At 30.9% G+C, this 144179-nt stretch overlaps 9 protein-coding genes and 1 long non-coding RNA gene across 15 annotated transcripts; 5 read left to right on the top strand and 5 right to left on the bottom strand.

Annotated features, from left to right (window-relative positions):
• Window positions 1-713: 713 nt before the first annotated feature.
• On the bottom strand, window positions 714-30179 carry LOC130666455 (ATPase family AAA domain-containing protein 2-like). Its single transcript, XM_057467461.1, has 9 exons — window positions 29859-30179; window positions 29368-29786; window positions 28156-28347; window positions 19255-19436; window positions 18993-19179; window positions 15309-15494; window positions 15101-15242; window positions 9435-9596; window positions 714-1204 (listed from the first exon to the last, which is right to left on the bottom strand). Exons 1-9 carry the CDS (start codon window positions 30010-30012, stop codon window positions 915-917), a joined length of 1914 nt encoding a protein of 637 aa, XP_057323444.1. The 5' UTR covers window positions 30013-30179; the 3' UTR covers window positions 714-914.
• A 9401-nt stretch (window positions 30180-39580) lies between these two features.
• LOC130666331 (translocon-associated protein subunit beta) lies at window positions 39581-40981 on the top strand. The gene is made up of 4 exons (XM_057467204.1): window positions 39581-39738; window positions 40127-40280; window positions 40353-40667; window positions 40744-40981. Exons 1-4 carry the CDS (start codon window positions 39713-39715, stop codon window positions 40858-40860), a joined length of 612 nt encoding a protein of 203 aa, XP_057323187.1. The 5' UTR covers window positions 39581-39712; the 3' UTR covers window positions 40861-40981.
• A 534-nt stretch (window positions 40982-41515) lies between these two features.
• Window positions 41516-48033, bottom strand: LOC130666330 (nuclear pore membrane glycoprotein 210). Its single transcript, XM_057467203.1, has 4 exons — window positions 47758-48033; window positions 46740-47666; window positions 46366-46656; window positions 41516-46273 (listed from the first exon to the last, which is right to left on the bottom strand). The coding sequence occupies exons 1-4, from the start codon at window positions 47934-47936 to the stop codon at window positions 41929-41931; spliced, it is 5742 nt and encodes a 1913-aa protein (XP_057323186.1). The 5' UTR covers window positions 47937-48033; the 3' UTR covers window positions 41516-41928.
• A 1231-nt stretch (window positions 48034-49264) lies between these two features.
• Window positions 49265-53699, top strand: LOC130667103 (BLOC-1-related complex subunit 8 homolog). 2 transcript variants are annotated; one of them, XM_057468551.1, is made up of 3 exons: window positions 49265-49400; window positions 49490-49728; window positions 49798-53699. In XM_057468551.1, the coding sequence occupies exons 2-3, from the start codon at window positions 49674-49676 to the stop codon at window positions 50271-50273; spliced, it is 531 nt and encodes a 176-aa protein (XP_057324534.1). In that variant the 5' UTR covers window positions 49265-49400; window positions 49490-49673; the 3' UTR covers window positions 50274-53699. The 2 variants fall into 2 exon arrangements, with proteins under 2 accessions (XP_057324534.1, XP_057324533.1); XM_057468550.1 differs by having other exon boundaries at window positions 49336-49728.
• LOC130667100 (3-hydroxy-3-methylglutaryl-coenzyme A reductase) lies at window positions 50776-60498 on the top strand. Of its 2 annotated transcripts, none has more exons than XM_057468544.1 (9): window positions 50776-50912; window positions 55740-55962; window positions 56055-56166; window positions 56679-56766; window positions 56853-57150; window positions 57262-57413; window positions 58357-58927; window positions 59049-60289; window positions 60359-60498. In XM_057468544.1, the coding sequence occupies exons 2-9, from the start codon at window positions 55783-55785 to the stop codon at window positions 60471-60473; spliced, it is 2757 nt and encodes a 918-aa protein (XP_057324527.1). In that variant the 5' UTR covers window positions 50776-50912; window positions 55740-55782; the 3' UTR covers window positions 60474-60498. The 2 variants fall into 2 exon arrangements, with proteins under 2 accessions (XP_057324527.1, XP_057324526.1); XM_057468543.1 differs by lacking the exon at window positions 50776-50912 and adding an exon at window positions 53767-53903.
• Window positions 60499-60505: 7 nt separating this feature from the next.
• LOC130667102 (DNA repair protein complementing XP-A cells homolog) lies at window positions 60506-62670 on the bottom strand. Its single transcript, XM_057468549.1, has 5 exons — window positions 62281-62670; window positions 62083-62200; window positions 61872-61996; window positions 61474-61750; window positions 60506-61378 (listed from the first exon to the last, which is right to left on the bottom strand). Exons 1-5 carry the CDS (start codon window positions 62433-62435, stop codon window positions 61217-61219), a joined length of 837 nt encoding a protein of 278 aa, XP_057324532.1. The 5' UTR covers window positions 62436-62670; the 3' UTR covers window positions 60506-61216.
• Window positions 62671-62680: 10 nt separating this feature from the next.
• Window positions 62681-63507, top strand: LOC130667104 (alpha-ketoglutarate dehydrogenase component 4). Of its 2 annotated transcripts, none has more exons than XM_057468552.1 (4): window positions 62681-62844; window positions 62969-63020; window positions 63121-63290; window positions 63366-63507. In XM_057468552.1, exons 1-4 carry the CDS (start codon window positions 62824-62826, stop codon window positions 63381-63383), a joined length of 261 nt encoding a protein of 86 aa, XP_057324535.1. In that variant the 5' UTR covers window positions 62681-62823; the 3' UTR covers window positions 63384-63507. The 2 variants fall into 2 exon arrangements, with proteins under 2 accessions (XP_057324535.1, XP_057324536.1); XM_057468553.1 differs by having other exon boundaries at window positions 62969-63011.
• A 1924-nt stretch (window positions 63508-65431) lies between these two features.
• On the top strand, window positions 65432-76001 carry LOC130667101 (uncharacterized). 3 transcript variants are annotated; one of them, XM_057468546.1, is made up of 8 exons: window positions 65432-65850; window positions 66007-66360; window positions 66748-67013; window positions 67087-67276; window positions 69255-69310; window positions 69688-69854; window positions 70268-70454; window positions 74898-76001. In XM_057468546.1, exons 1-8 carry the CDS (start codon window positions 65649-65651, stop codon window positions 75300-75302), a joined length of 1827 nt encoding a protein of 608 aa, XP_057324529.1. In that variant the 5' UTR covers window positions 65432-65648; the 3' UTR covers window positions 75303-76001. The 3 variants fall into 3 exon arrangements, with proteins under 3 accessions (XP_057324529.1, XP_057324528.1, XP_057324531.1); XM_057468545.1 differs by lacking the exon at window positions 69255-69310 and adding an exon at window positions 68863-69002 and having other exon boundaries at window positions 65446-65850; XM_057468548.1 differs by lacking the exons at window positions 66007-66360; window positions 69255-69310 and adding an exon at window positions 68863-69002 and having other exon boundaries at window positions 65452-65850.
• A 10296-nt stretch (window positions 76002-86297) lies between these two features.
• LOC130667122 (uncharacterized) lies at window positions 86298-87486 on the bottom strand. The gene is made up of 3 exons (XR_008989805.1): window positions 87389-87486; window positions 86818-86916; window positions 86298-86376 (listed from the first exon to the last, which is right to left on the bottom strand). It is a non-coding gene; the product is annotated as an uncharacterized LOC130667122 (long non-coding RNA).
• Window positions 87487-96151: 8665 nt separating this feature from the next.
• Window positions 96152-100002, bottom strand: LOC130666456 (uncharacterized). The gene is made up of 4 exons (XM_057467462.1): window positions 99758-100002; window positions 99543-99654; window positions 99256-99484; window positions 96152-98496 (listed from the first exon to the last, which is right to left on the bottom strand). Exons 1-4 carry the CDS (start codon window positions 100000-100002, stop codon window positions 96710-96712), a joined length of 2373 nt encoding a protein of 790 aa, XP_057323445.1. The 3' UTR covers window positions 96152-96709.
• Window positions 100003-144179: the final 44177 nt, after the last annotated feature.

A 144179-nucleotide genomic window follows, 5' to 3' on the forward strand; every position in this document is an offset into this window, starting at 1 on the left:
CTGATCAAAAATTATTACTTTATTGATAAAAATATACATTGTTTATCATACACGGAAAAAAATTAATCGTAAATGCAACATGATGCAGTCTTGGTAAATAAACATGGTGAAATCATGTTGCATTCACATGATTTGTCATGTTTCGGCTACATTATAATCATGTTGCGGTAACATGAGAAAATCATGTTGCATTCACATGATCTGTCATGTTTCGGCTACATGATAATCATGTTGCTGCTACATGTTGTCATGTAGCCGAAACATGACAAATCATGTTGCATTCACATGTTGCATTCACATTGGACGGGTGATCTCGTAGTAAAATAACAGTCAATAATTAATAATTTTTTTTTTTTGTATTTAATTTTAACCGACATTTATATTGATGAAGACAATAAATCCTAATTAAACTACTTAATTAACAATTTACAGATATTCTAAATGAGATTCTAAAAATGACTATATTCGTTCATGCATGATTATATATAATCATATATGATCATGTATAAACAGATCAAGTTATGTATGATCAGACCTGGCCAATTTTTGGATCTGATCATATATAGACAATTATGCATGATCATATGTAATAGTACGTGTTAAACTATGACTCACTTCTGTTCTAATATGAATCATTCGTGTTAAAATTTATTTTTGCCTATATTACTAGTCGATTACTGTGCAGATCAGTAACCAGTACTATCTTGTTTTTCTGTACAGTTGAATTCGGCTACGATATTAATATCAAGTGTGATCTAAACTTTAAAAAATTTTTGGATTCGAATATTCAAGTGAGAGAATAAGAAGATTTTCATCCAATTTTCAGTGGTAAAATTTATTGATCGTATATAATGCCAAAAACAGTGTACTTATCGAGTTCATACTATTTTTTTTGTTAGATTCCTTTATCGATACTAATTAGATTTTTTATGTTTAAAATAATGTGTTAAATGTTCGGTCACGCTCGTATAATCGTAAGTATCTGATTGACTTAAGACTCCTTGTAATGAAAGATATAAGCCTTCAAGTTCTAGTGTAGTCCACTTTTCAGTACGCTCAACGATTTGGTTAAGGAGTTCTTGAATTCCTTGCTCATTCCCATAATAAAACAATGGCTTTCGGTTTTCTCCAAAAATATTCGAAAAAACGTCTGGTTTTTTCAATTCAAATTTATCATCAGATTTACTCCGCTTCCTTTTAAGATCTGTTTAAATAAATAAAAAAATCAATTATTTTTATGTATAAAAAAAAAAGTTATGTCTCAATAAATTCTACTCTCTATCACCGAAATTCCCAGACATTCTTCCTTTTCAAATTTTACAATATGTTTATATAGGTTTTAAAAATTACTTGAGTGTATTATTCAAACTTACATTTCTTACATAAAAAATATTTCTGAATGAACGGCCCACAAATAGTGGAATTGATAAAAAAAGGTATGATTTGCTCCAAGTTCACTTAATGAAACTTTAAACTAGAGAGGTCCAATTGTTTTCTGACGGAACCACAAACAATTCACTAAAGAACTGTGAATATATATATATTATGACGAGCACGCGTTATTTTTCCCGCTCAAATTTAAAAATATTAAGGCCCGGAAACAAGAAAAGTAAGGAAGTAACTATCAACACTCAGAACTGAGCACCTGATCGTATTAGGAAATTATAAATATGAGTTGTTGTTAGTAGTAGTTAAATGGAGAGCGCAGCAAGAGGAGGTAGCGTTGACGAGCGTTGGGACCGATACCGAGGTAGAAAAGAATCGCAGTTTCATCAGTACGCTGCTAGACCACGCATCCCGATCGTGCTGTTACTAAGTAGAGCAGCTTCTCGACTATTCATAAGCTGTTCAAGTGAGCAGTGAAAAATCAATCCGATTCCGAAGTCCAAGTATTGGAATTACCGAGGCAAGGCTGGAGCAGTAGGACGACTAAATAACAGGTTTTGTCGTCATTTCAGTCTAATCTTGCAAGGATTAATTTTTATCCGTCGTTCCACCCAACAAAAAATATATTGCTAGTAGTTTAGAAAAATATTTTCAAGTCCATGACAGGTGATAAATATTATTAATCTGACAGAACCGGGTTAAAATATTTATCCGTGATCGGGAATCGGGCACATTGCCAAGTAGGTTGGTTTTCCGACTTCAAAGAAGTGCATCTACGTAATTTTTGCACAAAACCTAGGAATGAGTGTATCGTGGAGCTGGCATTCCGGCTTCACACGCTCGAGGAAACGACGTATCATCGTGGTATGCCGTGCTTACGCTCCTCTACTTTTTCATTGTAGAGCCTCACTCTATGAATCGTGGGAGTGGGTAGCAGACCGTATTAAGTTCACTGAAAGGGACCGTAGATCGTGACGCGAAACCCTGTAGGAAAGAAAGAAACCGCGGCTCGTCGCTGACTTTAATATTAAACAATGGACCATGAATAGTATATTGATTACTATCCTTCTGCACATAGCCTACTACTTTTCGGTTGTCTGCCTGAGAAAAATGTGAGCCCCCTTCAGGTTCTGCGATTGCTGAACTATCACTGAACAAACTGCCCACATCTCTTTTTTGTTGGAGTGCCATCTCTGCTGGGTCTCCGTCCATCCTCCCAACAAGTCACCTTGCTTTTATGGTGCCGTGCTTTTATGAAGAAGTTCAATTTGATGCTTTGATCCCCCACTTAAACTCCTTTTGTGCCTAATGCTCTATTTGACGTCTTTCCTGTGAACGATGCTGTCTAAAATAAGTTGAAAACATTTAAAAATGACGACAATCGAATCGACCTTGTGGTGTTAGAAAGCTTTCAAAGTTCAGATGTCCTAAAACGCATTGAACCTACCTTAATGTGCAGCTCTGAGATGTGCTTATCTCCTGGGCAAATTTAGCAATATTTTCTGCCTTCTTTGCTAGAAGCTTCATGGTTCCCTCTCAGTGTTTCATGTTATTTCCGAAAAATCAATTAACAACAGAAGATCAAGGACTACAACGAAGCCAAGAAGGTAGCAGATAAGTAGGACGACTAAAAGCAAGTACACAACAGCTTTTCCTTGCCCTTCTGGGCATACACGCGCTGTCCATCCTCCCCAACATCCCCATCTTCCACCCAGACGACCCTCTTAGCCAAAAAATATAACAAAGTGACGACTGAGGTAAACGTTAACCAGAGGTATAATAAAAAATCCTCATTGCGCGTGGTATCTAACCACAGCCACCACGAGTCCTATCTCTTTTGGGCAAAACACTACTACCCTCTCAGGAAATAAAGAGACTCTGGCCGCAGTAAGCTTGGAAAGTGGCTCACCGTGGTACTAGACTCCCAGCGATGGTTAACATGGTTGCGTAGGATGTGGTGGGATACGACCTCCCCATACCTTATGTAAAGGCCTTTCTCCACTTGTTCTCTTTCGGGTTCCCAATAAGCAATTATCCGCTTATTCATTCCCTGATAAATTTTTCATCTCCCGATCTGTGAGACACTCTAATTATTTAAGTCAAATCAAAGCTAGAGAACAGCTCGGGCAGCTCACTTGAACAAGAGCCAAGGTCAGTTCTTGCTGATAGCTCCCAAGTCGAAACAGTCTTACTGGAAGCCTGACCTGATTAATCGGAGTGCAGAACCGGCAACAACAATAAGACATCTGGAGAGACACCTCGTGGACTTTTCAACTGGCGAACCACCTTGACAGGCTGATCAACTTACACTCCAAGCGTAGAGAATTGGGTGTGGGAAACAGCAAAGAAGAGCTAGTCCATCCAAAAGATGAACTTACTAAAAGAAAGCTGGCTTGCGTCAGCTGTGAAGAGCTATAAAGCACCAATTAGGAAGTTGATTGACTGGAGTCGTGAGAATAGGATAGATCTGTGTCATCCTAAGGGTTTAGACCCAGCAAGATTCTTGGCTGGTTGACTCTTTAAAGAGGGACTTACATGTGGTACAATCTTAGTGTACAAGTCAGCAGTTGTTAGCTTCTGTTCTAAAAAGGAATCCAATAATCTCTCTTCGAACTTCCTGGCGTGGCAGGCACAAAATGGAATCTTCATTGCCAAACTTAGAGACGCAATTTTTTTTAGTTATGGACGCATTGACCTTATTCGACTGGCTTACAAAGGAAACGTCGATTCTAGCGTTCATTGAAGTGGCAAGGAGAACTGCTAATATTCTTCTTCTGGCTTCAGGTCATCGCATTCGCGAACTGGCTTGGCTAAGAATTTCCAAGGACTATACGACTAATCTGAGTAATGAAATTAAGTTGTGGCCTACCTTCGGGTCCAAGACAGACCGGGCTAGTAGGTTAGTCAACAAGTTCAGAAACTCGAAAATTCTTGATGAAGCTCTTAAAAATATGAGCGATAGCTCATTCGATTCGAGATAACGTCTAGAAACAATATTTTTCGCCAAGCAGTTTGCCGGAGTCATATGCTGTATTCAAAGAGACCATTAAGTCACGTAATGAGCTGCCGAAGTTAGACGCACTCATGGTAAAATTTTTCGACAGGCAAGTCGGCAAAATGATTTACGCGGTGAATGCGCAACAAACGTTTTATTCGAAGAATTAAAAGGAACATAATGATTTTAGCAAGAAGTCAAGACACGACAAGATATTGCAAGGACATGTCGCACAATATTTCAACCGAGAGATAAATACAAACCGAGAGTAAATCAGTCCGAAAGCCCCGGGACAAGCACGAAAACAGCATGCTAGGTACGGTCGAAGAGGTCATCCTCGCAGATTTAAATCACGGTGGAAACACCGTGGAAGTGTAACCACCGTGGATCCACCGTGGTTACACGGTGGGTTTGTTCCATTTCACCACCGGGTATACACAGTGTATCCACTGTGATTACGTGGTGTATCCACCGTGATTCTACGGTGGCTTGACCACTGTGTATACACGGTGTTTTCACTGGGATTACGGGGTATCCACCGTGATTCCACGGTGACTTTGTGCTATTTCACCACCGTGGTTCCACGGTGTATCCGCCGCGTATTCACAGTGGAAACATCGTGTATACACAGTAGTCAAGCCACCGTGGAATCACGGTGGATACACCGCGTAATCACAGTGGTAAAATGGAACAAACCCGCCGTGTTTCCACCGTGATTCAAGTCTGCGAAGGCATGTACGCTAAAAACAATGATGAATGGTGTCTGGACAGTGGTTGCACCAGCCATATGCGCAATCAGAAAAACATGTTTAGAAGCTTCGAGCATACGAACAGTGAGTTATCGCTAGCAAATAGCAAGTGCGCAAAAATTACGGGCACAGGAAGCGTTAAATTGAGGGTGCATGAGGGTGACGTATATCTCAAAAATGTGTTATATGTATCCGAACTACGCACAAACTTGCTATCCGTCGCTAAAGCAACAGACCTCAATTACAAAGTGACTTTTTGGAAGGATAAAGCTTCGATTACGAGTGGTCATAAAGTGGTCCTAAGTGCAAAACGATGCGGAAATCTATACTTCATCCAGAAAGACAATTATGCAGGAAACGCCGAAGTTGAAAAAAACGGTCATAAACCAATTGATGTGTGGCATAAAAAAATAGACCATTTAAATGAACGTAATCTAAAGTTAATGGTAAAAAATGGTGGAGTGCACGGTGTTGAGATAAACACGAACGAAAAATTATCGGAGTGTGAAATATGTCTCAGTGAGAAACAGACAAAACTACCGTTTGTGAAGAATGTCAAACAACGCACGCGCGATTTATTTGAAATTGTACGAAGTGATGTGTGTGGACCGTAGAGACACGCATCACTTGGAGGGAAAAACTATTCCGTGACATTTACTGATGATAAATCACGTTAGTGCAAAGTCTACTTTGAAAAAAAAAAATCGGAAATTTTAAGTGTATTTGAGATTTTAAAAAATGAAGTGGAGACGGGACGAAAAATAAAGGCACTTTAGACGGATAATGGTACCGAGTACTGTAATCAAGAATTTGTAAATTTCCTGAAGAAACATAGTATCCGACGGCACCTTACGAGTCCATACACCCCTCAGCAGAACGGCATAGCCGAATGAAAAAATAGGACGCTGGTGGAAATGGCGCGCTGCATGATGTGGCAGACGGGAGCCCTACCACATTTGTGGGCTGCCTAGGTGCGCAACAAGCTCATTGAATGAAGGAATACCGTACACACAGTAGACGGGGAAGACCCCCTCTCTACATGCAAGTATTCGGATTAAAAGTGCATGTACTCAACAAGAAACAAAGAGGAAAATTTGAATCCAGGTCGGAGCCGGGGATTTTTGTGGGTTATTCGCAAAAATCTAAAGCTTATCGAATTTACATGTCAAGCGGAAAAAATTTTGTTGTTAGCCGTGACGTTAAATTTTCAAGTTACTCGGGTTTTAAACGGGAATACTGCGAAATAATGGATGAAGAAAACGCGATAGAGATTGATCTCATAGATGTCGAGGACAAGGTCGAGCCGGAAAGAAGACGAGCTCCAAAAAGAGGGGCTACTGTGTCATGGAGCGAATTAGTTCAGCCAGCTAAACGTGGACGAGGTCGTCAAACAATGGTGCGTTCAGGATCAGTGGAAAAACCACGGAAAAGGTACCCGTCAGCGGACCCACAGAATGAAATCCCAGAAGAAAGAGGGGCAGCACAAATTGAGTACAATGATGACGTTTTTGAACACGTGAACTTAACAATGACGGCAGATCCAGTCATATGGAAGCAAGCAAGCAAATTGCCAGATGCAGACGTATGGAAAAAAGCGTTGGAAGATTAATACCTCGAGCAAATCAAAGACTGCACGTGGGAGATAGTGGAGCGGTCTGCTGATAGAAAAATCATCGGGAGCCGATTCGTATTATGCCAAAATACGACAACAATTCAGAAAAAAAGATAGCTCGACTAGTTGCAAAAGGGTGCTCACAGTAACCTGGAGAGGATTTTTATGAAACCGATTCACTAGTGGCCCGTTCCACATCAATCAAGGTGCTGGCAACATTAGCAGTGGAGAAGAAGCTTGCAATTCACCAGGCTGACGTGGTGACAGCATATCTACACGGAGGACTTGAAGAAAGTGTTTATATGTGTGTTCCTGAGCAGTTAAAAGAAGTGCTAGTGAAAGTCGTGAATAACGAACCAGTGGGTCCAGTGGATATAAGTGTACGCGATGATAAAATAATTCAAACCACCAAGTGTTGGCTAAAAAAAATCATAGGCACAAACGACATTGTGTGTATTGAAAAAAGCTCTGTATGCCTGACGTCAAGCGGGATGTCAGTGGCACAAGAAACTCGTAAACCAATCGTATGAATTGGACTTTAAACCAATGCCACAAGACCCGTGTCTGTTCATATGCTAGAAAGATGGGAAATGTGTGATAATTGATGTGCATGTTGACGACATAATAATGCCGAGCGATGACGAAGAGTGGGTGAATGAAATAAAAAGATCTTTGTCTGATTCGTTTGAAATTAAGGACCTAGGTAGAATCAATCGTTATTTAGGTATTGAGTTTTCATAGGACGAAAATGATTGTGTGTCTTTAAAACAGGAGTTCTACACTAAAAATATTCTAAAGCGATTTAGCATGGAAATTGTAACCCCGTGAAAATACCTATGGAAATAAATTGTAAATTGTTGAAGAATGAACGTGTAAATGAAGAAGAAATGCGTAAACACCCGTACCAATCACTCAGTGGTGGGTTAATGTACTTAGCAGTAACGACAAAACTGGACATAGCTTTTACAGTAAACTATTTAAGCCAATTCAATAATAGTTATGTCACATCGCATTGGAATACTGTGAAGCGCGTGTTACGATATTTGAAAAGAACGTGCATTCCATGCACGTAGGGAATTATGAAGATTTTGATTTTTAAGATTTGTTAGGGCAGTTTGAATCCAAAAAAATAAGAAAACAATCGAAGAAATTTTTAATGTGTCGACATTTTTTTCAAATTCAAATTTTCAAATCCCACATGCATACAGATTACAACGCGGTTTGGTTTTTTTGTTTCTGATAATCCGTTTTTGAGTTAGAGATGAGGCCGTGGTGGGTGAAATTATTTTGGTGCTCCACAACCATGCTTATAACTTTGTAACAACATGGTATTTTTTAATAAAAATTTAGGAATATTATATTCAATGTATACTTTATAAAACAGAAGAAACCCAATCCCCAAATTCTTTTATTATCCCAGTCGAAAAAATTCCTGAAAATCACCTATTCTTTTGATCCTCACAGTAGCTATCCCCCTTAAATACAATAAAATAATTAAAAAAATTAAAAGACATTAATGTAATAATTAACTCTATCACTTACAATTTCAAGAAAATCGTTTTGAATTTTAATTTTAAGCGACTCCCTCGCAGATTTGAATCATGGTGGAAACACGGTGGGTTTGTTCCATTTTACCACTGTGATTACGCGGTGTATCCACCGTGATTCCACGGTGGCTTGACCACTGTGTATACACGGTTTTTCCACTGTGATTACGCGGTGGATACACCGTGGAACCACGGTGGTGAAATAGTACAAAGCCACCGTGGAATCACGGTGGATACACCGCGTAATCACAGTGGATACACTGTGTATACCCGGTGGTGAAATGGAACAAACCCACCGTGTAACCACGGTGGATCCACGGTGTTTACACTTCCACGGTGTTTCCACCGTGATTCAAATCTGCGAGGGCTACTATATTTCAAAAGATTTAAGTTCTAATTGGAAGAATATTTATGGATCAAATGACAATGCAACAGCATATTATATGCAATTTTGTACTTGAAATACATGCAAGCTCACGCAGCACGAAAAAGCTGTCAACTTTTTATCAAATATAAATTGAAAATTAGTTATTACGTCAGCAATCGTTGACTCAAATTCAACAAAAAGTCAGCAATTCTTTTTTCGTTTCACTTGAGAGTCTGTATTCCAGCAAAACGAAAAGAGATTACTCAAGAAATATGAGTAACTCGACGGTGCAATCATGATTGAATAACCCACTGGTATTAAGGAAAATAAAGTCGTACGTCGCTGGAAATCTGAGCAAATGACGGTTAAAACGGCTAAAAGTAATTTCATCGAAAAACCGGAGTATACTAACAGTAAAAATAAAATCATAAATACAAGTATGACACTCATTTTAATATTAAAGCTATAGCTTAGCCACTTAGTATTTATTATCCATATACGGTATCACATTTGAACATGCACGCTAGTGATGCAATCATTTTTAAGATACGTTCATCATTCGACTTTATAATTACATAAGTATTATCAGGCACTACTCAAAAATATTTTTTCAACTTTTTCTATGCTAACGAAAAATTGAGGAAGACAAATAAGCTTTAATTAAGAAAGTTTAAAAATATTAATCTTTTCTGTTGGTCGCATTCATACATTATCTTTTCTAAAGTTGTTTGCATGTCGAAATATCTGAAAATGTTTGGATTAAAAGAAAATACTGTACTTTGATTGAATCGTGACGGTGGGTAGCTTAATTTGGATTTAGATTCAGTTTTCATTTTGGAACTTCTTGTCACCGGCCCTTTTAAAACTTCAGCTACAACTGGTTGTTTTAAGACTTCCATTTTTCTCTTTTTTTTTTGTTCCCAAACTTGAAGGAAATCGCCTAGTTAGAATGTATGTGAAAGAAAAGAATAGAATTATTAGTTTCTATGAATCTTATGTGGGATAATAATTCAATCATCATCATCAAGGTCAATAATCATTTCTTTTTATTTTTAGAAGAGTAATTGCTCTTGTGAAGAATGGAACCATACTGAGTCCAGCATGATTCCAGAGTGGTTTTGTGCCATTTTTTTAGAGTAATTCCAGACTGAAATCAGACTGAATCCAGGGCATATCTAAAGTATTCCCAGAGTGTATTCAGAGTAATTCAAGAGTATAAATTCAGAGTTAATCTAGAGCAAATTCTGAGCAAATCCAATGTATCTCCAGAATGAAACTAGAGTGTTTCCAGAGTAAAACCAGGAAGTTTTCAGAACGAATTAAAATTGTTCTTTAGAGAGGAACCGCATTTTAACCAGAGCAAATCTAAAATAAAACCGATGTGTACTACGTGTGTCCTCAAGATGTATCCAGAATAAATTAAGACTAAAAATTCAGAGTGAATCCCGAAAAATTTTAACACAAAATTTTAAATAATGCTCAATTATATTTACAAAAATTATATTTTGGAATGTTCAAAAAGGATTTAAAAAGTTAAAGTTGTTTTAATAAAATTCTGGGGGTACCTCGTTTTGCCTCCCCTTCCCTATATCTTAAAAAATATAAAAAAATACATGTATGAAAATATGAAAAAAAAAAATCTCAGCGTCGGTTAGCCCTGCGGGCCAGCCCCAAAACTTCCCGCGGTTTTCGAGCTCTTCGCTCAAAAACATTAGTGTGAATACATTTTCGAGCTCTTTGAGCTTGAAAATGCTCTTACATGCAATTGTTTTTTTATGAGTCTTTTAAGCTCTAACAAGTTACGTCTTATGTTAAAGTTTGATAATTTAAGAATCAAAAATCATTAATGAACATGCGGTTTTTAAATTTTTAGTTCTGATTATGTTCAATAAAATAAATAAAGTGAGATAGAAATCAATGTCAGTAATGAAAATAAAGATTTAAATGAGTTTTGACTCAGATCAGAGCAATAATATATAAAATATCCATGAAAAATATTAAAAACTGTGTTTTTTAAATTTTTTTGTTGATAATATGATTCAAACTAAAGAACGAGTTAGATGAAATTATATGGGGATCGAAAGGGACTATAAAGACGAAGAATTGGTATGATTTTGGACATATTCTGATACATTGATTGGTTCAGTCGTTTCAAATATATTTGGAAAAAACCGTTTTTTAGGATTTGGTTCTCCCACGATATTTCTTTGATAAATGATCCGATTTTTATGTTTGAAGTGGCAATCTACCCATTTTGATGATGTCTAAAGCTGATCAGATTTTGAAATCATTTGGTTCAGTTATTTACAAGATATTTGCAAAAAACCGTTTTTCACTATTTCTTATTATTACGCTACTTTTTAGACAAATGACCCGATTTTGATGGTTGAGGTGGCAATCGACGCGATTTAATAAATTCTGAAGCTGATCAGATTTTGGAATTGTTTAGTTAAGTTGTTTCGAAGATATTCGCAAAAAACCGTTTTTTACCATTTCTTTCTCCCGCGATAACTCTCGAACGATTTATCCGATTGAGATGGCTAGGGCAGCAATCGACGCATTTTATCAATTTCTAGAGCTGTTTAGATTTTGGAGCCGATCGTTTGAGCCGTTTCTGAGAAATCAATAAAAAACTAAAAAAAAAATTTTTTTCTTTTGTAATTCACCAATATTTTCGAGTTTACTTGATCAAATGATCTGAAATTTTCAGAAAAGTAGATGGCCAACAAGCTCTTTCGATTGCCGCTTTGATCATACAAATCGGTTCATTAGTTAAAAAGTTATAGACCGGTCACACACGTACATACACATAAATGCATACAGACGCTCGGACATCATTCTGAAAATAGTCAGAATAGCTTCCTAGGACCTCAAAACGTCGACATCTGATCTAATTTCGATTTTCGCAAATCGGGGTGAAAACATTAACTTCCCGAATTTTTCGAAAATCGTCGATTTTCTTAGCGGGAAGTTGAAAAATATATTTTAAGTACATAAAAAATATATAATTTTTTCACTTTATTTTTCTTCTGTTGTTGGTTAAATTACCAATACATTCTTATATTTTCATAATCATATATTTTATATATTTGAAATATGTTCTTAGTATAATTTTTTAATATTTTCGAACATGTATTTCTTATATATTCTAAGATATATTTTTAATATATTTAAATTACATTTAAAATACGTACAAGAATCAGCCAGATGATAGCTATTAAAAACATATTTTTGATACCGATTTAATATACAATACCGCAAAAAAATAAAAGGAACAGAAACATTTTTGAAATATTTTAGTGATTTTTGCAAGGCTGTAACCAGAATATTTGGTCTCGAATGACCTGACAATGACTTTTTCACATCATTTATTCATTCTTCATCGTTACTTGCAAATATGTCATCCATGTATATCGCTACATGTATCATATTAATCCCTTTGTGGGCAACAAACTTACATCTATCCTGTGGCAGACTTAAACTCTAATACATTTAATTTTTCTACAAGTTTTTTATGTCGCTTAACGCTCGATTGATGTAAGCCATATCGTGACTTTGGTACGAAACACACATTCATTTCTGCCATTATACCCTCTCTCCAGCACTTAGCTGTGTTTATCACGTTTGTGTCGCTCATTGCCTTTTAACTGGAACCCACTGGTTCACCCACGATTATCTTTTCGATAATTTCATTCATACACTCGAGTACCTTCATGTAGACACTCTCCGATAGATCACCGTTTAAGTATGCAATCACTATGTCTATCTGATGAACCTGTAAGCCGTACTCCACTGCTATCACTGCCAATATCCTCACTGACGTTGATCTGACCACTGATAAAGAGGTTTCATTGAAATCTTGCCTCAGCGTTGCGCGTGCATGATTAATTTATTGTCCTCGTTTACTATCATCACTCCCGTGTTCCGGAAGATCACTTCATGCCCATGATCCGTGGCCCTTACCACTGATAGTAAATTTGTCCTTAAATTTGGTACGCACGATACACTTTTCAAGTCTAAGTCCCACCGATCATCACCGCTATCTACTTTTAACCAGACGATTCCCGTTCCTAATTTTTTTGTATTTTTATCTGTTAACAAGCTCAGTTCAGCAGACTTAGGTTCGTATTCCTTGAATTTCCATTTGTTCCGATCTCCCGCGTACATCATCTATTCAGTGGTACTCAACAATGGCTTTGTCCCCTCGTAGTTCTCTACAGAATTCCTGGCACTGAACATTTTATTTTTTTCCGGACAGTGCTCTGCGATATGCCCTTTTTTGTGGTATTTGAAATACTCTACATTGCGCATAAATTTTTCATCCCGCGAGTTAGCCGGCCCTGGTTTTACCTGTTCGACGCAGAACTCTGCGATGTGTTTTCTAATTACATCACCCCCTGCCTTCCGCGACGAAGTCAGCTTCTTCAGCAAATACTCTTTTTGTGCTGGCCTTTCCAATTCATATGTCGTCTTTATCCTGTCCCAGATCTCCTTCCAAGTATCCAGATCATCATATGTGACTGATTCAACTGTTCCAAGGGCTCTCAAAATCTACGATATTGCTGTTCTTTCGTTTTGACCCACGACCATTTCGCTTCTTCTCTTGTCACCAACTTAGCGTACTCACCGATTACGTGCTTCCATAGATCATTGTCCATAAGGAGCTTTTTTACTTTTGCCTTCCATGATCTGTAATTGCCTGCACACAGAAGATCGATCAATAAAGAAACTGGCTTATGTTATTTTCACTTTCACAACCATTCTATTTACAACACGTCTATTTGTCCGGCTGATCCAAGCTCACACATTGTTCCTGCCAAGCGCAATTGCTACGGTATCGAAAATTCTGGAAGCGTTCCCGCATGCTGTCACTCTTGTAATTACATTTTTAATACAAAAAACCAGATTATTTTGCGGTTGCGTTATCCGGGCCCATACCCTAATAAGGATATGATCTGGTTTATGGTTAAATAAAGTACCAACTTACTGACTAGCGAGGGACGAGAGACACACGTAAGAGTATACATTATTCGACAATGTACGGTACATGCTCTGAACATTGTAACTTCAACAGAATATCTCGAAACATTCCCTCAACCATCGAAATCGCATCATTTGTTGAAGAAATATAGTTGATGAAAAGAATGGAAAAAAATGTTTTTTCTAATAAGGTCAAAATGGTAGAACTGATTGATTTTAAAGTTTTGTCAGCGTAAGGGGCTGAAAACTGTATCAAACGCTACATTAAGTATCAACTAAGTAAGTATTAAATATCAACATCAGTTATTAGTGAGTTCAAAAATTATTAGTGTCAAAAAATTAAAAAAATAACAATTTATTAAACATTTTCCGGATAAGTAATTTAATAAATGTATCAAAAATTTCACTGGCTCGGTCTTTATAGTCTTTTTCGATTGTCTTATAATTTATTATGATCGGTAGATTAGTTAAAATAAAATTGTCAGCGAAGTAATTTAAAAATCGCCTTTATTTATATTTTTCTCGAAAACTTCAACTGTTGACGCATTGATTTGATTCAACCTTTCGTTTGACTCTCAATCGTAATCACTCCTATCGATTTCTGTGCGAGTTCATTGTTTTTGTCAAGCCAGATTTTGATCAAAAATCTAAAAAACACTCTTTTCCTAATTATTTCCGATTTCTAAATTCTTATATCTTTATAGGAAACGCAACTTTTTCGGGCTTGGAGCTCGAAAATATATTAACTAAGGTACCCGCGGGCAATAAGGCCTGTCGGGTAATAAGGCCTAAGTGACAGAAATGATATTAAAAATAACCGCCTCCGCTAAAGGCTACTCTAGTAGAAGGGTCTTGCATATAGATGTTACGACAAGTTTATAGAGTCCCGATACCACGTTCCTTGTCTTCTATATTTCATCATCCGTCATATGATGTCGTAGCGCAGAAGAAATCATAAAAAACAATCTAGTCTTCTGACTCTTAAAAAGGATACTGATAGTTTTAAGTGCTGTTGAGCAAAGCGATCTAGTCTCCTGTCTTTAATAAAGTATTGTTGCTAATTTAAGTGATGATTCATCTCTAATAACAATTTCATTAAGTATAATTAAACTGTTCCAGTTTGCTTAACCCGTAGGCCTTATTACCCTACCATAGTAAAATAAGGCCTATTCGTATGGTTTCTGTAAAAGTTTAATTTTTTGTTTGTTTGTGGTATAAATTACCATTATTTTATTCTATTTTATGGCTAATGTATTGAAATAAAGATTAATGATACATTCCGATAATTAAATGCAATATTTTCGATTCTATTCGAAATCTCCCTTAGCTAAGCCTTATTACCGCCGGTACCTTATACTATTTTTAAGCATAACGAGTTTAAAAACTGCGCAAGATTTGAGGCTGGGTTGCAGGGCCAATCGGTTCCTAGATTTTATAGACTAATTACGAAATCTATGTACTAACCATATGATGAGTGGTTTGATATAGCATTGGTTGTAGTATGTGCATTGATAAAAAGTTGTTGAAAAAACTTTTTTCGTTGTACACTGTTTGGGCATTGAATCTCGTATATTTCACCTTGGTGCTCATCGAATAATTCTAAAATCTGATGAAATTATGAATTATTATTATAATTATTGTTATTTACTTTAAGAAGAAATATGAGCTATACCTCATGTGGAATATCCGTAATATCGGAGCTTATTGTAATCAGTACAAACATGTAAACTGATCGATCTTGCCCTTTCATGAGAGATATAAAAATATTTCTACTGATTTCTTCAACCAAATTCCACCATGTAAGAACGTCTGGTACATAAAGAATAGATGGAAGCGTACGTTTAGCAGTTTTCACTTTCTGAAAAATATAATACCTCCATTGTTCTTATAAAATTAGATAGAGAAAATTAAAAAATTAATTGATTGAATTTTTACTAGAGTGAATTGTGTAGAAAGCATATCGACCATAAATATTCGTAATAGTTACGATTGACTTCAAAATCTAATCAGCTCTAGAACTTAATAAAACGTACCGATTGCCGCCTTAACCATCTTAATTGGCTTATTCGTTCGAGAGCTATCGTCGGAGAAAGAAATGTTAAGAATCAGTTTTTGAAGTTATACTTCTTTAGGCACGTTATGTAAAAATGGTGAAAGTGAATTTTTACGATGCACGAGCACAGGGGTGACACGAAAGCTACATGTTGAAGTTGCCCGCTAAACCACTCATTAAGTCTCCACAAGAAGGCTACCACCAAAATAGAGATAGAACCTCTATTAGTCGCGCATGTTGGCTCGCTCGTCGCCTTTGATCACTGTTTTCATATTTACAATATTTATCTACATGCTTTTAGTTGCTACATACCCACCAAGTGTTTCACTTTAATACAAGTGCAGATTATATATGTGCTTATTATTCATATTCAGTTTATATTAAATATTTCACTACAAATAGATACAAAATTCAATCCAACCCTTAATTTTTTAAGGATGAATTCGATTGCTAACTTACGTTTATTAATATTCACTAGGAAGTACAAAAATTTAAAAAAACCCGAAGAATTTACTAAAATGTACAATATTTGATTTTTTTTCTTTAAAAAAAAAAATAAGACAGTACAGCGCTTCGCAGGTATACGGAAGCAGCTGCATAGCTATTGTTAAGGGTCGGCCTTCCCCAATTTCTTTTACAATTCAAGAGTAATTCAAATTAGTTGCCCGTATTTCAGTTGATTGTTGCTTATTGAGCCGATAGGTTGATTTGAGGTTATAAGTGTTCGTGAATTTTTACTATAAGTGTTTATAAATTTTTATTTATAAAATATGAGTAAAGTTACAAGATCTGATCGAACAACTAGTGGTCGAAGAAAAGATAGACCAAAAAAAAAAACAATCATTTAATCCGAAAACTGCTGGGATAGACGACGAATCTTTCACCAGCACGTCAGCGACTCTAACTCATGGTGCACTTGGCAGCGTGCTTCAGTAATAAACACTCTTTCATTATACAAACACGATCATCCATTACCAAGTGAGGTTTCATCAGCTACCAAGCCTATTTATAAAGAACTCAGAAAAGAAGAGCTCTTGGAGAGGTTTGTTGGTGGCTTTACGCAAAACAACAATGAAAGTTTGAACCAGTTAATTTGGAAAATTACTCCAAAAATACTTCCTACTGGTTCAAAAATAGTAGAGATTGCTGCATTTGTCGCTGCTGGCACTGTCAACGAAGGGGCCTCAGCTTTGTTGCTTTTTATGCATGGCATGAACTTGAAAATTGGCCGAAACAGCCACGAGTATGCCCGAAAAGAAGGTGAGAACCGCATATATGTTGCCGAAAAGAAAGCTAACGCTGCGACTCGTGAAGCAAGAATTCGTCACAGGCAAGAGCAACAGGATGCCCTGGATATTGCCACAGCATCAAGTACTTTGCTTTATGGTGCCGGAATCGATGATTCTATGGAAGTTAAAAAGAAAAATTTTTTTGCATGTTATTTCAATTTAAAACTTTAAGCGCGTTTATCTCAAAACTCAATTTTTTAAGTCGGTGGACACGATTTCTCGAAAAGTTCTGAAGCGATTTTGTTCAAATTTTTCCCACATCTTTGAAATAATATTATCTAGTCATTGAACGAAGGATTGTTTTTTTATTACAACTAATTTTTTCGAGCCAATACATGGCAAAAATTTGACCAAACAATGTGTTTTTTTGTTCAAAGTCTCAAAAATTTAAATTAAAATTTTTTTTTCCTTCGTCCAATAACGAGATTCATCCATGCACTAACGAAATATTTTTGGTTTTTTGAATTTAGATAAACCAATAATGAGTTATGCTGTCCACGGCGAAAGCATTTTTAACTTCCCGCTAAAAAAATTGTAAATTTTCAAAAATTCGGGAAGTTATTGGTTACGGTCCGATTTACGAAAATCGAATTTCCATCAGATGTCGACGTTTTGAGGTCCTAGGAAGCTATTCTGACTAATTTCCAAATGATGTCCGAGTGTGTGTATGCATGTATGTATGTACGTACGTACGTACGTATGTAAATACCTGTATCTTTTGAGCGGATGAACCGATTTTGAACTTTAAGGTGTCATTCGACGCGGATTGTCAATATCTTGAAGCCGAGGTTAACGGTAGGGCTCGTTCAGAGATATTCCGAAAATAAAATTTTTTCAAAAATGTTTTTTTTGGATAACTTTTAATGTGCTCGATGGATTGATTTCAAAATCGACTGGGCTCTAGAGCTTTATAAGCCGCGTCGAAGGCCACCTCAACCATCAAAATCGGTTCATTCGTTCAAGAGAAACCGTTGTCGTAAGAAATAAAAAAAAAAATTTTTTTTAGTTTTTTTGAAATATCTCAGAAACGACCAGATAAATCAATTCCAAAATCTGATCGGCTTTAGAACTCGATAAAATACGTCGATTGCCAACTCAATCGTCTCAATCGGTTCATTCGTTCGCGAGATATCGTGGGAGAAAGAAGTTCTAAAAAACGGTTTTTTTTCGAAAACAATGGTAAACCAAAGTATTTTCGAGCTCGAAGAGCTCGGAAATGTATCTACAACAATGTTTTCTAGCTCCTTGAGCTCAAAAACAGCGGGAAGTTTTGGTGCTGGCCCGCAGGGTCAACCGATAGACAGATTTTTTTTTTAGGCGTCAAGGGAAATGAGGTGCTAACGGCTGAGTTTTCTGAATTTTTAATTAAAAATTTCACAATAAACTTTTTAAATATGTATCTCTGATATGCTGAATCGTTGAAATAAAATATATGATTGTATGTATTAAAAAAAAATAGTAAAATTACCCTTTTTTTGAATCTCTGAAACCCACCTAACCCCTTAAATCATATTACCAGCAAAAAATTGAAAAAACACCGTTTTTAATATTTTTCTCGGATATTTTATATATTATTGCTCTGACATATACCTAACTCAAAACTCATTTAAATCTTGATTTTGATCACTGAAATTGATTTTTGCCTCACTACATTTATTTCATTGAACATAATCGGGAATAAAAATTAAAAAACAGCTTCTTCATTAATAATTTTTGATTCTTAAATTTTCAAACTTTAGCATAAAACTTAACTTGTTAGAGCTTGAAAAGCTCATAAAAAAATAATAGCATTAAAAGCATTTTCGAGCTCAAAGAGCTTGAAAATATATTCACAGCAATGTTTTCAAGCTCCTTGAACTCGAAAACAGCAGGAAGATTTGAGGTTGGCCGCTCAGATTTTTTTTACTTTTTTTACCATGAAGTTCGACGTATTTTGTAAACGTTGCATAAAAGTTAATTAAAAGACAAGTTCAGTTAAAAAAATTCCAGTGAGAATGTTAAGTACTGTAATTACTTGAATTATGGTTTCCTGAACAGTTCTTCCAGTTTCTTCAAAGAGGCTTACGACATCTAATAAATGACATGGTAAATTTTCAATGTTATGTAGAATAGCAGGACCTAAATGGCGAGTATGACAGTTATCTCGACCACAAAGTAAAAGTCTTGGACAATGAGTTGATTTGGAAACAGAAGGACTTGAGCTATTAATGAAAGTTGAACGTTGAAGATTGTATCTTTAATTATGTATAATGCCTGAAAAATACAAAATTACTTACGTATTCTTCGGAATAAGCATCTCTGATGGACAAAGAGATCGTATAATATTTAAAATAGAATGGAAATTATTTTCTAAGAGAGGATAAATGTAACTTGACAAACATTTTACAAGTATTGATTTAACTCGACATGAAGCAGGAACAATACTTCGCTGCGCCAATACAAAGTCTTGTTTTTCAACCTGCGATAAAGTTTATAAGTTGGCGAATTAATATGTGAATCTAAAGTTTTGGCACACCTCGAATATAAAGCGTTTTGTCTACTCTTAGTCGTCACCCAATTATATTTTTCGACTAGGAGTATCGTCTGGGACGGGAGTAGGGATGATTCACGACGCGTGTATGCCAAAAGGAGTACGGAAACGGCCTCCCGTAAAACGGAGGTGAAGTTTGGTCTCGTTACATTAATAAATTTTCATTTTAATGTAACTGATCACCGAAAAAAGGCCGAAACAGCTTAATTTGGCCGTTCAATTTACTACAAGAATATTTACTGTGCATAAAAATCCGTTGATTTGTTTTTGAGTTGAAAAATTCTAAAAAAACAAAATTTTTTTCTTGTGTTATTTAGATGAAAAATAGAAAAATGGAGCTTGAAGTGGTACTATAATTTTTATTTTTAGTCATACTTTCAATTTTTGGATACCATTACAAAAAAAAATTTTTTTTTTTTTTCTAAACACTCTAAGGACCATACGTGGCCATATATAGTGCCTATATACTTTTTAAACGATTTTATACATAACTATATAACCAAAATTACACATATCACAATTATTTACCTACAGGATTTTATAGTGCACGAAAAAAAAAGAAATTTTTTTGTTATTACTAATAATAGATTTTCAATTATATTTTGCTCTTTCAATCTCATATAGCACAAGTAAACTTAGTAGTCGCTGTCGGTAGCGTAGCCTAGTCGTTAAAGCGTCGGTCTTTCGTGCGTATGGTCCCGGGTTCGAATCCCACTAAATCGTGTGCGGTCGGTTAATATTTATAGCGTTTTTTCCCTAAATTAAAAATTTCTACTCGGTTAGAAATTAAATTGATCACAAAATGTGATTGATTCCCGCATCATTAAAAAAAAAAAAAAAAAAAATACAGAAATTGAATAAGTCTTTTTTTTTAATTTTGCCAAGCTTTGGCTTCCAAACTGCCACCGAATTCGGAAGCTAAGCTTAGGACACTTTAGGCTTAGGACTCTTGCAGCAAGTGTGGCTTCCGAACTGCCACCGAATTCGGAAGCTAAGCTTAGGATACTTTAGGTTTAGGACCCTTGCAGCAAGTGTGGCTTCCAAACTGCCGCCGAATTTGGAAGCCAAGTAACGTTGAGTCTCGCAACTGCGTTACATCCCAAACATCGGCCTCGTTTGGATGCCTCACTTGCCCCAAGTTTGACATTCGGCATGCCTTATTTGGAGCAAACTACCGCCTCACTACAATTTCTAGTCGGGTTGAATATAACACTATCAACAATTATCTCAAACCAAAAATATTGCTTATTCATGGTCTTTTCATATTGAATACATGTTTACTAATGCAAGTCTTATTTTACATTTATACGCGATAAGAAAATTACTTCCTGATATCTTAAAAGTTGCTTATATTGTTAGGAGAAAGATTGAATGGTTGCAAGGCTATACATAATAGGAGATTAAATCAAATACTTATATGTACTGAAGTATTACCGAAAAAAAGCGGTGAAAACATTTCGTAACGTCACCTTTTTAAAATTTGCCTGCATAAATCTTTCAATTAGCTTAGCTTTAACTAAGTCCAATACATGCTGTGACTAAACAAAATGATTCGAAAGGATTGAAAAATTTTTCATACCTTCAAATCATTTCTAATTCTATTTTTAGGATTAAATAAAATTCAATGAAAAGTACGCCGGAGAATAAAATGCGATAAGAAAAAAAATTTTTCTTCATACCTTGGTCGAAAGTACGTATCTCCGGCATCAATTTCGTGGCAGAAAGTCTAACATTTTGTTAAAATTGTTGAAATTGTTTAATTTTTTTTATCTTGAGAATTTAATTTTTAGTTATTACTACTGACAAAAATTTGAATATTATTTAAGAATTACAAATTGTTTGGACGGATTAAAGATTTTTAATCAATTTAAATACTTTCCAATCCTGTAATAAGACCCGAATATCTGTCAACGGTTATGATCGGAATTGATTTCAAACTATAACTGGGGACAGAAATTAAGATATTACTTTAGAATTAAAAAGCATTTAAAGTGATTAGAAAGTGTATATAAAAATAGCCCTATATAATTATGTATAACTATATATAATTAATACGGTGCTTCATTTCGGAGCCAGATTTTTTGTTTTTCAAGTGCATGTGGAAAAAACCATAGTTCAACACAAAAAAAAAATTTTTACGCAAGAAAAAAAAATCTATGTCGATGACAGACCTAGCTCATTGAGAAATTCGATTTTCCCGTTTAAATAACATGGGAAAAATTTTTTTTTTAGCTTTAAGTATTTTTAACCTCGTTAACAAATCAATAGATCAAATAGACTAATATATACTTTCGTAGGAAATTGAACGCTCTTCAAAAAAGGTCTCTTCGCATTTTTCGATAAATCCATCTATTCAAAAGTTATTAGAGCTCGAAGTAAAGTTTGAGACCTTTTTACTTTTCCGGTGAAACTATCAGACTTATCACAAAATTTTGTTCGGTCGTTTTCGTTGACAATTTTATTTTTTACAAATTATTATCAGTCAAGTTTTTTCAAATTCCGCATTTTTTTCTAGTTATTTTCATTTTAATTTCAAGCTCTTAAAAAAGTGGTTCTGATCGATTTCAAGAGCTTGACATTGAAATGAAAATAACTAGAAAACAATGCAGAATTTGGAAAAACTTTACTGATAATAATTTATAGAAAATAAAATTGGCAACAAAAAAGATTTTATAACATTTTGTGATAAGTCTGATAGTTTCACCGGAAAAGTAAAACGATCTCCAACTGTACTTCGAGCTCTAATAACTTTGAAACAGATAGATTTATCGAAAAATGATAAGAGACCTTTTTTGTAGAGCGTTCAATTTCCTACAGAAATATGTATTAGTCTATTTGATCTATTGATTTGTTAACGAGGTTAAAAATACTTGAAGCTAAAAAAAAAATTTTTCCTATGTTATTTAAATGGGAAAATCGAATTTTTCAATGAGCTAGGTCTGTAATCGACAAAGAATTTTTTTCATGCGCGAAAATTTTTTTTTTGTATTGAACTATGGTTTTTTCCACATGCACTTGAAAAAAAAATCTGGCTCCGAAATGAAGCACCCTAATAATTATATATAAATATTTCTATAAAAATAAAAAAAACTTCAGACGTGCAGGATTCCACGCGTGGAACTCGCGCTTGAAAGTTTGACCCGCTACCCATTGACCTAAGAGATTGACTTGATAAATAAGTTTCGTATGGACTTCAAGTGATAAAAATCTTGTCTTATAGATTCTTAGTCAGCAAAATTTTACATTGTTACGATGCTAGATCGTGCGCCTCCGGGACCGCTCAGAGGTAAGTGTCACGTGCAACCAAGATAGCGCGGAAGCCTATAAAAAGGCGTGAGAGCGCGTGTTTCGCGCCTTTAGACCGGAAATTGATAATAGATACAACCTGCACTTAGTCAGAACGTATTAAGTAGTGAATTACTTAAAATTATCACCAGGATCATCAGAAATTATATCAGTGCGTTGATCAAGTCCTGCACAAGTAATGGTAATAGTTATTATATTGTATTGAGAGAATTTAGTCGATCAATACAGGTTGTAGTAAGAGGTGTGATTGATAACAGTGGCAGTTGTGAGTTGTTGCTGTTAAATAAAAGTTTCAACAACAAATAAAGCGATAGTGAATTCCTCTCATCACCCGTCCACCCTCCTTCAGTTAAGCATCGAAGCGATCTCATATCAGGAGCGACTATCAGGTTCAACGGGGTTATCCTATAGGACCAAGCCATTCATCCAGAGCATCAGGATCATCACCGAACAACAATGTAGGCTAAGTACTAGTATTAATTTAGATTGTAAGGCCATTTCGGGTAAATTATTTAAGTAGACGAGTCTCATTAGATCTAGCTGGGTCAGACTCACGAGAAGGTGCATAACTCCATCTTAACTGCAGGTGTACGTAAGCCCTAACGTAACAATATCTAATTTATTAATTATTGATAAATAGTTATATAGAATTATGTATAAGTTATATATAATTATAACCACGTTAGGTATATATAAGTATAACTAAATTTTTCAAATTTAATCCCATATATCAGGCTTGATCAGACATGGTCAGGAATCGTCACGCATGATCAGACCTGAAGTATTGAACGCTGTAGACATGATCATGCACGAACAGGCCTGGTCATATCTGATATCAGGCATGATCATACATTAACAGGCATAACCATATCAAAATAATATTTTTTCTATGCAAATTATCCAAAATCTGATCAGCTCTCGAACTTTATAAAACGCGTCGATCGTCGCCTTAACCATCTCAATCGGTTAATTTTTTCGAGAGATATCGTTGGAGAACGAAATGGTGAAAAACGGGTTTTTCCAAATATCTTCAAGATGGCAGGACCGATCGATATCAAATTGTTATCAGCTCTAAAATTCAAGAAAACGAGCCGATTGCCACCTCAAGCGTCTAAATAAGTTTATTAGTTCGAAACATATCGGCGCTGAAAAGTTAAAAAAAATAATATAAACTTATCCAAAAAATTAAATAAACAAAAAAAATTAATTAAATAAACAAAAAAATCAAAATGAAAAAATCAATTTTTTTCGGATTTTCTTTCATTTTTGCGTTAGTTATTCAGTAAATGTAAGGTAAAGAGAATAAAAAAAAATTTTTCCGAAAAACGAGATAAAACAAGAATCTTTTTACTTTTTTTCTTTTACGTTTTATTCAGTTTTTTTTTTTTGTTTTTTCTCTTTACCTTACATTTACTGAATAACTAACGCAAAAATGAAAGAAAATCCGAAAAATTTTCGTACAGAGAAATAAAAAAAGGAAATTGTAGCTGAATAAAGTTCCTAAGCGAGCCATGAATTCGTTTTTTTGAAAAAAATTTTTCCCGGCCCCGTAGACCTTAAAAACAAAACCAAAAAATTTAGAAAAATTTCGTCTCGACCTTTTTCTTATAATTCCGCAAAAACCGTGACTCGAAAAAATATTTTGCTGGAAGATCTTTAAACTAGAGACTTTAAGTTTCAATTTGCTTTTTTTGTTTTTTTGATACGATCATTTTTTACGAAAATACAGCCTTCCAAAAATCACTAAAAAATTTATAAAATTTTTCTTTTTTTTTTAATTTTTTGGATAAGTGTATAATGGTATTTTTCCGGATAAATCAATATAAAATGTACTAAAATGTGTCTGGAATCATACCTGAACTCTTCCTCTTTATAGTCTCTTGTGATTATCATATAATTTCACCCAACTTGTTTTTTAGTTTAAATCATATTATCAGCGAAAAATTGAAAAAACACAGTTTTTAATATTTTATTCAACTCATGCGCGCTATTCACGTTTTATCATGCCTAAAATGCGAATCCTAAATGGCCGTTTACCGACTGGTGAAAAATTATTTGTCAAAACGCAATAAAGATGTCTACTATCCCGGCCATTGTGACGTAATGAAAATAAACGTAACTATCTTTCAAGCTCTTACTGAATATGGGGTAATTACAATTCCCTGTTGTTACCCATTGAGTAGCCAAGGTTGTGATGCCGAATGCTTTTTTTTCACCATGTCACTAAACAGCTATTGAGACTTCGCTTTTTAGGCGATTAATAAAACGTGAATAGCGCATATGAGTTGAATAAAACTATGGGCGCAACATGTAGGGTAAGTCATAATCCGTCACCCGCGATGTGTTTAGCACTCGTCTCCGGTGCGCAGTATGCACTCGCTTCGCTCGTGCCTGTGCACCTGCGGCTCGTGCTAAACGCATCGCGCTGATACATTATTAATCACTTACCCTACTAGTTACGCCAATAACTATTTCTTGGATATTTCATATATTATTGCTCTGACCTGAGTCAAAACTCATTCAAATCTTGATTTTGATTACTGACATTGATTTCTGCCTCAATACATTTATTTCAGAGAACATAATCGGGAATAACAATTTAAAAACCGCTTCTTCATTAATGATTTTCGATTTTTAACTTTTCAAACTCTAGCATAAAACGTAACTTGTTAGAGTTTAAAAAGCTCATAAAAAAATAATTGCATGTAATAGCATTTTTAATCTCGAAGAGCTCGAAAATATACTCGCTGTAATGTTTTCAATCTCCTTGAGCTCAAAAACAGTGGGAAGTTTTGGGGCTGACCCGCAGGGCCACCTGACGCTCAGATTTTTTTTTTAAATTCAATAAATGACTTTTCACTGCTTTTGATTTCTCCTGCTGTATAATATACAAAAATAGAGTTAGGTGTTGTTCTACTGAGGACGACGATATGTAGCTATTTATGAATAATAGGAATTAATATTTTGGGTACCTATTTTTGACACGAGTTTTCTGTAAATTGTTTATTCGAGGTGAGCTTGTAGGATTCATATTCATATCCCTAGCAGACCTGATTTACCGTAAATTGACGGTATTTTTACCGTAAATCTACCGTAGAATACCGTAAAATTCGAGTAGATTTACCGTAAATTACAGTAAATCCACCGTAATTTACGGTAAAACGGTACTTTACGGTGGATTACCGTAAATTACGGCGGGTATACCGTAAATTTACCGTCGAATACGATAAATCTACCGTAAAAAATTCGGGTGGATTACCGAATTACCGTAATTTACGGTGGATTACCGTATTTCCGTATTTTACGGTAAATCCACCGTAATTTACGGTAAATCGGTATTTTACGGTGGATTACCGTAATTTACGGTGGGTTTACCGTAATTTGGGTCCGTTAGGGATATTTATTAAAACCCTAGCGAGCTCGTTGATACCGAAAATTTAAGTTTCTTTTGGGTTTATTTCCGGTATAGTAGAAATTGATAAATATTTCGGTATGTTTTAAGAATTATACCCAATTCATACCCAGATTATACTCTAATCGTCTCATGTTTTGGGTATCTTTTTGAATTCTTAATACTCAAATGATAATGGAAAAATATCTATTTCAAGCATGATTTATACTCAAATTTTACCGAAATCAGAGAGATTGAGGACAATATCTTTCTTTCTATATAGGTCTTTACCTGGGAAAAAGGAAAAACTTTTCTTTGAAGTTTGAAGTAAATAAATTTTTTGAATACATCGAAAATTATAAAAATACTATTTCAATTGAGTGTTTAGTATTCTAACGCTTTTTAGCAATAGATAGTAGGGTGGGCCGAAAATCCGTTTTTTTTTATTTTCATTATTAATACCAAAAATAGTTTTCTTTGTACAAAAAAAAAAAATTTGTCGGAAAACAAAACAAATTTTAGGTCGATATCTTAGGCTCGCCAAATCCCGCTAAAGTTAGAAGTTGTTTAAAATTTTTTTTCCAACTTAATTTGATTGGAGATTTAATTATCTACAAAAAAGGTTATATAATAAAATTACGTAAAGTTGATAATTATTGAGATAATTGCAATTTTGCTCTAAAGCATGAAATTTTTCAAGATATTATTACTTTTTCAGGGTAAAAAATAAATTTTATCATAAAAATTTCATAGAAAATTCAATTTACTATAAAACAGACCTAAAAAAGTTTATTCAAAGTTGATAGTTACAAAGATAATAGCAATTCTTGATGAAAGCCACCAAATAACGAGAAATGTGACTATCTAAACATAAAACTACCAGTTTCTGAATAACTATAAATTTCAAGTTTTTACCAGAAGGCCAATTTTGAAAGAAATTTAATTTCCCATGAAATTTATATGATAATATTTATATTTTACCCTGAAAAAGTGATAATATCTTGAAAAATTATATTTTTTGAAACAAAATTGCAACAAAGATAATACCGTTCGTGGACTTCAGTGTAATAGAGAGAGAAGTACGAACCCCTGTTATTTACTTCTTCTATGTTTTTTTTTCTTTTACCAAAATAAAAAAAAATTTCAATGTTAAAGAAAAGAATTCTGTTTATGTTTGATAGACATACAATTATCATTAATTTATTATTTAGTTAATTCTATTGCAATAACAGTATACCTTCGCAGATTTGAATCACGGTGGAAACACGGTGGGTTTGTTTCATTGTACCACTGTGATTACGCGGTGTATCCACCGTGGAACCACGGTGGTGAAATAGCACAAAGCCACCGTGGAATCACGGTGGATACACCGCGTAATCACAGTGGATACACTGTGTATACCCGGTGGTAAAATGGAACAAACCCACCGGGTAACCACGGTGGATCCACGGTGTTTACACTTCCACGGTGTTTCCACCGTGATTCAAATCTGCGAGGGTAGATAATTAACACAAATATAATGCATAAAAAAAACAAACCATAAATAAAAATAAAATTGTTCGTTTCACCGAGACCTGTGACAGCGCCATGAGAACTTAACGAGACTCTCAACTGATAAGTCACAAGTTCAAAACCTCAGTCAGTTATCGCTTTTTTTTTTAATTATTTATTAAAAAAACATTTTAATAAATTATTCAACTAACATACTTAAATACATTAAATATATCGATATCTAAGAAATTATTTTATCATTTCAGTATAACTTCGGTATAAATTGTTTAAAAACATACCTAAATTATTATTATAGATGAGTATGATTTGAGTATATATTTTTAAAATTCTACTGAAAATATACCGAAATCAGACTCAAATACCAGGTATGTTTTAGTTATTTTTTCGGTGTAACCGAATTCGCTAGGGAATTTATGAATTTATTTTTATAAACTTAACCTTTAAAGTTCTTTCATTAATGTTGAATTTCGTTTTAGATGAGTATATTTGAGGATACTGCCTTCTAACACAACACATTACAGCTTCTGCACATAAAGCTTGAAGATCACTGCCACAGTATCCAACTGTTTTGGACGCTAAGTAAGCCAGAAATTTAACGGAAGGTTTTTGCTTCCAACTTTTGACGTACACCTATTATAGTTTTACATTGTATTATTATTGATATCATCAGTGAAATTTACAAATATCCCATGTTAAATCAACAAGCGTGGAATCAAAGACTTCCTAACTCGGGTTATAATTCCGATCACGATCATAATTTTCCATCTTCGCAACTATAGGTGTCCTAACGAAAGCTTAGGATTTTTTTCCTACTGCGGTTTCTTCCCCAGGCTTTAAATGTTCGTTTTAGTGGCTTTATTTGTGGCGCACATTTGATGCTGAATGCGCTCATTCTAGTATTATGGTGGTAGGGAAAGAAACTAGTGGGAAAAAAATCTCAAGCTTTCGTTGGGACGACTATACCACACGGCGAGAAAAATATTGTCAAAATGACGATTCATTGTATCTTCAAATGACATATCCTCAGAACAACGATTAGGTTACCTGATTTAAGAATACTCACATGTCCATTTAATTTCATTCAAATTGTCCATTCAAAGTTTCATTGATGTAAGTAACTGTTTTTCTAGCGTTCGTATCCGTATAGTTAAATTGGCTATACGGTGCATCATTCTCGGTTGCCGATTGCCTTAATTACGAAGTTTACGCAATAGTCATGTCAGATATTCATACAACGCCTAAAATAAGGATACGATCGTCATTTCGACGAACCACTGTGAGGAAACTCTGTATTACTGAATTTGTTGTACGGCGTATCATTAAGCAAGATGAGTATAAAGCGTATAGCCAGAATAATGATACTAATATTTACTCTAACAATATTTTTCTTTCCGTGCACTGTTGCTTCGTTATTTATACTAAAGTTTCAATTTATAATCTACAAAACTTTCATGTTTATATAATATTATGTAGTTCGATTTTCATAAATAAATTTTCTAGATACGCGTCAATCTGAACCATTTTTTATAAGATAATCGACAAAGTAATAAAAAAAATTATTTTAGTTATAAACTATTTAAATCCAATACTTGCTGACTCAGGAAGGTAAACAGCAGATTGCAGTAATGTAATAAGTAATCACGTCCATACCGACAAAATATCTTTTCTGGCAATGTAGCATGGCAGTGGAAAATATAACTCTCGGTCAAACCTGCCCGGTCGTCTGAGTGCTGGATCAATTGCCTCTAACCGATTTGTTGCACCAATAACAATTATCTCTGAATTGTTATCTAGACCATCCATTAGAGCTAAAAGAGTTGAAACAACGCTGGCATGGACAAAATCTTGCCGACTAGATCTGGTCGGAGCTAATCCATCAACTTCATCAAAAAAAATAATGCAAGGTTTAGCTTCTTGAGCAGATTGAAATATTTTTCTTAGTTTTTTTTCACTCTCGCCGACATATTTACTAAGGCAGTCAGAACCTTTACGAAATATAAATGAAACTTTTCGTTCGGAGCTACTACACTCTATCGCCAAAGCACTTGCTACTAGTGTTTTTCCAGTTCCTTCAATAAGAATAATTAACGATATCAAAGTATTTATCAACTAAACTTGAAAATATATAATATTGAACAAACCTGGTGGGCCATAAAACAGTAATCCTCTTGGAGGTTTCAAATTGAATTTTGAATATAGTTCACCATAAATAAGAGGAAATAAAACCATTTCTTTAACAATCTTGATATGCTTTTCCAAACCACCAATACAAGAAAAATCTTTTAAACTAGACATTTTAAAAATTTCGTTAAGGAATTCTTGACAAAAAAAAAGCGAAAATGCATAGAAAAATATATACAATCACGATTAATTTAATAATACAACGATTTTTAGCATAAATGTAGTAGTTTACGTATGAATTTGATGTCTTTTAGTTTTAACCAAGATAAATTTAATGACAGAGACAAATAACGTGAAGTTGACTGAAAAGACTGAAACTTGGGAAAAAAAAAAATTGTTACGACAATAGCAAGGATGAGTTGTATTAGGTGATTTGACCCATGCTAATGATTAGTTTTTTAATCTGAAATTTCCTAAATCCGATATCCAATTATAATTATCATTAGGGCCAGCTTATCAAACTGGATTTATTTTTCATTCGGGCTTAAATTGTGATTGCTAGTATATCTACATATTATTAATATACTTTCGCCGTCATTAATGGTTGTCTGTTTCGAAAACATTTAACATATAGTTGGATTAGCGAGACTTTGCGTTTCGGATATTTTCGGTTTTAACCCCCACCATCTAAATTCAATACTTAAGATATTGCGCCTTGATGGTGAGGGTAAAAAACCGAAGCTCAAAGTCTCGCTAATCCAACTATACAAAACATATGAAAATAAACAGACAGACATTAATACCGACGATAGTATATGGGGCATTCCATACCAAATCGGCCACTTTTTGAGGTCACCCCCTCCGATATTTTTAAAAAATTTATATGTTTTAGAGGCTGATAAAAAACGCTCTCATGAATTTTTTCAAATTTTTTTGACTACTCGTTTCCGAGATACCGATTTTTTTCAAAATACGAGGTTTTTTTTTTGAAACGGTTATAACTTCGCGAAAAGTACACCAATCGGATCGTTTTTTTTTTCAAAATCTTCGTTTTTGAATGTTCTTTCAAGAAAAAAACACGTTTTTATTCTTAATCAATTCCTTCATTGTTTATTTTAAGTTTGAAGCAAAAAAAATGTTTTTTGGAAATGTATGCCCCCTCCGATTTTTTTGAAAAAATTCTCAAAAAAACTTGGATGAATTTAGAAAATTTTGAGACCAATCCGATCGTGGGCATACAATTCGTTCTATTTTTTTTCTTAATTCGAAAAAAATTTTTTTCCCTAAATATTGTTTTTCGACTTAATTTGACCAATGAACATTCTCAGATCAGTCTATTTAGATGCTATGATTTTTTTTTTAAATACTGTGCCGTTCGGAGTATACTATTTTTGGAAGTTTTTCTACTCATTCAATAAATAAATTTTAAAAATCAACTAAGAACTAGGAGAAGTATTGTTTTACAAGTAAACTTCCATTGTCAATTTGTATCACACAATGAAGTTTTTGAGTTCCTTTTGTAATTGCTGTTCTATTAAACTTCATTTCGTGATACCAAATGAAGATGGAAGTTTACTTGTAAAACAATACTCAAATTCAACTGAATTTGAAATTCACAAATTGTTTAAGCGTCAAAAAAAATAAACTTCGTTTATTACTTTGGGGTTTAAATTCGGATCAATTTCATTTACTATCCTTTCCTGGGTATTTTTTGTTCCTTATTGGCTATCGTCCCAGTAAGGCCACGTACCACTTCTCCTAGGTCATAAAGATAACTCATAAGTAGTTCTTAGTTGATTTTTAAAATTTATTTATTGAATGAGTAGAAAAACTTCCAAAAATAGTATACTCCGAACGGCACAGTATTTAAAAAAAAAATCATAGCATCTAAATAGACTGATCTGAGAATGTTCATTGGTCAAATTAAGTCGAAAAACAATATTTAGGGAAAAAAATTTTTTTCGAATTAAGAAAAAAAATAGAACGAATTGTATGCCCACGATCGGATTGGTCTCAAAATTTTCTAAATTCATCCAAGTTTTTTTGAGAATTTTTTCAAAAAAATCGGAGGGGGCATACATTTCCAAAAAACATTTTTTTTGCTTCAAACTTAAAATAAACAATGAAGGAATTGATTAAGAATAAAAACGTGTTTTTTTCTTGAAAGAACATTCAAAAACGAAGATTTTGAAAAAAAAAAACGATCCGATTGGTGTACTTTTCGCGAAGTTATAACCGTTTCAAAAAAAAACCTCGTATTTTGAAAAAAATCGGTATCTCGGAAACGAGTAGTCAAAAAAATTTGAAAAAATTCATGAGAGCGTTTTTTATCAGCCTCCAAAACATATAAATTTTTTAAAAATATCGGAGGGGGTGACCTCAAAAAGTGGCCGATTTGGTATGGAATGCCCCATATACTATCAATATTAATTTAAACCCAGATAAAAATAAAACCGGTTTGAAAGACTGGCTCTTGGTTTATCAATATACTGTAAATTGAAATAAAGAATATACACTTATACAAAAAATTAAAGGAACAAAAAAATTTTATAAATTTTATAAATTTTTTAGTGATTTTTGGAAGGCTGTATTTTTGTGAAAAATGATCGTATCGAAAAAACAAAAAAAGCAAATTGAAGCTTGAAATCTCTAATTTGAAGATCTTCCAGCAAAATATTTTTTCGAGCCACGGTTTTTGCGGAATCATAAGAAAAAGGTCGAGACAAAATTTTTCTAAATTTTTTGGTTTTGTTTTTAAGGTCTACGGGGCCGGGAAAAATTTTTTCAAAAAAACGAATTCATGGCTCGCTTAGGAAATTTATTCAGCTACGATTTGCTTTTTTTTTGTTTCTCTGTACGACAATTTGCTACTGAGGTATCAGCCTTCAAATGAAAAAGGATCCTTTTGTCTTTGATTATTGATATCTCAGCAAATAATGGCCGCACAGTAATTTAAAGGGCAGTTTAAGAAACTTGAATAAATTCCCTACTAGCTCCATTTTCGAGTAAATGTAAGGTAAAGAGAATAAAAAAAAAATTTTCCGAAAAACGAGATAAAACAAGAATCTTTTTACTTTTTTTCTTTTACGTTTTATTCAGTTTTTTTAAAATTTTTTTTCTTTACCTTACATTTACTGAATAACTAACGCAAAAATGAAAGAAAATCCGAAAAAAATTGATTTTTTTATTTTGATAACGATTACACAGTTTAAGGAACAAAACTTGTTCCTTTAATTATTTGGCAAAACTTTGAGCAATCGGGCCGGACAAACGGTTCAATAGATCAATCTAAAAATTTTCAGGGTTTTTGAGGGTACATTAAGCTATAAAATTACCTGGTTACATTATTTTTTTTATCAATATTTGCAGAGTAGCGATGAGTCGACTGAAAAACCAGAAGATGGCCATTTTTTAAGGGTTTTTCAAATGGATATCAAGGATGGAAAAAAATTTTTTTCGAATAAATCGAAAATGGAGCTAGTAGGGAATTTATTCAAATTTCTTAAACTGCCCTTTAAATTACTGTGCGGCCATTATTTGCTGAAATATCAATAATCAAAGACAAAAAGATCCTTTTTCATTCGAAGGTTGATATCTCAGCAGCAAATTGTCGTACAGAGAAACAAAAAAAGGAAACTGTAGCTGAATAAATTTCCTAAGCGAGCCATTATTCGTTTTTTTGAAAAAAATTTTTCCCGGCCCCGTAGACCTTAAAAACACAACCAAAAAATTTAGAAAAATTTTGTCTCGACCTTTTTCTTCTGATTCCGCAAAAAACGTGGCTCGAAAAAATATTTTGCTGAAAGATCTTCAAACTAGAGATTTCAAGCTTCAATTCGCTTTTTTGTTTTTTCGCTACGATCATTTTTCACAAAAATACAGCCTTCCAAAAATCACTAAAAAATTTATAAAATTTTTTTGTTCCTTTACTTTTTTGGATAAGTATATGGGGCATTCCACGCCAAATTGACCACTTTTGACCCAGATCCCTTCAGATTTGGCTGAAAATTTTTTCTCTTTTTTTACCCGATCAAAAAAGTTTCTCATAATTTTTTCAAATTTTTTCACCCAACCAAAAAAAAGTTATGAATTTTAGAAAAAAATGGCTTTTTTTATTTTAAATAGCTTGTCACATAGCGATTCAAATGTGAATCGCTGCGCGCGCTTTCCCATCTCACCATGAATTTAATAACACCTCTCGGCTAATAAAGCGCAATAATCCCATAATATATGGGAACCATCCCTATAGTAGTATGGGTACAATTCCCATATCATTATGGAAACTATTCCCATAATGCATAGCAAAACTTCCCATAATTTTCTTTCCATGTAGACGCGTCGAATAAATTCCTTAGTAGATTATAGACAAGATAGCAAGGAAACAGCGATAAATTTATTGTTGACTATGATGATGATTATTATTATTATTATTATTTAATGAAATTATGAAGTTATGGATAAGGATAGATGTAATTGAAGAAATAACTTTTATCTGAAGACTGCGTTTTATTATAAAGTATAGATAAGATTTGATCAGTAATAACAGTTGTGCTCGTCAATAGTTCTCGGAGAGAAGTGAAGTTACATCAGACGGCAGAAAGATCTCTGACTCTTCGCTCTTTGACTTCTCCCACCATTCTCATACTCACACACATACTTATGCAATGTACTTATACATATCAACGTTCTTTTTAATTATATACTTATACATTTATACTTCCTACTAATACACGTACGAGATATGAGTTTACACATCTACGTTCTTTATTTATCCGTTCTATGATTTTACTTACTACTTATATTATTTATATTCCATTTTCCTGTACTTAAATACAATCTTTTAGTTAATTATTCTATATTTAAATATTTAATACGATTGACATTATTATTTATCATGAAACACCATTATAATTATTCTAATGCTATATTTCTATATTTCTATTAATTTATTTATTATACGAGTCACTCTTTACTTAATATGTATATATATTAACAATAATAGTTGAGTTCTTGTGATATGGTTTTCATTGATAAGTAACATTTATTTATTAAATATATTTTTTTCTTATTTGTTTATAGAGTATGCATTTGTTTATAACCATATTTACTGTTAACTATAGAACAAGGGCCTATTCATGGTTTTTATGCGTGTGTTTTGTTTAGGTTTTAAGTATCGAGTGACAGGAAACGTTCCAAGACCACTCAAACTGTATTTATATTTCTCTGAATACAAAATAAAGATTTATTTATCTATTTATTTAAAGTTTCTTATAATAAAAATATATAATTTAATAAGTATGTGCCACGACGATTTATTATTTAAATTATTGACTAAATATTGATAAGACGCAATAAGTGTTGGAAGATAATATATAATTTCAAATGAAATTTAAATGCGCGCCTATTTATGGATCTCAAATTCATTAATTAATTAACAGGTGGAGGCACCTGAGGCCACTGAGGACATAACATTGGTCAACATAGAAAAATTTTTAAATAGAAAAATTTTTTCATAGAATTGTTGTGTCATAGAGATTGTATGCAGAATAGAGAAATATTAAGGAGAGTTGTATAGTTATGGAGAAATTCCATAATATAAATATGTTAACACCTAATTCTGTCATATTATAGTAAATTTTGTAGAGACTTAATTTTCATAGAGATATATAATATAGAGATATTTTGAACATGAATTATTTTCGCATATATTTATACTTAATAGAATAAGTTTTCATTATGGAGGGTAGAGGTATCTCTACCCTCCATAGTTTACATAGAGATAATTCTATGTAAAATTATCTCTATGTAAACTTATTCTATTAAGTATAAATATATGCGAAAATAATTCATGTCCAAAATATCTCTATATTATATATCTCTATGAAAATTAAGTCTCTACAAAATTTACTATAATATGACAGAATTAGGTGTTAACATATTTATATTATGGAATTTCTCCATAACTATACAACTCTCCTTAATATTTCTCTATTCTGCATATCTCTATGACACAACAATTCTATGAAAAAATTTTTCTATTTAAAAATTTTTCTATGTTGACAAAAGTCAGTTTCATCACATCTCTCAGCAAAAAAAAAACTAAGTTTTACGAATGATTTTGTGTCTTACCACCAGCAATCGCGTGGCGCTACCATAAAATTCCAACAACAATACAATAATAATGATAATGATTTAAGTAATTATAATTTTTTCTTTTTAAATGTCATTAAATTTGAATCCTGACTTCGTCAGTATTTTATTATAATTTCATTTGAATCCTGACTTTGTCAATATTTTATTATAATTTCAAATTCACATAATTCTGTCATATTATAGTAAATTTTGTAGAGACTTAATTTTCATAGAGATATATAATATAGAGATATTTTGGACATGAATTATTTTCGCATATATTCATACTTAATAGAATAAGTTTACATAGAGATAATTTTACATAGAATTATTTTGCAACATAAATATATTTAGTATTGATATTTTCGCATAGAAATCTATTTAAGAGAGTTGTATGTTGGTAGAGTGATAATAGTAGAGATCTGCAAGACACGCTTGTAACCGGGTACGGTATGAATACCCGCAGCTGATTGTATATAGATATAGTTATACAGCCTTTTTTTATTCTTTTATTAATTGTAATTAAACGACACTGAGTTACCTAGCCATTCGCAATAGGAGACCTAAAAATCTTTCAAAGAAGTTTGTTAAAAAAAATTTGATTCAATTACTGGATTTTTTCGCAAGTTATCACGTATACGGGATCCGTACTTGACGGACAGGAAATTTTTTTAAACTATTTTGATGTTTTTTTCGGTTTTTATTAAACTAAATAAATTTTTGAAAAGTATGGAATTAATCTCCATTAAATTATCTTCAAAATAGTATGCAACAAATCTTAATTCCGTGAACTAACAAAGATATAATAATTGAAATAGTTGCCGAAGTGAGGCGAAAAAAATTTTCTATCGTAAAGCACTCTCTGATGCTTCGCATCATGAGTCGTGCAAAAATTAATTTTTTTATTATATTTTTTTTTCGTATAACATGTAAGCTACTCGACCGATCAACTCCAAAATCTAATCAGTTCTAAGTATTGGTGAGCGCTCCCGATTACTGCCAAGAACGTCCAAATCGATTGATTCGTTTCAAAGATTAAAAAATCGGACCGAAACCAACAACTTTTATTTTTTTGAAAATTTTCATAGCAGGAAGTTAAAAATTTTAAAAGCCAAAAGAGTGTATAATTTAATGATCCTGAAGTTAGCAGATAATTAGCAATTTTCGGATTGTTTTTTGAACAAATCAATTATAAAAAAATAAAAAATAAAAAAATGCACATGTAGAAAATTTAAAAAACTATACAGGTGCAATTTTTTAAAATATTTTTTTTTTTTATAATTTACTGTTTAAAAAGAAATCAAAAAATTATTAGACGTCGGCTAACTTCAGTATCATAATTTAAGCTATATGCGTTTTTGGCTTTTAAAATTTTTTTCCAATTTTCAGCGTTAGAATAAGTCTACCCTGGTGAAAATTTTTCGGACTTTTGTCCGAAAAAGTCTTTAGAACTCTGAAAAAGTCTTGAGAACTCTAGAACTGACTTTTTCAGACAGAAGTCCGAAAAATTTTCATCAGGGTACAACATAATTAACAAAAAAAAAAAATATACGCCCGTTTGGCTCTGGACTTAGTGACTAAAGCCAAAAAGGCATATAAAAATGTAAGTCCTTTTGGATTTAGTAACGCGATATTGGAGGGAGTACGGATAATAGATGTATTAGAATATGCTTATTCGAGACAATATGGTTTTTCGATATATACCGCATTGATAAAATAATTTTGATTGATTTTTTAATATAACTTTATTTACTGGAAAAAAAGTAAAAGAAAAAATGAATAATTAGGTTTTTCAAAAGTAAACATGTCCATTTTTTTTTTTTTGTTTTTTTTTCAATTTGATCAATTTTTAGTTTGATATGCGTTTCCAATATGTTTCGAAAATGTATTTTTATTAATATTTTGGAATTCAAGATTCTTATTAAAAAACTAAAAAAATGGACATTTAGATTTTACAAAAATGAATGAAAAAAAAATTTTTTTTTTTTCGAATCGAACGATTATTCAAGTAGTTATGACCTTCCAAAGGTTGTAATAAGAAAATTTTAAAAACCGGAAAATTCGCATCTAACCCAAGTGGCACAAAAAAAAATTGTTGAGTTTTAATTGAATTTAAGTTGACAATTGGTTAACTTAAATTCATGATAACAAATTGTCGTTTTAAATTTAACATACAGTCAACAATTTTTTTTTGTGCCGCTTGGGAAATTATGATGAGTAAACGAGAATATTTCGATCCCAAGTGGCCATATGTTAACTTTTTTGTATCGAAATAGTTAACAAAAAAAAATGTTACCATTTATTTTACGATGTAAAAAGGCAGATTTTTTCCAACAAATATCACCACTAATGTCCAGCAAAAAGTTAACTTTTTTATATTTCAAAAAGATAGCTTTATGGTCGCAATTTGTCAATTTTTTGTAGACAAATAGCAATTCGTTTTTTGTTACCACAAAGGTAACAAATTGACAACTTTTTTATGTTGACTTATTACAAGATTCAAAATGTTATCTTTATGTTAACAAATTAAACATTTTTATGTTGACTTAATGCTATAGCAAATTGTTAAATTTTTTTGGGGTTTGGATAGGATAAATAGTAGTGGAATTAAAAGTACATAAATAAATAAAAACAAAGTACTCAGCATATTTTATTGTAATCTGAAAAAATTACTACTTTGATTTAATTTATTTTATAAATTAAACAAGCAAAAACGATTTCTCATTTTACAATAAGATATGGAATGCACTACTGCTTCATTTATCTATTAACTCCTAATTGTCCACTATCGGTTTATACAAATGTATACATTATATAATTATAATATTTAAATTTATTTTTAATGATTTATTATATAATTTACATGTAGTCAAAAGTTATTTTAAGGCATTTGTATCATTTTCTTGAGGGCACTTTGATGTATGACGATCGACATGTCGAACACACAAGTCGCAACATTTAAAAAATGGCAGCGTAAATAAGATAAAGTTATAAAAAAAGTTACATAAAATGATATAAACAATGGCAACATTTTTCAGTTGGCAGTTGTCAAAATAAAGCTAACATTCAAATATAACAAAATGTTCACCTAAAATAGTTAACAAAACATTAACAACTCAATGTTATCTTTTAAATAACGTAAAAAAGTCATCATTTAGTTAACATTTTCGGATAACAAATTGTCAGCATTAAAATGGTAACTTTTATTTATCCCCAAACAGTCATCACTTATCACGTCATTTTATGATAATTATTTACTAACATTTTTCATGTTATGTTTTGTTAACATTTTTTTGGTAACTTTAAGAAAACTTTTAAAACTTGACTTTTTAAAAATTTTATTTGTCATCATTTTATTAACATTTTGGAATAGCAGAAAGTTGACTTGGAACAGACAACTAAAAGCTAACAAAAAGCGAGCCTGGTCACTTGAGATTGAAAGTTTTATTTTTTAAATTGTCATTTAGGTATTGAAAAAAATAAATTTTTTTCAAAATATATATTTAGGATTTGAAAAAACGCGCTGAAAATAAAAATTGTCGGATGTCGGCTTACTTTACACTCATATTTAATAACCGGAAATCTTTAATACGCATGTGTATTTAATTAAATCGGAAGTTACGTGTTTCGATGATGTTAAATGCCGCCGAAAACGTGGCAGCAAACGGAGCGCTGTTGGCATTTTTTAATAAAACCTCCAGATCAGTCATCAAGTCAACTATTAATATAATATATTTTCCGTATGCAAAGTTTATCAACGTTGAGCAGGTAAATAATATTTAAAAAATTGTACTAATAATTATAATTTATAAATTTGATATAAATCTATTACTTTCATATAATTTTAATTCATTTATAATTTAATTTTATGCATTATAATCAATTTTTATTACTAACTTGGTAGACAATCATTATTTTTTAAAATAAATATTAACATATGACAGTAAGGAATCAAAAATATCGTTTCATTAATAAACTTTATGTTCTATAATTATAATTATTATTTATTAATTAATTTATTATATTTTTCTTGTAGAATAAAGTATTTTTACTCAGTCAATATTGTATTGCAGTTTATAATTTTAAAAAACTATTAATTTATCAAAATAATTTTGTTTTACATGATTTTATTTGAATTAAATTTTTATTTTTACAGAATGAAGTTTCAAATTTTTTATTTGGCTATTGCCATTTTATCGGTAACAATTTGTGCTGAAGAAGAACAACAACAACCAGAAGTCGCACGATTATTAGTATCAAAATATATTTTCAACAAATATCTTGTAGAAAACATGGATATTATTGTTAAGGTATTAATATAATAAATCTGTTCTATAGTCATTCATTTTTATATTATTAAAAGTAACAACTTTTATTTTCAGTATACTGTATATAATGTTGGTAGTGTAGCTGCATTAGAAGTTGAAATAACAGATAATTCATTCCATCCTGATCACTTTAATCACGTTAGTGGTGAATTAAATGCACGGATTGATCGTGTACCACCGGGTAGCAACGTATCTCATACTGTAGTTGTGAGGCCCAGAAAATTCGGATATTTTAACTTTACATCTGCTGAAGTTTTATACAGACGTACCGAAGATGCTTCAAGACTTCAAGTTGCAGTAAGCAGTGCCCCAGGTGAAGGCCTTATTGTATCTTACAGAGATTATGCAAAAAAATTCTCATCTCATGTTGTAAGTTTACAATCTACATTCTTATCTTAATAATTTTTTTTATATTTAAATTTTATGTTATGTATTTATTTTACAGATTGATTGGATTGCATTTGCCGTCATGACATTACCTTCTTTAGCTATTCCGTTTGCTCTCTGGTACTCAAGTAAAAGGAAGTATGAAAAACTTTCAAAAAATACTAAAAAGCATTAAAATTCATTCATTGTATAAAACTCATACAGTTAAAGATCAAGTTCGTTATTATCTGGCACTTTTTAACTGGCGTGCTTGTGATATGCGTGAATGTACTCAGCTCAATTTAATTTTTTTTTTTTTTTAATAAAAATTTATCTATAACTAATCAAGAAAATAATTGACATTTACTACATACTTGTTTATTTTTTATTTTTTTTTATTAAACGATATAAAAATGTACAACAATATATATTCGAACGGCATAACTATTAATCGCTCGACTTACGTATGTAATTTTGATTAAATCAGTCAATACAGTTTTTATTCATACTTTTTAGTTTAGTGACATTTATTTATTTATAAAAAAAAAATGAATTAAGTACCATGAACACACGTGTATATTATACATTGTCGTAATAAATGTTAGTGTCAAACCATTTATTAAAAAAATATATCTATTTTTTCTCTTTAGTTATTCTTTAAAAATGTTTATAATTAATTAATTATATATATACATACATATATATATATTTTTTAATGAAAACAAGGTTTTTCGCATTAAAATGTGCCACTTCGTATTAATGAAAAACAAAATATTTCATTTATTTATCAATTATTAATATTTAATTTAAATTACAATAAAAAATTAATCGAAGTAAAACATATTATTGAAATTTTGTTTTATTTATTTTTAATATTCAAAGTTGGAAGCATTATACTGTAATAGTACTAGGTAATTTAATTTAACTTAATTTATTAAACGTATATATAGTAATTTTTAAATTAACTTATTAATAAGTAAAGATAGTCAACCTTTAGATGATTTTTTTTCTTTTATTCAAATCAAGAAATTAAATGGCAAAAAGAAAAAATATCAAATTACGGATAAAAAAATAGATCCTTAAATTATTAGTAAATGGCAAGTAAATTATATAAATTTTTATATTATATTTTACTACTGAAACTAAATCAAATTAAGTTATTCAACGCGTTATTCTTTTTTCATTCTTTTTTGTTTAACAAGAAAATCAAAATTTATCACAAATCCCCATGAGTATATCAATAACTTATTTAAATTTTTAATAGTTAAGAACAATTAAAGGATATGTTTCGTCTCGTATTTGGTGTATAAAAACCGCGTGGATCACCATACACCGGTTCAAAAGCTGAAAATGGCCTCAAAGGTGATTCTGGACTTCGTTGTGGACTAGATGAATTAATTGTGCGATTTATTGTAGAATTGGCATTGATATGATTTGGTGATTTTTTTAAAGGTGGCGGACTTTTATCTGCAAAAACACTTGTATTTCTTACAGATAAATTTACACTTGCTATTTTATTTTTCCACATCCAAATCATTGTAATAATAATTATGGCAAATGTAATTATTGTATACTGATGATAGCATAAACAGTCTATCCAGTTTATACCAGACAATGTATTATATTCATTTTGAGATGTTCTAATAACAAGTGAAATATTTTGTCGAGTAAGATCATTAATTACATTTATCTTTTGGCCTTGAATATCGTCTTTGTCTGGCATTAATCGTAAATTAAATTGTAATGTCGACATTGTAGTTAATTCATACGAATTAATTATTACACCTTCTGGTACTTGAAGTGTACTATGTTCCAATACATTTTTAAGTCCATAAATCTGTAGTGTAGCAGTAGCTATAACTTGAGGATTTGTTTTTATAAAAGTAATATCACTTGATTTGATATATATAGGTGGTAAATAAATAACTTCTAAAGCTTTACCTTCTATATCATGACTATGAGCATTGATTTTAATACGTGTGTCCAATGTACTAGAAATCATTGTCGGTGTACCAATTGGAATAATATCACAGTAGTAAAAACCACTTACAATATCAAATCGTGGTTTAGCAATGAATAAATCTTTAATATTTATTGATGATTTTGTTGATACAATTTGCACAGTACATGTAAAAGGATAAGAGTCTAATGTAAATGATGTACGTGTACGACAACCTCCTAAGCCTCTTGCTAAAACATTATTTTCTTTAATACCTTCATCTTTACTTTTTAATACAAGAGGTACACTAAATATTTCCATTCCTGTAATATTTTTACCTCGCAAGGATACCAATGATATTTTTGATATCGGTTCAACGTTAACTTCAATATCATCTTGTTTATGGTCAGTTAAACTGTGTCTTACGAATGTTTGTCCTGAAGTTTTAGCTCTTCCTATTCCAGTTACCGCATCAACTGATAGAACTTCAGGTACTGATGATTGCCAAAATCCTGGATCACCAGTTTTAGTTGATAAAAGAGGCATTGAAAAACATACAATATCACCGACAGTTAGTACTGTTTTTGATGGGAATATAATATCACCAATCATCATGTGAACATAATCAAACAGACCTGTTGTATATTTATCACTGTAAACTTTTGCTACTAATTCACCATTATTATGAAATTTAACATTTATTTGATCACTAGATTGTCTTGATGTAAACGTAACTAAATCACCCCGATTAGAAATAGTATCAAATTTCAATTCAGCGGCATGAAATTTATTTCCAATATTATCAAAATACTCAACTATATAAGTTAATTCCATTCCTTTCGGTAAAATATTTAATTCTTCACCATCACGTATTCGTACATTTGAGCTTAACGATAACATCATATAATGAACAGGTTTAACATCAATAACAATCATCATAGACTGTTTTCGATTATAAGATTCAATATTTGTTATTGATAATATTGTTTTACCCAATGAATGACCAGATTTAACAAAACCATTTTTATCAACACTCACTGTTTTGGCAGTAGTTAATGCATTTGGTTCATCAGATTCATTTGAATTTCCAGATAATACTATTTTATAACTTGTAACACCGAAATCATCTTTATTTGTTTTTAATTTTATACTAGAATTCGGTGTCATAAGTATAACTGGAAGCCCAGTTGAAATATCTGGATTAATTAAACTTAACTCTTCAATTATTTCAATTTTAAGGAATGTACTAAATGTTACATCATCTTTAAAATTAGATGATATTTTAGATGGTATTGTAACATTTAAATAAACAGTTGATAATCCTGGTTTCAATGCTGTTGCTCTTAGTGTTACTTCATTCTGATATCGTATATTAATTCTCGTACCTTCATACATGTTGTGTAAATTTATTATATTCGAATCACTAGAATACCATGTGAAAACAAGTAATGATTTCAAGGATCCGATTACTAATGGTGTCAATTGATCTGGTATTCCAAATGCCCAAAGTGGAATAGTTGCACCAACTTTTATTCTTGTAGTTGGCGTTACAATTCTTATTCCTTCCAATTCAATTACGTGAATGTCTATAAAATCTTCTGAATAAATTATTTTAGTACCTTTTGAATCTAGACCAACAGCTTTTGCAATTACTCTAGTATGCCCCAGTGCTTTACCCTCTGAAATTCCATCATTATTTATAGTCACAATATCGTCATCATCAACGGTAAATTCAATTTGTGCATTTGCAGGTCCACCAGTTGTCATAATTTGATAAATTGTTCCAATTAATATTGTTATATTTTTTTGCATGACTTTTAATGGCATAAATACTTGAATAATATTTGATTCACTGCGTATTTCTTTATCACCGAAACCGCTGATAAAACTAAGTCTTGATTCACCTTCATCAATACCATGTATCATGTAAAGTATCTGTGAATAAGGTGGATTGCCTTGTTCATTAATTGGCAATCTTATTAATTCAATAAATTTATTATCTACTTCTGGTCGAAGATCAAATGCTTCTAATGATGGTAATTCTATCAAATTACCAGTAGTATCAAATAATTTAATTACTGCTGAAATACATTTGTCCTTTTCAACTTTATTTATACTATTTATTTCAATTTCAGCTAATAGTTGAACTTGAATTTCTGCAAACGCTGGTGTGGAATCTAAACAAAGATCTTTTAAAGCTATTTGAAGTATGCCTGCTTTTTTAGGGATAATACTTATTGTTTTTGTTGGTTCAATATAACGTACATCTGCAATATCATCAGCACTTAGTATAAATTCATAATAACCAGATCCTTGATTTACTTGCAATGAATATTTAGCATTCGGATCATTTAATAATTTTATTTTGCTTGGAGTTATCATCGTATCATTAACTAATAATACATTTATTTCTGCTGTTATACGTGGAGTTACTAAAGTACCTTTTTCTGTAGTTATTGGAAATGGTGGCCATTCTGGTGTTATTTCAAGTTTTGACAGTATGTACTTTTGATAGTCAATAATTTTAGCTGATATTGTCAGTGTACCCATATGCTTTTTCGGAATAACAGTTTGATAATGAGTTAATGGCAATATAATATTATAATCAACAAAAGTTTCTTCGATAATTCCAGTTGATACTTCAAATAATCCAATACCCGATGGTTTTAATGCCCATTCAATATTTAAACTTGTGATATTATCAAAACGTTTACCATCTTCATCTTTTACCGTAACAATAAGTTTTAGAGGTTGATTAGCATGTACCATTATTCTTTCAGCATTATTACCAATTGGACAATTTTTACTGTCTTTAAATTCTGGTTGAAGATATATGTATCTAGGTTTACCACAAATTATTTTTACCATTGCAGTAGCACCAGTACTATGACAATTAGGTAAAAATGGTTTATTAAATACTTTATATGTTAATGTTGCTTGACCTAAAGCACGACAAGTAGCTTTAAATACTGATACACCACCATTATTATCTTGTTCATCAATTTGAACTATTTCTTCATCTGAAACTGAGATTTCTCTTGTAAAACTATTTATTTTACCCGTCCATGGATGCGGACCACCTTTGAAAATAATTTTTCTAGAGGATCCAACAGCAAGAAGAGTTTCAGCACTTGATGGATGAATTGAAGTTAAAGGTTTATATGCTGATACAGTAACATTATCCATAAGGTATTGGCCATTAGTACGATAAGCTACTGTAATACTTGAAGATCCAATGTCGGTTCCTACTACTGTTAAAGTTGTACATGATATACCGATTGGTTCAACTAATTCACTTGTTGCATTGCGTACAAAATTGTTATCAGAAATATATATTTCAAATAAGGTATCACGACAATCAGTAAATAGCATTTCTTTTGCTTCTGGTGTATTATTTAATTTACCATACAAGGCAACATGTAAATGAATTGGTTCACCTGTAGCTGCGTCCATACTATATTGAATAATTTCTAACTTTGATGGCAACATAACGTAAACTTTTGCTCTGTCATTATTGTATTGATTGCGAGCCATTGATACAATTATATCACTAATACCTTGATTTAAAATTCTTACAACTCCATTTTGACTCACAGTAGCTATTGATGGTTGTCTTGAGTTCCATACATATGTACCATCACCTCCACTTGCTTTTAAAGGTACATCTAATCTATTTAATTTATAAAATTAGTACATAATAAATAATTTATTAATATTATTGTATTTATATAATTAGTTTATGATTTTATAAAAGTATCTTACCGAGATTTACTTTTAGGATCCCAAGGTACTGCTAATATTTTTGGACTAATAATCACCGGTGTGTGAATGACTAAATCAGCTTTAGCAACCAGTGGTGTACTTAATGGAATTTTTTTACCGTTTTTATCAATTACACCATGTAATTTAGCCTCGACAGTAGTTGTACCACAAGAAATAGGAACACCAACAACGTAAGTACCATTTTTACTTGTTAATTTCGAATGAAAATATTTTGAATCAATGGTCATTATTACTTCAACACCATCTCCGATGTAAAACTTATGATCTTTACTACAATATGAAAATATATTATTTTTAACTGAAAAAAAATTTTAAATATTTACAAAAGACAAATAATAACTAAAAATACTTACGCATCAAATAATTCAACGACAATTTCATGTGTTTCACCCAATATTAATCCACGATTTTTGTTAGGTAAAACAGTAATCGTAATATATTCAACAGAATTAACATGAACAACAGCAGTTGGAAGAACAATACTATAATCTTCATTAACATTTTTATCATGAAGCAGTACTTTAGTTTTTCCAGGTAATAATGAATATGCTTTACCACTATCATTATCTATATCCAAAACATCAGGATGCTCAGCTTCTAAGTAATATTGACTAAACGGCAAATTTATTTCTTCCAAACGTCCCTGATGCACTTGCATTATTTTGTATTTAATATTATCGTATGCCATTATTGTCACATCAGTTGGTATTATAATAATATTCGCAACAACAATTAATTCCACTTCAACAGACGGCACATCTTTGTACTCTAAATGAGGTAATTTAGCTGCCACTTTAGCTGTACCAGTTTTAACACCTTCCAATAAAACAATGCTTCCTTTTTTTCCAGTACCATCGAGCATTGCGACTGTAGGAGGTGTCTCGTATGGTGATTCTTGAAAAGTAATGAATCTCAATACACTATCAGCTGTTTCTACACTTGAACTTTTATCCCCATTGCCAATGGTCCATATAAATTCAACTCCAGCCAAAGTTGTAAATTCATTTCCTTGTTCATCTTGTGCTCTTACTTCAAATGCCTCAGGAGCTTCTTCAATAAATAATTCTCTCGTTGTTGTTACTAAGTTTAAAGAATATATCATATCAACAATTACATCACAACGTAAAAATTGACCAGTATTTATGTCTTCTGCCAGTACTATCGCTGTATTACGGGTTAAATCTCTGGAAACACTTTGTACCACAACTGCTGATGAACATGTATGATCGGGATTTTCATTCATGGGAATTAAATGAACAACATCTAAGCGTGATGTCGACCTAATTTATAACAATAATTATAATATATTAGACCCATTAATTAGTTAATAATATTTATATAAATAATTTTATAATAAAAAAATATTTTTACCATTGATAACAACCTCCTTCGGTTACTTCCAGCGTAAAATTAACTGGGAAGTCATTGAATATTGGTAATAAAACTCTTGGTACATTGAGTCGTGATGCCGATGCAATATTCCACGTCGATTGTGTTATTGCGCAAATAATAAATATTATTATTTTCAATAAAAATTTCAATCCCGCCATAATTTTTTACTACATGTGTTTGCAAGAACGTTGCGGCTGTTGGCGGCCTTCTGTAAAACCGGAAAGTATAAAATGACTCGGTCGAATTAACCCTAATAACACAGTTTGCTTTAGCAAAAGTTTACTTACAAAAGTTTCCTTGAATTTTCCGTCAAATGTCCGTCAACTTGAAATTTTTCCGTTTTTGACGACAATTTATATACAACTTGCTTTACAATTTGACGCAAATTTACCACCCGATTTAGAATATGCAAATTCACTTCAAAAGTTGACTAGAAAAAACTTTTCGTCAATTTTCAGGTAAAGATTTACATCCATATTGTTAATATGATTTGAAAAATTGTAAATTATTTTTTTACCCTCAAATTGTCGACATATTTCCTGATAGCACGAGTTGCTCGTCAGAAAGTTGATATTCATTGGTTTGCGACCAACTTGACGACAAGTTGTCGACAACTCTAGCTTTTGAAACTTTTAGCTGCAGCCCTGATAACCAAGTTGGCGAGAAACTGACGTCAAACTAACAGCCGTAACTAGACGCCAAGTTGGTCGCAAAAGTTGGCAATTCAATAAGTTGACGGTCACTTTTGGAGAAAATTGGTCGCAAAAGTTGGAAACCCAATAAGTTACCGCCAACTTTCTGAGAAAGTTGACGCCAGTGAAGAGCCACAATTTAACCCTAGTAGCAAGTTTACTTTAGCATAAGTTTACTTTACAAAAGTTTCCTTGAAATTTTCATCAAATTTCTGTCAACTTCGGACTTTTTCGTTTTTACGACAATTTGCATGCAACTTGGTATTCAATTTGACGTAAATTTACTACCCGAATTAGAATGCAAATTTACTTTAAAAGTTGACTAGAAAAAAGTTGTCGTCAAATTTATGTCAATTTATTATTCATTTGACTTGAAAAATTGTGAAGTATTTTTTTAACGTCAAATTGTGGACATTTTCATGTATAAATTAGCTAACCTTCTGAAATGGTAAGAATGAACATTACCGACTGTTTTTTTTCGTAAAAGTTTACCTTTAAATTGAAGAAAAATTAACCGCAAATTTTTCTTTTCAACTTTTGCTGTGTGAAATTGTCGGTAAATTCGGGCAGCAGATTTCAAGTAATTTCAACATCAAATTACTGTCAATTTCAAGCTAAAGTGGCTATTAAGGGAAGGCAGGTTTCTGAGAAAATTGAAGGCAACTTTTTGTCAACTTATAGATTGCCAAATTTGCCACCAACTTTCTCAGAAAGTGACCGTCAACTTTGAAAATACCAACTTTTGCGGCCAACTTGGCGTCTAGTTGCGGGTGTTAGTTTGCCGCCAGTTTCTCACCAACTTGGCTATCAGCCCTGATAGCACGAGTTGCTCGTCAACAAGTTGGTATTCATTAGTTTGCGACCAACTTCACGACAAGTTGTCGACAACTCTAGCTTTTGCAACTTTTAGCTACAGGTTTTTACATTAAAGTGTGTTAATTATCAATAATTTAATAGAAAGTCTGTGTTAAGTGCTGTAATAGTAATTTATTTTATTTTATTTATAATATTGGTAACAGGTACATTCGGATCTCTTATATTGCCCCAAATATTAGTAGAGAATTTCAAAAATCAGCTGTCAAGTAATCAGCTGATTTTTAATTATTTACTTATTAAATTATTGTGTATTTATATTTACGTTCGTTGGAAATTGATGATAGTGTGTTGTAAATAAAATAAGTTTGTTATTCTAATAATTAAAAAATGACTGCGAAAATATATCAGCCAGATCCAGAGTTTGAGCAACGAGTTAAAAAAGGTTATTGTTACTTTTGTTTAATTATATTGTTTTTAATAGTATTAATTTATTAATATATTTATATTTCAGCAACTGAACGAATATCTGAAAATATGCATATTGTTGCCAATGAACCATCATTAGCATTTTATCGTTTACAAGAGCATGTGAGAAAAGCATTACCACCAATGGTTGAAAAACGTGTTGAAGTACTTGCACTTAAACGACAATTGCAAGGAAGGTGTTATGATGTTGAATATGCTGTAAGTGCTGTAAAAACAATGCAAAAAGCTGAGAAAAATTTTAGTAATACTATTGAGTACCTCAAAACTGGTATTCACTTTAAACAACAATTAAAATTCGAAGAACAAAGAAGGAATAAAAAAGATGGACAAAAAGATTCTATGTACAAAAGGTTGTCAGCGCACATTACAACCTTAGATTATCTACCTGATGAAATATCTGATGTTGTAAGAGAAACAGCCAATAAAGTTGAATCGATGATGAATCATGCGAGACATTCTAATTCTAATGAATTACAGAGAGCTAATACGACTAATAATTAATATTTACACCGACTCATAATTCTATACGTTTTTATTATCCCGTATTATTTCAAATATCAATTTTATTGGAATTTGTTTTTATTGACAATCAGCAATTTTCGGATCTTTTTTTTCAGCAAGTCGATTACAAAAAAAAAATAATATAAATATGCACAAGTAGAAAATTAAAAAAACTATAAGTGCAATTTTTTAAAATATTTTTTTTTTATGATTTATCGATTTTAAAAAAATCTAAAAATTATCAGACGTCGGCTAAATTCAGTATCGTTTATAAAATAGCATGTGCCAGGATACTTTTAAAAAATAGTTATTAAATTTTTTGTTTCTTATTTTTTTTTTATACATATATATTTATATATACATGATTTTTTTTACTATTACATGTAATAAATTGCAATGAATATTTTGAATTGTGATTGAATTACTTAATTATTTTTTTAAAAATAACTGCAATATTAGGTGTTCGATGGCGCTAGAATCGAATCCGTACATCTAACCTAGACTAAGTCATTGATGTAGTTCACAGTGAAATAGTAAATTTTAAGTATGTAAATTATTGCGCAAATATTTTATATTTATTAAATATAGTATTTAAAAAATCTTACAATAATAGATAAAAAAATAATCATTATTCAATTGGTAAGTTTATCAATTTAGTATGTGTGTAGTTTTGAGATCATATAATATTATGATGTATTTACCAGTCAACTGTCGTAATTTTATGTATTCTCAATTCAACGACCGAGAATTAAACGAAAAAGAAAATAACGTTAGTTTATACACAAGAGTATAAAATAAATATTTTTTTTTTAATTTTAAATTATTTTTATTTATTTTAAAATAAAAATTTTTCATTAATAAAACGTTTTCGAGAAATGATGCAATTTTAGTCAAATGCACATTATTTAAAAAATTTTGTTCTTAAGGCTGGATCGTACTAACAGATTTTTTTAATTTCACTTTTCTTCTAATATAATAACCAATTGTTATTACAGAGATTTTCATAGCTTCTGAAAAAATCCGTCTGACAAACTTTTTTGGAAAATTTTTATCATTTGAGTGACACAATTATTCAAGGCGTATTTAGAAAAGTAAAATTCGAAATTTCTCTTAGTACTGCCGACCCTTAAAATAACATAAATAATCAAACATATTTTATATAATAATAAAAATTATTGATTTAAACTTGAATATAGTTTGTTATCGATGTGTTATTTAAATTTTCTTAATCCTAAAAAATCATTTGTCTTTTACAAAAATTGAATAATTTTTATCATTGATCTTTTTAAGTTATTTAGTTTTCCTTTATTACTTATTTAATTTTTTCCGAATAAATTATTTAGATCTAAACAGAGATAATCAGTTCACGTAAATGTAATTTTTTTAAATTTTACATTTTCAATGATCCCTATAGAATTATCTTAAATCTTCTCAGAAAAATTTAGATTTCGATCTAAAAATTTAATATAATTTTTTTTTCTTTTATTAGATTAAATTTTTTTTATAATCGAAATTTGAAACTTACACTTCAAATACATGCCTTCTTAGTTTACATTTGCATAGATCTAAAGAGGTTTCATAGATCTAAATAACAAAAAGAAAATGAAATTGACGTGTCTGCAGAATACGGGATTTTGGTCTCCACAGATCTAAATTATTTTTTCGGGTTTTTAAAAAAAACATGTCATCTAAAAGATTAATGTTGAAAGTTTTTAAATTATCCCAAAAAGGAGTAAAATAAAATTAATTGTTTTTTGAAATAATTTATTAAAACAACAATAAATTTATGTCAGTTTTTATGAATTTCAATGGACTTTAAAACAGAAGTAATTAATATGTCTGTGATAAAAAAAAAAAAATCTAAAAATAATTAATTTCAAGATCAAGTTTATGAACAGTTTAACATACAATAATAAATAACAATTCTATTAAATAATTACGGTCACATGTTGATCATTCAATCTTAAATCATACATTAAAAACTTTGACAGAAAGGGGCCACGGTCAGTATAACTAAAACGGTCACACTCTTGATGTAATTTGCGAAAAGGAAGTTTAAATTAAGTGATACTTTATCGTATCTTTCACTTTTATTTTGTAAATACTTCGTTGATATTATACAGATATATAATTTAATAACATGTTATTTTATTTTTACGTGATAACTAATTAATAACATTTTTGTACTGATAAATTAACTTGGAGTAATTTGAAAAATTTACTTAGATTGTGATTTGACGTCAATCGTAAGAATTTAATCTTATTATAAAGTTTTATTTATTCAAATATTGTAATTTAATACTATCATAAACGTTATTATAATAAATTGATTAATTTAGTCTTACTAAATAACGGACATTTAATTTTATTAATAAAAAACAAGTTGTATATTTTTAATACGTCAGCCAAATATAACATTAAAACAATAATCTGCATGTATATATATCGGTTGACAGTTACATTCCTTATCTTATTAAAAATTTTTATTGGAATTTTGAGTTCAAAAATCTCATAAAAATTGCATGATCAGCTCAAAAGTTAAAAGTTCGGTCACAGCAAAAAAAGATAACTGATTTACAGTATTATTTAATTATTCAATTTATATTGTATACATTAAAATTAAAATTACTTAAAAGAATTGGAGATTTAAGATTGAGTTATTTCAAGACTAGAAAAATTTGCAAAATATTTTGACCTTCCCGAAGAGAGATTTCTCTTCCATACTAAAGATTGTGTATGGTAAAAAAATTATAAACGAAAATTTTTTCCTTTTAAGCTATTTTCTTAGGTATAAATTAAAATTAGGAAAAAATCTAAAATCCTAAAGAATATTAGCATCATACTGCGATTTGAATAGATGTATAAATGGAGTTTCAAGTATATTTTTTAAATAAATTCAGATAAAAAATTCTCATTAAAAAATATTAATTATGCTTTTTTCTTGATATTATTTTTATAAGAAATCATTTTTTGTAAATCGAATAAATCGATAGATTTTGTTTGTAGATTAATTAATTGATTTAATAATCTAAGTATCATATTTGACCTTTCATGTCTTAAAATTACTAATAATGTTAAACAGTACAATAGTCTGCAACATTTAACTGACTGATAAATTGTTAAAAATTTTTTTCAAACGTACATAAATGATCAATGGAGTTTAAAGTTGAAAATTGTTTGAATGTTGTCAACACTAAATGCAAATAGAATTATTTATATATATATATATATATATATGTATATACATATAAGTGAGCGGGAGAGTTTCGGAGTACAAGTAAGGAAGAAGTGGCTCTTGTTGCCAGTCGATTTCTGTTCATTCGTTCATATGGCACGCATTTAATCACAAGACTGTGTTGTATCTTGCCTGCAGACTTAAATTATCATTTTATTAGTCTTAAAGTTTAATCGTACATAAATATGTCTGTATGTACTTTTTTTTATCCGAAATTTCATATTTTAATTTGTTGAAATTAAAAAAAATAAATAAAACCAAGAAAACTCATAATTTTTTTATTATTAATAGAAAAAAAAAATTATTATCAATCATGTACAATTAATTTAAAATTTTGTGTTCTTATATTAAAGACGTAAATTCAATAGGATATTTTTGGTCAGTTTATATAAGAGGTATGTAAAAATCACATTTTTATTGTATAAAATTCCTCGTGACTTTGTATTAATTAATAAATCATAGCATTAAATACATAAATAAATATAATAAAGTACCCAGAGTAATTGTTATTCGTTACTCGAAACTAGAAACTTATTATTTAAATATATTAATCAGATTCTATTCTAATACTTGTCAATTTAAGTCTCGTACAAAGTGCATTAAAAAAAAAACGGTATGTCGTTATGATGAAGCTTTCCCGGTGTTGCTTTCGCAAGTCTTTTCCGGAAATTTAAACATCGCGTCAGAATGTATTTTCTTACATCTTATTTTGTTAAATGCCAAATTGTCACAAGGAAACCGTATTAATGTAACTGTAGCTAAGTAAATGTTATAGTGATGAGTAAATTTTTTATTTTAACTCTCGTCAATCTCGGAAGAGAAAGGTGGAGAATATAATACTTAAGATTGTATGTCGAAACTCTTTCTCGATTCAGATAGGTTGCTTATTAACAATGGTCATAAGTATTTATAAGAATTATTCAATTAAATTTATATTTTATCTATTTTTGTACAGTGCTTACTATTTATTATTTGATAGTTAATATTCTAATCATTCATCAAGTCTAATAATAAGAATAATATTACATTATTTTGATTATTCGCATCCATTATAATTAATAAATGATATATAGCAGGAATGTACTGTCCACATTCCTGCTATATATCATTTAATAATAATTTATATTTTTCGTGTACTATGTATGTCTACCTTTTGCAAGTAAATATTTAAAAATTGTATTTTATTACTTATTTAATTTTTATTTTTAATCATAATATGTTTATAAGCATTCAATTAAGTTGGGTAATTATTAATTTAATAATTAACATGAATCAGATGAATAAAAAAATGTATCAACTATTAGTTTCACTTTATTTTAACTACTTTTCATTTCTAATGCTTTACTTTAATGGTTGAGTTATATTATAATGTATAATTATGATTAATAAAAAAAAAAAAAAGTAATCTTGAAAATGAATCCCGTACTTTATGTAAAATAGTTTAAGTAGAGTAGTTAGAAAAAAAAAAAGAGGTCATTGTTCAGCCAAGTATTGGAATATACGGAAAGTCGACGACCTTGGCAGACATTAGTTTCTTTATGAGTTATTAGCACGTGTACCTATGTGCAATTACACATCTCAAATATTTTTAAGAATTTTTTTTTTTTATTAATATATCTTATAAAATATCACTATTTGTTCTATAAAAATGAAATTGATTAATTAAAAAAAATTAAAGAAGTCTTCTAAGTGAATCAATAGTCTGACAACAATTTAATTTTTAAATGTCTTAATTTTCGGAAATAAAAAAAAAATGTAAAACTTTTCATAAATAATGTATTTTAATTAATTTCTATTTTATACAGTGACAAAATATGATACTTTTTTTTTTAACTTAAATAAAAGATTCATAAAGTAAAATTAGTATTTTATTTAATATGCAATAAAATACATTTTTATCATAAAAATAATTTTTATGAATTAAAAAAATGAGGATTTAAATATTCATCATTAAATTAGAATGGTACATAAATTACGTTTGTAGAAAAAATATTAACCGCAACTCTTGGGGGACAAATCATTAATAATTACTTGTACGTTTATAATAATATAAATTTATGATAATGCATACCTATGTATTTGTAAACAATAGAATTAAAATAAATAATAATAAAATAGCTTGGTGAAAAAATAAAAAAATTCCAACTTGTTAGATGAACAAAAATAACAGAAAAAAGAAAGCTATATTGAAATTTAAAATTGAACCACTCTCTCTTTTTCTTTTCTTACAGATTTTATTTGATTTAAATTAAATAAAATTATTTAGCATAAAAAATGTTGGCCAAATTATTTGAAATTCATGGTAGATTTTGTGTTAGTCATCCATTAGAAATAATTGTCACAACACTAACATTAACTGCTTGTATGCTCAATTTGGATACTGGTAATTCATTATCTAAAGACGAAAGATTATCAGGCACATCAAATTGTTGGAACGGACGATGTAATTCTGATGTAAGTATTAGATGGACTTATTAATTAAAATATTTTTTTTAATGAAATGACAAATTAATAAAATACAGTTTATTTTTTTTTGTTTTTTATAGGATCACAATGCCGTAGATGTAATTGTCATGACAATGATACGGTGTTTAGCTATTTTATTTAGCTATCATCAATTTCGTAATCTTTATAAACTCGGGTCTAAATGGATTTTAGGTAAAATAAAAAATACATATGTATTTTTTACGTATGTATAGATATATATATATATATTGGTTTCTTGAGTAATTACATTAATGAAATTATGTAAATCTTATATTGAGTTTGTATTATTGATAAAACCGGATCTTGCACTTGGAAGAATCATCGTACTCGTGTGAAAGCCTTGAGCGTCAGTGAAAGTTCTGTGGAAAGCGATAGCGTTTCATTTGATAGTTGAATCGCGATTGCGATGTACTTGATTACCGAATTATTTTACTATTCATTTTAAAATAAGAATGATTGCCTTTACCTTGAGATATTTATAGATATTGAAACGTATTAGTGAAATGAATAAATAGTAGATTAATTCTATGTTAATAGATACATTACTCTTGTTAATTTTTATGTATATACTCTAATTTAAGTAATTCAATTTTTTCCTACTATATATCTATATATCTATAAATAAATAATGATAGTAAAATACTTTTAAACCTATTAATGAACGACTTGTTGTTGATTACTAGGTATTGCTATCCTATTCATCGTTTTCTCTAGCGTTATATTTACGACAAGTGTTGTTAACTTCAGTCGTAGTGATGCTTCCGATCTCAAGTTAGTTTAGATAATATTATATATAAATAAAAAAACAATTATTATTAATAAATAAATAAATAAATAATGATAATTGATATTTTTAGGGATGCTTTGTTCTTTTTTTTATTACTTATTGATTTAAACAAAGCTGGAGTACTAGCACAATTGGCATTAAGCTCAAGAAGTCTGGAAGAAGTTAGGACAAATATTGCTCGGGGAATGTCACTTTTAGGACCAACAATAACTCTGGATACCCTTGTAGAAATTCTTCTTATTGGAATAGGATCATTGTCGGGCGTTAAAAGACTTGAAATACTTTGTAGTTTTGCTTGTCTTGGTATAGTTGTCAATTATATTGTATTTATGACATTCTATCCTGCTTGTTTATCATTAATACTTGAGGTGAAATTCAGTCTACTATATTTATATTTATTTTACTATTAATAAATATTTTCTACTTTTTATAGTTTTTTTTTTATTCATTAAAATTAAAATTTTAATACTGTTTTTCAGCTTTCGAGAAGTAATATTGGAGTAGGAACTCTTAGCGCTGATAAAATATTAATGTTACACTCATTAAATGAAGAAGATCAAAAGCCAAATCCAGTAGTAGAACGTGTTAAATTAATAATGATCGCAGGTCTTTTTGTTGTACATGCTCATAGGTAAGTAACTTGTTAATAAATATTAACGCCTTAATACGTAATTGTTCAATTTAAATGTTGTAATATCCGTTCTATTTATCTTAAAGAAAGAAAAAAAATAAATCAATAAAATTGCGTGCTCATGTTATGTAGTGAATATAATTATTATTTGATTAATTATTGAGTAATATATCTATTTTGATAGTAAAAAGAATCATATAAATGACCTTGTTCTTCAAGGTGAAAAAAATTATTTTCATTCTTACAATAAATGATTGGCAATACTATTATAATTGCAAATGATTACTTTCGAATTAACAAGCAACAGACTTTTTTTTTTTGGTATTTATTTGAAATTTAAAAAAATTTATAAAGATATGAATTTTATTTGTGCGAAAAGTTTGTCAATTTTTATGTTATCTTATCTGACCTTTTTTTCTACCCTAACATTTATTGTTAGATAGTCCTTTGTCAGTTTATTCAGCAGGTCAGGTTCACCACGTAAGAGATCATAGAGATAAAAAATCATTCATGTTTTACATTCAAAACAAAATTTTAAAAAATTTTTATTTTTATATACTACGTCATGAATGTCTTAAAATAATATAATAATTATATATATATATTTGATGTAGATAACTCTTAGTATCGATAACTCTTTGAATAAAAAATACAAATATATTACGTCAAGTTAAATATTTCATAAGTATGATAATAATAACTTTTGGACAAAAGATTGTGTTCGTAGAATATAACGAAAAAATCAACAAATAGTTTTTTTTTTTTATGAATGGTAGACGAAATTCTTATCACTTGAAGATGTCAAGGTAGATGACTATTCAGTTTGTGAATGAACACCCACGAATTCACATGGTTCTCTTTTAAAACTAAAATATTATTTATTATGTTGTTTTAACTTTATTTAAATATAGTTAAAAATAATAAGTGCTTATAATATTTGCAGTCGTTGGCCATTTAAACACAGTGATGATGATAATCCAGTAGAAGTAACGTCTTTACCAATAAATTCACACGTTGTTATAACAAGTCACAATAAATCAAAAACACCAGATGACTTGACAGAACACTTTATGAATTGGCTATCCATCAGTGCAGATAATATTGTTATTTTAATTCTTCTACTAGCGTTAGCACTTAAATTTATGTTTATTGAAGACAAAGGTGATATTGCTAAACAATTACAATTTAAAGAAGAAGAGGAAACTTCGCCTGAAACACAATCAACAGATGAAAGTATTGATACAATGCACGCTACATGTCTTAATGTTTCTTTGAGACAAAGATTTGGTAATAATTTACCAAGTATTCACACTCCTATATTTCCTTTATCGGAAATGAATGATAATTGGATTGAAGTTGGTAATGAAAATCATATTGAACTTGAAGATAAAGAAGTACAAACTGATGTTAGAATTTATAACAATACTGATGAAGTCAATAATGATTTATCACCTTATTTAGAAGAACGTGAGTCTCGTAGTATTGAAGAATGCTTAGCAATATATCGTTCTGAAGTAAGAATTAATAATTTGAATATATATGATATTTTTAAATATTTATTGAAATAATATGGATGTGCTCTATACTGCCTAAAAATTTATTATTATTTTAATTATAATTATTTATCTATTTTAGTTGGGAGCCAGTGCATTAACAGATAAAGAAGTAATTCAATTAGTGCAACATAAATATATTCCTGCTTATCAATTGGAGAAAGCAGTTGATAATATGGAACGGGGTGTTGGTATTCGTCGTTTATTAGTCAGTGCTGCTGCAAAATTTACCGATGAATTATCTGATTTACCCTACAAGAGTTATGATTATGCTAAAGTATTGGGAGCTTGTTGTGAAAATGTTATTGGATACATACCTGTACCTGTTGGAATAGCAGGCCCACTATTAATTGATGGTGAATTATTTCATATACCAATGGCAACAACAGAAGGTTGTCTTGTTGCATCAACAAATCGAGGAAGTAGAGCATTGTCTAAATGCGGTATAACAAGTCGTGTCGTTGCTGATGGAATGACTCGAGGTCCAGTTGTAAGATTTCCAAATATTGTGCGTGCAAGTGAAGCCATGGCATGGATGCAAGATTCTAATAATTTTAATGAAATGAAAAGGACTTTTGATGAAACAAGTAGATTTGCCAGATTAACTAAAATTCACGTTCGTATTGCTGGTAGACATTTATTTATAAGATTTGTTGCTAAAACTGGTGACGCGATGGGGATGAATATGTTATCGAAAGGAACTGAAAAATCATTACAATGTGTACAAATTTATTTTTCGGATATGGAAATATTATCACTGAGTGGTAATTTTTGTGCTGATAAAAAACCAGCAGCTGTCAATTGGATTGAAGGAAGAGGAAAAAGTGTTGTATGTGAAGCTGTTGTACCAGCTGAAATTGTAACAACTGTGTTAAAAACTTCAGTTCACTCATTAGTAGATGTTAATATTAGTAAAAATATGATTGGATCTGCAGTTGCTGGTAGTATCGGAGGTTTTAATGCTCATGCTGCCAATGTTGTTACAGCAATTTATATTGCGACAGGGCAGGATCCAGCACAAAATGTTGGAAGTAGTAATTGTATAACACTTATGGAACCTTGGGGTGAAGATGGAAATGATTTATATGTTTCTTGTACAATGCCTAGTATTGAAATAGGTACGGTGGGAGGTGGCACTGGATTACCAGCACAAAGTGCTTGTCTTGCAATGTTGGGCGTTAAAGGTGCTCATGAAGAGGAACCCGGTAAAAATGCTAATAAATTAGCACGAATAGTTTGTGCCACTGTTCTTGCCGGAGAATTATCTCTTATGGCTGCACTAACTGCCGGTCATCTAGTCAGAAGTCATCTTAGACATAATCGGTAATAATTTTTATAACCAATCTTAATTCCAATCTAAAAATATTTATTATAATTTGAATTTATTTTTAGATCATCCACAACAGTTTGTAATCCAGTAAAATCAACAGGAAGTGAAAGATTATGTTTAACGGTGCCAAATACTTTAACGACTCCACAATTTGAAAGAACGAATGACACTAGTTAGCCTTAGCGTTAGTTATAGCTGATGTTTCACTATTTTTTTTTTTTTTTTGTTCTTCATTTTTACTGTGAGTTAAATTATAAATTTATGAGAATTTATGACTGCCGCGATGATCAATAATTATGCTTTTTTGATTAAATCAAGCGATATAAAATTAATTACAAATCTTAATGCTTAAATCTAAAATAAAATTCATTTGATATACGTAAATGTAATTTAAAATAGTATATACGTGAAAAAAAAAAAAAATCCATTGATAAAATCGTGAAACTTAGACAAATGTTATTTTAGTAATTTAAGAAATACATCATATACTTCTGTTTGCATTTATTGATCACAAATTATTTATAACTTATTATAAAATGAAACATTATTCGTTTAATGTAAAAGCATGAGTGATTATTTGTACACTAATTTTTTAAATTTAACAAGCAATATCGTAAATTATATAATTTTGTTTTGCTCGGTATTACAGAAAATGTATAGAATAATATAGATAGACGTAAAAATTAATCATTTAAATTTTACGTTTTAATACTGTATAAAAATTATTACTATTTTTTTTTTCACATAATTTTAGTATTAAATGAACTTTTATGTAAGTTGTTATTAAAACTATATGTTATATAATTACTATACACGGATTATTTATGAATATTTTGATCAATAAATTGGTTTTAAAATTTTTTTCGATAATAATTGTTGACATTAAATTATGTAAAAAGGAGAAAACAAAAATTATTCTTCTACATTTTCTCAAAAGTTTCTTCATAATTACACTCAACACAAACTCGAGAATATGTATCGTCTTCTTCATTATACGTATCTCCACCAAATTTATGAATGTGAGATGCTTTTTTAGTTTTATCATAAATAGAACTTCTTACTTCCATCCTTAACTGCTTGAGCTGTAAAAAAAAAAAACAGAAATTTTTACATATAATTGATTTATTACTAATAAATAAAATATTTAGTATCGTAAATTAAATAACAGCTTCACTACTTTTTTATTATATTTTTTAACTTTCGTATCTTGACGTTTCATATCACGTTTTTCACGTTCTGTTAACAAAGCTTCTTCGCTACCCCATACTTCTAAAGCTCGTTTTTCAATTTGCAGATGTAAATACAGTTTCATTTCACCCCAACGTGGATTGTGTGGATTTTTTTTAATAATATATTTTAAATTTGGTTCTCTTCTATCAAGATCGCAGTCTTTTAATAAATATTCTTCTTTTGCTTCTGTTCTAGTTATAAGTGAATGTTTTTCATCTGGATCTCTAAAATTATTTTCGAATATAAATACATTGGGAAAAAATGAAAAAAGTAACAACAGTAAATAATTTATTTCTGCAAACAATAATTGTTATTATTACTCAATAAAATATCGAGATATTATACCTGCATGCATCACAAATAGCATAATCAAATTTTTGCAAAAGATATGAATCTTTGAATTCTTTTTTACATTCCTCACATTGTGGTAAATTTACTACTATTGGTGCAGGTGTATCAACTATTTTTAACTATAATAAAATTATTTAAGCATTACATTAATATCTTATCAATGAGTATATATTAATAATTAATAAAATTTTATTTAAAAAATTACCATCTCCTGTTCCAAAGCATCATCATCTTCAATTAAAAAACCACCTCCAGTATCAATAACTTTTTGCCCTTGCACTTTAATGGATCTACCTTGTGATGCTTTATCGTTTTCATCTTTGCTAAATAAATTTATTATGTAATTTGAATTATAAAAAATGTAAGCAAACAGTAAATAAATAAAAAAAAAACTCCAACTTACTCTTCTACATGAGAATAAGCAATAAGTTTTGACTTTTTTAACAATAATGCACGTTGACGATTTCTCTCTGCTCGTTCATTATACCAATCCGAAGATTGTGAATCATTTTCTGAGTTATCAAGACTATTAGATTTTCCATTATTTTCAATTGACATATTGTTTTTAATTATAATAATTCGAACTTATTGTTACTATTATTAACAAGTTAAATGTATTGACTGAATAATATAATTACGTTATGAAATTAACAATTAAAACTAATTATTCATATATAATAAATTCAAATTTTTATAGTTCAATCAAGATTAATTTTTTTATAAAATTTAATACTTTTGTTTCCGATCAAAACACAAGTAGCCGATAATTTTAAAAAAATTACACAGACACTGACACATAAGCGCCCTCTTGTCAAAATTTATCAGAATAAGATTCTAGGTATATTAAGATAGAATTAACAACACGTTGTTTTTATTATAACATCGTTGATTAAAATATTAATCATTAATAAACATACAGTGTATAGTTACAGTACATTAATTAATAATGGCTTCGCGAAGTTGGAAGGTTAGTTCATTTAAAAATATTTTAATGTGTTACATAAAAGTTGTAAAAAATATTTATTTTTAAAATACACTTTTATTTTATTCACGTGATTTCACCAGATTAAAAATTTTATCTATATGTATAGGTTGTTCAAGCTCATTTACCAATGATACGGTTCCGTAAAGGGGGTAATAAAGGTTTTTTAATTTATAAATAATGCTTAATTACATCGGATAAACAATAAATGATCATTTTAAAATAACACAACTTTTTTACATTTTTTATTTTTTTTTTTAGTAACAGGAGTGACTGCAACACCATCTGCAGGATCAGGAGCGTCTGTTTCAAGTGCAAAAGGTGCTGTAACTGGACCTGGTGTAATTAGGTTGCCAACAATTGAAGATTTCCAAATACCACAACGCTATCAACGAAGACCAATTGATGATAAAGAAATCGCATACATAAATGTAAAATAGTAAACAAAACTTTTTTTTTTTTTTTCATGTTGCTTAATTGTTAATAATTATTTGTTTTTATTTCAGCGTGGTGGTCCTGAATAATTTATTAAGCTAAATAAAATAAAATAAATTTAAATGACTTGAAAATTTTAAATTTATTACAAACTATAGAGATTCAATGTACTATTAGTTATATAAATAAAATTTTGTTAATTGAATTAAAAAGTAGAAATTTTTTTCAAGATCTGTTTTTTTTTTCCCATAACTCAGAGTACCCCAGCGGATCCAAATTACGGTAAATTACCGCAAAATACCGTAATCTACGGCAAATTGGTCGTAAATTACCGTATTTTACAGTGTCTTGAGGGTACCATAAATTACAGCAAAATAATAATAATAAATTAAAGCAAAATAGCCCTTGAGTTAGCCGAAAGTGTTTCACTGCAGAACTTGCTGAGCAATTATACACACCCTGATAGCCACACTTTATTTATCCCTCTTAGCAACTTTAGCTTGAAATTGACAGTAATTTGACGTTGGAATTACCTGAAATCTGCTGCCCGAATTTGTTAACAATTTCACAGCAAAAGTTAAAAAGAAAAATTTGCGGTTAATTTTTCTTCAATTTAATGACTAGAATTTGACGGTAAAAAAATATTTTACAATTTTCCAAGTCAAATTAACAATAAATTGACATAAGATTTGCCTGAAAATTGACGACAACTTTTTTCTATTCAACTTTTGAAGTGAATTTGCATTCTAATTCGGGTAGTAAATTTACGTGAAATTGCAGAGGAAGCATACAAATTGTCGTAAAAAACAGAAAAGTCCAAAGTTAACAGAGATTTGACGAAAAATTAAAGGAAACTTTTGCTAAAGCAAACTGTGCTATTAAGGTACGTTCAGAAAGACTGCGCGCGCATTCCTCTGTTTAGTACTTTTAAGAAAAAGTGGGGTCCCTCTCTAAGAAGGAATTCTTAAAATTTTAGCCCCGAGTTTGGAATTGTAGAGAGGGATCACTATACATATATATGTGTAATACAACCAATTTTGAGGTCACAATTGCGCCTAGAATTCTCATCGGATCCTAATGAAAATTTTCACACTCATTTTATGTGTAATTATCTTGATCAAGTTGGAAGATGGGTCTAATCGGTTGATTAGTTTAGAAGTTATGGGTTTTTCAGATTTTCACGATTTTAAAAAAACAATCAATTTTTATTCCCTATTAAATTTCATATGACTTTAAAACTAAAACTCATAGACGATTCCTGTAAAAATAATCTTAAACTTAAAGTTTTTATTATTTCTTCCAATAATTTGATATTGAATGTTCGGATAAAATCAAAAAAATGATTGAATAGTTGACATACTATTAAAAATAAAACTGATAGATAATTTCCGTAAAAAGTATCTTTTAACTGCTGCTAAATTATGCAATACACATTATAATCTCGTTCTAATAGTTTTATTTTTTGGCTTATAAAATCATTTTTTAATCTCACTGCTACATTTTTTAAAGTATGGATTTCATTAATCATTAAGTTTTATGAGAACCAGGTTGACTTATCATGAATATAATCATAAATATATAACCGTGTTTTAATAGTTTTCAAAACTATATATAATTTTATAATCCAATGATATTCGCCATGTTGTTTACAACCGATATCGAACTCAGTTTTAGGATCGATATCTCAAAACGCATGATTGGAAATAATCGACTTTTCTACATAAAACAATCGATTTTATTTTGTAGGAATAACTATAGATATTAAACGAAAAAAAAATATTCTTCATTTAAATAATTTACATATGTTTAAAAAAAGGTGATAAAATGTTATAAATTGACACAATAATTTAAGAAAAATTATTTTTAAATTTCTAATTGGAACTTAATTTTAAAAATAATTTTTACCAAATATTTTCGAAACATCTACCTTTTATTCTGGCTGCCAGATGGCATTTTTTTATTTATTTATTTTTTTTTTTTTATACAAAAACATTAAAAATTTATTTTAATTATTGCAAGTAGTATATTTTTCATTACGCATTATAAACAAATAATTTTTCTATAAACGTTATAATATTTGAACAATTTTTTTGGTATACTGAAAATAAATAGAAAAATTAAAAAAAAAATTTTTAAAGCTACTCGGATGTTCGGGGGTTCAAAATATGAGCGTGACGACCTTGCTCTCTATTGACAAAAATAGCAAAAGCCTGATGATCTATATTCTCTCGTCGCTTACTATTATCAGTGGTGAGTAGTGTCCCTGGATGCTGCTACTTCGAAAATATAGCGAACAATATAATAAATAAAAAAAATATATAAAATAAGTTTATTAATAATAATAATAAATAACAATGGAAAGAACACGAAATTATCAGCGAATAGCGAACGACACAGTACGAAATAAAATTTCTAGTGAAAGTGATTTCGGTCCACGAAAAACAATATTTGTTTTAGCAGTTGTTGCTGGTTGTTTTGCTATATTATGGCCGAAAATTTTTTATCCTATGCTTAATGGGCCTGCCAATACCGTTCATTCACCTATTGATGGATCTGGTGAGTTTATTTTATTCACAATTTCAACATGGATATATATGTATATATATATTAATTATTATATACTTTCAAAACTAAAATGACGAGGAATAATTGAAAAAAAAAATTTTAATCTTAAATAATAAAATTATTTGTATATTAAAATTAATTGTTTAGTATGCTGTGATTTAATATTCGAAACTGATGTCAATGCAGTGGATATTTTACAAGAAATGTGTAAAAATATATTAAATTATCATCAAGCTGATCCACGAGTAAGGGATATTGTAAATATAAATAAATTATCACCCCAAAGTATAAATTTTTGTCGTGAACAAGTACTATCTCGTTGTGGTATTGACTTGTCATCATTTTTGGCTGAAGAAGAAAAATTAGGAAAAACATATAAACAAGTTCTTGAAGAAATTCGGTCATTCAATAGTTCATTATGTCTTAAAATTAATTTTGGAGTATCCATATCACGTTTAGGAACGCCACATCTTATAAGATATCATATTTTAATGTCACATAGTAAGAGCTTATATTATGTGTGTTGTTTGCTTAACTCATCTAACTACTTACATACTTTAATAATGTGTAACAAGCTTACTACAAAATAAATATTTTATTATTAATTATTTTTGTAAACTAATATTAAATAAAATTCAAAGTATTCGACCTTTGAAAAGGTCAATATATATATTCATGGAGTGCTAGCTCAAGTTTTTCAGTAAATTTTGGTATATTGCCAAAAAGTCTACATTATACGGCGAACAGTTTCCTAAAATTACTGATGATTTTTTATTTACAAAAAATACTTATTAATACTTAAGTACTTGATAATTCATTTGAGTTTTAAATTTATAAATAATTTTTTAAAGTTCATGAATTCATTAAAATAATTTTGTTATTTTTTAGCACCAATCAAACAGGAACGTCGTATACCTCCTCATGCGGGAGGTTTACATCCAGCAATGAGAGAACGTGGTAGAGCAATACCTTCTTCACATATTGTACCAAGAGTTGAAGGAAGACCTGAACAAGTAGTTGTACAAAAAATGAGACCACCAATGGGTGGTCCAGGTCGTGTAATAACACCTCATACTGGAGGTAGCAGTATGGGAATTATTATGCCACTTTATACCGTAGGAATTTTGTTATTTTTTCTCTATACAATCTCCAAGGTATATTTAAATTTGTTTATTAAAATAAAATAAATGTTTCTGTTTATTTTTATTTTTTTATTTATTTTTACAGATATTGAGAAAAAATTCAAACAATGAAATTTATCCTGAATATACAAATGCTGAAGCTGAAAGAGAATTTCGTGACCGAGTTTTTAATCCAAAAATATTAACAACAGCTATGACTGGTATGCCTTATTATCGTAAAGAAAAATCACCCGAATCCATTCGACGTATCCCAACCATTGAAGAATTAAAACAACGTAAGTATAAAATATTTATATTTTTATATTTTATTATCACTTTAATATATTTTCACGGTAAACTTCGGTCGATTCTCGGGGTATCTATTGGCGAGATTTACCGGACTCGACCTCGAGCAAAAGGTATACCTCGAAGGGTGGTGTTAAGTTTAAATTTAAGGTTTTTTTATAACCCGGGGCGCCAGTAGAGGAATTCGCCAGGCCTCTACTCCTGGAGCAGCTAGCTGCCTCGAGAGCTACTCTTGGTTAAACTTAGGTTGTAACATTCGAGGAGGTGCCAGGTGCATACCCCAGCACCTGGTTTAGAATGACTAGGATGGGAATTTGTAAGCTAGGAGACTAAATTTATTAGTTAATTAATTTAGAGTTAGATTTTATTCATTTATACGATCGTAAACCTTCACAATATTAGTAAAATTCTTATTTATGACTCGATATAAACTAAGGGCTTCTTTTAGTAATCAACGCTCTATCGATCTTTTATTTTAATAAAAACTACACAATTCTTATCTCTTTTTCTCTCTTTTCGGTGTATCTTTATTCAACACAACGTAACGTCTCATAGCACTTATCTGTGTATTACTGGAGCTAGGTTTACAGTTGTCCTGGAGCTCACGGTTCTCTAGGTGACGGCCATGGCGTCGTAGATGTGGGGCTCTGACCAAGGCAGGTTTTTAGATCACCGTTGCAGGTTTTCAATGTTATTCACCAACAAGAAGATTGGATACTCATGGCAACACGTGGTGGATCGAACTCTCTCACGGATTTCATTTTGTGTATATCTTTATTAATTACTGGAGATGTGAGTTGTTGCGCTTTTGAGCTCACTGGCAAGAATAAAGCTCATCCTCGATTCCCGGGCTTTTTCATAATTCTGCTTTTCACAGTGTTCTGTTGCTCCGAAGTTGGGACCAGTTAAGAGAGTGTTTCGAGAGAGAGAGAGGCGCCAAATTTAAACTTCATTTTACCCTGTTATAATATTTTATGTAATTTATTACACATTATCGTGTCACTTATCACAACGTGTATTTTGCAATGATGAAAGTAATAATTAATTTTAATTAAAGATAAGAAAGCGCTGATGCGCACATATATAAATTTAACAGCATACGTATACACGCTGAAAAAAAATGCTAACTATCACCATCTTGTAATAAGGAATGATTACCATCTGTATGTGATAATCATTGTCATGCTTTTATGTTAACTATTACTATCGGAGTTGGTAAGCATTCTTATCCGTGATGATAATCATTACTATCTTAGAAGGCAAAATTACAAAACTTTTCGGACATAAGAAATATTACTATCGAGATGGTAACTATTACTATCGGCAATAGTAATTATCACTATATGAGAAACAAATAGTTAACATGAAAGCATGATAATGATCATCACATACAGATGGTAATCATTCCCTATTACAAAATGGTGATAGTTAGCATTTTTTTTTCAGCGTGTATCAAAACAGCAAAAAAAGAAGTATCATATAATATAATAAATTGTGATAATAATAATCGTAATAAAATTGCACGTGAGTTAATGTTCTGAATTAGTGTGGTAATGTTGCACATGCTGGACACTAGAAGCTGCAGGGGACATAGAGGTAGATCAATTAATTCAACGATTGGCCGACACAGAAGCAGCGATGGAAAGAATTGTCGTTCAAATGGGCAACCTATCTCGTACAGTTGCACAAAATCCAAACTCACAGCAAGATACACAGGTTTATCAGACACATTTGATAGAGTTCATGTTATCATTTTTATTTTATTTTTTATTTTTAGTTATTTTAAAAACGTAGGTGGCACTCTGCTGTGTTTATTTTATGCTTCTCCTATCCTGTGACCCGCGATTATCACTTAAATCAGTAATAAAATTATTTATTTTATTAAATAGTTAATACGTTATTGTTATTATTGTCATTTGAATTCATTTTCAATAATGACTTGAAAAGTATATTATTTTATATTTTAAGTAATAGATGGGCCTCCAAAGTCCAATGATCCGGCAGTTGAAACCCTTCATTTGAAGGTATCGTTCTTTTCGCCGATAATTATTAATAATCGGAAGTCCATTTTATCTAAATAAAAGGCTTTTTAGATTTTGTGTGTGTGTGTGTGTTTTTTTTTAAATTACTTTTAGCAATTATTAATATTTGTAGTTTTATTTATAATAATCAACTAAACATAAGCTTATTTTTGTATTTACATGGAGACAATTAAAATAAAAAAAAACATTATACGTAAATTTTTTTGGACATATTCTGTAATTATTATTTTTAATAAATAATAATTATATTTATTAGCTCTTTGTATCTTTATTTTATTTTTTTTTTAATACAAATATCATAATAAATAAATAATTGTTTCAAAATTTAATAAATTATAAATAAATATTTGTAATTACAGGGAGAATGTATGGATAGCAGTTGTTGCAGTATTGGTAGAAATGGAATAGAAGAATTAGATAGATCATCACCTACTGTGAAAGTCATAGGGATGGAAATGACTGCAAATTGTGAAGGTGGACAAAAAATAAGTAGACCATCAACACCAACTACTACTCATTCACTCAAGTAAATAATAATTATTAGATAAATTCAAATTTCTTATGGTTAACTAAAAATTTATATTGATGTCTATATATCAAAAATACTAGGATCTAATTGGAGTTACTAAGTGAGGATAGTTGTAAATATCACAATAGTCCGCGTAATTTGTATATTTTTTTTTTTACATTTTAAGAAATAAATTCTATACTTGCACGTGTGACAGTACATTGTTTTTTACTGCTTGTAATTTTTCAAAATTAATAACATGAAAGTTTTGAAATAGTATATTTTTTTTTATTTTATCAATACTGTTTCATTTCATATTTATAAATTAATAAGTAAATTATTAATTGAAAACGATAATTAAAAATTTATGTGATAAATGATATAAAGTAAATATAATTTAATAATATGTATTTATTGTTATTGTTATTTAGTCATTTGGAGCGTGAGAAAACACCACCTAAGCCGATTTATCTAGAAGGTGCACTTCCGTCGCAATGCGAACTTCTAGTTACGGATTCCAAAACACAAACTGAAAATTTAGAAGAGAATGCTGGAGCCCCAGTTGTTCTATCCGGGAAAATGACGCTATCTCTCATCAGTCTCGACCAAATTGCAGCTGTAAGAAAGTATTAGAATTATCATCAGTCTCAAATGAATCTACTGAGCGTAGTATTTCTCGGTGATTCTTTTATTTATCTAATTATATCGCCTAACGGTTTTGTTAATTTTCTTACATTGTTTTATTAACCATTACTTCCGGCTCCACTGCTTCAAATGATTAGTTATAAAAAAGTTTAAGTGTGTTAAAAAAACAAAAAAAAACAATTTTTTATGATTTGGTTCTTGGATATTAATTTGAATTTTAATTCCTTAACTAGCACATAAAGGAACATTCATAAATTACGTAACACATTTTTAAGATTTTTTAGACTCCCCCCCCCCTGGTATGTAACAAATCGTAATAAATTACCAGACCCCCCTACCCCTAAAGGATTTGTTACGTAACATAATCATTGTGTCTCAACAGAAAAAGGTCTTGAATTATTTAAATTTGAATTTATTGCACAAAACAATTGCTACATATTTAGTTTATAAATTAAAGAAGTAATATTATGAAAAATTAACGTTCATTTCTTTTGGGCTCAACGTAACAATGCATAACAAATTGAAACCCCCCCCCCCCTTAAAATGTGTTACGTAATTTATGGATGTTCCCTAAGGTAAAAGCCCATATACCATACCCGCTCGGTACCATTAGTCGCTCACTTTAACTGTCTAAGGCGTTATTTATAATTTTTATAAAAAAAAATTACAACTAAAAGTATTAATATTGATAAATAATTATTTGTGAATCTAAATATATTAAAATATGATGAATCAAATTATTTTATAATAAATTATAAATTTAAATTAAATAACTGTTTTTAAAATCGCGCTCAGCCGGGCATTTTTTACTTCAACGTTCATTCGTTAGATTAAATTTAGGTTACGTCAAATTTTTTAAGAATTGTTATAACTATGTCTTATTAAAGTGGTCCCAGTAAGAGAATACACCTCGGAAATTGCCCCTACCACCGAACATTTATGAATTGCGCATGCGCACAGAAAAGTGGGAGAACATTTAACACATAAAACACCCAGAGTGGGAGTAAAAACCGACGATACCCGAGGTGCATTCTCTTGTTGGGATGACAATAAATACATTTTCAAAATTCATGAAATTTTATATAATGAAAGAATAAAGTAGTATAATTTATAAATTATTTTTCAAATCAATAAACTTATCATAGTTTAATTGATATTGTCTGTGAGCTACTATAGGGCCATGTGTTGATCGAGTAATGGTACATCAAAACTTTTAGTGAGCGACTATGGGTATACTCAAGGACCTTATTTAAAAAATTAATAATAATTAATTATTAACATTATTCTTCAAACTAAAATTTTATTCTAATACTCGAAACTTCAAAAAATAACTATAAAAAAAGAAAATACGGTTTTTCATTTTATTTATTAATTTATATTGAGTGACTTAATCTCACTCCAATGAAAAATGAGCAGGTATAGGGACTTTTATAGGGACATTTATATATTATAGGGGCAATATTTAATTTTATCGTAAAATTGTTCAAAACTTTTCTATAATTTTTTGGGTAAATTTTTCTAAAAATTAAATATTTTGTTCCTCCTCGTGGTTAATTTTTCAAGGAATTTTGCCATAACCTATCATAATAATTTGAGTAGGTTCCAAAAATACCACTCGTTAAAAAATATTTGTATGTAGGTTAGAGTGGTCCAAAATAAAGATTTTTTTTTTGTTTTCAAGTGCTATCATCTCAAAAGTTTCTCTAAAGTGTAAAAACAATTCTCGCAAAAGGCCAGCGTGATATTTCAATTTTACGAGGCGCGCAATCATGTATTTTTTTTCCCATACAAATAGCATTTAAAAAAATTTTTTTTCCGCTTTCATCAGTTAAAACTACGAAAAAGTTTTTTTTTCTATTTTGATCCACATAAACTTATTGGAAATTTAATTCTCTGCAAAAAAGCTCTGATATAGTTTTATCGTAATTCTAATGGGTAAAAAGTTATCGGGCCTTGAATACCCGCAACTAAGTAAATTCTAATGAGGAAAGTCATAAAGCAACGGTTTGCAGTAATTGACGTTACTTATGGATACTTAATTAAATTTCTATGAATCTGAAATAATTTTTAGCTTTCTAGAGCAAATTTTTAGTGACTGCAGGATTTGTTTATAAATTTATTAAATTATTTATTAAACTATATTTATAATGTAATAAAGACATTTTTTTTAAATTAAAAACGCTGAATCATGAATAATTTTTAAGAGCAAGCAAGTATTTACGTCTGTTTATCTAATTTTATTTTTTGCACATAGAAAAAATATAAATTACATAATTAAATCTATCGTAATACAAAGTAAGTTCTAAAGTCATGTCTGGTCAAATTTTCTTTCGTCCCGGGAAAAAATGATCATACCTGTCCATGCCTGTTCATGTCTGTTCATGTCTGAAGCGTTAAATACAGTCAGGTCTGATCATGCCTGTTCATGCCCGGTCATGTCTGTTCATGGCTGTTCATATCTATTCATGTCTGAAGCGTTAAATACGCTCATGCCTGATCATACCTGTCCATGTCTGTTCATGCCTGTTCATGTCTGAAGCGTTAAATACGCTCAGGCCTGATCATACCTGTCCATGCCTGTTCATGCCTGGTCATGTATGTTCATGTCTGTTCATGGCTGTTCATGTCTGCTCATAGATCTAAAATTTTGTTGACCAAAAATCTATCACGTATAAGATTTTTATTACTTGAAGTTCATACGAAACTTACTTTTCAACTAAATCTCTTAGGTCAGTGGGTAGCGAGTTACACTTTCGAGCGCAAGGTCCACGGTTCCAATCCTGCACACACCCGAATTTCTATTTTTTTATTTTTATAGCAACAATTATATACATGTATAATTGAATATAGTTATACATAATTATATATAATTATATAGGGCCATTGTTTATATATAATTTTTTTACCCGGATGGGCATGAACAGACATGAACATACCTGATCAGACCTGAACATGTCTGATCAGGCCTGGTCAGGCATGGTCATTTTTCATGTCTGATCAGGCCTGAAGACTCGTGCCTGTTCATGTCTGATCAGGTCTGATCATTTTTTCCCGGGGTTGCGGGTATTCAAAGCCCGATAACTTTTTACCCGTTAGGATTACTATAAAACTATTTCAAAACTTTTTTGTAAAAAATTAAATTTCCTACAAGATGTGCATCAAAATAGAAAAAAAAAAATCTGTCTATCGGTTGACCCTGCGGGCCAGCCCTAAAACTTTCCGCTGTTTTTGAGCTCCTTGAGCTCGTTAACATTGTTGTGAGTACATTTTCGAGCTCTACGAGCTCGAAAATACGTTTGTATTCCATTGTTTTCGAATAAACCGTTTTTTACCAATTCTTTCCCCACGATATCCCGCGAAAGAATTAACCGATTGAGACGGTTGAGGTAGCAATTGAAAGCTTTTATCGAGTTCTAGAGCTGATTAGATTTTTGAATTGATCGATTCGATAGTTTCCGAAATATTCACGAAAAACGAAAAAAAACGATTTTTTTTCATTCTTTCGTCGACGATATCTCTCGAACGGATTATCCGATTAAGACGGTTGGGGTGGCAATGGCGCGTTTTATTGAGGTCTAGAGCTGATAAAATTTTGGGAATGATTGGTTTAGTCGTTTCGACGATATTTGCATAAAACCGTTTTCTAATGTTTCTTTCCTCGACGATATCTTTTGAACGGATTATCTGATTGAGACATTCTTAGTGACGATCGAAAGCTTTTATCGAGTTCTAGAGCTGATTAGATTTTGGAATTGATCGATCCAACAGTTTTCAAAATATCAAAAAAAAAACGAAAAAAAAAATTTTTTTTTTTTCGTATTTCTTAAATATCTCAGAAGTTATTTGACTAAATGGTCTAAATTTTTTTTGATAATCTAAGTTCAGAAGATACCTTTCGAATGCCGCAAGAACCATCTAAATCAGTTCATTCATCAAAACGATATGAGAGGCTTACATCCACACACACACACAGACACACACACACACACACACACACACACACACTCGGACACACTCGGACATCATTCTGAAAATAGTCAGAATAGCTTCCTAGGACCTCAAAACGTCGACATCTGATGAAAACTCGACTTTCGAAAATCGGGGTGAAAATAATAACTTCCCAATTTTTCTAAAATCGTCGATTTTCTTAGCGGGAAGTTAAAAATTCTATGTCGATTACAGACCTAGCTCATTGAAAAAATTGATTTCTCATTTAAATAACACGGGAAAATTTTATTTTTAACTTTGAGTATTTTTAACTCGTTAACCAATCAATAGATCGAATAGACTAATTCAAGTTGGAAATCTTTTTATTTTTCCGGCGAAACTATCAGACTTATCATAAGAAAAATAAATTGTTGTTTTTTCTGTTTCATAACTATACATATATTTATATGTTTTTTGTTATTTTCATAGAACTCCAAGGAAATCAATGGCAAATTTGACGAATATAAAGAAAAAATTGTCAAGATTGTACCTGAAAATTATAAAGCTCTTGATAAAAGCAAACAAGTTGATTTAAATAATGATAAAATTGCAATTACTAAATCAAAAAATATGTTAAATAAAAAAATTAAAGAAAATGAATACATAGATAAAGATGAAGATGTAGATGAAGGAGACAATGATGACAATGGTGATAGTGATAATGATAATGATGATGATGATAAAGAGGAGGATGATGAAGATGTTAGTCATGAAGAAGATGTTGACAATGATAATGATGACAACAATGACAATGATAATAACGATAATGATGATGGTAATGTTAATGATGATAACAGTAAAAAAATATCATCTAAAGCTACTATGTTATTTTAAATTAATTTAATAATTACTAACCACAAATCACTCAAAAGCCATAGAAAATCGATAATGTACATTAGGTTATTCACTTTTGTACAGATCGTTCGAAGTCATTTAAACCAAGTAATTACTATAGTGATATAAAATTACTGACGCTCACAAAAATCAAGCATCAATATCATAGTTAGTTTAAGAAATTGATTAAATTTTTATATTGATTATATTCTTCTTGAATTAAATAAAAAAAAACTTCGAATAAATTTAGTGTTCGAAAAAAATTGTTTTGCATGACATGATGAAAAGTATTTAATCTAATTAGCTTTCTGTTGAAAATATTTATTTGATAATTATCAAAGACCGTAAAATCGATTGAAACAAAAAAAAGAAAAAAAAAAAAAAATGAAAAATGAATAAAAAAAAGTTATTTGCCGTTTAAGATACTTTATGGCCAAATTTAACATTTTTTTCAGAAGGCTGAAAATTTTTTTACAAGAAATATGTAATGTTCAAGTTGAGATCACCGTCTTAATATTCAAATTAAAATAATAATAATTATAACAGTAGAAGAGTAAGATAGTTATGAAAGTTTATAGTTATATAGTGGAATGTATCAATGCCCATAGCTATTAAAACCTTCCATTATTGTTGCAAATATTTAATATTATCATCAATCTGTTAAAATTTAAATAAATTACACAATTTTAAAGAGTGTAACGATTATTTATTCATTTTTTTTGCAAATACTTTTAACGTAGATTTAATATTATCCGATTCCTCTTCTTTTATAGTATATTTCTTATACACAGAAAAAAGTTAACTGGAATCAAGAAAAATTTTCTTCATTCAAGAAATTTTTTTGGATCGATTCGGAAAATAATAATTTACTTGCACCAAGTAAACAATCATCTTCAAATTTTTATCTTAAATCGAAATGTTTTTTTTCATGTCAACATATTTTTACGCTTAAGGATGTATGAGCGTGACAACAATATGTAATTTAAACCCTCAAAATTTTTTTAATGATAGATTTATACCGAAAGAATTTGCTGTCAAAATTTCAGCATAGGTAACGGGGCAAATTTTTAAGAAAATAATTATTAAAAATTGAGATAAAATACATTGCTCTTATGGAGAAACGGGTAGTCTTGACACTAAAGCATCAAATATAAATATGCTAAAGTATTTTTCATGTGAAAAAAAACTATAAATAAGAAAGTTGATACTTATAGTAATTTAATAAAATCATAAAAACACTATGCAACGGTGCATCCTAAAGAGCAAAATTAAAATGAAATTTAAATAAATTAAGTTTATTAATTTTTTCTCGCCATGACATAAGACTTGGCAACGTTTCACTTTTATTATGAGCGCCACAAAAAGCTGGTGTAGAAAATATTAAACACGGATGTAAATATAACCTCACTTTTAGATTTAAAAATAAAAATAACATGACACATTGACAAACGCAGTGACGTTTATATTAATATTTATATTATTAAAAATAATAAATAAATGAATTTTCAATAATTAAAATTAAACAAAAAAATACATGCATGACAGTTTTTAAAATTGACACTTGGCAATAATTATTGTTTAATTATTAAGTTGCGCAATACAAAAAAACTGTGGTAATCATAAATAATTATAGTTAAAAAAATTATTTTATTTATTTTGAATTTCCTCAAGTTTTAGTATTACTGTTACAAATACATACCTGGGTTGGAAACACATATTTTTTCAGTTTTTTTCTTTTTATTTGCGAAAGATTGATCACTTTCTAGCTGTAAGGGTCGTTTCTTACGAAACTGACCATTTTTATAGCGTTTCAAGAGCTCTGTCATTTTTTAAAAACATTCAAATATTAGCGGTAGAAAATAACCATAAAGCTGTGTTGTCAAATGTACACTAGACGTCACGTGGTACTTTCCGTTACCTCACCCCGCAACCATCCCCGCCCATCCCCACTCTTCAATATTCACGGTTCCCCCACGCCCTCGCTCATACATCCTTAAATCAAAAAATTTTCACTTGTTTCAAGAGTTTATATTACTTAAAGTAAGAGGTATTTTTTTTGTAACAATATTGCATTTTTTAGTTTAAAGAAAATAAAATTTCTCGGAATAAGTACTATACTTTTCACGCAAGTATTTCCGTATGCTCCGACCAAGAAAACAAAAGTTGCTTAACCCTTTAGAGTCAGAGGATCTCGAAACGTCTCCGTGTGAGACTAGTGGGGAGAGCGCGAAAGAGTCCCGTGAGCATATATGAGTGACATGTGAGAGTAGTAGTGTACCTGTGAGTATCCTTCCACTCGTTTGAATCTCGCACTGCGTTCATCGACAGTGCCGTGGTTAGTATTGTTGACGTGAGGAAATAGTCTCCGAATGTAAGGTTAGAAAAATTTAAGAAAATTTTATACATTGCTATGTAATTGCAATATTACTTAACTATATTTATAATGAAACCAAATGTTGTTCTTACTTTGAATTTAAGTCCTTTGATATTTATTATTTTATAAATTAAAAATAAAAAATAAAATAATTTTTAATTCCCGCTTAGGTGAAATTTTTTCTCTTATAATACGGCCCTGTCACATTTGCTTCGCGCTCTTTCTAATTCTATCGGGCTCCGCCAGTTCGAAGAGTGGGGTTTCAAGGTCAAACTCTAAAGGGTTAAGCCAAGAAAAAAATTCTGGGCGTCGGTTGGCCCTGTGGGCCAGCCCTAAAACTTCCCGCTGTTGTCGAGCTCTTTGCTCGAAAACATTAGTGTGAATACATTTTCGATCTCTTCGAGCTCGAAAATGCTTTTGAATGCAATTGTTTTTTCATGAGTCTTTTAAGCTCTAACAAGTTACATTTTATGCTAAAGTTTGAAAATTTAAAAATCGAAAATCATTAATGAACATGCGGTTTTTAAATTTTTAGTTCTGATTATGTTGTAATGGATGTGCTTATTATATTGGTTTAGATTGTGGTCCCAATATAATAAGTGTCCCACACATATGCAAAACTTGAGGCGTTCTGCGAGCCTGTCTGACTGTCTCAGTATCTCCAGGTGAGGGTAAACCCCGACTGGACCACGCAGTGAAAAATAAAAGTTTAAGAGAGAGAAAATTCGCTGAAGCTTATACTTGTAGAGGGAAATGTTTAGAAATGATTAATATGTAATTTATAGAAAATTAATAAGTCTGGCATTTATTCAAGACGGGTCGTCTTACAAAATTTTATAAATGACAGGTGAACAATAAATTAGAATGAATGATGAATTTGACTCGACAATTTGACTTTGAAAAGATTTATACTGACTCTACTATTGTAATATTATAAGTGACTCTATTTTAACAAATTTTATAATGACTCTATTAACAATTTTACAATGACTCTATTAACAATTTTACAATGACTCCATTAACAATTTTATAATGACTCTATTAACAATTTTACTCAAAGTAAACTCCACTCACTTCAGCACTCTTACTCCAACAACTATCCCGTGACCTCCGCCGATCCTCTTCAACAAGACTCCAATAAATTCCTCTGGTCCTCTAGCCTCCTCGAACCCAATCCTCCGTCACCAGGTCCCAAGTCCACTTCCAAAACCAAATCCTCCAATAGTCCACAGTAATTTATAATAACCAGAATAAGCTTCCACTCACCAGTGGGCTTATAAGCTCTTGGCAAATGGCGATGTTGGATGTATAATTTTATAGTAGTATATATATATATATATATCAGTGGGGGAAGTGCGTCCGTCTCTGATGAACTAGTCCAGTTGATGCGCACGAAAAAATGGTCAAAGATCATTTTTTCGGTGGGTAAAGATCGATTTTGAAAAATTTTATCTTCGGGAATTGCTAGAGAGAGAAAGTAATCGTAATCCGTTAGAAAAAAACACTACTGTCTTATGCCTACTTTCTCTCTCTAGCAATTCCCGAAGATATCCGAAGTCCAATTTTTTTTAAGTCCCGTAGCAAGAAATTTTTTTAAGTCCTTATATTGAAAATTATAAAGGAAAAATTGCAAGAAATCGACAAAAATTCGTATATACCATTCGATTCAGAATTTCGCGAGATGAATTTCTGTCGTATCAAAAAAAATATATTTTTTTTTTAATTGTTGATAAATTTCAAAAATTTTCAAAACGGGTTTTTTTATGAAAAAAATTTTTTTTTAACTGTCATTACCCGTAATTGTTTGGGTAATGGTTCAAACAAAATTATCCATTAGTTCATTTTAATTATTTTTTATTTAACAAAAAGTGGTTTTTACTTTTTTTAAATTTTAAATTCGAAAAAATTTTTTTGGAAGTTACCAAATTTTTTTATGGTTGATATATGATTTACTAAGAGAATAAAAAAAAAAATTGTTAAAATATCGATTTGCTGCCGAGTTACACTCTTTTGTTTATCCGCGCGCGGACGAGATGACGCGCTTTTTCGTTTTTCGCGCTTTAATAATTTTTATCTCAGCAACTACTCATCGTAGAGACTTCGTTCAAAATTCATTTTGTTCGTTATTAAATCCCAAAAACAATGATACTAGTTTGTCTCGATAACTTCTCAATACTTTTAGAATTATTTCATTTTACATCTCATTTTTTTATAAAAAAAAAAATGATCACCCTCCAAATTTATGGTAACTTTTTTCCTTATATTTTTTCTAGTATTTTAAAAAAAAAATTTTTCAAAATCGATCTTTACCCACCGAAAAAATGATCTTTGACTATTTTTTTGTGCGCATCGACTGGACTAAACGCCAAAAACCAAGAGAACGTCTCTCGAAAATTGCCGAGCCTCGTACCCCTCACTCGCAGGTTGGCCAACGGGTGCGTCGCATTATTCCGAATCGCCAAAATGCCGAATAAAACGCTTACCGTCAGAAAATATGATAAATAAGTTCCAGAAGTAGACAATAGGTGGCGACAAATAACCTATTGCTGAAAGAAACGCGGCTTTATTTGACGAATTCAAAATGATAGCGATGTGATGAAAAAAAGCCAGAGGATCGTTTGAATAATATGCAAATATGAAATGGAGCTACGAAAAATTTAAATGCTGTAATGAAAATATAGAAAAAAATAAAAAAATCAGATTGCTAAACAACCGTACGACAAATTGTTTTATAGGTAAGCAAAAAGAAAACTAAGTGAGGCATTTAGGTTAAATTTGTATGCCTGTTTAAATGAAACAGACAAATGCACTTGAAACTACAAATAAAAAAGTCTGTTCAAAGCAAACAGAGGTGTCTGGATAGATTAAATAGACAAGTGCTATTAACTTACAAAATAAAGTCTGTTCGAAGGAAACAGAAGTGTATGTTTGGGTTAAACAGAAGTGCCTGTTTGGACTAAACAGACGTGTCTGTATGGACTAAACAGACGTGTCTGTATGGACTAAACAGACCAGTGCTATTTACCTACAAAATAAAGTCTGTTCAGAGGAAACAGGTGTGTCTGTTTGGACTAAACAGACGTGTCTGTATGGACTGAACAGACCAGTGCTATTTACCTACGAAATAAAGTCTGTTCAAAGGAAACAGATGTGTCTGTTTGGACTAAACAGACGTGTCTGTATGGACTAAACAGACGTGTCTGTATGGACTAAACAGACCATTGCTATTTACCTACAAAATAAAGTCTGTTCGAAGGAAACAGATGTGTCTGTTTGGACTAAACAGACGTGTCTGTATGGACTAAACAGACGTGTCTGTATGGACTAAACAGACCATTGCTATTTACCTACAAAATAAAGTCTGTTCGAAGGAACCAGATGTGTCTGTTTGGACTGAACAGACGTGTCTGTATGGACTAAACAGACGTGTCTGTATGGACTAAACAGACCAATGCTATTTACCTACAAAATAAAGTCTGTTCAAAGGAAACAGGTGTGTCTGTTTGGACTAAACAGACGTGTCTGTATGGACTAAACAGACCAGTGCTATTTACCTACGAAATGAAGTCTGTTCAAAGGAAACAGGTGTGTCTGTTTGGACTAAACAGACGTGTCTGTATGGACTAAACAGACGTGTCTGTATGGACTAAACAGACCAATGCTATTTACCTACGAAATAAAGTCTGTTCAAAGGAAACAGGTGTGTCTGTTTGGACTAAACAGACGTGTCTGTATGGACTAAACAGACCAGTGCTATTTACCTACGAAATGAAGTCTGTTCAAAGGAAACAGGTGTGTCTGTTTGGACTAAACAGACGTGTCTGTATGGACTGAACAGACCAGTGCTATTTACCTACGAAATAAAGTCTGTTCGAAGGAAACAGATGTGTCTGTTTGGAGTAAACAGACGTGTCTGTATGGACTAAACAGACCAGTGCTATTTACCTCCAAAATAAAGTCTGTTCGAAGGAAACAGATGTGTCTGTTTAGACTAAACAGACGTGTCTGTATGGACTAAACAGACCATTGCTATTTACCTACAAAATAAAGTCTGTTCGAAGGAAACAGATGTGTCTGTTTGGACTAAACAGACGTGTCTGTATGGACTAAACAGACGTGTCTGTATGGACTAAACAGACCATTGCTATTTACCTACAAAATAAAGTCTGTTCGAAGGAACCAGATGTGTCTGTTTGGACTAAACAGACGTGTCTGTATGGACTAAACAGACGTGTCTGTATGGACTAAACAGACGTGTCTGTATGGACTAAACAGACCAATGCTATTTACCTACGAAATAAAGTCTGTTCAAAGGAAACAGGTGTGTCTGTTTGGACTAAACAGACGTGTCTGTATGGACTAAACAGACCAGTGCTATTTACCTACGAAATGAAGTCTGTTCAAAGGAAACAGGTGTGTCTGTTTGGACTAAACAGACGTGTCTGTATGGACTGAACAGACCAGTGCTATTTACCTACGAAATAAAGTCTGTTCGAAGGAAACAGATGTGTCTGTTTGGACTAAACAGACGTGTCTGTATGGACTAAACAGACGTGTCTGTATGGACTAAACAGACCAGTGCTATTTACCTCCAAAATAAAGTCTGTTCGAAGGAAACAGATGTGTCTGTTTGGACTGAACAGACGTGTCTGTATGGACTAAACATACGTGTCTGTATGGACTAAACAGACGTGTCTGTATGGACTAAACAGACCAGTGCTATTTACCTACGAAATAAAGTCTGTTCAAAGGAAACAGATGTGTCTGTTTGGACTAAACAGACGTGTCTGTATGGACTAAACAGACATGTCTGTATGGACTAAACAGACCATTGCTATTTACCTACAAAATAAAGTCTGTTCGAAGGAAACAGATGTGTCTGTTTGGACTAAACAGACGTGTCTGTATGGACTAAACAGACGTGTCTGTATGGACTAAACAGACCATTGCTATTTACCTACAAAATAAAGTCTGTTCGAAGGAACCAGATGTGTCTGTTTGGACTAAACAGACGTGTCTGTATGGACTAAACAGACCAGTGCTATTTACCTACGAAATGAAGTCTGTTCAAAGGAAACAGGTGTGTCTGTTTAGACTAAACAGACGTGTCTGTATGGACTGAACAAACCAGTGCTATTTACCTACGAAATAAAGTCTGTTCGAAGGAAACAGGTGTGTCTGTTTGGACTAAACAGACGTGTCTGAATGGACTAAACAGACCATTGCTATTTACCTACAAAATAAAGTCTGTTCGAAGGAAACAGATGTGTCTGTTTGGACTAAACAGACGTGTCTGTATGGACTAAACAGACCAGTGCTATTTACCTCCAAAATAAAGTCTGTTCGAAGGAAACAGATGTGTCTGTTTGGACTGAACAGACGTGTCTGTATGGACTAAACAGACCAGTGCTATTTACCTCCAAAATAAAGTCTGTTCGAAGGAAACAGATGTGTCTGTTTGGACTGAACAGACGTGTCTGTATGGACTAAACAGACGTGTCTGTATGGACTAAACAGACGTGTCTGTATGGACTAAACAGACCAGTGCTATTTACCTACGAAATAAAGTCTGTTCAAAGGAAACAGATGTGTCTGTTTGGACTAAACAGACGTGTCTGTATGGACTAAACAGACGTGTCTGTATGGACTAAACAGACCATTGCTATTTACCTACAAAATAAAGTCTGTTCGAAGGAAACAGATGTGTCTGTTTGGACTAAACAGACGTGTCTGTATGGACTAAACAGACGTGTCTGTATGGACTAAACAGACCATTGCTATTTACCTACAAAATAAAGTCTGTTCGAAGGAAACAGATGTGTCTGTTTGGACTAAACAGACGTGTCTGTATGGACTAAACAGACGTGTCTGTATGGACTAAACAGACCAATGCTATTTACCTACGAAATAAAGTCTGTTCAAAGGAAACAGGTGTGTCTGTTTGGACTAAACAGACGTGTCTGTATGGACTAAACAGACCATTGCTATTTACCTACAAAATAAAGTCTGTTCGAAGGAAACAGATGTGTCTGTTTGGACTAAACAGACGTGTCTGTATGGACTAAACAGACGTGTCTGTATGGACTAAACATACCAGTGCTATTTACCTACGAAATGAAGTCTGTTCAAAGGAAACAGGTGTGTCTGTTTGGACTAAACAGACGTGTCTGTATGGACTAAACAGACCAGTGCTATTTACCTACGAAATGAAGTCTGTTCAAAGGAAACAGGTGTGTCTGTTTGGACTAAACAGACGTGTCTGTATGGACTGAACAGACCAGTGCTATTTACCTACGAAATCAAGTCTGTTCAAAGGAAACAGAAGTATCTGTTTGGACGAAACAGACAAGTGCTATTTACCTACAAAATAAAGTCTGTTCAGAGGAAACAGATGTGTCTGTTTGGACTGAACAGACGTGTCTGTATGGACTAAACATACGTGTCTGTATGGACTAAACAGACCAGTGCTATTTACCTCCAAAATAAAGTCTGTTCGAAGAAAACAGATGTGTCTGTTTAGACTAAACAGACGTGTCTGTATGGACTAAACAGACCAGTGCTATTTACCTACAAAATAAAGTCTGTTCAGAAGAAACAGGTGTGTCTGTTAGGACTAAACAGACGTGTCTGTATGGACTGAACAGACCAGTGCTAGTTACCTACGAAATAAAGTCTGTTCAAAGGAAACAGATGTGTCTGTTTGGACTAAACAGACGTGTCTGTATGGACTAAACAGACCATTGTTATTTACCTACAAAATAAAGTCTTTTCGAAGGAAACCGATGTGTCTGTTTGGACTAAACAGACGTGTCTGTATGGACTAAACAGACCAGTGCTATTTACCTCCAAAATAAAGTCTGTTCGAAGGAAACAGGTGTGTCTGTTTGGACTAAACAGACGTGTCTGTATGGACTAAACAGACCATTGCTATTTACCTACAAAATAAAGTCTGTTCAAAGGAAACAGATGTGTCTGTTTGGACTAAACAGACGTGTCTGTATGGACTAAACAGACCATTGCTATTTACCTACAAAATAAAGTCTGTTCGAAGGAAACAAATGTTTCTGTTTGGACTAAACAGACGTGTCTGTATGGACTAAACAGACCAGTGCTATTTACCTCCAAAATAAAGTCTGTTCGAAGGAAACAGATGTGTCTGTTTGGAGTAAACAGACGTGTCTGTATGGACTAAACAGATCAGTGCTATTTACCTCCAAAATAAAGTCTGTTCGAAGGAAACAGATGTGTCTGTTTGGACTAAACAGACGTGTCTGTATGGACTAAACAGACCAGTGCTATTTACCTCCAAAATAAAGTCTGTTCGAAGGAAACAGGTGTGTCTGTTTGGACTAAACAGACGTGTCTGTATGGACTAAACAGACGTGTCTGTATGGACCAAACAGACGTGTCTGTATGGACTAAACAGACGTGTCTGTATGGACTAAACAGACCAATGCTATTTACCTACGAAATAAAGTCTGTTCAAAGGAAACAGGTGTGTCTATCTGGACTAAACAGACGTGTCTGTATGGACTAAACAGACCAGTGCTATTTACCTACGAAATGAAGTCTGTTCAAAGGAAACAGGTGTGTCTGTTTGGACTAAACAGACGTGTCTGTATGGACTGAACAGACCAGTGCTATTTACCTACGAAATCAAGTCTGTTCAAAGGAAACAGAAGTATCTGTTTGGACGAAACAGACAAGTGCTATTTACCTACAAAATAAAGTCTGTTCAGAGGAAACAGAAGTGTCTGTTTGGACTAAATAGAGGTGTCTCTATGGACTAAACAGTTTAGAAATTTACTAATCATACGATTTAAATCTTCGATAACTTATGAGTTTCACATTATAATCTAATTTCATCAGTTCTATTTTATAGTGTATAAAATAATCTTCAAATTTCAGCACTATTTTATATTCTAAAGATATATCTTTTATTACTCAAGATGTTTCAAATGCGCATGCATGTCATAGAAATATAACCAGCCTTGTCATCACGATAGTGACTACAATTATTATCCGATCCTAATGAAATTCCCTACACTTATTTACCAGGTAATCACGTTAATCAAAGGCGATGATGGGCTAAATTGGACGATTCGTTTAGAAGTGACGGCTATTCGAAATTTTCGCGATTTTTTTTAAAGTTAATTTTTATTCTATTATTCACGTTCATACCGGTAGAAGTAAGACTTATTGATGGTTTCTACCAAAAGTATCTAAAAGCTTGGTTGAGAAGCTGTTATTTTCACCCTTGAACTTAACATTCTTGAAAAATCTACCTTCCATTCTGGCTGCCAGATGAGTTTTTTTTTTTCTATTTAAATTGAACCGACATTATAATAATGATGACAAGAAATTAAATTACACGTAATTAATAATTTACAGATATTTTCAATGAGATTTTAAAAATAACTGTATTCGTTCATGCATAATTATATCTAATCATATATGATTATATATGATCAGATCTGGCCAATTTTCAGACCTGATTATATATGGAGTCATATATAATTATACAAGATCATTTTTTATCGGGAGTGTAATCAATTTTTAAATTTGTTCAAGAAGTTACACGAAATTTTATTATAAGTTTTTATTTATTTATTTAATTTCTGGTTTAATAAATCAATGTTTTTCTTCGATAATAAAATAGTGGTCGATTTAAATTTTTTTTTTCAGGCTCATCAGCGGTACCTAAAAACAAAATAAAAATCTCTTATTAAATTAAATACATATTTCCATAATTGTTTTATGAATAATATTAATGCTACGAATATTTTGACTGTCAATGTTAGTAATCTAAATACATACAATTATACTAAATAGATTTAAAAACAATTTGTTGATACGAATTCTCGGACGAATGTGAATATTCATTGCTCCATACATAGAAAAGAAGAATATTTTGAGGCACGGCAGTGTTATTTACCTCAAGGCAGTTTTTATATTATGAAGCGAAAACGAACAGTTCTTGTGAAAGAGGAAAAAATTTTGAATCAAGAATTTCTTTTTAAACTAAGTGAACTTTCATTCCCGATATCTAACGTTAGAAATTTCTTGCACCAAGAAACCGTATTTTTCGTGACTAAATACTGTCGTTAAACAAAATCTTATTAAACGTTTTCCAATAATTACCAGGATTAAAAGAAGCTCTTGAGGTTGAGGTCGCTGAAGCTGTTGATATTATTTTTCGAGCTGACGCAGGTGGTTGAGGAAGGTTGGTTGACAAATAAGCTGTAAAACATCATATCTCATATAACATACATAACGGAGCTACATCGCTTTGTTGAATGATAATATAAATATATCTTTATTTTTCTTCAGAATGATATTTATGCTACGAATATTTTGACCATCAACGTTGGCACTCTAAGTGCATATAATTATACTAGATAAATTTAAAAACAATTTATTGATACGAATTCTCGTACAAATGTGAATATTCATTGCTCCATACATAGAAAAGAAGAATATTTTGAGGCACGGCAGTGTTATTTACCTCAAGGCAGTTTTTATACTATGAAGTGAAAACGAACAGTTCTTGTGAAAGAGGAAAAATTTTTGAATCAAGAATTTTTGTTTTAAACCAAGTGAACTTTCATTCCCGATATCTAACGTTAGAAATTTCTTGCACCAAAAAACCGTATTTTTCGTGACTACATACTGTCGTGAAACTAAATTTTATTTAATATTCTCCAATAATTACCAGTATTGAAATAAGCTCCTGAAGTCACTGTCGCTGAAGCTTTTGCAGATACACGAGCTGGCGCAGGTTTGTGAAGAACGTTGGTTGACGTAAAAGCTGTAAAAATATCATAACTTTATATACTGGTCACAAAAATTAAGGAATCGATAAAAAATTCTAAATTATTGGGTGATTTTCAACATGCTGTAACTCGGTGAAAAATGGTCGTGAAAAAAAAACAAAAAAAAAATAAATTATAGCCTCAAGTTTCTAGTTTTCGGATCTGGACCTCAAATTTTTTTATCATGCACGGTCCCGGAGTAATCATAAGAAAACCGACGAAAAAAAAGTTTTCGACATTTTTGCTCGTCTTCCAACAAGTCTATGGGCTTCAATAATTTTTTTTTGATAACCCGACCTCATAACTCTTCTAGGAAATTTTATGCCTTTTCATTTGGCGGCCTACAATAGTCTCTACGAGAACTTGTCGCCGAGTTATCATTGATCAAAAGCAAAATAGTCCACTTGGCTTTAATAATTAATAACTCCAAATGTTTTAGTCATACAGTGAATGGAAGTAAGGTTTTTCAATACTGCAAAACATTCTCTATAAAGCAAAATTAGTGGCTTCTGATAAAAAATTTTTTTATTAAGCGATAATGTTTATTAAAAAACAGGTCAAAATTCGCATATTTAAGGATATTCGGAAATCTTGCTATAACTTTGGATGTAACGGATGAACAAAGGATATAGTCATTTTCTTTTCAACCTCAAAGTGTCCTGAAAAAACCCTGAAAATTTCAAAGCACTGCGATTTTTTTTTCTTAGTGTTCTGAAGCTTTAGATTTATCGATTTAGCTCAAAATCGCATAATTAGCGATTTTTGGCTAATTATGCTTTTTGAATTTTTCTTTTTTTCGATATTTTACTACTTCCATTTTCTGTACGACTGATACGTCCGAAGTTATTGATTATCAAAGCCAAAATGGACTTTTCTGCTTTGATCAATGATGACTCGGCGCCAAATTCTTAGTTTAATTGTAATTCATTGACGTAAAACTGATTATTCGTAAAAAATTTAGATGCTATTTTTGAACTTCACGCTAAGAAAATCGACGATTTTCGAAAAATTGGGAAGTTATTGTTTTCACCCCGATGTTCGAAAATCAAGTTTTCAGCAGATGTCGACGTTTTGAGGTCTTAGGAAGCTATTCTGACTATTTTCAGAATGATGTCCGAGTGTATGTATGTATGTGTGTGTGTGTGTGTGTGTTCGGGTGTGTGCGAATATGTGGGTGTGTATGCGAATGTGTACGTATGTGTGTTCGGGTGTGCGCGTGTGTGCGAATATGTGAGTGTGTGTGTGCGTATCGGTTTATCAGTACTGTAATACGCAAATTTTTATTTTGATTTTACTTAGTGGAGTTATATTTCATTAATAATATTTTTAAAACTCCCCTCCGGAGTGAAATTGACTTCGGAGGGATTAAATTTATAAAAAATTATCTACTCAGCAAAAACTCCCCTGCGGAGTGATTTTCACTCCGAGGGGAGTGAATAATTAAAAATTCATTCCCCAGGTAAAAAGATTTGGCCGTACTTAAAAATGTATTTCAAAATTTTGAGAAAAATTATGTTTTCAATTTATAAAATGTTTTAGTATTTCACGAAGTTTTAATTTTATATAAGACATAGTGAAAACATTTAATTATTTAATAATTAGAGAGACATGTAATTATTATGGGAATAGTTTATATTTTGGTACACTATAAAATTTTTTTTCGTGGTATCATTGATGTAAGTTATATGACAGTTCGTGGCTGGGTGAAAATATATTAATGAGCAAAAATGAAAAATCGATTTCATTAACTTATACGAGCACAATTTGTCATTATTAACAGATTATAATTTTAAACAGTTATTTCTTATGAACATATGTAAAGAGAGCTCGTAATTATTCCGTAGCTAATACCCATGTAACAATTTCCAGTACAAGTCGCTGGTCAAGGCACTTTTCTCAAGAATCTTTTGATAGATTCTACATAGGCTTGCTCAAGATGTCGTACACAAGTTGATCTTTTGAAAGTCTTGCGTAAAGCCTGGTCTCAAATCCCCTAGTTGTCTATGTCTTTATATGACTCTGTATCTTGCTGCAGACACTGGTCCACAGATTTATATTGCAAGTCTTGTGCAGGACTTGTATAAAAACTTTGTGTTATGTTATACTTCAAGAATTGTACAAGATTCTTGAATATATCTTGCTCAATATGTATTGATACAGTTAACTTGAGCATATCTTGTACCAGAATCTATCTGCAGATGCTTGGGCATATCTTGCGCCAGATCTGCTCAAGACGTGTCATATTACACTGTCTATCTCACTCTTGTCTCTCTCACTTTATCCCCTCCATCGGCACACGTTACCAGAGCTCAGTGGTACTCAATTGAAGTTATAATCGGATAGAAAAACATTTTTAATCCGGAGTTCATTTGCAAAATTAGAAGCGCCGTAGTAATCACAAGTAAAATTTAATTCATAACCTATAATAAGATATGTCTTTTGATAGATGGTTTGATTTTAATAAAATTATTTTTTTTAATTTTTTTGAGGATAACACGAAAAATGAGATGAAATTCGATAATGAAATGTTTTAAATTTTTTTTTTTTAAATTGTAATCAGTTACTTTGATACTAAAATACAGATATTGATTGTTACGAACCCGGTATCATTCATCCCTTATACATGTATATATATATGTGGGTACACACATATATATTAGAGTGTTTCAAAAAATTGACTTTTAGGTAGATTTTTCTAAAATCTAACTATTGTATTTGTCTTCATGGTCGATTCTTCAAGGAATTTTGTCACAACCTATCATAATTAGTTGAGTAGGGTTCAAAAATACCATCCGTTAAAAAATTTATATATGTATGTATATATATATATATATATATATATATATATATATATATATATATATATATATATATATATATATATATATATGGGATATAACGCAGTTTTGAGGACACGATTACGCCTACAATTCTTATCAGATCTTAATGAAATTTTTCACACATATTCTATGGGTGATTATCACGGTTAAGTTCGAAGATGGGCAAACTCGGTTGATTAGTTTAGAAGTCATGGCTTTTTGAAATTTCCATGATTTTTTGAAAAAATCAATTTTTTTCCACATTCAAGTTCATATAATTTTAAAACTAATACTCATAGACAATTTCCGTAAAAAGTATCTGAAAGCTTGTCTAATAAGCTTTAATTTATGACCTTAGACTTTATATTTCGACCATTTCATCCTATAATTTGATGACCTTGAAAATTTTAATGGAATCAAAAAATGTTGAAAATATGGGTTTCATTCCACATAACTTATGAATTTTCCATTATAATCCGGTTTCGTCAGTTGTATTTTATTGTGCACAAAATAACCTGTAAATTTCACTGCTATTTTATATTTTAAAAGTATTTCTTTTATTACTTATGATGTATCAAATGTACCTCTACTCCCTATGATTATCACTGGTCTTGTCATTACGACAGCACCTACAGTTCTTATCGGATCTTAATGAAATTTTCCACACTTATTCTATAGGCGATTATCTTGATCAAGTTTAAAGATGGGCTAAATCGTTCGAAAAGTTTTGAAGTTATGGCTGTTTAAAATTTTCACGATTTTTCGAAAAAATCAGTTTTTATCCACTTTTAAAGTTTATATAATTTTAAAACTGAAACTCATAGATAATTTCTGTAAAAAGTATTCCAAATTTTGACTAATAAGCTTTAATTTATGACCTTAACCTTTATGTTTCGAGTATTTCTTCCAATAATTTGATAGCCTTGAAATTTTCATGAAATCAAAAAAAGTCTAAAATATGGTTTTCATTCCACATAACTTATGTATTTTCCATTATAATACAATTTTGTCAGTTGTACTTTATTGTGAACAAAATAACCTGCAAATTTTACAGCTATTTTATATTTTAAAAGTATTTCTTTTAATATTTATGATGTTTCAATCGTACCTGTAGTCCTAAAATTATATCTGATCTTGCCATCGTAATAGCAATTACAATTATGATCTCATACTAATTAAAATTTCTATACTTTTTTACGTGAAGGTTAGTTTGGTAGATTACCTATATAATGCTTTGTCGAATCAACTATCTGAAGTTCTCTATCGAAAATAGTCGTTGTCTTTTTTTACCCTCACTCTAAGAAAACGAGCCTAATATCATATCATGTCTATACTAACATGCATCACAAGATATGTATGTATGTGACTTTTTATAAATCTACCTTCCATTTCGGCTGCCGAATGGCCTTTTTTTTTTCACGAAGAACATTGAAAAATCGACAGAGTATCCCTAGACAAAGACCCTGTTAAAATATGAGACCTTAATACTAATATTTAAAGGTGGCCATTCACGATTGTCTATTTTCCATTTAAATAACATGGGGAAAAAAAAATTTTAAGTTTGGAATTTTATACCTCGGCGATGGCTTATTGAACAGATAAGTCCAGGATATCTTTTTGTAGGGAATTAAACGCTCTACAAAAAAAGTTTCTTATCATTTTTTGATAAATCCATCTGTTCAAAAGTTATTGGAGCTCGAAGTCAAGTTATAATAAATTTCGAGGTCTTTTTACTTTTCCGGCGAAACTATCAGACTTATCACAAAATGTTATACTATCTTTTTTGTTAACAATTTTATTCTCTACAAATTATTTCCGTTAAATTTTTTCAAATTCCACATTATTTTTTAGTTATTTTCGTTTTAATGTCGAGCTCTTGAAATCGATCAGAACACTAATTTTTTAAGAGCTTGGCATTAAGAGTGTAATTGAAAATTAAAAAAATTTATTTTCAATATAATAAAAACAAAACAAAAATGATCGATATCTGTATTTTAGTATCAAAGTAACTGATTTCAATTTTTAAAAAAATTTTAAAAACATTTCATTATCGTATTTCATAAATGGAGAGAATTTTTCGATAAAATTTATCCTGCAATTTAGAGTAAGCCTGGGCCGAAAAGATAATAAATACGGAAAGAATAACAACAGATTTGTTTTGTTTTATTTTTTATTTTTTTTTATATAAAAATTACTTGAAATTGGGTGTTTTTACCCCATAATTGAACACTATCTAGAAACGGACAAGTAATTGTTCATGCAGGCCCAGTTTGATTCACAATTAACGAGTAAAATTTATTAGATAATATTTCCTGTGTAGAATTTTTCGTGTTATCCTTAAATAATTTTATTAAAATCAAACCATCTATCAAAAACATATGTTATTATAGGTTATGAATTAAATTTTACTTGTAATTACTACGGCGCTTCTAATTTTGCAAATGAACTCCGGATTAAAAATGTTTTTCTGTCCGATTATAACTTCAATTGAGTACCACTGAGCTCTGGTAACGTGTGCCGATGGAGGGGATAAAGTGAGAGAGACAAGAGTGAGATAGACAGTGTAATATGACACGTCTTGAGCAGATCTGGCGCAAGATATGCCCAAGCATCTGCAGATAGATTCTGGTACAAGATATGCTCAAGTTAACTGTATCAATACATATTGAGCAAGATATATTCAAGAATCTTGTACAATTCTTGAAGTATAACATAACACAAAGTTTTTAAACAAGTCCTGCACAAGACTTGCAATATAAATCTGTGGGCCAGTGTCTGCAGCAAGATACAGAGTCATATAAAGACATAGACAACTAGGGGATTTGAGACCAGGCTTGCGCAAGCCTTTTACAAGACTGTTATATGGGTATAAATGTCTAAATATAAATGAACTAACTTCACTATGCATTAGTAATTTTTTTTATAATTAATATGTTCTAAAACTTTGGAATGAAATTCACTTCGAGGGATTAAAGAAATAGAAAATCGTTCATTCCAAGTCCACTCCGCTTTTACTCTTCAAATTTTTTACAGTGTAATCATAGTAGTTAATCATATAGACAAACGAGTTACATATGACCTATACCCCCATGAAAAAAATTTATAAAAAATATGTATGTTAAAATATAAAAAAAATATGTTTTTCATATAAAAAAATATATTAAAAATACATAAAAAATAAATTTTTTTAATATTTTTAAATAGAAAAAAAATATATTAGTATTATATTTTAAATCTATAAGAAATATTCTTATAAAAATAAAAAAAATATATTTTTAAGTTAATCAACAATGTAAGGAAAAACGTATAAAAAAATTATATAAAAAATATATTTTTTACATAAACTTTTTATGTTTCTTTTTCTATGTCGTTGATTAACAGAAAAACATATTTTTATATATAAAAATATATTTTTTTTTTAAATTTTTTTCATGGGGGTACATGGGCATATATAGAGCCTCTAAATTTTTTAAATAATTTTATACATAACTATATAACCAAAATTACACATATTACAATTACTTACACACAGGATTTTATAACACACGAAAAAAAAATAAGAAATTTTTTTGTTATTACTAATAATAGATTTCCAATTATATTTTGCTGTTTTAAAAGATATATATTCTTTCAATCTCATATAGCACAAGAAAACTTAGCAGTCACTGTCGGTAGCGTAGCCTAGTCGTTAAAGCGTCGGTCTTTCGTTCGTTAGGTCCCGGGTTCGAATCCCACTAAATCGTGTGCGTTCGGTTGATATTTATAACGTTGTTTCCCTAACTTAAAAATTTCTACTCGGTTAGAAATTAATATGATCACAAATCTGATTGATTTCCGCATACAAAAAAAAAATACAGAAATTGCGTAAGTCTTTTTATTTTAATTTAGTTGAAATTTCTATACATGGCTTTGTATATATTGGAAATTTCAATATATGACCATATATAATTCACTTTTACCGGATGATTAAATCACTATTTCATAAATTCAATTATTCCTATTCTATCCAATCAAATATAATAATAATAATAGTATAAATCTTCGTGTCTGGCGTCAGACATTTTTTATCTTTATTGTCGGTCTTTTTTAGGCCTAACGAGTTTCGGCCAAATTTCGGCCTCGTGTTCACTACCTAAGCCTTTTTTCGGCCAATTTTCGGCCGAAAATAAAAATTACTTTTAAAATGTTCTCACCCGTGCCACTTCAACCGTCTCAATCAGATAATCCATTCGAGAGAAATCGTCGACGGAAAAATAAATGTAAAATTTATATCGGCTTTTTTTATCAAATAACATCTTAATCATTGAACAATTTTACTCAAAACTAATATATTCTACTTTATGTAAGTTAACTTACAATAATTATTAACTCAATAATTATTGAAAGTGACTGCTTAAAAATCGTCATGTTCGCTCGTATGACAATATACTTACACGATATAGATACAACGGATAATGTAAATACTTATTTTTGAGCTAATTGTTGAACATAATTGTGAATAAACATATAAAAAACGCTCGTTCATGAATTATTTTGGATTCTAAATGTTTAAACTTTAACATAAACGCTGTGACTATTCGCCCGATCTACGGGTCTACGGGAAGCTTTCCCGTAAATGACCCGTGGATTGATTGAATTTAGTTCAAGCTTTCAGATCTACGGGAAAATTTCCCGTACTTCTCAAAAATTTTTACATTTACAGATAAATAAGTTCTTAAAAAAATTATGTGATATTTGTAATAAAAATCGTTATAGTATATATAAATATATATATATATATATATATATATATATATATATATATATATATATATATATATATATATATATATATATATAAATATATATATACAATAGAAATGGATAATAAATTTTTTCTCTGATAGCCACACCTCGCTCAGCAAGTTCTGCAGTGGAACATTTTCAGCAAACTTAACGACAAGTTCCTTGTAAGCCTTGGCTGGAAAATACTTGCGAGTAAATTGATGTAAATCTGCGGCCGTAAACTGAATGTAATTTGACAGAAAAACTTGACGTCAATTTGAGGTGAAACTTTCAATCAACTTAACGTCATTATCTGACAGTAACATTTGAAGTCAAATTGAATTCAAGTTACTGACGATTTCCTGTCTGACTGTCAACTTCACCGCAACCTTTTGCTCTTTAATTTTTGCTGTTAAGTTGACTTCAGAATCCTGCTGTATTCTGAAGCCAACTTAGAGGAAAGTGTTGGAGAGCAAACAGTTATCTTTAAGTTGACAGTAAATTGTCTGTAACTTGAATTCAATTTGACTACAAGTATTACAGTCAGACAATGACGTTAAGTTGATTGAAAGTTTCATTTCAAATTGACGGCGTTTTTCTGTCAAGTTACATTCAGATGACAGCAGTAGATTTGCATCAACTTGCACGCAAATATTATCTAGCCAAGGCTTGCCAAAAAAAATGTCGTTAAGTTAGCCGTAAATGTTTCACTGCAAAACGTGCTAAGAAATTATATTTGAGAGTGTGGCTATCAGAGCAGAGTTTTTTCAATTTGAGATGTCAATGTTGTCGGTAGTTTACCGGCTTTGGAAAATTCTATTTTATTTTGAGTTCATTATTTTAGTATGACTTCAAATAATAAAACTCGGCTTCCGGGACTGGTGACAAATAGGTCATACCTGTACAGGATACGGATGGGTTACTGATTCAAAAATAATTTGTTTATGCAATTGAATGATTATTGTAAATTATGATAATTTACTATTTATTATGATAGAAATAATTTTATTGTTTTTATTAATAACAATTATAGATCAAATTAAATCGTTTTATTAAAATTTAAAAAATTAACGTGAATAATACAGATTTTTCTCTTTATAAAATTTACTTATAATAAAACATATTTCGATTAATGATTTAGTTGGCTTGTGAGCCTTTACATTTTTCACATATCCATCGTTTCGGTACAGTTTTTAACTGGATACATTTAAGCTCGTATCGTATCAAACAGTATTCACATTCAATGCTCATTTTTTTCGAGTCTTTTGATAACATTATATTGCAGCATTTACCACAGGTCCACGGGCCGTTTTTTTGTTTAAAATTTACAACAGTTAATAGTTTTTGGAATGCACTATTTTCAAAATATTTTTGTATAGTATTGAAAATTATTGGAGTAATGCTATGACTGGTTAAGAAATCTGGTATAGTAGCAAAATTAATATCATTTTCTACAATAGTGTACTCTCTACTAATAACATTATCGATTATTGCAGGAGTAATTATCCATGACAAAACAGTTTTTATTTGTAAAAAATGAGAAAGCATTGAAAATTTACTACTGCTGGTTTTAGCTATAGGGCGACCAACAGCTGTCTGAGTACGACCTCTTGGACGTCCACGGCCTCTTGTTTTCTTTCAAATTATCGGACTAGTTGTTGTGTTATCAGTAGTTTCCGCTTGTTTTTCATTTCTAACACTCATCGCAGTAGAATCTGATTTGTTAGTACAACTAGCGTTGTCGATGTTGTCTGCTTGATCATCTATCAAAATAGGTTGATCGTTTTTTTCAATCAACAAGTTTTCATGAAGAAGTGTATTCGTTTTATTTTTTTGGTGTCGTTTAACATATGACGATGTTGTGCGTCCTAAACCTTTTGGCTTTCCTATTATTCTTATCGGTGATGGCATTATGATTTCTTCAATAACCACTAATTGGTTTTCAAAATCATTAATCTCCAACTCTTCCAACTGAACAGATAAATTATGTGCATTATTTTCAGCACACGTGATGACACTCTCACTCTGATTTACTGAATTATTACTTTCAATATTCAAACAAGATGTTTTCTCATTCACATTATTTATTAATACATTTTGTCCTTCAGCAAAAGCGTTTAAAAGTGTATTTAAAACTAAAACTTTTTGGTCATATCGTGAACCACAGGATTGACTTACAACATTTGCAAGTTTATCTGTTATTTTTATCACTTCATTTCTTCTTTCTTGAATACTTTTTTTTTTTTTCTTTGTTGTTTTTGTAATTATAGGATTCGGAAATGTATTTTTTTCATTAATGTTTTTTGTTTGAAAAACACGATGGTTATCCGTCATATACTTTTTGGTCCACCTTGGATTACACAAAGTTTCCAAGTACAATGGTAACTTAAAATAAGATCTTACAAAAAAAATATGTTTGCAAGGTAAAGACATCGATTGGTTAAACTCACAGGTACAAGTAGTAGGCGTTGTTGTTAGTTCTGTTGTTTTAAAACTAATGATACATTTTTGAGATTCCAAACAACAATATTTCAATGTAATAGCTTTGTAGCAGTCCAAGTGTGGGGAAAGTGCTTTAAAAGCTATATCTGTCAAATAATTAGCATATTTATAATAAATGTTATCATTGCTAGATATTATAATTGGTCTTTTTAAAATATGCTGTGCCAACTTAATATCAGTTTCTTGGTTATGCGAAATATTCCATTCAAAAAAACGTTTTATCGCACTTGGTAGAGTATCTTTACGCTTAGCAGTTTCTTTTATTTTTCCATTGACGTTTTCAAGTCTATTGTTGGTGGTATTATTGAAATTACCATAAATCATTGAATATTTTGTCCATTCTGAATGATTTTGATGCCAGTTATCATTGAAGTATTGCACTATTTTAGTAGGTACTAATTCTTTGAAATTATCATACTTAATTTGATAATCACTTTCATCTACACTATAAACTAAACCTTCAAGAAGTTTTAAAATAGTTTCTTTCTCAACTGGTTGAAGACTATATTTTTTATCATTAACCGTGCGCTTAAATGTCTTTAATGTATGAAATAAACAAAGATATAGAATTACGTTCGGAAATACTTCACGAATCATATTTCTTTCAGTCATGTCTTTATCAGTCATAAAGCACAAAATTCTTTTAGAGGATTCAAAATTTTGTTTTTTAAATGATTCAAAAAACCATTTCATCGTATCAGCATCTTCTACGGCTATAAATGCAGCACCAACAATTTCAGCACGTCCATTACCATCTTCCACCATTAAAATCATTAGTGTTAAGTCTAAATTAGTTAATTGGTAAGTGCCATCAACAAAGACTATTTCAGGCCACAATGACATAGATCGTCTCATTTCTTCAGTTGAAAAATAAATTCCTTTAAAGTAATTTTGTTCGTCACATCGTATTTCAACTTGGCAGCCTGTAACAGTTATATCATTTTTAAAGTGAAAGTATTAAGAAAATCAGATTAATATATTTTTAAGAGCTAAATAAATTTAATTTGAAATAAAACATGATTTTATATAAGCAAAAAAAAAGTTTTTTAACGTGAAAAAATAATGTCGAAAACGATCATAAAGAAAAATATTTTTTTAAAAATAATACATTAAACAGGTATAGTTGATATAAATAACAGGAAAATTTCTCAGAAATAAAGTATAGTTATAACTTAAAAAACTTAAGGTGAAAAATGTATTTCATCTATAGCTATTAAAGCAAGATGCTAAAATGTGTTTGAATTTTTTTGCTTTGTGCATTACAAGAAAATCAACACGATGACCAAAGTGATGCTATTTGATACATAAAACTGTTTTGATGAGTAAATGACTATGATACACTTTATTTTTTCAAGTATTAAGATATGCAAATTATGGATGATTTCTTTTTTTAAATTATTTTTTTGCATATTTTTCGACTAATAATCAATTGAAAAAAATTTTAAGTTACTTCAAAACTTGAATGCCAGTAATATATCGTACTAATAGAAATTTTTACCATAAAACATAAGTTTTTCGCAAAAAAAAAAAAAAAAAAAGATCGAAATTTCATGACGAATTAACAATTTATATATACTCACAGTTTTAAAAGTTCATTCACAAAATATTACAGGAGGATTAGAAATGAAAATGTAACATATCGAATAGTCTTACCCTACCCTTTATTTAATAGTCTTACTTACGATAATCATGTTGAAGTAAATGTTGAATGTCCAACAAATCTTTTTTTTCATACAATTTATTTCTAGATTTGATGTTTTGTATATCTCTATTTGATAAGAACTTGTTTGTTTCTCTTGCAATCACATTTTTAATGAGTTGATTTTTGCCATCAGTTTCAAAAAGTTTTTGATATTTTTGTAGGCTACTTGGTGACAATTTTCGATTTTCCACTATAGCGTTATAGCATAACTGTCAAAAAATATTAAATTTAAACAACTTGTCTTGTGAATAATTCATTTTTACTTGCCTTCGACTGTGCATGATTAAGGTGATCCAGGTTTAAGCTGTCAATCTCTAGTTCTCTTTTGTTTGGTGACAATTTCAGATGTATAAATGCTTCACAATTTCTTTTGTATGTACTAAAATATATAAAAAACATTTAAGAAGAAGAAATTTATTTTATGTATAATTATTGACGTTTTTAATTAATTTTTAGTGAATGACAAAATGATTAAAACTTACCTTGACCGCCGATGCTCGGCAGTTGTTTCACGCTCTTTGCCAAATTTACATCGATATTCAACATACACATATTTTAATGAATGATCAACACTAAATCGAAAGAGATGATGATTTTTAATAGTTTGACTAGAAAACACAGTAAAAACTTCTTTTTCTTGTTTTCCATAATTTTTAATAAATGTTTCTAAATCTACAAAACTATTAAACTTTTGTCCAATAGAAGGTTTTATAATTTCTGCTGCCATTTTTTATAACATATAAATGTATATTTTATATTTATATATGTGTAACATGTAAATATATAGTTTTGTCAAGATCTTAGTTTCATATTAACTGGCGATAATTATAATTGACTGTATTTCAATGTTACCAACATAGGTTGCATTGGAATGCACTCTAGTGATAGTTTCTGTCACTCGTTTTTAAGTTAAGTTTTTGTAGTCATGTAAACTAACATTTATGTGGTCGACGAAGTGAGTTAACTATATATAATGTGAGTCCCTCATCTGTTGAACTTAACACTAAATTAAAAACAAATTATTTTATCCTACTACGCAATAAATACGTACTATTAAATCTTTGATAGCCATTGTTTAAACATTGCTAAGAATTAATTATTTTCTTACAAATAGAGTCGTATTTTACAATAAATCAAAGATTTACTAAATCCTGGGAATTCTTTCAAATTTTGAAGAGTTATGAAGATAATGAAAAATTTCAACTTTTTAGTTCCAATAGTAAATATCTAAAAAGTATGGATCTCTCGCGGTACCCTAAATGCAATCAGAATCTTGTTTACGATGAAATTTATTTGAAGTGTACGTATGGTGGCTTACAGAAAAGTAAAGGATGCGATGTGTTACCAAGACTGTAAGTATGATTTCTTTTACATTTGATTACAAGATTCTTTGGCAATAAATAATAAATAAATATATATTGAGGTGATCAATTGTGAAGCTTATTTTTTTAATAATTTTTATGGCTGAAAAACTATTGATGCTCTTATTAAAAAATGCCAAAAGATGAAAAAAATAAATAAAAACAAACTAATACTCAAGTAGTTTATGATAATGATACCAGCGTTACGACCGTTATTATATCTCATATTTTAGAGATAGAGTTAATATGTTACTATTATTGTTTTAAGCTTATAACCTCTTGTTTTTATTAATTTTCTTCATCATTTGAATTTTTGACTGTCAGATATTCAATCATGCCGGATTAATGACAAACATCATTACGGTATGATAATTGCCTTTATAACTAAATATAAATATATTTTATTTCATTACAGATCTCAAAAGACCGGCTGCAAAGCTAAAATAGAAGTAAGAACAAGTGCTGATAAAGATTATTTATACATAACCGATTTGTCTTATGAACATAATCATAGTCTTCTCCAGGTAACTTATTTCATTCATTTATTTACTTGTGCAAATTACTTTTAAAAAGTATGCATTTTTAGTTGGTTGAAACTTTCTTGTTTTATCAAATTATTTTACATGAATCACACATATGAATTCGCATTAAGATTTGCTTCATCGATAAAATTATTGGCTGATTTACTCGAGCTTACTCATTCCTACGCATTTTTTGTATTTAAATTTAAATTGAATGAAAATTTCATCTCGCATTTTTGGTTAATCTAAAAATCATATTTATATATATATATATATATATACACTGGTCACAGAAATTAAGGGATAGAAAAAAAATCCGAAATTTTTAGGTGATTTTCAACATGCTGTAACTCGGTGAAAAATGGTCGTATAAAAAACCTAAAAAAAGCAAATTGTAGCCTCAAGTTTCTAGTTTTCAGATCTAGACCTCAAAATTTTTTATCATGTACGGTTCCAGAGTAATCATGAGAAAACCAACGAAAAAAAAATTTTCAAAATTTTTGCTGGTCTTTCAATACCTCTATGGGCGACAATAAATTTTTTTAAATAATCCGACTGTCTGACTTTTCTCGGAAATTTTATGCCCTTTAATTTGGTGGCCTTAAAAAGTCTCTACGACGATTTGGCGCCGAGTTATCATTGATCAAAGCAAAAAAGTCCATTTTGGCTTTGATAATCAATAACTCCGGATGTATTGGTCGTACAGAGAATGGAAGCAGGGTTTTGAAAACTGGAAAACATTCTCTATAAGGCAAAATTAGTGGCATTTGATAGAAAAATTTTTTTTCAAGCGATATTGTTTGGTAAAAAACAGGTCAAAATTCACAAATTTAAGGATATTCGGAAATCTTGCTATAACTTTGGATATAACGGATGATCAAAGGATATCTTTGACTTTTTTTCAACCTCAAAGTGTCCTGAAAAAACCCTGAAAATTTCAAATCGCTGCGATTTTTCTTTCTTAGTGCCCCGAAGCTTTAAATTTATCGATTTTGTCAAAAATCACCGTAATTGGTAGTTTCTCGGTTTTTGTTCATTCTTTCGATTTGAAAATGGTTTTTTTTACCGATAATCTTCATTTCTTCGATCAAAAAGATCGATTATCGAAAAAAATTGAAAAAAAAAAAATTTTGAAAAAAACTTTTTTTTTTCAATTTTTTTCGATAATCGATCTTTTTGATCGAAGAAATGAAGATTATCGGTAAAAAAAACCATTTTCAAATCGAAAGAATGAACAAAAACCGAGAAACTACCAATTACGGTGATTTTTGACAAAATCGATAAATTTAAAGCTTCGGGGCACTAAGAAAGAAAAATCGCAGCGATTTGAAATTTTCAGGGTTTTTTCAGGACACTTTGAGGTTGAAAAAAAGTCAAAGATATCCTTTGATCATCCGTTATATCCAAAGTTATAGCAAGATTTCCGAATATCCTTAAATTTGTGAATTTTGACCTGTTTTTTACCAAACAATATCGCTTGAAAAAAAATTTTTCTATCAAATGCCACTAATTTTGCCTTATAGAGAATGTTTTCCAGTTTTCAAAACCCTGCTTCCATTCTCTGTACGACCAATACATCCGGAGTTATTGATTATCAAAGCCAAAATGGACTTTTTTGCTTTGATCAATGATAACTCGGCGCCAAATCGTCGTAGAGACTTTTTAAGGCCACCAAATTAAAGGGCATAAAATTTCCGAGAAAAGTCAGACAGTCGGATTATTTAAAAAAATTTATTGTCGCCCATAGAGGTATTGAAAGACCAGCAAAAATTTTGAAAATTTTTTTTTCGTTGGTTTTCTCATGATTACTCTGGAACCGTACATGATAAAAAATTTTGAGGTCTAGATCTGAAAACTAGAAACTTGAGGCTACAATTTGCTTTTTTTAGGTTTTTTATACGACCATTTTTCACCGAGTTACAGCATGTTGAAAATCACCTAAAAATTTCGGATTTTTTTTCTATCCCTTAATTTCTGTGACCAGTGTAGTTTTCTTACATTCTAATGTTAAGTAATACTATAATTTAACCCAGGTAACAAATTTTAAAAGTATAACTTACATAAAATATATTTAGTATTCAATTTTGAGTAAACAATATATTTAGTAAACAATCAAAAAATGCCACATATCGGCTAATTTCAGAAAATAGAATTAAAAATTTTAAAAATAAAAAAATACACGTGTAGATTTCGAAAAATAATAAATAAGTGGAGCAAACTTTTAATTTTTATAATAATCTATAATCAAAAAATACATGATTGAAATGTTAGTTTTTGAATTATAACTAATATATATATGTTTTTTTATATTTGAAAAATTACTCGTTTAAATTACGGAAAAATAAACACGAGTATTTTTTTCAATTTAGAAAAAAAAATTTTTTTCAAAAGTTAGAGAATTTTTTAATTAAAAAATGTCTGATGTCGGTTAACTTCAGGAATTAGAATTGATAATCGAAAAAATAAAAAAATACTCGTGTAGATTTCTTAAAATGGTAGGTAAACAGAGCAAGCTTTTGATTTTCGTATCAATTTAGAACCTAGAAATAAATGATTTAAAATTTAATTTTTGAATTATGGCGAAGATAATTATTTTTTTACTAAACTAAAAAAATAATCATCTTAATTTTGAAAAAATAAACACGAGTATTTTTTTTAAATCCAAAAAAAGTTTTGTTTCCCAAAGTTAGGGAATTTTTAATTTTAAAAATGTCGGATGTCGGCTAACTTCAGGGTCATATGTTTATACATAAAATTTTAAAATATCACAAACTTAAATTTAAAAATAAACATAGATTGATTTAATGTTAATGAATATTAATTTATTACTAAAAATTTTTAAGTAGAATTCGAACGGTTTTATTTGTAGACATGAAGAGACTGGCTGTCCAGTAGTACTGAAGGCTAGCTTGGACGATAAAAAAAAGTTATTTGTTGTGAGGAAATGGAACAATAATCATAATCATGAACCAGGCGAGGTAAAAATAAAAATTTATTAAAAAAGTTTGGTAAATCCAAAAGTGCACGACTCTTAATGCTAATTTGCAAAAAAAAAGAAAAATGTACGATAAAAGTTTCAAGGAGAACTTTTTTTTCCTTTCTATTACCCCAGAAATTTAAATTTCGCTCCGAAAAATAGTCAGATGTATTTTTTTGTGCAGGCGCGACTGGTGTGACGAAAGTATATGTAAAAAATATATATATAGATATATAAAATTAGTTAAGTTCTTTTTATTAATTATATTTAAACGGGGCCGAATTGCCATTTATGACACACTTCTTCTTCGGCCTTAAAATAATTTTTAAAAAAAAACGTGGTCCAAACAATGGCTTTTTTGCGAGTTTTTGTGTTTACAGGTTACGGACACTTTTTTTACTGCTTGACGGAAAATTTTTTTTTTTTTACATTTCAATGTTTTTTCAGTTAATTAATGCATTAAATTATTTTTTTTAAGTAATAACATTAATCTTTATTAAATTCTCTATCCAATTATCTATAACTTGGTGCAGCTCCGTGGACTAACAAAAGTAAAACAGTAAAAACAATAGCGAAAAAAAGCCAAACTGAATTTTTCGATTGTAAAACACACTCTAATGCTTCGCATTAAGAGTCGTGCAATAAAAAATACAGTCCACTGTGATAAAATACACACATACACACAGCTCTGTGAAGAAATGTAATTTGGAATGATTTGAGATTAGATAACTATTAATAATTTGATTCAATCGAAATTGTCTGAATTATCTTAAATCATATTAAATTAAAAAGTAATGGAACATTATTTTATCACTTTTGAACTTATTTAAAATGATTTGAATTGTACAATTATTTTGAATTGAATTGAATGAAAAAAAATATTAGAATTTCGGGTTCTTCGAGAAACTTGAAATCATTGGAATGATTGGAACTATTAAATCACTTAAAATAATAAAATTTAGATAAGAAAATAATAATGCTGTTTTTGGTGTTTCGGATGATTTAAATTTGTTAAAAATCATTTAAACTCTCTAATCATATTAAAGAACATTGAATGAGAAAATAAAATTGAAATCGTTTTGAATAATGTCAAATAACATCTTTATAATTAAAAATTGAAAATTTTTAATTATTTTAACTACTCCAAATTATGATTTTATGATATGATACAATTTGTAGAAGAAGAGATTTCTCTAATCATTTCAAATTAGATTTTTTGTTCAGGAAAACACAACCACACACACAGATACATACATACACACACACACACACGCGCGCGCGCGCGCGCGCGCACCCCTGATGACAAAATGCGATTTAAAACGATTCAAAATAAAAAATTTTAAATACTTTTTAATGCTTTTGAATACCTTGAATACTTTTGAATCCCTCTTCTTACAGGAATTTAACATTGCGAATCGTTTTAAATCGCTTTTTTTCATCAGGGACACACACACTTTGTGATTTATGAATGTCAGAGAGAAGAAATAAGAATAAAACTATTTAAAATTTCGGTCGTGATTGAATGATTACAGGAAAATACAAATGAATTGAGCTGGGTCGAGAAATACGAAAAAAAAGAACAGAGAAAAGAAAATGGAAAAAGTTTAGAAGAGGAGAAAACTGAAAAATTGATGAAAATGATAAAAAAAAACTTAAAAGAGAATCCACGGACAATAAAAAAAATAATTTTTCTTTTAGAAAAATTAATGAAAAAAATTAGAAAAGTAGATGAAGAAGAAGAGGATGAAGAGAGCAGCGCTGACGAGGAAGTTCGTGAAGATGAGGGACAGAGTAGAAGAGAAAAACCTCATGAAAATAACAATGCGGAAGTGACGAGAGCGTTGTCGAAGTCTTCGTCGAGCGACTCAACATCACAACCTACTCCAAGAGAACGGGCGGAAATTTTGAAGTGTCTGTGTGTGAAATCAGAAAAACTGGGAAACATTAATATGGACGGAATGGACTATAAACTTACGGAAACTGACATTGACTTGAGTAAACTGACGACAGAACAGACGGACATACAGATTGAAGATATAGAAAGGGTTAAAAATTTATTTGAAGATGACGTATTACAAAAAATAATTGAAATAATATGTAAAAAAGCGGTAATCTAAATAAAAAAAAACGTTTAGAAACTAAAAGTCATTCCTGTTTCCTAAAACTGACTTTATTTTGTAGGTAAATAGCACTTGGCAGTTTAGTCCGAATAGATACTTCTGTTAAGTCCAACCAAACACTTCTAATTAGTCCAAACAGGCTCTTCTGTTTAGTCCAAAGAGACACCTTTGGTCAGTCAAAACAGGCACCCTATCCAGTCCGAGCAGGCACTTCTGTTTAGTCCAAACAGAACCTCTGTTTAGTCCAAACAGAACCTCTGTTTACACCAAACAGACACTTCTGTTTAGTCCAAACAGAACCTTTGTTTAGTCCAATGAGACACCTCTGTTTAGTCCATACAGACACCTCTGTTTAATCCATACATACGTCACTGTTTAGTCCAAACAGACACCTCTGTTTAGTCAATACTGACACCTCTGTTCAGTCCAAACAGATACATCTGTTTCCTTTGAACAGACTCTATTTCGTTGGTAAATAGCACTGGTCTGTTTAGTCCATACAGACACGTCTGTTTAGTCCAAACAGACACACCTGTTTATTCCAAACAGACACACCTGTTTCCTTTGAACAGCCTTATTTTATAGGTAAATAGCACTGGTCTGTTTAGTCCATACAGACACGTCTGTTTAGTCCAAACAGACACATCTGTTTCCTTCGAACAGACTTTATTTTGGAGGTAAATAGCACAGGTCTGTTTAGTCCATACAGACACGTCTGTTTAGTCCATACAGACACGTCTGTTTAGTCCAAACAGACACATCTGTTTCCTTCGAACAGACTTTATTTTGGAGGTAAATAGCACTGGTCAGTTTAGTCCATACAGACACGTCTGTTTTGTCCATACAGACACGTCTATTTAGTCCATACAGACACGTCTGTTTAGTCCAAACAGACACATCTGTTTCCTTCGAACAGACTTTATTTTGGAGGTAAATAGCACTTGTCTGTTTAGTCCATACAGACACGTCTGTTTAGTCCATACAGACACGTCTGTTTAGTCCAAACAGACACATCTGTTTCCTTCGAACAGACTTTATTTTGTAGGTAAATAGCACTGGTCTGTTTAGTCCATACAGACTCGTCTGTTTAGTCCAAACAGACACACCTGTTTCCTTTGAACAGCCTCATTTTGTAGGTAAATAGCACTGGTCTGTTTAGTCCCTACAGACACGTCTGTTTAGTCCAAACAGGCACTTCTGTTTAACCCAAACAGACACTTCTGTTTCCTTCGAACAGACTTTATTTTGTAAGTTAATAGCACTTGTCTGTTTAATCTATCCAGACACCTCTGTTTGCTTTGAACAGACTTTTTTATTTGTAGTTTCAAGTGCATTTGTCTGTTTCATTTAAACAGGCATACAAATTTAACCTAAATGCCTCACTTAGTTTTCTTTTTGCTTACCTATAAAACAATTTGTCGTACGGTTGTTTAGCAATCTGATTTTTTTATTTTATTCTATATTTTCATTACAGCATTTAAATTTTTCGTAGCTCCATTTCATATTTGCATATTATTCAAACGATCCCCTGGCTTTTTTTCATCACATCGCTATCATTTTGAATTCGTCAAATAAAGCCGCGTTTCTTTCAGCAATAGGTTATTTGTCGCCACCTATTGTCTACTTCTGGAACTTATTTACCATATTTTCTGACGGTAAGCGTTTCATTCTGCATTTTGGCGATTCGGAATAATGCGACGCACCCGATTCGGCGAGCCAATACTCTGAAAATTCTGATGACTCTGTAAGACTAAGTCCTGATAACTCTGAGACCCCAAACTCTGATGGCTCTGAAAACGAATTCTCCACTGATTCTGAAAACGAATATTTTGGTGATACAGAAGAGCGTCCAAGTAGTGGTGTTGATTTTGAAGATGAAATCAATGATGTAAGCAACAATTATATTTTTGACCGTCATTGCGATGCTTTTGCTGACGATAATGACTTCAATTTTCAGAGTAATAGTAGCGATGACAGTTTTTTTGAAAGTGACAGTTCATTTGAAGGTCACGACAGTGAGTGGGATAACAACTCAGAACACAGTCAATCGTCTGAAAGTTATTCCGAGAGCAGTTTGTCTGACGACGATGACACTAGATCTATTTTCAATACTGATCATTTAAATGATCCAATCTATGAAAATGCTCCTCTGACTTTGGGCGAAAGTGTACTATGCATTCTAACGTTTATAATTCGTCATAAAGTAACGAAAGTTCTTTTGGCAGATTTGTTATCTCTCATCTATTTACATTGTATCAAACCAAATTTTTGCCTCAAAACCTTATATTTTTTCACAAAATTCTTTAAAAACATTCAAACACCTCTCACACGACATTTCTTCTGTTCAGTTTGTTTTTCGAAGGTAAAGAGTGAAAAAAGTTCTTGTCCAAACTGTAAAAAGGAGAATGAAGTTAGTTACTTTATTCAACTTCCTTTGTTACCGCAACTTTTTAATCTTTTCTGTCGTCCCAATTTTTATAATTTATTGCAAAGTCGATTCAATAGGCAAAAAGTTAAGCCCAATAATTTGGAAGACATCTGGGATGGGGATGTTTATCAGTCTTTTTTCGAAAACAATGGAATTTTATCTTATCCTACAAATATATCTCATTCACTTGGAACACTGATGGAGTTTCTCTCTTTAAGTCTTCGAAATTCAGTATTTGGCCATTTTATTTAACGATAAATGAACTTCCATTCAACCAACGTACCAAAAAAGAAAATTTATTATTAGCTGGTCTTTGGTTTGGTGAAAAACCACAACCAAATTTATTCTTAGACAGCTTTCGAGATGATCTTTCTAAAATATTTAGAGGTATTTGGTGTAAAGTAACTGACTTAAATGCACGGGTAAAGGTTAAAGGTATGATTCTTTGTGGTACGTGTGATCTTCCAGCTAAAGCTAGCTTTCTAAATATGAAGGGACATCGAGGAGTGTTTGGATGTTGTCACTGTAAAATAAAAAGTAAAAACTTGAATCGAAGATGTGTTTACTCTTTTCAACGAAGATTGAAACTTCGTACTACACCAGAGTCAGTGAGCGAAGGAAAAAAAGCTTTCCTTTCTGGCAATGCTGTTAATGGAATTAAAGGTCCAACAGTCCTCTCTCAATTAGTTTATGATGTTTATAAAACTACTGTCGTAGACTCTATGCATTGCGTAGATTTAAGAGTTGCAAAAAAATTATTTAGTCTATGGTTTGAGCCACAGTATAGAAATTGTAAATTTTCACTTTATCAACATCGAGAGTGGATAAATAAGAAAATTAATTCTATCTCTCCACCAGCATTTGTATCAAGATTAACTAGATCTATCTTCGATTATAAATACTGGAAGGCATCTGAGTGGAAACAATGGTTATTATACTATTCAACTCCACTTTTATCCTCGATTATGAGCGAAAAATATCTATACCATCATAAACACTTAGTACTTGCTATCAGTTACTTAACTTATACATCTATCAGTAAAAAAATGATTTCAATTGCTTCAACATCTATAAAAATATATGTTTTACAATTCGAAAAATTGTACGGATTAGCTCATATGACTTCCCTCGCAGATTTAAATCACGGTGGAAACACCGTGGAAGTGTAAACGCCGTGGATCCACCGTGGTTACACGGTGGGTTTGTTCCATTTTACCACTGAGTATACACAGTGAATCCACTGTGATTACGCGGTGTATCCACCGTGATTTCACGGTGGCTTGACCACTGTGTATACACGGTGTTTCCACTGTGATTACGCGGTGTACCCACCGTGATTCCACGGTGGCTTTGTGCTATTTCACCACCGTGGTTCCACGGTATATCCACCGCGTAATCACAGTGAAAACACCGTGTATACACGGTGGATACACCGCGTAATCACAGTGGTACAATGGAACAAACCCACCGTGTTTCCACCGTGATTCAAATCTGCGAGGGTTGCAACCTTCATTGTTTGATCCATCTTCCTGATTCAGTCCATAACTTTGGTGCCTTACCGTACACTTCTTGCTTTGCGTATGAAGATCTCAATGGCACTTTCGGACGCTTGATTAAAGGAACAAGGTATGCTCGACTGCAAGTTTGCTCTGCATTGTCAATTTTTAACAATGTCCTCCAGATAAAATCAGAAGCACAGCAGGAAAATCAAGACATAGCTGAATACTGCAAAAAAATGGAATTTTTTTCTATGAGAAGACGAAAACTAATACCGATTTTCGACAAGTATTTTATTTTTGGAAAACTTAAAAAGGCTAGTGAGTTGATTCTCTTAGTGAATTATTTAATGAGAAAAGCAAATATGTGTTTACAAGAACCAATAAATGTGTATACGTTCCCGCGGATGTATATCAATAGCATGGTGTACGATTCAGAACTTTATAAGCGAGAGAGAAGAACAAATTCTTCTGTAGTGATTTATCACGATAATCAGAGAGAATGTATCGGAATTATAACACAATTTGTCAAAATTTGTCATTGTGTCAATGGAGCTAACTGTAACGTAAATTGCGTGGGTGCTCATTTCTATGCAGTTGTGAAAAAATGTCAATCAATTGGAACTACATTTGCAAATAGTGAAATTGAAAATATGATGAACCTGTGCATTGAATCTGGTGATGATTTTTGTATGATAGATATTGAACAGCTAGTGACTGTGTGTTTTGTGATTGCAAAAGACTGTGAAGATAACGTCAATACGTTTTATGTGATTAAACCTGTTAACGTATCTGAAATTGACTAAGTTTATATTAAATATACAATCATGTAGATTCAATATATTATGAGCTAGTTATCTACTAATAAAGTTTCTTGTAAAACTCCTAATCCCAATCTCTATTGTTGTAAGAAATACTATCAATATAGCTCCATTTCTACCATATAAATTAAGCTGTACAAGGTAGGACAGTAGAAAAGAGAAATAATGGCAAAAGAGATAAAAAAATACCAACTTCCTGATGGCCATCGAGAATTCTTAAAAAAGAGTAAAAAATTTAAATAAATTTACAAGTAAATTGAGAAAAGTGATTCCCTACTTCCTGCCAAATGTCAGCAAGAATTCAGACTGATCTCTGAGCGATTTTCACTGAAATTAATTTGGTGTCCCGATAAATAACCTTTAATCATCGGTATATATTTCTAAAGGTTAAATTTCTATTATAAATTTACAGGTATATATGGAACATTCCACTAGATGTGAGCAGGCAATTGACAGTACTAATAACAAGTTCCTCCAAAATTTATCCCAAAAAATCTTGGGTCATCGATATAAATCAATCGAAATAAAATTAGGCAACTTTATATCGAAGACCACATATTTTCCAATAGGATAATAGCGAAAAATGAATAAAAAATTTGTATTTTCTAATTTAAGAATAATTCATTAGATGTTCATATGATTTTCCGCTGGAAGTTAGCTGTAATTCAACCAGAGCTTTTTTAGGATTCCTGCAGAATTCATACACCGTTCAAGAAAATGTTTTAAGATATCGGTATAAATTAAATAACTAATAAATTCACTCAAAGTCCGCTTAAATTCAAATCAAATATTTACAGAGAACTGAATAAAAATTTTCTTATTTCCTACTTTTAAAATAATTTATAAAATACTCATGTTATTTTCCGCTAGGACTTGGCTGGAATTCTGCAAGAGCTTTTTTGGAAGTCCTCCAGAATTCATCCGGTGTTCAAGCGGAAATTTCAGGACATTGGTATAAAATAATCACTTGGTAAATTCATTGAAAGTCCACTTGAATTCCGATGAATTTCGGCAGTAATCTAAACCCAAAATTTTAAATCTCCACTTTATTAATAATTTATTGAATAGTCAAGTCCTAATCCAATAGAACTCAGCTGGAATTCAGCCGGATCTTTTTCTGACTTCTTTCAGAATTTATCCGGTGTTCGAGAAGAAATTCGAGGACATCGGTAAAAATAAAAATCCTATTAAAATCATTCAAAGTCCGCTTGAATTCCGATGAATTATTTTCAGATTACTAAATTAAAAATTTTTGTTACCTATTTTAAAAATAATTTATAAAATACTCATGTTATTTTCCGCTAGAACTTGGCTGGAATTCTGCAAGAGCTTTTTTGGAAGTCCTCCAGAATTCATCCGGTGTTCAAGCGGAAATTTTAGGACATTGGTATAAAATAATCACTTGGTAAATTCATTGAAAGTCCACTTGAATTCCGATGAATTTTGGCAGTAATCTAAACCCAAAATCTTAAATCTCCACTTTATTAATAATTTATTGAATAGTCAAGTCCTAATCCAATAGAACTCAGCTGGAATTCAGCCGGATCTTTTTCGGACTTCTTTCAGAATTTATCCGGTGTTCGAGAAGAAATTTGAGGACATTGGTATAAATTAAAAACTTGTCAAACTCATTTAAAGACCGCTTGTATTCCGATGAATTGTTACCAGCAAGACTCTGAATCGAACATTTCCCATCGGCTACTCTTAAAAATAATTTTACTGCTCTTCATGTACCTCCGCAAGATGTCACTAAGATCTTAATAGGAATTCGTTATGTGATAAAATCTTTTTTTCTATCTAGGAAATCTTACATTATTTTCCTTGATTTCATCTTTCTGCAATTACGTCCGTTCAGCTAATATTACTGTTTTTTTACTGAAATTCTTACCATCCGTTACGGTAAAGTCGCATGACTAGTTTTCATTCGGAATTCATCCGGAAGTCCGATTTTGACACAAATATGAATTACTTAGGAATTTCTGCAGAATCACCGCCGGAATTCCCGAACTTTTTTACACGGGCTAGGGGTACAACCATCTCGTTCGTATGTCATTCCACCCCGTATGCGAATGTCTGTCTCTGTGCCTGTCTTGAATCCAAAAATCAAACAAGGCTACCTCCGTAAGATTTCTCTTAAAGAGGGACTCCTAATGGGTGAAGCCGTTGTTTCTGTGGATGATGGCTAGGCGATGTGTATGGTGATCAACACAACATCTGACCCAGCGAAAATCGAGATAGAACCCCAAATGCTTGAAGAATTTGAATTCGATCACTTAGATCCATCTGACGAATATTCTGATACTGCCGAGTCTTCATCTGAAACGAATTCTCTCTCTCAGCGAGAACGTATCCACTTAATCTTCGATAAAATACAAACCACTTATCTCACTCGGATGGAAAAAAGACAAATATTTAAACTCATACAGAAAAATCATGATATTTTTCACCTTCCTGGCGATCGCCTGGGACGATCTAAAAAGTTCACTTGTAAAATCGAAACCACGACTGATACGCCAGTCCGAATCAAACAATACCGTTTTCCTCAAGAACATCGCGAGGAAATCAAGAAACAAGTCGATAATTTACTCAAACAAGGAATTATACGTAAATCAAAATCTCTGTATAATTCGCCCTTGTGGATCATCCCTAAGAAATCTGACGCACAAGGTAATAAAAAATGGAGAATGGTTATCGATTTCTGAAATTTGAATAAGATAACCATCGGGGATGCTTATCCCTTACCACTCATAATTGACATTCTAGATCAACTCGGTGGAGCGAAATATTTCAGCGTGTTTGATCTTGCAAGCGGTTTCCATCAAGTACCAATGGATCCCAGGGATGCTGAGAAAACTGCGTTTTCTACCCCTGATGGCCATTGGGAATACTGCTGTATGCCTTTTGGGCTTGAGTGCGGTCCAGCAATTTTCCAACGTATGATGGACTCCACTTTGAGTGGTTTAAAAGGCACCGAATTGTTCATTTACCTGGATGATTTCGTAAGTTACGCATCTTCACTTGAAGAGCACGAAGTACGAGTGCAAAGACTTTTCAACCGCCTACGAGAGGCTGGGCTAACTCTTCAGCCCGAGAAACGTAAATTTCTCTGCCCCGAGGTGGAATATTTGGGTCACATTATCACTAAAGATGGCGTAAAACCCGACCCAAAGAAAATTTCATCCCTTAAAAATGCATCCCACCCCCGTAATCATACGGAGGCGCGCAATTTTATAGGATTAGCTAACTACTACCGACGTTTCATCGAAAACTTCACTGAAAGAGCGAAACCAATCACTGACCTTACCAGAAAAACTAAACCGTTCGTCTGGTCAGCTGATTCTCAAAAAGCTTTCGATGACATAAAGAATGCATTGTGCGAGAATTCATTCCTTGCTTATCCAGATTTTAATCGACCATTTATACTAGCAGCTAGTTCATCCGAAGTTGGCATCTCGGGTATCTCGAGCCAAGAACTCGATAACGAAGATCAAACTCCCGAAAACCCACATGCAAATGTCGAGAAAATTGTCTCATGTACATCTAGAGTTTTGCAAGAAACTGAAACCAGATATACAGACAACGAAAAAGAATTTTTGGCGGTTTTGTATGCGGTGCAACAATTTCGGCCTTACCTCTACGGTAAGCCCTTCACCTTGTATACAAGTAGTCCTTGTATGTCCTCGTTAAAGGATAGCCAAACCGTTACAGAACGCCAAATCAAATGGAGATCTAAATTAAGTGAATATAAATTCTCTGTTGTTGTTCGTCATAAAATCTCCGAGCAATATGCCGAAGGATTATCTTACAATCCCGAAGGAAGATCTCCGGCAGAGATTAATTCAGTTAAAACACCCATCAAAGAAGCTGTAATGTTACCGCTCAAGAAAAATTCTTGTCCTGACGACGAAGCAATAGCAGCAGTAAAACGAGGTCGAAAACCGGGAGGCAAAAATAAACCCTGTGTTAACAGCGCTCCGCAACCTCGTGATACAATTGCATCTCGTCTACGAATGAGACGAGCTACAGAATTGAACCCAAATCGGAAAAAGGTAAATTATTGTGAAATAAGTACTGCTGAACCTGACGTTTCAGGGTCTATCGAAGACGACGTATTCGAAGAAAATCAACCAGGTCCATCATCAAAACCTCAAGCTCCAGTAGACCCGGAACCAGAGCCTGAAACCGATTCTGAAGAAACAGATGAGGAGGAAGAAGAAGCAGTCCGACTCATGAACGAAGAGTATCTGATGAACGAACAGGATAAAAGTTCCAGCGATCAGGGGGATGAAAATTCGCCCGTGGCGATCAAGCCGTTAACATCCCAGATAAAGAAGCGGATTGCTCTGTCCATCCAGACGACTACTACAATCCACGGCCAGTAGTCAGCTTTCAGGTGGCCAAGGAAGTCAGAGAATATCTTGGACAGAGTTACCTTCCGCACGAATACGATGAAAACGAAGACCCAGACGAATCCGAAGAAATGGAAGAAGAAGAAGAAGACGAATTTCTTCGTGAAAACGAAAGTACAGTAGAAGACGAAGATTCGAGCGAAGCCAGCTGCTCTGAACCAGAAGTCCAAGTGGAGACAAATCCAGCAACTCCACCGTTGTCGCGAGCTACCAAACTTCGCGAAAAATATTTGAGTGGTGGTTCAAGTCCATCTACTCCCATGTGGAGACACACTGTGTTGAGAGCTGCACAGAAAGAGCATAAAGGGCTAGAATACGATGACCATTCTAAAACCTTCTATTGGAATGACGAGGTAGAAGCAGGCAATCGAAACTCTACCATCATAGCAAGACCTTCTACTTGTCAAACCTTAAACACTGAAGATTTTCCAGCTGCATCTTCCAGTATAGCACACCAGGAAACTCCCAAGCGAATGGAGGAAGTTTCTCCAGAAACTAATGAAAATGAAAATACGTTGCTGAACGAAAACCAGCAACCCAAATCACCACATAAAAATTCTACAAATGATCTGACGAGAAGGGAAGAGAGTTCTTCTCAATCAAACAAATCAGAGACCACACAAGATGACGAAGCCACGGTGATTCAAGTAGAAGTACACCAAGAACAAGATGACGGAAATGAGCAGGCCAACGATTCTGATCCTCGCCATGTGACACATCCGGAAGTTGTTGACGAACAACTGGGGGATGAGCCGGCTGTGGATGACGATTTGCCACCTAAATTTCCGAATCAAGCTCCATGGTGCGTCTTCGACCCTCCATCTTCGGACATAGCCGAAGATTTGAGTGGTCAAAACTACTCACTGCCTGAAGTTTCCTCTTCATCTGGCTCTGAATCTGACAGACCTCAGAAACTGCCTGAAAATCGAATTAAATTCAAAGACAGTCGAGATGGAATCACGTATGTGAGAGATCACATGGTGCATTTCCTGTCTCTGGATTGCGAGATGATGAAACCAGTTTCACGTCTGTTGAGAGATCTTACTTTCATCAATCGCGAAGACCTGAAGGTGGCTAAACCAAAAATGGGTGACGTACTTGTCACTAAATTGGGCCAATGCCTCATCTTCACTGTCTTCGTTAAGGAGAATCATTTTGAAAAAAATGATTTAACAAATTTAATTGAAGGACTACAAAATCTACGAGCATCCATGTTCAAACATGAGATTTATACGTTCCGCATAGCGAAACAGGGGGATGACTTCGACGATTTGAACATAAAGCCTTATCTCATACAAGAAGTGGGCGATTGTCCAATCGAGGTAACTCTTTGCGAAGGAAATATAGAAGTTCCTGCCGAAGAATTACGCGATAAAATCATCGAAGAAAACCACTGTAGCCCTAGAGCAGGCCACAAAGGTGTCGTGAAAACTTATTGGCGAATCCGCGAGAGATTCTACTGGCCCGGCATGAAGGAAAAGATCTACAGATTTATCCAGAAATGCGAAATTTGCCAGAAGAACAAACTCACGCGAATAAAAACTAAACAACCAATGATGATAATCGATACTCCCTTCGAGCCCTTCGAGAAAATTTCCATCGATACCGTTGGACCACTTCCAATGACCAGAAGTGGAAATGTCCATATCCTAACGATTCAGGATAACTTTTCGAAAGCCGTAACCGCGATCCCAATACCCGATATCCGATCGACAACAGTGGCTGAAGCCCTTGTCGATCGATATATGTGTTATTATGGGTGTCCGAGAGTCATCCTCTCAGACAAAGGTACGTCATTTACCTCGAAAATAATACAACAGCTTGCAAAAGCTTTAAAAATACAAAGATTGACGACTTCGGGTTATTACCCCCAGTCAAATGGATCCTTAGAAAGGAGCCATCCACCACTGATAGACTTTTTGCGAGTAATTTCAGATAAGTATCCGAACTGGGATCGATATGTGGGTCTTGCTGCGTTGAGATACAATACCAATGTGCATACCTCTACCAAATTCACTCCATTTGAGTTGATGTTTGGTCGAAGAGCTCGGTTGCCAACCCAATTCCCCGATTATTCCAGAATTGAAACTTATTCTGATATCTCGCTGACCTTATGAGAAGATTATCAGAAGTTAGAGAAATCGCTGCTGATTGTCTCAATAAAGCAAAACAAGATTCCAAAATTCGTTATGATCAACACATACATGCCAGAACCTTTAACGTAGGTGATTTCATTTATGTTTTAAAAGAGCCGAGGAAAAATAAACTCGATGTTTATTACACCGGGCCTTATGAAATTGTCGAAATTAACGAATTTGGGAGTCTTGTTTACCTGAATGACAAAGGGAACCAAAAATTGGTCAACCCTAATAAGGCTAAACCTGCTTTCGATCAAAAGGCTAAACCTTTATAAAGTTCTCTGTTTCAGATCCAAGAAAATAATTTATCACCATGAAGCCATTGTTGATATTCCTGGTCATCATCATAGGAAGCAGTCAATCCAAGGACGTCATGACCAACCAACAATTGGCGGACAACCCAGGGTTATTGTATGACCCATTTAAGAAGATCCACTTGATTGAAGAAAATTGGTGCATCATTTCTTCCATTAACGTCAAGGGGTTGGTAGACCTGTACCCCTTCGAGTTGGAACATATACATTCAACCATGCTTGCTTGTGCCAAGATCATCGACGTCGGGTCCTGCATGCACTATCTGAAAATCAACATGATAAATGAGGTACAGGTTGGAATATATCAGGCCATGCATCGGTTAGACCAACTCCTCGACGAAACGAATTTTCAAACGCCGCCACTTGACCGTAACCAGAGAGCTCCATGGTTCTGTTTCATAGGCACGATTTCTCGAGAATTGTTTGGGACCATGGATTATGAAGACAAAGAACACATTAATAAGGAAATCAACAAGTTATACCAAGATAATGCCAAAATGGTGCACCTTATAAGACTCATAAATCACCAACCAAAGTTTATAAAAAGCCTGAGCACCCATAGCTCAGGGCTAGTCGGTTCTTAAAACTCACGGTCCGCAAAATTTCGAACGTCGAACTTTCGTGTACTCTTATTGCAGGAATCCGCCCCAGGCGTTGAAAAGTCAATAAGAGGATTTTTAATAATTTTTAACTTAAACCCTATCGCAGAAATCCACATCTGCGTTGAAAAGTCAATAAGAAATAGTAAAGGATTGCTAAATTCTATTAACCTTACTGCAGGAATCCGCCCTAGGCGTCGAAAAGTCAGTAAGGGATTTAAATTTTATATTACAAATCCTCAAATATTGATCTAAAATTCGATCTGACGCAAGTGTAGTAATCGTTCGTCTAGTACAATATTTGTCGGATTTAAAAAACCATCCAGTACGATCGAACCAGTGACGCAAATCACGTGAATTTGCGATTCCATCTCGTGCCGAGTTAATTTGCGCTTAAAACCACTTTTCGGGTGTGAAAAAGGACGCATTAAATATAAATTAAAATCTTACAAAAATATCTGTTAAGGATAAATAATCCTATAATATAAATTAAATATAAAGTTGTGAAAAACTAGAGTGAACAAGTGACGTTCGGTAAAAACGTTGTAATTTGAAATAATTGATAAAAGATGTATTTGAAGTTTCGAACGTTCAACTGAACGAATTATATAAATTGTAAAAAAAATGATCTGGTCACAACTCAGGTCGAAATAACCTTCAGACTGACATAGAGGTACTCATCGGTAATCATGAAATAATGTAAAAAATATTTAACCCCTGTTTTAGTTTGTCACACCAATAAAAACTCACCCTCCTATACCATGTAATTTAGGAAAGTTATTTTGAATAAAACATTTAAGCTGTTACGTTCTGGCTTCAATTAAATTTAAATAAAAATTTTTAGAAATTTTTTTTTTGAAGTCTCGAATTATTTATTCGCCGCAGTGGGCGAATAAACGGTTCGACACTTCTTATAATCATAATTAATTAATAAATTAATAAATCATTACTTTGTTGGCGATATTATTTTTATTCGCCGCCAACAATGTAACGGAAATCTCTTGCGATAAGAGAGTCGCCGTGGCTCGCGGATAGTCTAAACAGATGACGATGCATGAGACTCGGGCCACAACGATTCTCTCATAGAAAACCTGAGATGCAACGTTAACATTTTGAAAATGTATAATACCAAGGAGTGACAGAATCAAGTCAGTCGTTAACAGTCAGTCGTTTACAAGGGAGTTGATCACAAGATCTGGTAGAGCCCAGAACTCTACACAAACCTGCTGGCTTGATCCTGTCACTCGGACTTGAAGCAAAATATATATCCGTATTTTATTTAAATACGCACTCCTTATTTAAACTTTGGGCGCCGCTACGGGCAGCCCAAAAATCACATACCTCGTATTGGGCGCCGCTACTGGCAGCCCAATACTCTCACCTGTTCCGGGCGCCGATACTGGCAGCCTGAACGCCTCCTTTCCAAACCCGAAATTCATGCTTCGAGGCCGATGACGCAGGAGGTCAGGATGTGCGGTACAGCTCGGTCGCGGGAGTCGAGGTGTTATCGCGGACCTCACCGAAGGTCGTCCGAGAATCAAGTCGGAGGAAGTTTTTGTTGAGCTTTCGAGCTCATGTGTTGTTGAGCTTTCGAGCTCGTGTGTTGTTGAGCTTTCAAGCTCTTGTGTTGTTGAGCCTTCATGCTCTGGTGGTTTGATCGACGAATTAAAATTGCTTTCCTCTACGAAGGAACCGAGTCTTCGGGGCTCGTCTTGTTTGCGTTCAAAGGAGGCATCAAAGGAATTACTAAGGGCGAGCTATAGGGCCCACAATCGTCTTCATGGTAAGTCACTAACTTTTTGCATAAAATAAAAGAAGGTCAACGGCTGACGCACCTGGGGTCTATTGACACCCTAACGACGTCAACCTGGTTAAATTAAAAATATTCTGTCGGATTAATAGATAAGCCAGAATGTAACAAAGCCTAGAATAAAATACGTTAAAAAATAGTCGAATTCCTTGAAAATAATGTGTAAGTGATTTTCGATATTTTCCTACAGAAAAACCACCCCTACGACCCACCCTTGGATTCTGAGTCGTATTTTTTACCGTTAACAATTTTAAAAAATTTTCTAAAAATTAATGTAAACTATTTCAGTTTTCCAAGAAACCATTCCGACCATTTCCAAATTTCGGAACCACCCCTGACCCACCCTTAAACTATTAATCCGTGTTTCTTACCATTAACAATTTTTTAACATTTTCTAAAAATTCATATAATCTACTCCGGTGTTCAAAAACCCACTCCGACAATTCTCGAGTTTCGGAACCACCCCTGACTCACCCTTAAATTATAAAGCTGTGTTTCTCAGCAATAACAATTTTAAAAAATTTTTTAAAAATTAATGTAAACTATTTCGGTTTTCTAAGAAACCATTCCGACCATTTTCAAATTTCGGAACCACCCCTGACCCTCCCTTAAACTATTAAGCCGGGTTTCTTACCATTAACAATTTTAAAAAATTTTCTAAAAATTCGTTTAAACTATTTCGGTGTTTAAGAAACCATTCCAACTATTCTCAAGTTTCGGAACCACCCCTGACCCACCCTTAAACTGTTAAGCCATGTTTATCACCATTAACAATTTTTAAAAATTTTCTAAAAATTCATGTAAACTACTCCGGTGTTCAAAAACCCACTCCGACTATTCCCAAGTTTCGGAACCATCTCTAAGACCCACCCTTAGAATATTTAGTCGTATTTTTTACCGTTAACTATGTTAATTTTAACTCACGGTGGTCCCATTTATAAATAAACATTTCAGAAAATCTATCGATATATAAATGATTATATCAAAAGCCAATACATGCACTTATCAGGTCATAACATACCATTTTTTTTACCAGTGGATTATATTTTTTTTGTAATAATTATTGCTGAATAATCCTCACCCTAAGTTATTCAATCAATGAAATATAATTTGTACTTAAGATTCAGCAATTTTTGAAGTGGAACTTCTTTGCACGTGTGAGAGTAGAAGTTTTACGGACGAAACGCAATAATAATATTATTAATAAAACGATTTTCCTTTTTTCCTCCCTCTAAGTCTCGGGAATCTAAAGCTTTATATTAGTATAAACATAGATGAGATTTTTAATAATTCGTTTGCCAAAGAACTTTCACTCCTGACATGTGTACTTTGTACTCCCGCATTTTTTTTGTGGAACTAAAAAGATCGGACAATTAAAATTATATTTTTAATATTTTAAATTCATTTTACACATTTTTTTTTCTATGTATATTTGCTTCTATGTAAAGAATCAATGATCATATTTTTACCATTTGTTACAGCTGATATTTGTTATTTATGGTAAGTATATTCTATTAATTGTATTATGACATAAGGAAAACTCTATCGTAGAGAGAAAAGAATTAATCTTATTTCCAGGTAGAATGGTAACCATCATGATGAAAATTTTCGTTAAAATTCTATGTAAAATTACCGCGAAAAACTTTAGATATAGCCCACAGAAATTAGTCAGTTTTACCCTGTTTGGCTATGCTAACTGGAAGTAGAGCGAAAAATTATAATTTCTTAAAATTTTGATATCAAGTAGGTAAATATGAAATTCTTACAAGTATCTAATGGCGGTCTCAATTTATTTATAAATAATTGGCAAACAAAAAAAACGTAAATTACACTGAGAAAAGAATTTATCAAATATTAATAAAATTTATCAATATTTGATAAACAGCTTACTTAGATTGTTCCCAAGTCGGTCATTATCAAATATTAATACAGTTTATTAAATATTAATGAACAGCTTATTAAATATTAGTAAATACCCGGGAAAAAATGATTTTGCCTAATCATATATGATCATGCATAATTGTCTATATATGATCAGATCCAAAAATTGGCCAGGTCTGATCATACATAACTTGATCTGTTTATACATGATTATATATGATTATATATAATCATGCATGAACGAATATAGTCATTTTTAGAATCTCATTTAGAATATCTGTAAATTATTAATTAAGTAGTTTAATTAGGATTTATTGTCTTCATCAATATCAATGTCGGTTAAAATTAAATAAAAAAAAAAAAAAAAAATTATTAACCATCGACAATTATTCTACTACGAGGTCACCCATCCAATTAATGTCCAACGCCGATGCTGCTTAACTTTGGTTATCGATGGTTCGTAGTCTGATCCTCTAGTCTGTTATACACTTACAATTAAGAAACGTTTATGGCATTACTTAACTCAAATAATCAAATTGATACTTTATACTTTTAAATTACTGCCGAAACCTTTGAACATTTTTTAAGTATTGGGGATTTAAGTTTGATTGATAGTTGACAGAATAAAAATTTAATAACATTGATATTAAAAAATTGTCATATTATTTAATATATATATATATATATATATATATATATATATATATATATATATATATATATATATATATATATATATATATATATATATATATATATATATATATTTAAATATTTAAATATTTATAGGTTTCATATCAATGAAATCTGATCAGATTTAATCATAGACATATATAACTACATATATAACTACATATATAACCTACATATAGGTTTATATCAGTCACGTCTGATCAGATCTAATTATATATAGGCCTATATCTAATTATATATGGGTTTGTATCAATCATGTCTGATCAGATCTAATCATGTATAGACTTATATATGATCATATATGGGGTTATAACAGCTAGGTATAATTATATCTAATTATATATAGACTTATAGATGATCAGATCTGATCATATATAGACTCATATATGGTTATATATGGAGTTATAACAGCCAGGTATGATTATATCTAATTATATATAGACTCATATATGATCAGACCTGATCATATATAGACTTGTACATGATTATATATGGGGTCATAACAGCCAGGTATGATCAGATCTAACTATATATAGACTTATATATAAATAGATCTGATCATATATAGACTTATGTATGATTATATATGGGGTCATAACAGCCAGGTATGATCATATCTAATTATACATAGACTTATATATAATCAGATCTGATCAGATCTAATTATATATAGACTTATATATAATCAGATCTGATTATATATAGACTTATATATGGGCTTATAACAGCCAGGTATGATCAGATCTAATTATGTATGGGGTCATATATAATTATATATAATTATATATGACCCCATATATAATCATGCATGATTATATATAACTTCATATATGATTATATATAATCATATATGATCATATATATGAACATATATAATCATATATGATTAGGCAAAATCATTTTTTCCCGGGTATGTTTAATAAATATTAGTAAACAGTTTATCAGTTATTGATCGGTGGTTTATCAAATATTAATAAATACAGACTGATCTATAGTTTACGTTTCTACATATCTTATATACTATCGTGATATGTAAGCAGTTTGTTTAGTTAATATAGGTTAGATGGAATTTAGCAAGCCCCACTTTTTTAATCATTTTTCTATAACACTATTTTATTTTTTTTTTTTTATTATTTCAACAAGCATAAAAAAAATTTGTTAGTTGTAACGCATGTATAAGGCAATATGTTAGGTTAGAGGGTACAACGCCACCACACTCATTAATACTATATACAAATCTCACATATCAATAGTTGATAAAAGTTTATTAAATATTAATAAACTTCTATTAAATATTGATCAGCGACCTATTAAATGTTAATATCAATTTATTAATACTTAGTCGATGGAAAGATCGATATTTGATATGTGTAGGATAGTATTTAATAAATACAGTCGAATATTTGATTAATTAATTTATCAAATATTAGTAAATTTTTCTCTCAGTGTAAAAATTAAATATCTCTGAAATTATTAATTTGACGAGTTAAGTTTTTACATAAAATTTGTAGAGCTTAAAAAAATCTACAACTTTGCTTTTAGGTAAATTCCCGTCAAACTGATAGTTTATTAGTTATTAACAATCGAAATTTTATAAACAAATTGAGCTAGCAAGCTGAAAAATCTACCGATTTCATTTTTTATTTTTTACATATTTCTAGTAATAAAAGGAATATTTTTCAAAATTTTTATCTCAAAAATTTGATTTTTACAAATCAAAAAACCGCTTTTTTTGGAAGCCAATATCTGCGAAACTAAATTTACTGCAGCACTCGCACCTACTCTAAAAAATCTAGAATTTAATTGCGAAAAACTACCATTAGTCCGGGTAGGGAACACGCTCGCTTTATCGAAAATCCGCTCGAGTTCAACCGGCTATCATTTGACCTCAATCAAAAATTAATTTTTTTCAAAATAGTCAAGTTTTTCGCAATTAAATTCTAGATTTTTTAGAGTAGGTGCGAGTACCAAAAAGTACTTTAGTGACTTTAGTAAGTACTTTAGTAAGTAATTTAGTTTAGTAATAAAAATGTTCCTTTTATTACCAGAAATATGTAAAAAATAAAAAATGAAATCGGTTGATTTTTCAGCTTGCTAGCTCAATTTGTTTATAAAATTTCGATTGTTAATAACTAATAAACTATGAGTCTGACAAGAATTTACCTAAAAGCAAAATTGTAGATTTTTTTAAGCTCTACAAATTTTATACAAAAACTTAACCCGCCAGATTAATAACTTCAGAGATATTTAATTTTTAATTTACGTTTTTTTTGTTTGTCTATTATTTATGAACAAATTGAGGCCGCCATTAGATACTTGTTAGAATTTCATATTAACCTACTTGATATCGAAATTTTAAGAAATTATAATTTTTCGATCTACTTCCAGTTGGCACAACCGATTTGGCTAATTTCTATGGGCTAATATTGCGATAGAAATATGGACAATTATTCATTCGATTCGAAATTGAATTCTGAAAATAATGTTGTTGTTTTTTTATTTCTTTGATGAAAGTTTTAATTTGTTATTGACATAAAAACATTGTAAGTGTGTAAATAACATTAGTAAACGGCCGCTCAGATACTCGGAGTTATTTTTTTTTTCATCTTTTTTGTAATTTTTTTTTTTTAAGTCTTAATTATCTTTTAAAAAATTGATTCCATAATATAGGTATGAAAAGATTCAGAATTTCATGAATCGTAAAGATATCCTATTATGTAGAAAACTTTTTTTGTAAATAATTTTTCTATTTCTTTAAAAAAATTGTTAGTTAACAGAAAAAAAATTTGTTTCCACAATACAGGTATGTCAAACAATTCAGAATTTTATGAATCGTAAAGATATCCTATCGTGTGGAGAACTTTTTTTATAAATAATTTTTTCTATTTGTTTAAAAAAATTGTTAATTAACAAAAAAAAATCTGTTTATAAAAAAAGTTCTTCACACAATATAGAATATCTTTACGATTCATGAAATTTGGAATCGTTTGATACCCACATTGCAGGGAAAAATTATTTTTGTTAACTAACAATTTTCTAAACAAATAGGAAAAATTGTTTATAAAAAAAGTTCTCCATACGATAGGATATCTTTACGATTCATGAAATTCTGAATTGTTTGATACCCATATTGTGGAAACAAATTTTTTTTCTGTTAACTAACAATTTTTTTAAACAAATAGACAAATTATTTACAAAAAAAGTTTTCTACATAATAAGATATCTTTACGATTCATGAAATTCTGAATCTTTTCATACCTATATTGTGGAATTAATTTTTTAAAAGATAATTAAGACTTTGAAAAAAAAAATTACGAAAGAAGATGAAAAATCAAACAACTCCGAGTATCTGAGCGGTCGCTTACTAATGTTACTTACACTTACAATGTTTTTACCTAGACAGACAACATTGGCGCGTACCAAGCATCAATCAACTGTTTTTGCAGACGTGCAAGCTCAATGCTATTACCAAAATGACCCGCTCCCCTTCACACTTGATTGTCTTTTTTTTAATAGAAAAGTTATCAATATTCAGAAGGAAGACCATTTCGTTGCATCGTGACAAATTTTATTGTTCCTTAACCCTATCGTGTTTGTGATTTTATTCAATTATTTTTTTTTTATTTTCTGTTTTAAATAAGTTTATTGTTTTTTTTAAGAATTGTGTTAAAAACTATTAATTTATTAATTTGGCTGCCGAATTATTCATGCCGAATTATTTATTATGCATGATTTAATGTAAGCTCTAACTTTTGAAGCTTACTAATTTTGACGTTGTTTATTGATAGATACAGTTGTGGTGCTTGTGTTTTTTTTATTTTTTCTGTTTTTTTAATATATTGGTTTTATGTATATAAAATATATCCCGAAAATGGATATATTAAATCATACATTTTCGGTAATCGCGCAAGTGATTGCGAAGAATGTGAAGAGCATCGACGAAGTATCTTTTTCAAGTATAAGTAAGGATTCACTCTTCTTTCTGGTAAGCACTTTTTACTATTTATCACTTATAACTATATCAATTATAATTATAATTATAAAATATAAGAAATATATTAACATTAGACTTTTTTTTAAGTAATTAATTGATTGGTCAATTTTTTTTAACATTTCCAATTGAGTTTCAATGTATTTTTTCTTTCCATTACTTAGATCTTTTGAAATGATAAAATTAATTTTTTTCAAATTATTTAAATGTGTATAAATTTATATTCTTCATTTACTTTTTTTTCTACACAAATCACTTACTTCCACTATTTAAGTTAATTTTTACATTCTATTAGAACAGATAATTTTCATAAGTTAGAACGTATTTTAATTTCTTTTTTCGTTATTTATATGTCATATAATGAAAATAATGGTTAATGGTTATCTGGTGTTTATTATTCTAAAAATTATGAAGCATCAACCCTAAACTTTCTGTCACTCTTGAATACTAAGTTCAAAGCTTTTTTTTTTTAGCTTTATGAATGAAATTTATTAGCTCTTTAGATTCCACTTTCTTTCCGAATTTCTCTACTTTCGTATTATTTTGAAATAAATAATCAAGATTGGGCTTTTTAGTTATTGTATATTGCATTGATTATTAATCAAAATAAAAAGATTTTACTTTTAGTCAACCTCAAGTAAAATATAACTTTTTTCTACTAAAAATAGATATCATGATATTTCTTAGCAGTTATAAAAAAAAATTAACTATTGCATTTGTCCTTATGTCATTCTTTAAAAAATTTTACAATTCTCTGACTCATCTCGAGCTCGTTAAGAAAACATGTTATTAAAAATATATATATATATATATATATATATATATATATAACTTTTTTAAATTGTTGGCATATGTAATTTTTTGAACCAATTTTTTTTTTTAATATGAGTTAATTTTCTTATTTTTTAACAAATTTCCAAACATAAGCTAGTACCTTCTTAACTGTGTTAAACTTGGTTATACAATAATATAATTTTCCCTTATTGTATTTTAATTCTTTTTTTTTTTTTTTTTTTTTAAATAGCTTTTTACACTTCCTTACTGGTATACTGTAAAAAATTTTTGAAACGAGTGCGGAGTGATTTAGGAGTTATTGCGGAGTGAATGATTTGCTATTAATTTACTCTCAATGGTAGAGAGCTTCACTTTTAGACAGATTTAAATTATTTTATTAATAGACATCACTTCGCGGAGTAAATTTTTATTTTTTTCATTCAAAAAAAAAGAAAAAAAATAGTTTTGGCTCGTTTGAAAATTATAAAACACGTATTTAGTGATTTTAAAAATTACTATTAAATAATCGATTTTAATTTCTGACAAAAATTAAATTTAAAAAACTTTAAAAAAAAAAATTTGTTATTTGTAAAATAAATTTGACTTTAAAACAAAAAAAATTTGTTATTTTTATAATAAAGTCTAAATTTTTTTGAATTCCTTCTTTTAATTTCCTTTTTCTTCTAAAACTCGAATCATTAAACAAATTTTATTTTACTGACCGAAAAAAAATTTTTTCTGGAAATAAACTTTGCTTTTAATTTTTTGAATTTCCAGTTTTTATTTTTTTTTATTTAATATCTTTCACGAATATATAAGTATGTACCTAATTAAAATTGTTTTATATCAAAGATATTGAATTTAAAATGTAATTTTTTCTAATTTTTTATAATATATGAAATTATTTATAAATTATGTTAGCAGTGTTCTTTAAACAAACAAAATGAGAAATCATCAATCGTAAGCCCTTATTAACAGTGGGGAAGTATAAAAATTATTCAACGTTTACCAAGATCAAATATAAAGTGAGGAAAATTTTTAATAATAACGATTTTTAATAGAGAAAATATCTTTCTATTTTTCAAAAATCGAAAAAAATTGTCCTCATGGAAAGCCTGAGAACGGACCAAGCTCAAAAATTGTTAAAAAAATTGTGAGAAATTTCAGGATTGATGTTTTCAATTTAGTTATTTATGGAATAGTTCTTTTTTTTAATTTTTTACATTTTCAATTTAGGTTTCAAGAGCAATTAAACAAAAAAATACCCCATCTTTACGCGACGATTTAAAAGCTCGATGGGAAAGAGGGTTATTAAAAGAAGAAGTTGCGGCTATTCTTTCTGAGTCCTCATTGCCATTGTCGACGGATGCAGCGCGGATAATTAAAATAGCAGAAGGTAGTGATGATATAAAGCTGTGTCTCAAATCTTATTCTAGAATTCCAAATGAAGGAGAAGGTAGTTGCTTTTACCGTGCTATTTCGCAAGCTTTATTTGATACTGAAGATGAACATCTTCATTTAAGATTTATTGTTGTAGAACATGTAGTCAAAAATTTTAAGATTTTGAAAAACAAATTGGCAGAGTTGAATTTTGATGGTAAATCGAAATACAAAACCCCGGAAAAATATAGAAGATATCATATGTCACCTAAAGAATTTGCGACTCCTTTTGAAATTTTCATATTTGTCCAAATTTTGAATATTCCAGTTAAAGTATTCGCGTGTAAATCTAAGAAAGAGGCTCACAATAATAAATTGATCATGCAATTTCCTCCGGATAATTTTGAAAATGATGATGACTGCATAAATTTAATTTTTATCGAACCATATCATGATGGTCATTTTGAATTTGCCAAAAAAGTAGGTTCCAATAATTTTTCAAATAAAATTTCACAAAATTTCTTTTATGAAAATTGTTCAATGAAAAATGATTGCAAATTGAATCGAATTACCAAAAACAAAAAAGTTCCAAATAAACTTGATGTTTCAAATGACACTCCTTCTAGCACTAACATTTTTAAAAATAACTCGAGAAAAAATTGTTCTAAAAATAAACCCGTTATTGCTTCCTCAACAAGTGGTACTGTTAATAATAATTTTTCGACAAAGAAAAGCCGCGTGGCTGTTTCTGGCAGTACATTAGTACCTTTTGAAACGAATTCTAGTCAAAGTAACCCTGCTAAAATTAGTACTGATACTGCCCCTGTTGACACTCAAAGTATTAATAATATAAATTTCCATGTTACAAATTCCGGAACGTTAAATGATTCAAAATCTATGCCTTTCAAAACAAGTCCTATTAAAAGCAGCCCCACTAAAATTCGTATTGATAATCCCCCTGTTGTTACTGAAAGTATTAATAATATAAATTTCTATGATAAAAATTCCGGTATATTAAATGATTTAAAATCTATGCCTATCGAAACAAGTCCTAGTAAAAGCAGCCCCGCGAAAATTTCTGCTGATAATGCCCCTGTTGTCACTGAAAATATTTATGATATAAATTTAGATGATACAAATTCCGGCACATTAAATAATTTTAACTCTATTCCTATCGAAACAAGTCCTAGTAAAAGCAGCCCCGCTAAAATTAGTATTGATACTGCCCCTGTTGACACTGAAAATATTTATGATATAAATTTGGATGATACAAATTCCGGCACATTAAATAATTTTAACTCTATTCTTATCGAAACAAGTCCTAGTAAAAGCAGCCCCGCTAAAATTAGTATTGATACTGCCCCTGTTGACACTAAAAGTATGAATAATATGAATTACCATGCTACAAATTCCAGTATATTGAATGATTTAAAATCTATGCCTATCGAAACAAGCTCTCGTAAAAGTAGCCCCACTATAATTGATGCTGATATTGCTCCCGTTAATATAGAAAATAGTAATAATTTTAATTCTCATAACACAACTGTTGGTCCATTGAATGTCTTAAAATCTGCAAACAACAATAATGCTAAAAATTTAGATCCCACTATTAATCCGGAACAAAATTCAAACAATGACTCTAATAATTTAAAATCTCTTGACAATAACATAATTTTAGATAATAATAGTAATGATATCATAAATAATGATAATAATATTAACAATAGTAACACCGGTAATAGTATTTCAGTTTCGAACGCTATTGATTCTGACAGTGATGATATTTCATCAAATGATGAAAATGATGATTTCGATGATACAAAAGATAAACGTCAATCTAAACCATCTTGCGACGAAAAAACACAAAATAAACCGACTAATACTCAAGAAATTGATGAAAAATTACTCCGATCAAAAACTACGTATCAATATTACTTAGGGGAAGTTTCATTTTTGACAGAACGAGTAGCTGTGAAACAAAATTTAATGAGCATTGAATTGTTGAAGGAGGTCATCAACCAGTATATGCGTACGGACTTGGGATGTAACTGTCCATTGGAGTATTATGGAGGCTTTCGAAAAAATTCAGATAATTCTGTTGGATATGCTAATTGCAAAATTAGAAGCCATGGAGCGAAATATTTGTTTCAGGTTGTAGAAAGAGATGCTGAATACATCCAGGTTGATGTATCATGTAATATAGACAAAGAATTTGTCCACAAAGCTCATGACCAACCATTTACTCAAGTTCGAGGACAACGAAGAAAACAGCTGCATAAATTGACAAAATATCGTTCAAGTTACAGCATATATCAAGAAAATTGCAATAAATGCTGCGATGAACTTAAAAGAGATGGTTATACCAACAAGGAATTTCAACTACACACCATTCATAAAATTAATTCCGAAAGAAAAGTTATGAATCGACGTAAGCTTCAAAGCTTAGATATTCAAGATTTTGTACAACAGTGGATTGATGATGACGTTTACAAAGATAAATTTGTTCGGACTGTTCAATTGCCATTATCAATAATACTATTCACTAAAAGTCAGTTGGAAGTCATAAATCCTGCAATTCCTGCTGTGCTTCATTTGGATTCTACTGGTGCAAAAGTCAAAGTTCCGGGAGATTTGAACTGCAAAAGACTTTATTATTATGCATTAGTGTATAAAGCTACAAAATCAACCGTTCCTCTTGCTCAAATGATTACTAGTCAACAAGATGAAAGATCTATTACCAATTTCTCACGAGAACATGCCGATGTAGTAAAACAAAACTTCACTAAATCACCGATTAAGGCCGTAATTACTGACTGGAGCTGGCCTTCAATACATAGTGTTCTATCGGTCTATAATGGAATGAACATATCACAATATTTAGAAGATACTTACGGTTACTATGTGGATCCAAAAAAGAAACCTGCAGCTACAGCTTTTTTGTTATCTTGTTGCGCCCATGCCATGCACAGAGTGGCAATTGAAATAAAAGATTTGGGCCTTCAAAATATAAAAACATTTCTTCATTCTTTCATGAAATGTATGGGTAAGCTGATATTGTGTCGAAATCAAAAAGAATTAGATGAAATATTTAAATTCATAGCAACAATATTGTTAACAAAAGATAAAGTTACAGCAGAGAATGCACTACATGAGCTTGAACAATTTTCAACTGATGAATCGAACTTACAGGATCTCTTGAAAGAAACTGAAAGCATTAATTTAGAAAAATCGAACGAAGATTGTACTAAAGACTTCGTCCAGCTAAAAGTTACAAATTCTATTTTCAGTCAATCACCATTTTATATCCGATTCGGAAGTTATGTTGACATAATACAAAAATCATTAAGCTCAACCGAGATTAATTTAACAGACGTAACAAATATATATCATACACCAAAGTTTCTTCAATATATATTAGAAACTTTTATGGCATTTGCGCCTATTTACTTTGGAATTATGCTAGATTTAGTCGATAAAAGTATTTCAAGAGTGTCGAATGCTTACGTAGAATCACACAACAGAATTTATAAAGAAAAAATTTTGAAGAATAGAAAAGATATGACTATTGGTGATGCAATAAGAGCATTGAAAGCTCATAATGAATGTTTAATAAAAGAAGAATATTTGTTTAAATTGAAAACGGATGAAACAGTGAAATTCGCTAAATACCCACCTACAAAAGATCCTGCTGCTGATCATACATCAAAAGAAATATGGGCACGATCAAAAAAAGAATACAACCTAGTAAAACCGAGGAAAACACGCAGTGTATACATTTCAGGAGAGAATATGATTAACGTCGATAAAAAGATTGGTGCAACTGAGTCAAAATCAGAATTAGGAATTAATTTTCAAAATACCACTGGAACAAAAGGTCGAAAAAGAAAATTGGAACCAAATGAAGATGACAAGAAGAAAATACAACGCAACAAAACTAACACCGTTTCAGTAACAGCAAGTCCTAAAGCATTACAGTTTCTAGTCAACGGATAAGTTAATGATATTAAATATTATCTAATGTCGAATTCTTCAAAACATCAATTTGCACATTATTCTGCTAATGAGCAGGTATTCTTTCATTTGAAAGAATTTACAATCTCACCACTCCAACTTCACTCAGTTGCTGATTATGAAGCGTGGGTTGATGGACAAGTAATTGACGCATTTGCTTCCACCTTCATGACAAATTGGTGTGATATAACATATATACCTACAGATTTATTGAATAAAGTACTTGGTCGTTTTTCAAGAATAAAGACAGTGAATAAATCATCAATCTATAGTCGCAATCAAGATATTGGCAATAAACTACTTTTACCATACTGTTACGATTCGCATTGGCGGCTGCTAGTCGTTGATATAAATTTGAAACAATTGATATTACTCGGTCCCCGTTTGGATAGTAGAGATACTACTAGAGTAGAAGAAGCATTTACGTCATTTGTAAAGGATTGTCATGTCACAAGTCCATTCCGAAAACTTAAAGATTTTAACTGGACTGTAACCACGGGACCAACTGGAAGACCATATCAGCCGGATGGTGACCTCGAAAATTGTGGAGTATTTTGTATGTATTACCTGCAATGTATCTATAAAAATGAAACTTTTGATAATAATTTTGATCCAAGAAAATTTCGTGAAAATATCGCACACCAATTGATGCTTAAGGCAGATAATGCTCGAGAACGATGCTTATTTTGCGCGAGACTGGTAGATTTTACAAAAAATCCATTAACCTGCAGCGTGTGTAAATTAAATTTACATGCAGATTGTAAATTCAGTGAGAGTTGCCCATCAGACACTGAGAATAGTGATGAAAAAATCAATGGCAATGCTAAGAAAACAAGAAAAATAATTAAACAAACTTCAAACTTGTCTGTTTATACTTGTCGGCTATGTAAAGTATTTATAAGTTAGAAAAAATTGAAAAAATATAGTATCCTTCAATACCAGTTTTTTGATACAGTGATCAGAACTTAATGGAAGAGCTAAAATTTTACTACATCGGAGCAAATTTAATTTCAGATAAGAAAATTCTCGTAAACAAGGATGATTAATATTGTATGAAATTTAATGAGTAACTATTCAATAGATTCTTCAAAATAATAAAAAAAATAGGAGAAAAATGTTCATTTAAAAAAAATTACGAGGCTTTAAATTTACGCCAATTTAAGAAAAAGAGTATTTATAAATATAATTTATAATAAATCTCTCACTAAAAATAAAAAAATTAATGATCGTCGAGAACTCATTTCAAATCCAACGAAGATAATGTCAGTTGGTTTTGTGTTTTTATAATCTTTGTTTCCATCGAGTGGGAGTTTCTTTAAATTACTTTAAAATTTTTAATTTTATTTCACGCTTATAATTTTCATGAGCAGTATACGGAATATTCAACTAAAATTTTTTTATTAAACATGACATATTTATTAAATTATGCGAAAATATTAGGCTAGTACAAATAAACAAATTAAATGATGTAACGTTAATATGTTATGATGCAACATTGAAGTCTTCATAATACTTTGAATATAAATAATATAATTTCACTTAGAACTTTTATTTTATTCCACATATATCTTTTTTGCTTGCCCGGGAAAAAATCAGCATGCATGATCATGCCTGAGCAGGCTTAAATCTCATGCATGATCAGGCCTGAATTTTGGCCAGACATGAACAGGCATGATTTTGCCTGAGCAGTCATGATTCTGCCTGAGAAGTCATGATCGTGCCCAGTCATGCATGATCAGACCTGGATTTTGGCCAGGCATGATCATGCATGACCATACATTATCATGCATAACCATACATTATCATGCATGATCTTCCCTGAGCAGGCATATGATTTTATAATCTGTGATTCCTCTCGAGCACGTTTGGTCGTATTTAAATATTGGCTGCTTATGAAAAATACGATCAGTCATTCCCATACATGAACACGCGTTATTATGCATGCACATGCATTCCCATAGCTTATTTATTTGAAAGATGTTGCTGTAAGTATTAGAAACTAAGGTATATAATTAATCGTACTATACAAATGATAGAGAGTAATTTATCAATTTTCATTGGTTCTTTTATTTTGAACTTTCATTAAAAACTGTTTTTAACATATTATTCACTTAATGCATCAAACATTTAATATTTATGAATACAAATTGTTTTTTTATTTATTTAACCATTGATATGTTTAGTTTTTCACTATATTTAAATGGTGTATTACCGTACGATGAACGGTGTGGCTTAATAAGTTATAGATCAAATTGAATGGAATATTGTATAGTGCCGGATAGCTCAACTGGTAGAGCACTCGGCGCGATACCGAGTTGGTCTGGGTTCGATTCCCAGTTCGGGCTATCTATATTTTTCTCAATTTATCTATAAATTGTCTTATTGAGAGGTTTGCATGTTTAGGTTTCCACTATATTTAAATGGGTTTCCACTATATATAAAAAACTCGAGATACAATGATTTCTAACGTAAGTCATGAGCAAGCCTGATCTAGAATGAATCATGCATGATCATGCTTGATCACAAATGAGTTATACATGATCAAGTATGAACCATGTATGGTCATGCATGACAGAGCATGCTCAATCATGACCTTTCCTGATAAATAATATCTCTGTAGACAATTATTCATAACGTAAGTTATGAGCAAGTCTAATCTAGAATGAGTCATGCATGATCATGCTTGATCACCAATGAGTCATGTCTGGCCATGAATGAGTTATGCATTATCAAGTATGAACCATGCATGGTCATGCATGACAGAGCATGCTCAATCATGATCTTTCCTGATAAATAATATCTCTGTAGACAATTATTCATAACGTAAGTTATGAGCAAGTCTAATCTAGAATGAGCCATGCATGATCATGCTTGATCACCAATGAGTCATGTCTGGCCATGAATGAGTTATGCATGATCAAGTATGAACCATGCATGGTCATGCATAATAGAGCATGCTCAAGCATGACCTTTCCTGATGGATAATATCTCTGGATACAATTATTTCAAACTTAATGCATGTACAAGCTTGATCTAGAATGAGTCATGCATGATCATGCTTGATCACGAATGAGTCATGCCTGGCCATGAATGAGTCATGCAGGATCAAGCCTGAATTATGCATAAATCATGCACGATCAGGCACGAATCATGCATGAATCCTGCATGATCATGCATGATCATGCATGGTGATTTTTTCCCGGGTGACGGGTAGAAAGCATCAACTTGTATGTATGTATGTGTGTGTGTGTGTGTGTGTGTGTGTGTGTGTGTGTGTGTGTGTGTGTGTGTGTGTGTGTGTGTGTGTGTGTGTGTGTGTGTGTGTGTGTGTGTGTGTGTGTGTGTGTGTGTGTGTGTGTGTTTAGACGAACAGACCGACAGACTGCTTTTTTTGTATGTGTGGGTGTGTGTGAGTGTATATTGTATGTACTTAAAAACAAAATTAATAAAATCCTAAGCTCATTTTGAGTTTCTTGTGATGATACAAATCAAATTATTAAAACAAATTTTTTATAATTTTCGTGATGTTAGTTCAAAATGTTTCTTCACGTATGTTAGTAGTTTATTCATTTATTCATTTAATTACATAGTTTGAGAGTCATTTAACAAATTTTACATGGCTAAATGTTTGCTGAATATACAAAATTAATATATTGAATTTTTCAAAAAATGTGTATCAATTTAGCTTTACGATCTTTTTTAATCACATTAACTGATTTTAAGTTTCCAAAACCGTTTCTTTATTTTATTTCTCATTAGATAATATTATTTTTCTTTAGCGAAGAATAAATTATTAACATACTTGGAAAAATTTATATATTCTTGATTTTCTAAATTTTTGTTACTTTCATTTTACTCATTTAAAATGTTTTTCATTCTTTTATTTCTTACAAATTGCATACATCACAAATGACTCAAAATGATGGACGGTTTACTTTTAACAAATATAAATCCATTTAGTCAGCGATACTAACAATATATAATTTTCATAACTTTCTGCTAACAATTATTGTTATTGATGTTTTGATATAAGAAAGAAGTCTGTATGCAAACTATTCCATCAAGTATATCTCACGCTTGTAAGATTACGAATAAAGAAATTAATTAATTTTCTTTTTTTTCAAAGGCTCATTCTTGAATAACTTTCTTATTACGAAGAAAGAATTAACAAAGTGCATTTTTGTCTATAAAATTTCCAAGGGGTATGTGATATACATCACATCAATAAAACTTTTTCGGGATTCTAATGTTCTATGAAATACGCTGTTCAACTTAAATTCATAAATACACATATTTCGTTTGAAAATAAGTTTTTCATAGTTTAAACGTACGCGGTTAGCTTTAGCATATTTTTCAACAATTATACATAAGTAAACTACAATTATGCTAAAAATTTTTGAATTAATATTAATTTGAGAAAAAAAATTATGAAGCTTCATATTTATGCATAAAAAAATAATGTATGATGAAAAATTAATAATCTGCTCGTGCCGTAAAATATTTACTATACGTAATTAAATTTCTTAATTTTTAATTTTATACTGTTAGTAGTGAAGATTACAATTTGCTTTTATCAATATTTTCATTGTTTTATCATTTGAGTTGCATTCTCTTAATATCAATTTCTCATATAATTTTTAAAATCCGATATAGTTTCTTATTGAATATAAAGAAATGCAAGATTGCAAGATTAAATTAAAGGAATATAATACACGTCATTAGTAACTACTGAATATAATAAAAAATTCAGAGATGATAAATGATAAATATTGTATCAAATGCCAATATAAATTTTCAATTTTTTGATCGGAAATCGAGAAATATCTTAATTTTTTTTTTCAAATTTTGATCTTAATTAATATTAAAAATTCGAACTTTGTTTGAAATTTCTTAAATGTTATTAATCGAATATTTAACATAGATTGCTTGTGATCTGTTGCTACTGGATGAGTTGACAACAAAAATTGCATATTTTTTTTGCCATAATGTAACAAAATTGTAACTCTGAATTTGCATACGGGCTTTCTTTCTTCTCAAAATGTACATTTGTGGTTTTGTGTTTGGACACGGAGAAAAATTTTCGTTTGTTATAAAAAAATTTTGTGCGTAAAATTTACTATAAAAGGCAATTTAATCATTCCAAAGTTAAACGAAGTACCATTTACTTATAAAGATATAAAGTAAAACCTATATAGTGCATAGATCTTGACTATGTAGGTTTCATCTTTATCTTTATGAGCGAGTGAAACTTCATTATACTTTATGGTGAAAAATTGTCATTTATGATAAATTGTAAACGAACTTAATTTGATTATAATAGGCTGAAAATTTTCTTTGTGTGATGGTTTGAATTATTAGATTTCTAGGAAGATTGTGAAAAATTTTTTAGAAATAATACAAAGAGAAGAGGAATAAATATTGTATTGAAAATATGGTATCACGTGCTTCATAGTCTGTCAGTTGTAATTATCAATTGAGAATAACATACAATAGGTACAGTCATACAGAGGCTCACATATTTTTGAAACGTTGATGGTATAATTCGATGAGGTGCGCTTCTCTCAAATAATAAAAAAAAAAAAAGAAAAAAAAATTGTTAAATCTTTGATTGATCAAAAGTTTGTAAAAATGAATTGAATTTCGTATTTTACAAAACTTTTAAATAGAAAATGAACGCGTGAAAAAAAAATTTTACTATTTAGCTAAAACAAGCTTCATAGGGGAAATTTTATTTTCGTCAGAAACATTGTTTGATCAGTTTAAAAAATAATGCAGATTATTATTTCATTAAGTAAACTTTTTCGACTGGAATAAAAAAATTTATATTTTCTATCACACATTTAAAGAAAATTTTTATTTAATTTAATAAAAAATAAGTTATCGAAAATTTAAAATTTTCTGAAAAAAAAAACTGAAAACATAGAAGTTTTTACAGAAATCTAACAATATTTTAGTATTTAAAATTCCACGAAGCGAATTTAATGAATTATTTAAATAAAAAATTATTTAATCTGCATTCATTTCCAAATCACTCCGTATTTAGTCCGCAAATTTGTTACAGTAAATTATGATTATCACAGTTACTATAAATAAAAATTATCATAAAATTATTTTATTGTTCAAGAGAATTAACACTGAAAAATTCCCTTTAATTATAACTTTCCATCTGAATAACTTACCACTGTGGTGCATATAACTGTGGTGTATATAAAAGCTTTTGATCTTTGTTTCCAAATTTTCCAATAGCCCATTGTAATTTAAATAATGAATGAAGTTAGCTACAGCAAAGATATATCGAAAGAAATTTACCATAGTGAAATAAAGAAGACCATGCATTTCAAATTGAAGCCATCCAAACGTAATTGTTAGATATCTTGACGGTAAAAATGTGAAAGCTTTAAATAAAATTATTTAACCTAAAGCTGTAACATACAAATTTTTTTACGAACTAGAATTTGACAATTAAATAGTGAAGTCCAATAATTGCCGATTGAATTAAAAATCATGTTCAATGCAGGTCAACCGTAAAAAAGGTTCAAAGACATAAGTTCAGACCTAACGTGCATTCGTTTACTATGGATCATTTAAATAATTAATCCTTAATAAAATAATTGAAAAATTGATGCATAGAATGAAATAATTATCTGTTCATAGAACAATCATAATTTCATAAAAATAACTTAATGAAGTAATTTTTTCTTTTCATTAAAATAAAATAGTTTGGATAAATTTTTAGATGGTGATGTTCTAAATTTTACTACGGGCTTTTCAAAATTTTCAAGAGAGGATTGTCAATTTCTTAGACTTGCATTGTGAAATTTTAATCAATTTCTTGACGTCTCACCGAAAGTATGCACACTGTAAAAAATAAGGTACTGACATCAAACTCTCTAAGAGTTTGACAAATTTCCTCTTCAGTGAAACCAAATTCGTTTGAAGTAACGAAAACTAGTTTGTCTTAAGAAAATCATTTTTATTGAATGAAAATCTCTACTCGATTATTAGAAATTGATTAAGCGTTTATATTAAAGTTTTTAAGTTTGACCGTAATTAAATTAACATTTGAACGAATAGTAAAATATATTTTAATTAAAGTTTGGATGTACTTGATTTAAAAATAAAAAATTGTTGAAGCAAACTTTTCAATTTTTAGAAATTTAACTGAAACTTTTGAAACGTTGAGTTTGACAGCTTCACATGTTTCAATGAAACAAAAGTAGTTTCCTATAATACCAAACGTGTCGTGTCAACCGACGAGTTTCTTGGAAAGAGAATCCAACAAGGTTGTAGGAATAATTTGACGCACTCACATTAAAACTGAAAAATATTCGACAAGAATATAAATGTAATTGTTACAAAATATCGAACTATATTTGAATGAAAGTCTTTATATTATCGGTTAAATAAAAAAATTTATTTATAAAAAGAGTCACATATTTATCACGTTTAGATCAATGTATAAGCAATTGACTGTATATATCCATTCAATATGAGAACAAAGTCCTAGAAGCACAACTAAACTCAAACTTCCTACTTCCTCCGGATACTAATTCTACGATTAATTAATTTTTCACTAAAAACTGAGTATATCAGAACTATTTGTAAAGTGTAATGTATATAATACAATAATAATAATAATATAATGTAATTGTCCCAATACTTAATATAAAAAAATGATAATAATACTAATAGTAATAATAATAATAATAATAATAAAAATAAAATCAAAAATAAAAAAATACGTAAGAAAAAAAATTTGTTTTTAAATTAATCATTGATGAAATAATTAAAGGCAATATTCACTTGATGCAGATTAATGTTTTTTTGGATCAATGCAATACAGCAACTTGAAACAATTCGATTTTTTATTGTATCAATTGCAAGGACAGTTTCAACGGACCTACAAAAATATTACTTTCAACACTAAAATTCATTTGCTTTAATAAAATTTTGACTTAACTGAAAATTGATACCTTCAATCACCTAACAATTTACTTTGAGTGAAATTTTTAATTATTTTATATAAAACAAAAATCATTATTGTATCAACAGTTTCAATGACTTGAACTAATTTCTATTTTTTTTTAAATGAAAAAAGTTATTGAGTTATATCAAATACTATAGAGTTAGTTCAAACGACTTGGTTCCTTCCCTCAAGAAACTCTCAGTTGAAGCAAAATATACTGTCAAACGTAGAGGGCGGTAGACTCAATCGCTTGACGCGCTTGGCTGTATCCAAACGCACGGAGTACTTGAGCCAAACGAATCTGGTTTGACGTCAGGAATCTTTTTTTACAGTGCACTCATGGTAAGAATTAGCGGGGAATTTTCACGGTGATGTTATTAAAAGATCGTTAAGAATTGTTCCCATATTGTTGTTATATTATTGTTATATTATACCTCAGATAGACAAAAACATTGATAGATTCCTAACAATAACATCGGTAAAAATAAAAATTCAAAAAAACTAATTATCCACAAAAAAATGGAAGAATTCGAACAAACATCAAGTTTTGTGATAAATTTTCGATGAAAAATAACATTTCTGAATAAAGATTTTATATGAACCAATAAATGATATGGATTTAAAAATAAAAATTGAATGAGACGTAATAATAAAAAAAAGTTAAACGACTTTCGTTTTCAAAGTTATTAATATTGAAAATAAAAATATCCTGGTGAAGTTACATAAATAATTAGTAACAAATTATCTAATTAGTATAATAAAAACATAAGACATTAAAGAAAAAGTAGTTTTAATCATCAAATCGCATATTGATACATCTTATAAAGCAAGTATTGAATTATAAGTATTAGAATAATAAAATTTAAAAATATAATGCAAAATAAGACTGATGTAATAAAAGAAACCTACAATGTAAAATTTAGTTCTAAAACATTTGTCAAAAAAAAATATTTAATGTGAAAAATAATAGTTTGAAACGTAACTTAAATTCAACTCTCCATATTAAAATAAAAGAATGTTAGTATAGCGGGAGCTAAAATAGAAAGAGTCAATAATTCACATTGTTGGTGAAAAAAAAAATCATAAAAATGTAATGTATATTATCAATTAACCACGATTCAATAAAAAATAATGTGAAAATTACGAAATAATCAGAATCGAAAACTTCAATGTATGTAACACAGAATCTTTGTTATGAAATAAAAAATGATGAACAAATTAATAATAAAGTTTACTCATTGAAAAAAAAAAAAAAAATCTTACTATACAAAAATAATAGTCATAGTTATTATTTAAATATTTTAAGTTTGATAAAAAAGTAATTATAGGTAATTGATTCGAAATCCGGAAATTTCTCATGCAGCATCTTCTACACCGAAATAATGGACTTAAATTTTTATAAAATTTTTCGTAATCGTAAGCTGTAAGAGATAAAAGCAAATAATATAGGTGTTAGAGGTGGTTCTGATATTTGGAAATAATCGAAATGGCTTTTCAAACACCGAAGTAAATTACATGATTTTTAGAGAATTTTTCGAAATTGTTAATGGTAAAAATTACGACCAAATAATTTAAAGGTGGAGTAAAGGGCGGCTCAAAAATTTTAGAATGGTCGGAATGGTTTTTTCAACTTCCCGCTAAGAAAATTAAAAATTTTCAAAAATCGGGAAGTTTTTGGTTTTACCCCGTTTTTTAAAAATGGAGTTATCATCAGATCGCGATGTTTTGAGGTCCTAGGAAGCTTCCCCGACTATTCCCTGGTGTGTGTGTGTGTGTGTGTGTGTGTGTGTGTGTGTGTGTGTGTGTGTGTGTGTGTGTGTGTGTGTGTGTGTGTGTGTGTGTGTGTGTGTGTGTGTGTGTAAACCTCTCATAACTTTTGACCGGCTTTACCGATTTGAACAAAATTGGTAGCAATCAAAAGAGTTTTTTTTATCTCTTGATATTCTATACTATTTGAGGTAATTCGGACCAGTAGATTTAGAGATATCTGAAAAATAAAAAAATTCGAAAAACTGTTTTATTTTAATATCTTTTTAACGGCTTTACTGATCGATCCCAAAAACTAATCAGCTCTTAAGCTTGAAAAAAATGCATCGACCGCTGTCAATACGATCAAAAACGGTTAATTCTTTTGTGAGATATCATGAACAAAAAATTTGGGAAAAGGTGTTTTTGTTACATACCTCCGACATTTCATCCTTGATCGTTTTTGATAACAAGAAATGATTTTTAGAGCTTAAAAATCCACGTTGATCGCCGCCGAGAAAGTGGAAATCGGTTGACCGATCGTGAATAATCGTTGTTGAAAAAATTCGGAAGTGAATTTTTCGAATTTCTCCAAAATTGGTTGTCTATAGAATTTGCGTTAAGAGTAAATCATAGAATGAAAAAACTGCGTCAAATGTTGCAAACCGCATGAAAATCGGTTCGTTCATTAATTCTTAATGAACGTTTAAAAATTTTAAGAATAGTGTTTTAGAAAACTTCTATCAGACTTTTGAGCTCGAAGAGCTAAAAAACATAAAACAGCTAACACTTTCAGATCGAAGAGCGCAAAAGCACATAAAAATTGTATTTTAGAGCGCGAAGAGCTCAAAAAAGTCATAAGCTCAATTTCAAGAAACTAGCTAAGGAATTAGCAGGAAGTTACAGCGATAGCCTTCAGGGTCAACCGTTTTCCAAATTTTTTAAAACATATAAAGTACGCATGAATAAATAAAGTTTAAAAAATTGTTAATAGTAAAATATACGACAAAATAATGTAACGGTAAGTCTTGAGAATGGTTCCGAAATTTGAAAATAGTCAGAATGGTTTCTCAAACACCGCAGTACTTGACATGAAATTTTAGAAAATTTTTTTAAATTGTTAACGGTAGCAAATAGAACTAAATAATCTGAGGGTGAGTCTTCGGAGTGGTTCCAAAATTCGAAAATGGTCGGAATGGTTTCTTAGAAAACCGAAATAGTTTACATGAATTTTTAGAAAATTTTTTAAAATTGTTTTCGGTAAAAAATTATGACAGAGTGATTAGCTTGCCAAGTCTGGTCGCACCTAAGTATTATGGTCGAATATTAGGGCGCCACTGGAAGATGGACTCGGCCTTCCAGAACCGGATGTTAATTGTATTTATTTTTGATTCTCAGGGTCGTTCGTAAATTTTATATTTTGTGAGAGAGGAGAGGAATAGTGAACAGGCTGAAATAAATGTTATTT

The sequence above is a fragment of the Microplitis mediator genome, chromosome 4, assembly GCF_029852145.1.
Source record: "Microplitis mediator isolate UGA2020A chromosome 4, iyMicMedi2.1, whole genome shotgun sequence".
NCBI lineage: Eukaryota > Metazoa > Arthropoda > Insecta > Hymenoptera > Braconidae > Microplitis > Microplitis mediator.

Excerpts from the sequence above, each read along its gene's own strand:
- LOC130667103 (XM_057468551.1), top strand. The coding sequence starts at position 49,674 with ATGACTGCGAAAATATATCAGCCAGATCCAGAGTTTGAGCAACGAGTT. Across the intron at positions 49,729-49,797 it reads TGAGCAACGAGTTAAAAAAG|CAACTGAACGAATATCTGAA; the intron begins GTTATTGTTACT and ends TTTATATTTCAG.
- LOC130666330 (XM_057467203.1), bottom strand. The coding sequence starts at position 47,936 with ATGGCGGGATTGAAATTTTTATTGAAAATAATAATATTTATTATTTGC. Across the intron at positions 46,657-46,739 it reads GTCGTTGAATTATTTGATGC|TAAAGATCATAAGTTTTACA; the intron begins GTAAGTATTTTT and ends TTCATATTGTAG. Across the intron at positions 46,274-46,365 it reads GATCCTAAAAGTAAATCTCG|ATTAGATGTACCTTTAAAAG; the intron begins GTAAGATACTTT and ends TAAATTAAATAG.
- LOC130666455 (XM_057467461.1), bottom strand. The coding sequence starts at position 30,012 with ATGTCTAGTTTAAAAGATTTTTCTTGTATTGGTGGTTTGGAAAAGCAT. Across the intron at positions 29,787-29,858 it reads ACTGTTTTATGGCCCACCAG|GAACTGGAAAAACACTAGTA; the intron begins GTTTGTTCAATA and ends TTCTTATTGAAG. Across the intron at positions 15,495-18,992 it reads TTCAGGAAACCATAATTCAA|AAAGTGAAAACTGCTAAACG; the intron begins GTAATTACAGTA and ends TATATTTTTCAG.
- LOC130667100 (XM_057468544.1), top strand. The coding sequence starts at position 55,783 with ATGTTGGCCAAATTATTTGAAATTCATGGTAGATTTTGTGTTAGTCAT. Across the intron at positions 56,167-56,678 it reads CGGGTCTAAATGGATTTTAG|GTATTGCTATCCTATTCATC; the intron begins GTAAAATAAAAA and ends GTTGATTACTAG. Across the intron at positions 60,290-60,358 it reads AGTCATCTTAGACATAATCG|ATCATCCACAACAGTTTGTA; the intron begins GTAATAATTTTT and ends ATTTATTTTTAG.
- LOC130666331 (XM_057467204.1), top strand. The coding sequence starts at position 39,713 with ATGCAAAGTTTATCAACGTTGAGCAG. Across the intron at positions 39,739-40,126 it reads AGTTTATCAACGTTGAGCAG|AATGAAGTTTCAAATTTTTT; the intron begins GTAAATAATATT and ends TTATTTTTACAG. Across the intron at positions 40,668-40,743 it reads AAAAATTCTCATCTCATGTT|ATTGATTGGATTGCATTTGC; the intron begins GTAAGTTTACAA and ends TTTATTTTACAG.
- LOC130667104 (XM_057468552.1), top strand. The coding sequence starts at position 62,824 with ATGGCTTCGCGAAGTTGGAAG. Across the intron at positions 62,845-62,968 it reads TGGCTTCGCGAAGTTGGAAG|GTTGTTCAAGCTCATTTACC; the intron begins GTTAGTTCATTT and ends CTATATGTATAG. Across the intron at positions 63,021-63,120 it reads CCGTAAAGGGGGTAATAAAG|TAACAGGAGTGACTGCAACA; the intron begins GTTTTTTAATTT and ends TTTTTTTTTTAG.
- LOC130666456 (XM_057467462.1), bottom strand. The coding sequence starts at position 100,002 with ATGGCAGCAGAAATTATAAAACCTTCTATTGGACAAAAGTTTAATAGT. Across the intron at positions 99,655-99,757 it reads GCCGAGCATCGGCGGTCAAG|TACATACAAAAGAAATTGTG; the intron begins GTAAGTTTTAAT and ends TATATATTTTAG. Across the intron at positions 98,497-99,255 it reads TTTACTTCAACATGATTATC|GCTGCCAAGTTGAAATACGA; the intron begins GTAAGTAAGACT and ends TAACTGTTACAG.
- LOC130667101 (XM_057468545.1), top strand. The coding sequence starts at position 65,649 with ATGGAAAGAACACGAAATTATCAGCGAATAGCGAACGACACAGTACGA. Across the intron at positions 67,014-67,086 it reads TTCTCTATACAATCTCCAAG|ATATTGAGAAAAAATTCAAA; the intron begins GTATATTTAAAT and ends TTATTTTTACAG. Across the intron at positions 69,855-70,267 it reads ACTACTACTCATTCACTCAA|TCATTTGGAGCGTGAGAAAA; the intron begins GTAAATAATAAT and ends ATTGTTATTTAG.
- LOC130667102 (XM_057468549.1), bottom strand. The coding sequence starts at position 62,435 with ATGTCAATTGAAAATAATGGAAAATCTAATAGTCTTGATAACTCAGAA. Across the intron at positions 61,997-62,082 it reads ATGCTTTGGAACAGGAGATG|TTAAAAATAGTTGATACACC; the intron begins GTAATTTTTTAA and ends ATTTTATTATAG. Across the intron at positions 61,751-61,871 it reads GCTATTTGTGATGCATGCAG|AGATCCAGATGAAAAACATT; the intron begins GTATAATATCTC and ends AAATAATTTTAG.